This window comes from Thamnophis elegans, chromosome Z (genome assembly GCF_009769535.1).
Source record: "Thamnophis elegans isolate rThaEle1 chromosome Z, rThaEle1.pri, whole genome shotgun sequence".
Classification (NCBI taxonomy): domain Eukaryota; kingdom Metazoa; phylum Chordata; class Lepidosauria; order Squamata; family Colubridae; genus Thamnophis; species Thamnophis elegans.
This window is the reverse complement of record NC_045558.1, coordinates 109,483,307-109,606,648: the sequence shown is the minus strand read 5'-3', so window position 1 is coordinate 109,606,648 and position 123,342 is coordinate 109,483,307. Positions and strand designations below refer to the sequence as shown.

Sequence of the window (123,342 nt, the reverse complement as noted above, 5' to 3'; positions counted from 1 at the left end):
CCTTGCAGGGAAGAGCTGAGGAGTTTGTTCAGTTTCTGTTGGATAAAATCACTCAGATTCGGACAGACCTGGACTCCGTTTGGGCAATGCCAGCTGAGATGCCAAGGGTCAGTCTTAATCAGATTTTTTGGGATGAGTTTGAATTTGTCACCCCTGAGGAAGTGGACAAGGCCATGGGAGCGATGAGTGCCTCCACCTGTTTATTGGACCTGTGCCCCTCCTGGCTGGTTTCGACCAGCAGAGAGGTGACACGAGGCTGGCTCCAGAGGGGTTTTCCCCGCAACCATTAAAGGAAGCAGTGGTGAGACCCCTCCTCAAGAAGCCTTCCCTGGACCTAGCTGTTTTGAAAAATGATCGTCCCATCTCCAACCTTCATTTTTTTAGGGAAGGTTGTTGAGAAGGTGGTAGCACTTCCGACGAGCCTTGAATGAAACGGATTATCTAGACTCCTTTCAGTCTGGTTTCAGGCCCAGGTACAGCACGGAAACTGCTTTGGTCACCCTGACCGATGATCTCTGGCAGGCCAGGGATAGAGGATATTCCTCTATCCTGGGGCTTCTTGACCTCTCAGTGGCTTTCGATACCATCAACCATGATATCTTTCTGCGATGCCTGGGGAGGTGGGAGTGAGTGGCACCATATTACAGTGGTTCTCCTCTTACCTCTCTGACAGTTCGCAGTCGGTGTTGGTCGGGGGGCAGAGGTCAACCCCTAGGCCCCTCAAGTGTGGTGTGCTGCAGGGTTTGGTCCTGTCCCCCCTCCTATTTAACATCTACATGAAGCCGCTGGGTGAGATCATGTGACAGCATGAGGTAAAGTATCATCAATATGCTGATGATACTCAATTATATCTTTCTGCCCCTTGCCAGCTCAGTGAAGCTGTGGACGTGATGTGCCGATGTCTGGAGGCTGTTAGGGTCTGGATGGGGACGAACAAACTTGTGCTCAATCCCGATAAGACTGAGTGGCTTTGGATGCTGCCCCCAAAGGACTGTTTGGACAGTCCATCCTTAACCCTGGGGGGAGAAAATTTCCGCCCCTCAGAGAGGGCTCACAATTTGGGAGTCCTCCTGGATTCGCAGCTGAAATTGGAACATCATCTGTCTGCTCTGACCATTGGGGCTTTTGCCCAAGTTCATCTGGTGTACCAAATGCGGCCCTATTTGGATTGGGATGCGCTTCTAACTGTCACTCATGCCCTTGTCACCTCGAGGCTGGATTATTGTAATGCGCTCTACATGGGGCTACCCTTGAAAAGCGTTCGGAGATTGCAGTTAGTTCAGAATGCGGCCACACTGGTGATAGTGGGTTTGTGAGGTACACCCACATTACAGCTATCCTCCGTGAGCTGCACTGGCTACCTATTGGTCTCCGGACTCAATTCAAGGTGTTGGTTATCACCTTTAAAGCCCTACATGGCTTAGGGCCAGGATACCTTCGAGACCACCTGCTGACACATACCTCCCAGCAACCAGTAAGATCCCATAGATTGGGCCTCCTTCGGGTGCCATCGGCCAAACAATGTCAGCTGGCGGGCCCTCGGAGGAGAGCCTTCTCGGTGGCTGCTCCGACTCTTTGGAACCAGCTCCCCCTGGAAATCCGGACCATACCCACTCTGATGGCCTTCAGGAAAGTCGTAAAAACTTGGCTGTTCCAGCAGGCCTGGGGCTGTTGACCTCACTGTTGAGGTCCAGCCCTGACTAGAATGAATTTATGAGGGATGACTGTTGTTTTAAATTATATGTTTTTTATATTTTCTTGTAAGCTACCTGGAGTCCTTTGGGATTGGGCGGCATATTAAATAATAAATAAATAAATAAATAAATAAATAAATAAATAAATAAATAAATAAATAAATAAATAAATAAACAAACAAACAAACAAACAAACAAACAAACAAACAAACAAACAATTCTGGACACTTTGGGATATTATGAGGCACATCCTGAAAAGCAAATGACTTTGATGTTCTTAGATGCACAGAAAGCCTATGATAATGTGAACTGGCAATTTATGTTGTTACAATTGGAACAGTTGGGCTTTGGTAAGAAATTTACTCAAGCCATACAAACTATATACCATAAACAAACAACGAAGATAATGATAAATGGAGAACTGACTGATTCTATTGAAATAAAGAAAGGGATGAGACAAGGCTGCCCATTTTTACCTTTACTTTTTGTTTTAACTGCTGAATACCACCTCTGTTGCAGACCAATGAAACAGTGGATCACCCTATCAGTAGCTACAGCAAACTCTCACAGATTGAATATCTACAACATTGTGACTGAATTGCCAAAATCATACATTGGAAGCTTTGCCAGAAGTTTGGGTTCAAATTCATCAAAATTACTGGGAATATTAAATTGACAAAGTTCTTGAAAATGAGCATGTCAAGATTCTGTGAGACTTTCGAATCCAAACAGACAGACATATGGCCTATAACACCCCTGACATCGCTATTATGGAAAAGAAAAGAAAAAGTCTGATTCATTGATATACCAGGTCACGCATAAATTGAAGAAACAGCTAGAAAAAAATAATAAAATATTGTAATTTACAAATTGAAGTTGAATGACTATGTAGGAAGAAAGCAATGGTTGTCTCAATAGTAATACGAGGCCTTGGAGCAATACCCAAAGGTTTTCCTAGCTACATGCAAATTTTGAACTTAGACCTACATATCCCAACATTGGGGGGGGGGGAAGCCACCATACTCAGAACTATATATTCAGATGCCTATATACTCAGATGCTCTTAGATTCTTGATTAGAACTTGAACTATTAAGTTTGTACTAGTTCCAGACTGTGAATCAAATTGAAGATTATTATTATTATTATATACTTTATTCATTACACATGAAATTCAGCCAACTCAACATTCAAAAATGCATTACAAATACCATTGACTGGTGCTAATGGTTGATACAGTTTGCTGCCAGCATCCTAGGTATCAACCAAATACTTTCTTAAAATATAAGATGTTCCGAGTAGCACAGCTTTTTGCAGTTCCACTAGTATTATTGCAGAAAACTGCTATTTGTTGATGTATCTTGTAAAATTCTTGGACATGGTGCCAAGTTCCCCGATGACAATGGGTATCACTGTTACATGCTTCATCCATAACCGTGTAGTTTCGATGGCCAAGTCACAATATTTCATTATTTTTTCTAGTTATTTTTCTTTGATTCTGGCATCCCCTGGAAAAATATCAATAAACTGTACACTTCAGCCCGCTACAACCATGATATCTGGTGTGTTGTGCTCCAAATGATGATCTGTTTGCATTTGAAAGTCCCACAATATCTTCACCTTCTCATTTTCGATAACTTTTTCCACTTTATGTTCCCATGACTTTCTGGATACAGGTAAATCATATTTTTTACATAACTGGCAGAAACCCATCTCTGACAGATAGGCAGGTAGGTAGGTAGGAAAAGCGAGAGAGGGGGGAGAGGGAGAGGGAGAGAGAGTAACATCCTTAAACTTGGTATAAGTTGATCAGCATTATTAGAGCTAATTGTGCCTACAATATAAATCAATTGTTTAAGCACATTTCGTTACTGGCTTTGTGTATAAGTTCTAGAGGGGGTATTAATTTTTTAGAAACAATGATATTGGTAGAAACTTGGGAATTGTAAATGAATTTTAAATTACCTATAAACCTTTGCTTTGAAAAGCATGCAAACATTGATTAAGTATTGGTGTGATGACAAAATACATCCATTTGTCAGTATCAGGATGTGTGTGTGTGTGTGTGTGTGTGTGTGTGTGTGTGTGTGTGTGTGTGTTTATAAGGTCTTAGTTTTCTTATCACTGAATTCATGTTAATTGTGTCCTTACAATGTAGATGTATAATACCAAAATGAGACCAAATGGAAAGATGAACAAATACGAAAGCAATAGCAAAGCCCAGGGGGAAAAGTAGTTTCTCCTGACCATAAGAATTGATGGAAATTAAAAGCTGTAAACTGAAAGCCAGAGATTATTTTCTATCGAAATTGACAATAGTCCAATAATCGGGAACAGAGCTGCATTTATTTAATATTTTCACATTACAGCAATCTACTCCTAGAATATTACTTATTTTGAAGTTTTTAGTGTGTCATATGCTTTAAAAAAGAAAAAAAATCTACTGCTTTATTCTTAAGAATTGCTTTTTGTTCAGGTCAGGTCGCAACAAAATAATGTAGCATTTGGGGAAAAAGAGACAACCCAGCAATCCAGCACTGGAAGATAAAATGCAGAAGATCTCCACGGCTACTATATATTTTCCTTGGGCACTCAAGTAAGTGGGGACAAAAGTGAACCAAACACTACAAAATACCAACATGCTGAATGTTATAAGTTTGGTCTCATTAAAACTATTTGGCAACTTGCGGGCGAAGAAAGCCACAGTGAAACTAACTATCGCCAGGAAACCCATGTAACTCAAAAGACAATAAAACATGACTGGTGATGACTCATTGCACTTCAAAACAATTATTTCTGGTACTGAATACATGTCCATATCTGGAAAAGGAGGAGAAGTTGCCATCCACACCAGAGAAATGCTTACTTGAAGAAAAGAGCAAGAAAGTACAATAGAACAAGCCAGGTGGTTCCCTATACATTTTTTGAGCCTGGATCCTGGTTTGGTTGCCATGAAAATAAGAACCACAGTGATGGTTTTTGCTAGCACACAAGAAATAGCAAATGTGAAGACAATGCCAAAAGCTATTTGCTGGAGAAGGCATGTTGCCTTCTTTGGGTATCCAATGAAGAGCAATGCACAAAGAAAGCACAGCACAATTGAAATAAGTAGCATGTAGGTAAGGCCACGGTTGTTGGCTTTCACAATGGGAGTATTGTGGTACTTCAGAAATATTCCTAGTATCATAACTGTAGCCAATGAAAATGAAATGGCACCTATGCCTAAACTGATACCCAAAGGTTCTTCATAAGACAAGAAGCTTATAATCTTGGGAATACAGGTATTCTGATCTTTATTAGCATAGTAATCATCAGGGCATTTGACACAGTCAGCCATGTCTGCAAAAGAAAGATTTTCAAGTAAAATTATATTACATTCACTGCTTGACATTGAAGGAAGCATTGATACAAAGTCTGCTTTAGTATTTGAAATCTCTGCATATCCACCACAAAGATAGGTGGAGTAAACTGGCACATCAGCATTTTTTAAAGAACTCATTTGTCGAGAATGGAATAAATTGTAGATATTAAACTAAAGGTTCGTGGGACTAGACAACAAAATATTAAGTGACATTAGAACTGAACACAAGATAGATGCCTCTTCTTGCCCTCCATTTTTTTCTTTTTTGACACAATGCAAATATATTACAAAGCACAAATCTTATACAGAAAGGATTAGCAGTGAAAAGAATGATTTGATACATGAACATGGCAGGGGTTGATTGACCTATCTGTATATATTCCATGAATGTTTTTTTTTTTTTAAATAAACTCCATGTTATAGCTTCACATACTAATGCTCACCTTTGTGGTGGGATATTGATCCTTTGGGGCACATAATGCAATCATAGCAACAGAAAGGTTTCCCCTCTTTCCTTTTTTTTCTAGATCCATGTTGGCAATGGGCATTACAGAGAGCAAGAGGCAATGTCTGTCCATCAATGAATAAACAACATTAATTGAGGGAATCTAATTTCAAATTTAAAATACGTAGTATAATTTTCATCTGTCAGGAAGATGGTAGTAGACTGAATCATGCAGGAACCAGTAGTTCTGGCTACTCTGTTGTAGTCCTTACTTTTGGGAATATTTTCCTTTCAAATATCAGATCATATTGAAATGCTATGAACATACTGTGAAGTCACTTGTTGAGATGTATGGCTATATGTTCTTTTTTCACACGTATTATTTTATTAAATGTATATGCCACCCAACTCTCTATCTAGTGAGATGGTGAACTGTTCTATTAAATGATTGGTTTTAGTTTGCATCAAAAATTCTAATCTAGCCAAGTTTGATGTGAAAAGTGTCAAATTAAGCCAAAGTCTGCAAAAAGGAATTAAACATCTCTGTAACTTCCTGCTGAGCCCTACTTTTAAGATTCATAGTATTCATAGAATCTTTTTCTAACTAATTGGAAGGATAGAGTGCTTTGAAAATGAATCAAAGAGAAATATATTTTATACACAGCTTACTGTAGGTAAAAACCTTTCATTTCCATGTTTTCTATTATAGAGTTTACAGTACAGAAATTATTCCATTTCATTTTATTATTCCATTTACATAGAAAATCTGTGATCAGTAATGCTTTGTTCTTCATTGACACTTTTTTTCTTTTTTTCCTACTTGAAAAAAGATGTTCCTTAATGATGTGATGTCATTAAAAGGAATCTTAAACCCAAAGGAGAGAATTTTGGTTCCATTGTCTAATGAAACAAACCAGAGCCATTTACTTCAGATTTCCCATGTCACATTTCCCACTAAGATGAATGCCTAATAGTTTGGGTTAAGAAGACAGAAATGAATTAATTGAATTAGTGATGTCCTGTCCAGCCCTGTCACTCAAATGGCGCCATCTAGTGGGATGTTCACCCTGGGATCTGTCAGGCTTTCCAAAACGCTAGCAAAATGGCATGAAATGAACTGGGATGGTATGAAATGTACTGCAAGGAAATTATGTGTGTGTGTGTGTGTGTGTGTGTGTGTGTGTGTGTGTGTGTGTATCGACTCCTTATCAGCCAGGCCAGGGTGAAAGGTATATATTTAAAGGTGGAAGTTTGACCTTCCTCCCATATTTGGGCATACAATCCCTGGTATGCCCAAATATGGGAGGAAGGTCACACTTCCACCTTTAAATATATACCTTTCACCCTGGCCTGGCTGATAAGGAGTCGATACACACACACACACACACACACACACACACACACACACACACACATATATAATATTTATGCTGATAAATAAATAAAGGAAGAGTAGTATAGATCTATTTCAAGCTATTTAGCTCTCATCAGCTAGCCATACCCAGCTTCCTCCCATAATTAGGAGATATATATATATATATATATATATATATATATATATATATATATATATATATATATATATGTGTGTGTGTGTGTGTGTGTGTGTATCTGTGTGTCTATGTGTGTGTCTCTCTGTGTGTGTATGTATATGTGTGTGTGTGTATATATATATGTGTGTGTGTGTGTGTGTGTGTGTGTGTATGTATGTATGTATGTATGTATGTATATATAGGGCTTTTAGAAAGCCACGCCAAAGCCCCGGCGCGGCTTTCCGCCATAAAGCGGGATGCGTCCCACTCTATGGCGGGCGTGGCGGCAGGGCTTTAAAAAATAAAAAATAAAGAGCCAGCCCGTGCGCCTACCTCTAACTCACATACCTTTTCCAGCTGTTTCAAAGAGGCTTTCAACTCTCCTCTTGTCTGCCATGATGAAAATGTAAAAGAAAAAGGCAAGAGCTGCTGAAGTAAGGCTGGGTTAGCTGCTGCCACAGCCTCCAATGGATGACTCTGCTTAACTGTTTAAAAAAAGCCTCTAAAAAAGTGCCCTCTGCTGGAGGAGGCGAGAGAACCATGTGCCTCATCTACATAAGGAATTTTTCACCCTTGCTTAACTCTGCTCAAGTGATCATAAAGATAGACTAAATAAGGCACATAATTCTCTCACCTCCTCCTGTAGAGGGCACTTTTTAAAGAGGCTTTTTTAAACAGTTAAGCACTAAGCAGAGTCATCCACTGTGACTCTGGCAGCAACTACATCAGCCTTTTTCCTTTTAATTTTTTTCTTTTCTTTTCATGATGACAGTGGTGAGGCCCTGCCTCCCCTGACTGCATGTCACTGGTGCTTCTATATTTTGTTGGGGAACTGGGTATTTTTTCCCCCTATGCTTTTTATTTATTTATTTTAAAAAACTTTATTTTTAGACAGACATAGACAAACAAAAACAAAACATAAAACCATTTTCAATTACATACATTATGTCAATTGGTTACAAGATTTTTGTGCATCCTTTCCATAGTCCTCACTTACAATTTAGCTTTTTATTTATTTTTTATTCTTTGGTTATGGTGTTAACCCAAGGTCATATTATATAAAATACAAATCTGTTAAATTAATAAATGAATATTTTTTTAAGATTCATGAAATTTTACCTCTGAATTTAATGAATCCTTGAATACAGAGATAACAAAAAGAGAGGGAAAGACAAAGAAAAGTCCTTGTCTTTCAACTTGCTGAAATATCAATGTGGAAAATATATAAAATATTTTCAGTTAATTCCTACCTGGTTAAAACAGCTGTGCCATACTATTGCATCTTCATTAATGGTGAATGCTTCATCTGGAGGAGATTGAGGATCCATTTTTCCAACTTTCAGTCCAGTGAATGATTGGTTTGGAAATATAACCCAGTTGATGATGTCCAGTTCTTGAACAAGTTCCCTATTCTGATCAAAGAAAATCTTTTCACCAGCACTGTTGTTAAATGATACAGATCTCATAAAATGGAATATCTAGATCACAAAATAAAATAGTTTTAGAAAGCATATAATAACATTACAATTATTATTAACGTGCTTGGTTTTTATTATGATTTCATTTATTAGATTTACTCTAACTGCCTCTCCAAAAGACTCTGGGTGTCTTACAATATATCTGATATTCAGTTAAAACAGTTATAGCATAACAACAAATGTAATAGTCCTCCCCAAAAGAAGAACAATCAAAAACATGATACGGAGTAGATATACACACTAACCCTGTCACAACCAAGTCATAAGAGCCTCCTGAATCATATTACTGAGGCTCTGATGACCAGGTTTATAATAAGGAATGTTAACTTCCCTTCCAAAAGTGTGTAGATGAACTAAAACAAAAGAAAAACAGTCATGTGATATTTCACAGACTCAATAGTTCTTCTGTTCCAAACAAATCTGCTCAATTCAATGCAAACAATTCTGCTCAATGCTATTGAAAGGAAGTCAGATTGGTATCTAATGTAAACAACAACAACTTAATCAATCATCTTTGAGCAACATTCATATCACTCAAAGATAATTCATTATTTTGCCTTTTTAATATCATCTACCAATCTTAGTTTCACATTTCAAAATGTTTGAGGTTTTTCATTATTTATGAATTGAATCTCCATTTTAAAGATTGTTACTAATTCTATTCATTCAGGACTTTTATTGTTTGCTTCAGTATATTTCTATTTCTATAATTGTGTTATAACTTTGATTCAAAAATTGTCTTAATGGCATTCCAATTATCCTTCTAATCTTTAATTAGTTATTTATGTAATAAAGTTAATAATGATGATGATTTTATTTATTAATATTTTGATCACTATTTGCAATAGATACATTTTCAAAGTGTGTGAAAAGTAATTACAACTATCCATTTCATTTGACATTTCTTTTGCAGATGATAAATTCATTCTTTCTACACATATTGCTGCCAATATTAGTCACAATTTCTCTGACATTTTTATACAAAATAAATGCTATGAAAGTGACTATCACTTCCATTACCATCCAGAGGACAGAATTATGAAGCTCCCTTCCTTTTTGTTTCATTATAAACTTTCTTCCAGTTATAGAAGAATACATTGATTGCAGAGCATGAGCGACAGCATACACAGCATTGTAAATGCTGTAGCTATGGCCTGTTACTCTTTTTGGAAAAACATGTTCAGGAAGGCTCCCTAATTTCTCCTCTCCACTGCAAATATTCTCATTCCCATCTCCCAGATCAGACTCTTGAAATGCACATCCAAATGAATTACTCCAGAAATCCTTGATAAAACCATTGTCTTTTACAACAGAAGGCTTTTGATCTTGAATATGTTGTTGGAATCCTTTCAGTTCTTTAGCATGAATTGCAAATGATATTGCACCATGGAAGTCCTGCAAATCCCAGGTTTTTTTATTGGTAAAGAATTTCAACTCCATCCCAACAGTCAGTATCCATACTTTCCCTTTGGGGTTTCCAAACAGTTCTTTAAAATCTGTATTTAATAAATATCTCAAAAATATCATGGAACGTGTATCTCCATTAAAAACCAAGACACTAACTTCATTATCCATTATTTCATAAAATGCTATGACACAGTTGAAAAAAAATCCCGTATTGGCATTATAACATGAACTGCTGAACAACTCTATGAAGGCAAAACAAATGCCTTTTTTGGAAAACTCAGGTACCAAGGTCTGTACGAACCAATCTAAGTTCATCCCATTCGCCACCAAGAATCCAATCCACCTCCAATCAAAATGTAGAAGTAAGTGGAGGATACCCCTATACTGATAAATTCCATTTGGAACCATTTGGTAGAAGAAAGGGAGATTGGTATCTCCTGCTTCAACTCTAGCAGATCCGTACATGAACTGTCAAAAAAACCAAAAATAATGGAACTGTACAGCAGAATACAGTGGCATAAATATTTAAATAGCAGAAGTATTAATTGTACAACAGAAAAGAGCAAATACTTTCTATTGAAAAATAATGTATTTTAGAGTTTATAGAATTGTAACATAATATATTTTATACAATTTCAGAAAGTAATAATACAGCTATCAATACTCTAAAGGAGTCTACCAGAAAATTGCAGGACAACAGTGTAGGATTGACTGGGTAGATAAGACAAAATCTTCTTCCCCTCTTTCCCATCCTCCTCCATAAGAAAGCAACAATTAACCACTGCATACTATTGCCAAAAGGAACATCATATCCAGTTTTATGTAATTATCAAGAGTCAAACATCTTTCTTGATCTTATAAATATAAATATATTTCTTCATATATTTACATATGTGTGAGTATGTATGTATGTATGTATGTATGTATGTATGTATGTATATAAGTATGTATATAAGTATGTATATATCTATGTATGTCCCAAAAGTTAAATTCAATGAATGTAAAATTGATTGTCTCTTTTCCTGAGAATAAGATTAGGTACCACTGAACCATATATAACTAGGCAAGGGCAGAATTCAGTGTGTATGAAATACAATACCAGCTAAAGAATTAGAATTCAATTTTTTTTTTGGGGGGGAGGGAAGGAGGAGGAGAAGGAGATGTCAGATAGTAAAACATTTGCCAAACAACACCCTATAGTTAAAAATGTTAATAAGAAAGATGAAGAAATATCTAATAAAGAATAAAAAGAGATGTGGCACTTCCAAGAAATGTGTGGTCAGTGTACAGAAAGAGCAACACATACCCAGAGTAACAAAGAGAAAGCAAAATAGAGAACAAGATCTGACAAAGGCTAAGAGCAGAAAAGTTAAAGAAAGTTAGAAATGCTATTTCTGGATGCACAAGACCAAGCATTAACAACAAACCCATAATTAAGAAGATATGAACAGATAGCTAATACAGCCTCTGAAAAAGAAACTGAAGAAACAGTGGACCAAATGATTAGTTGTTACAAGAAGATCATATAGATCGATTACAAGCAATGGCATTACAAATTGGTATCAATGGGACTTTGAAATATCTGCAAGAAATATTATTCGCTTTCAAGTAAGAACTGGTGGGACCACAAAATAGACTAAGTGATAGAAAATGAAGAAATTAAAGTTCTGGGTGAGTGTAGAATTCAAACAGACAAGTAGTTGCCACATAATACCCAAAACATAACAATTGTTGATAAAGATGACAAAAAAGTCTGGCGATTATAGTACTTGGAAACAGTAGAATAGAAGAGAAAGAAGTGGAGAAAATCACACAATACAAAAACCTGCAAACAGAAGTAGTAGTAGTAGTGGGCAAATAATCCCAAAATATTTGAGGCACTACTTGAAAACCATTAGAATTGTCAAAATTGCAAAGACAGCTTTATTTGGAATAGCTTACATCCTGCCATAATACCTCTAATGCTGGTCAAAGAAATCTGCCTATCTCAGAGTTGGGAAGAATTAGATAAATAGATAAAAATGCCAGATCCGGTCTAAATATATTGGCTGTGTGTCCAATCATAAGAAATGGAAAAACACACAAACACATGTAGAAATCAACAACCGCTCAAGTGGGGAAAGGTGAGGCAAAACATCTGTGGGATTTTATAAACAAATTTGAGAAGACTTAATAGATGAATAAAAATGCCAAATCCAGTCTAAAAATCTAGCTCTGCAACCAGCCCTAATAAATGCAAAAACATAAACTGAAGCATACAAAATAATCACTTTAGGTGAGGGGGGTGGAACTTACCTGTGGAATTTTATAAAGGCTCATAAGAATTGGAAACCGGTGTATGATGTCTGAGATCAATCCCTCAATAATTGCAAAAATATTGCCTTGAATTTTGCACTTATAGTTGGGCAAAAGTTTGCTATTTGGAGAAATCATTTGTATTGCTGCATGGTAAGTCCACTTTGCATTCAGGTGACTATCATAAATATTGAATCCCAGGGTAACATTGGGTAACATTTGGGCATTTTGATTGATCTGTTTCACAGCAAATATCAAAGCCAAGATGTGCTGGTAGTTCTCAGTCACTACACTGCAAAGAAATTTTCAACCTTGGATCATATGTCACCCTCAAATTTTTTTAAAGGAAGCAACATGTGTTTGTTTAAGATTGCATTTACATTTGTATTCCACAAGTTTTTAAGTTTCCCAAAATATTTTCCTCATCCCTTTCATGGTCATTCATTGTGAAGATACTCAGAACCTAAAATATTTTAGAGGAGCGTTGGAATGCAAATATTGAGTTTGGAAAAGAGCATGAGGCATGTGACACTCTAGACTAAGCAGAATATAGAAAGGAGGAAATCATTAGAGCTAATGTAATTTGAAATTTTTAAATAACAAAATGATATTGGAAGTGGGGAATGTACATGATGAAAATAGTTATAGTAAAATTCATGTTTAAGAAGTTTCAAATATTGTTTTTAGACATATAATAAGGCAGAGAAGAGTTAAAAATGGGAGAAGAATGAAAATGTAAAGCAAAAAATAAACCTAAAAGATCATTAGATAATTCTTTCACCAAAAGGTAAGCACCCTGCTATTCTCCTTTTGCATGTTAATGCCTTCTGCAATAATAAGAAGAATGGTTGATTAAGAAGGAATTGATGTAAAGGAACTCCTTATACCATAATGATATATTTACCTAAGGCATTTTGCTATATTAAATCATAGCAATTGCCTTTATAAAGTGAAGTCACTTGTTAGTGGAAATTGTAGTGGAAAAAAAATCCTTTATACAAACATTTTTCCCAAAGGGGGCCCAGAAGGATATTTGCGGAAATTGTATGGATTCATATAGAAGACGGTTTGATAAATAATGCCTCCATAGATGAAATCTCCTGGTTCATAATACTTGGGAACAGACAGAAGAACATGCTTTGTCTCACATTTAGTATGTCCAAACTTGCATCCTACATCAGGTAGCAATAGCAATAGCATTAACAGCATCATTCTGGTTGCTAATGTATTGACTGCAGACAGTTCTCTTTTTGCAGTTGTACTATTAATAAAATGTTCCACATTGATAATAGCCACATTCCCTTTTTGCAGTTGTTGTGCTATTAATAGTGTATTCCACATTGACAATAGTCAGATTAGAATAGTTGCCCTCTTTACTGATATTTGGAAGACAAATGAAGGAAGGAATGAGGAAAAAGTAAATTTGTGTTTGCCAACTGGATGTCCTGATGCTATGGTGTTTAATAGCATCCTTTATAGCTGCTTTAAAAAAAATCATTGGCCATAGCAATTTCCAAAGGGAATTTCAATGCTGCAGAAGTAATTGTAGTTCTTCTGTTAATTGCAGGGACAACACATGTTCTCTGTGATATTGTGAACAACACAGAAACCCAAAGTTAAAAAAACAAATTGCTTGGATTAAATATTTTATTTACTCTTAATTTTAATAAATTGAAAATAGATTGGCAACTTTCTGCATAGAAGTCACTGTGGTACCTGTTCTGCAATTTTGTCATCTGTTTTTTTCAGGAGGCAACCAGACTTTCTTTCAAGACAGTCCAGTTGCCTCCTGAAAAAAAAAAAACACCTTTGGGATAATGATGACCTGGTTGATTGAGAATCTGTACAGAGTGAGAGGCATATATATATATATATATATATATATATATATATATATATATATATATATATATATATATATATATATATGTGTGTGTGTGTGTGTGTGTGTGTGTGTGTGTGTGTGTGTGTGTGTGTGTGTGTGTGTGTGTTCTTTTTTATATGTCCAATGTTAATATATCCATTGGATTGTTATGACGTCCCTGAGCGCATCATCAGAACCCCTTCACCTGTTTTGGAAAAACTCAGCAGTTATCTTTCCTATCTAGGGTGAGATAAAATATAAATATAACTGACAGGACAGAGCAGGAACTAAGTTACTAACTGGGAGACCATGCTTTTTTTTGTTCTACCTTTGGCATGAATTCAGCTGAACAACTTTGGAACAGTCAGAAGAAAGCAATCACAAGCTTCTTCAGAAAAGTATTGACAAGAAAGGCCACAGACTTGTCCATCTATCACCTAGGAGTCAAGATTGAGCTAAAGGCACTTACTCACATAGAAACACATACACAAACAGGTAGATAGCTTTGAAATAGATATAAACCAATATTGCTTGATTATCATCCCAATAAGCTCTACATGAAAAACAAATGATTGCCACACAAGCTTGGTTGACTTATGCAAATTTACTGACTTTTTTCTGAATGAAAGTTTAAATTCAGAATAAGAGACAAATTAAAAAAGGCTTTTTCTTCACCTCTCCCGTTATTTAAAAGAGTTAAAGATTTTATAAACCAGAAAACTAAATTTGAATTTCGTTTCTGTATTAATGATGAGTGTCCTATTGCCAAGATGTATTGAGTATTATGAAATGAATATGCAAGACAAATATGTTAAAGACTGTATGATGAAATGGACAACTGGGGGAGTATAGTATAATTCTGGATCAGTTGAAGATTATGTATCCTAAGGGAGTGAAATTAATTTTAAAGTATAATTTGTAAGAATGTTTTTATAAGGAGATATATCTTTGGAATTTAACACCTAATAGATTTTCAAAGATGCATAATAGTATGTCAAACACGTATTAGAAATGTATTCACTCTCAAGGCACCTTCTATCATCTTTGGTGGACCTGGATGAAAGCCAACAGTTATTGGGATGAAATGTATATTTTAATACAGAGAACTCTTAAAGCAAATGTACACTTGAAACTATTTATGATATAGGAGACATTTATATCTGTCAGGTCCACATCATCTTCTATTATCTGACATTATACTTTGGGGAAAAGAGAATGATGTCCTTGAGATTTTTCTGCTAGTACAGTTCACTTGGGAATTATGGAGGAATACTGTTCATGTTGACAGAATATAATTCCAATTAATGTGGACACCCAAAACTATTGGGAATTGTCTAAATGTCAAATTATATACACATATATGAAATGAATTCTCCCCAGAATTTAGGATATTACATATTGGAATATAATTTCTCTGTAGAAAACATAAATCTTTTGGTTTTGACTTTAGAAATGTTGTTCTCTTTCTAAACCAAAAATACCTTGAAAACCTCCATGTCATTAGCCTTGATGTTTCAGACACAAAGCAAGATAAGGGATAAATCAAATTAATATGACTCATTTATTCATTATTGCATTTTAATATAATTGGTTACCAAACTTTTGAAATAGGAAGGGGATATTTGACAAAGGTCATTGTTCTCATTCACATTTTTCGCAATGATAACTTCTTTTGTTCAATTTATAAATTATATAGGAGAATAAAAAATGGTTACAATAAATGTCAGATTGTTGAATCAGATCATGAATGTTTAAATTGCAACTTTCTGTTCAAGAATTGAAGATAGAATTGGAAACTGGTTATTTTCATTGCTTTTCTTGAACTGTAATAATCAAGCATGACAATCTGTAAGGGAGATTGGACAGTTTTTGTATATGATAGACAGATAGATAAACAAACAAACAAACATATGACTGTCCTGAGCCCATCATTTCTTGATGTATCACCAAGTGCAGGGGTTATAGAAGGTTTGAATAACATACTCTTCCTTCATCTTCTTTTAAACAGAATTGTAAAATTTGTGGGGAATAACTTATTATTTTTTCCCAGTTCTTCTATTGGTTACTTAGATTTATTTTTTCTTTCTTTTTTGGATTTCTTTTTTTTAATTGCCATTATTCTATTTTAAGAATAGAATTCAGTGCTGCATACAATGACTTTTTGCCAACATATACAAATCAATCTATGTGGAAATTATGCCAAAGCGTGAATTGATTGCTCATAGAAAACGAAGGTGTATAAATGGCTAAAGTGAGAACGATTTTTTTTTATAAACCACCAAATTTATATTAGGATATTCTTCTCATCATTTGCACAGTGCTAATGTTGATTATGTGATATACAGTAAAATGTTAGAAAAAAACATTTAGCATACAGAGAGAAGCAGCAAAAATGGAATATTGTGGACAGTAATATAAAATCATTAAAAATAGCTAGACACTTCAATTTTAAAGTGTAGTTGCTTGTGCACATTTTCTACACTTCTGCCTTGGAAAACTCTAGTAAGGAAACAGCAATCTTCACTTGCCATATCTATCTAAGAGCCAAGGTGGCGCAGTGGTTAAATGCAGCACTGCAGGCTACTGCTAGATCAGCAGTTCAGCGGTTCAAATCTCACCGGCTCAGGGTTGACTCAGCCTTCCATCCTTCCGAGGTGGGTAAAATGAGGACCCAGATTGTTGGGGGCAATATGCTGACTCTCTGTAAACCGCTTAGAGAGGGCTGAAAGCCCTATGAAGCGGTATATAAGTCTACTGCTATTGCTATTGCTATCTCATTCAGTGTGCAATGGAGACTAGAAATCACCCTTCCTTACCCTCTTCTTGTTTCAATGTGGTAACCAGATGTGGCTATAAAACACTACGTATGTAAAAATCAAAAAGAGAATTGTAATTTACTCAGGCATCAAGACAAGTTGCTTGACAAATGACATTCAACATTCAATCTATGTCCATAATGCCTGTTTAATCACAAACCCACCCACCCACCCACCCACAAGTTTCTTCCTCCTTCCCTGATGCATCTTGTTGCAGGCAGTCATATCATCTGAGCATTGAAAATGAATAAAACTAAAGCTGAGAAACAAATATAATATTTGTGCAATCTTGAGGAATGTAAATAAATCAAATACTCAGTTAAATCAAATATTCCAAACAGCCACACCTACCTCAAGAATATAGAGTGTGGTCTACCTCCATGGATATATGAACAATTAGGGCAGATTAAAGACTTTATAGTGGGAGAGCACAAGAAGCAATACTTTCCTATGGTACTATTCATTTTAAAGGGTTTAACATGCTTTATTTTTTTAATGGTTGACTACTGCTTTCTTCTTAAAAATTGCTTTTTGTTCAGCTCAGGTCGCAACAAAATAATGTAGCATTTGGGGAAAAAGAGACAACCCAGCAATCCAGCACTGGAAGATAATATGCAGAAGATCTCCACAGCTACTATATATTTTCCTTGGGCACTCAAATAAGTGGGGACAAAAGTGAACCAAACACTACAAAATACCAACATACTGAATGTTATGTTTGGTTTCATTAAAACTATTTGGCAACTTGCGGGCAAAGAAAGCCACCGTGAAACTGACTATCGCAAGGAAGCCCATGTAACTCAAGACACAATAAAACATGACGGGTGATGACTCATTACACTTCAAAACAATTACTTCAGGTACTGAATACATGTCCATATCTGGAAAAGGAGGAGAAGTTGCCATCCACACCAGAGAGATGCTTATTTGAAGAAAAGAACAAGAAAGAACAATAGAGCAAGCCAGGTTGTTCCCTACACATTTTTTGAGCCTGGATCCTGGTTGGGTTGCCATGAAAATGAGAACCACAGTGATGGTTTTTGCTAGGATACAAGAAACAGCGAATGTGAAGACGATGCCAAAAGCTATTTGCTGGAGAAGGCATGTTGCCTTCTTTGGGTGTCCAATGAAGAGCAATGCACAAAGAAAGCACAGTACAATTGAAATAAGAAGCATGTAGGAAAGGCCATGGTTGTTGGCTTTCACTATGGGAGTATTATGATACTTCAAAAATATTCCTAATATCATAACTGTTACCAATGAAAATAAAAGAGCACTGGTGCTTAAACTGATACCCAAAGGTTCTTCATAAGACAAGAAGCTTATAATCTTGGAAATACAGATATTCTGATCTTTATTAGCATAGTAATCATCAGGGCATTTGACACAGTCAGCCATGTCTGCAAAAGAAAAATTTTCAAGTAAAATTATATTATATTCACTGAAGGAAGTTGGATCAATAGAAATATGATTTAGTATTTTATTAGAATAAATCATCACGCCAGCATTTTTTTTTTTGAAGAATTGATGTGGAATAAAGGAAAAATATTAAAATAAAAGGTCATGGGAACAGACAACAAAATATTAAGTGACATCAGAACTGCACAGCAAAATGAATGTCTCTTCCTGCCCTCCATTCTTATTTTTATTTTCTTGACACAATGTAAATATACTATAAAGCACAAATCTAATACAGAAGTGGTTAACAGTGAAAGCATGGTTAGAAACATGAACAAGGAAGGGGTTGATTGACCTATATCAGGAATCAGCAACCTTAAACACTCAAGGAGCCACGAAGGTCATAACCAGAAGCCCCCAATTCAATTCTGGAGCCGACCAGAAGTCCAGTTCCCCCACCATAGAGTCTCCTTCTAGAGAGGCATCCTTTTTCCTCTACCTGTCCTACCCAAAAGCCCTATCATTCGTGGAGCAAACCGATGACAGGGAGCCATAGAAGAGGGATGAAAGAGCCATAAGTGGCTCCAGAACTGCGGTTTTCTGATCCTTGATTTATATGTATATTTTCCATGAATGTTTCTTTTCAAAGTAAACTGTGTAATTGTATATACTATTGCTCACCTTTGGAATAGGATATTGATCCTATCGGGCATGTAATGCAATCATAGCAACAGAAAGGTTTTCCTTCTTTCCTTTTTTTCCTATATCCAGGTTGGCAAGGGGCATTACAGAGAGCAAGAGGCAATGTCTGTCCATCAATAAAGAAAGAAGAAGTTGAATTGGAGGGAATCTAATTTGAAATTGATCCATAAAGCGATGTGCACCACAAAGTTCATCATGGTCAGATGGACAGTAGTGGACAGAATCCTTCAGGAATTGGGATGTGTGGCTACTCTGTTATAATCTTTCCATTTGGAATGTGAAAAATCTTTTACTTCTATTGACCAGTGGGGGAAAATGTTCTATTTTATATTTTCCACCAATAATTGCCAAGTGTGACACAAAATAGTTTGGGAGAAAAAAAATCAGAAATGTATTAATCAGCAACCAATTTGGATGGATGTGTCCTCTCCTGTCTGTCAAATGTTGCCATCTAGTCTACAGGAACATCTGAAATACATCTTCATATCAACTCTGTCCTCTGGAACCCCCTACCACCTGAAATCTTACAGGCTTTCCAAAAAATTGGTAAAGACCTGGTTTTTCCTCCAAACTTTGTGATGATCTGAAGCTGAAGTCCAAAGAAACTGTGTTGGGGAACTAGGAATGTTCTATTTTCTAATTTTATATGCTTTTCATTGTTTTTATCCTTTGGTGACATGTGAGCAACCTAAGATTATATTAGAGAAAATGGGTTGTTATACACATATTCAGTTAATTCCTACCTGGTTAAACCAGCTGTGCCATACTATTGCATCTTCATTAATGGTGAATGCTTCTTCTGGAGATGATTGAGGATCTATTTCTCCAACTTTCACTAGAGTGAATGATTGATTGGGAAATGCAACCCAATTGATGATGTCAAGTTCTTGAACTATCCCCCTATTCTGATCAAAGAAAATCGTTTCACCAGCACTGTTGTTAAATGATACATTCATAAAATGGAATAACTAGATTGGAAAATAAAAGATTACAAGTTTACATTAACAGCTGTATAATTATTATTATGGTTCATCACACAATCAGCCAAATATTTAGAGTGCAATTGGCATTTTTATTATGAGCTTATGTATTGAGATTGTATGTAGTCCTTAATTTACAATCAGAAGTGAGAACAGAAATTCCATTCCTAATTGACACAGCGCAGCCAGGATTAGTGACTCTGTTTCTTTCTTTAATGTACCTGTTGTTAACCATAACCAAGTTTGTTCACTGTCCACTTTATCTTTTATTTTTTCCAGAAATTGGCCATGCAATGCTTTGTTCTGCCAACTCTCCTTTTTTTATTTTATCACATCTTTTCTGTATTCTTGTTTCATCTGTTGGACCTTCAATAGATTTTTGTTCTTTACTTCAATTAATAGATATTCTTGACTTTCTTTTAAATAATCAGCCAGTGCATGTTTTTCTTCTTCAACTATTTGCTTCACTTGTAATAATCCTCTGCCACCTGATTTTCGTGGCAGGTATAATCTATCAGTATCACCACGTAGATGTAAACTGTAGTGCATTGTCATTAGTTTCCTGGTATTTCGGTCCAAAATGTCCAAATCAGCTTGTGTCCAGTTAACTATACCAGCTGTGTATCTTATAACTGGTATTGCCCAGGTATTTATGGTCTTGATTGTATTTCCACCATTCAATTTAGATTTCAAAATTTTCCTAACTCTATTTGTGTATTCTCCCCTGGCAATAGTTTTTACTTCTCCATGCTTGATGTTATCCAACTGCAGAATGCCTAAATATTTGTAGGCTTCATTTTCATTGCATTTAATTAGTTGGCCATTGGGCATTTCAATTCCCTCACATGTAGTGATTTTGCCCCTTTTTATGGATACAGTGGCACATTTTTCCATGCCAAACTGCATTGAAATATCGGTGCTGAATACTCGGACTGTGTTTATCAGTGATTGGATTTCTATTTCTGACTTTCCATAGATGAGAAAAAATGAGAATTTTTTTCATCTTCTTTGGCTGTTTGGTAGCCTAGTTTCATTTTAATAAGATTATTGATAATGGGATCATCGCGATGATGAAGAGAATAGGTGAAAGTGAATCACCCTGGAAAATTCCTCACTTGATATTAACCATTCCGTAGTTCTCATTCCCTACTGCCAACTCAGTTCTCCACTATTTCATCGCCTTTTCAGTAAAGGATGTAATATTTTTGCTAATGCCAGTTGTTTCTAAGCATTTTATGATCCATCTATTATTATTATCATTATTATTATTATTGAGAATAATAATAAGGAGAAGGAACATGAAAAAATTGCAAAATACCAGGACTTAACAATTGAAATTCAACGACTATGGCACAAACCAGCAGTGGTAATTCCAGTGGTAATTGGCACACTGGGTGCTATTCCAAAAGCAGTGAAATTACATTTAAAACAGTTAAAAATTGACAAAATCACCATCAGTCAAATGCAAAAAGCCGCACTGCTTGGATCTGCACACATATTACGAAAATACGTTACAACGTCCTTGGCCCCTGGTTGGGGCCTGACTAGTAACCAATGCCAAATCCGGCAAAACAACTGGCCGCTGTGATACAATTGTATAATAATAATTACTTGTAGTCCTTGATTTATGATCGGAATTGAGACTAGAAGTTCCATTGCAATTCAACAACTGAAGTTGTTAAATGATTTGCATCTGATTTTACAACATTTTTAGTTATTGTACAAAGCACCATATTTGTTAAGTAGTCACTTGCTCAATAATCAAATTCATCTTTTCCCATTTTCCTTGAGAATGTCACCTGAGAATGTCACCAATGACAATCACATAATCCTGGAATGTGGCACCTATTTGATTTACTTAAACTGCCCACTTCAGAAGGCTCTGGGCTGCTGACAAGATAGCCACTTTTTAATTAAAACAATTGAAAATATAAAAACAAAATATAACAACTCAAAAAAGAAAATGACCACAAAAGTAAGAAATCGACATACACACTGACACTAGAACTAGTTGAAAGCCAGGTGTCAAGGACATTTTGAGACTTACATACAAGGTCATTTTAGGTATACCTTGTGCCTTAAAACTTTCTCAGTAATCTAGAGAATACTCTGTGATGTCATAATTTAAATCACTGTATGGCACAAAATCTAACATATTCTCAATGAACCTTTTATGTAAAGTCTTCCACAGCTCTCTTTATAAACCCTTTTAATAGTACATAGATTAGATGTATAAAAATGTTTCTTAGTAAAAGATTTTAGAATTGTAGGTCACATTACTGAGATCCTGATGTTAATGTACAAAAGTAAAGTATCAACATATAAAATAACAAACATGCAGACAAAAAAATTCTATAATAACAGGGAGATTCAATATTTGTTTTCCTCGAAAGGAGATAAGATACTGTACAAACCCCATATTGTGTCAACCTTGAGTGATATGAATCTGGGTCAAACATGATGTTTGTGGTTTTATAGTTTACAAACTGAATTTGACTTTCAGAAAGTTCTACTAATGCCATTTTTCTTGGCTGTTCAATATTTGCTTAATCTCATTTGTATTCCTATGATTCTGTTATGACTTTATACTTATACTTTTGTTATATCTTTGACAGTTGATTCCAAACATCTATTGATGGTGTTCTCTTTTATCATTTGTGTTTTGGAGTCAATGATAATAATATCCTCATATATTAATATTACCCATCACCATTTACAATGCATACATCTTCAATGACTATCAGAAAATTATGGACACCAGTCTGCTTGACTTCATAATATTTTGCAAATGATAAATTTATTCTTTCAATACATACATGGACTAGACCACAAACTAAAATATTGTATCCATTACCTGCCAGAGCCTATCAATATGAAGCTGCTTTCCTTTTTTCTTCATTGCAGAAGGAAATGTGGAGGAATACATGGCTTGCAGAGCATGAGCCACAGCATACACAGCATTGTATATGCTATAGCTGTGTCCTGTTACTCTTTTTGGAAAAATATATTCAGGAAGGCTCTCTAATTTCTCCTCTCCACTGCAAATATTCTCCTTCCTGTTTCGCAGATCAGACTCTTGAAATGCACATCCAAATGCATTACTCCAGAAATCTTTGATAAAACCATCTTCTTTTATATCATATGGCTTTTGATCTTGAATATGTTGTTGGAATCCTTTCAGTTCTTTAGCATGAATTGCAAATGATATTGCACCATGGAAGTCTTGCAAATCCCAAGTTTTTTGACTGGCAAAATACTTTAATCCCATCCCAATAGTCAGGATCCAAACTTTCCCTTTTGGATTTCCAAATATTTCTTTAAAATCTGTATTTAGGAAATACCTCAAATAGATCATAGAACGTGTGTCTCCATTATAAATTAAGACACTGGCTTCATTATTCATTATTTTCTCATAAAATTCTATCATACAGTCGAAAAAAAAATCCTGTATTGGCATTATAACAGGAACTGCTGAATACCTCTATGAAGGCAAAGCAAATGCCTTTTTTTTGAAAACTCAGGAACCAGGGTTTGCATGAACCAGTCTAAATTGGTCACCAAGAATCCAATCCACCTCCAGTTGAAATATAGAAGTAAGTGCAGTATCCCACTATACTGATAAATTGTATTTGGAACCATTTTGTAAAAAGAAGGGATGCTGGTATCCCCTGCATCATTTCTAGCAGATCCATACATAATCTGTCAAAAGAAGAAAGGAACTATGTAATACAATGATTTTTAGGAAAACTGAGTTTTCATATTGTTGGAAGAACATAAAGCAAATGCCACAGAAACAACAGCAGAAACAGGAGAAGGAGGTCAAGCAGATATGCATTTGCTACACTATACTCCAGACTTAACCATTATTGATAAAAATCACAGAAAAAGTCTGGATAGTGAATATTGCAATACCTAGAGACAGCAGAACAGAAATTTAAAAACTGGAAAAAAATAACAAAATACAAAGACCTGTAAATGAAAGCAGATAATTTGTTCTACTTCTATTTACAGGATTGTTCTCTATTCTTTTGGAAGAACTTGATAGGTCAATTAAAATGCCAAATCCAGCCTAAAACTCTATTTTTGTGATCAGTCATAATAAATAAATAAATAACCACATAAACTCAAGCATACAAAACAACCACTTTAGGTGAGTGGAGAGGAGGTGGAACTTACCTGGGGAATTTTATAAAGACTCATAAGAATTGGAAATCAGTATATGATATCTGAGATCAATTCCTCAATAATTGCAAAGAGATTGTCTTGAATTATGCACTTATAGTTGGGCAAAAGTTTGCTATTTGGAGAAATCAATTGTATTGCTGAATGGTAAGTCCACTTTGCATTCAGGTGACTATCATAAATATTGAATCCCAGGGTAACATTGGGTAACATTTGGGCATTTTGATTGATTTCTTTCACAGCAAATATCAAAGCCAAGATATGCTGGTAGTTCTCAGTCACTACACTGCAAAGGAAATGTTCAACCTTGGATCATATGTAACCCTTGAAACTTTTAAAGGAAGCAACATATATTTATTTCTTAAGATTGTATTGCAAAGGGTTTTTAAGTTTCCCAAAATACTTCCCTCATTCCGTTCATGGTTTTTCATTCTAAAATACTCAAAAAATACCATTTATAGTAATATCTGAATGCAAATATGGTAGTTTCTAAAAGAAGACAAGGCATCTGGCACTCCAGACTTAGTAGATTATAAAAAAGGGAAAGGATATAAAAGGAAAGGCTAATATAGTTTGAAATAACTATATAATAAAATAATATTGTAAGTGGGGAATACTCAAGATGAAAATTGATACAACAAAAATCATGTTTCGATTATTAAGAAGACTTCAAATATATTTTTTCAGATATATCATAAGGATAAGGAGTTAAAAACAGGAGGGAATAGAAAAGTATTACAAGTAATAAAAGAACATTATGTAATACTTTGAAGCAGAGGTGAGCAACCTGGTATTCTCCTGCTGCTAGTGGAGAAGAATAATCAACCAGGAAGAATTTGCTCTGTTTCTTTTGCCTTTATGATGTGCTCTCCAAGGCATTTTGCTATAACAAGTCACAGCAATTGCCCCAATAATTGAAGCACATTGTCAAGGAGAATCACTGGTGAGGAATTCACTTCCATTTTGTAGTGAAAAAAATCCTTATACAAACATTTTTTCCAAAGGAGGCCCAGAAGGATATTGATGAAAATTGTAAGGTTTCATATAAAACGAGGATTGATAAATAATGCCTCCATAGATGAAATCTCCTGGCTCATAATACTTGGGAACAGTCAGAGGAATATGCTGTGTCCCACATTTTTTATGTCCAAGCTTGCATCCTGCATCAGGTAGTAGGAGCAATAGCATTAACAGCATCATTCTAACAGATAATGTATAGTATACACTCCTATGTTTGTAGCTATTGTACTACTATTATAATATTGACAGTGACATTAGACAGGTTTCAAAGTATGCTTTCTTTACTGAGAGATTGAAAGGCAAATGAAAATGCATAAATGCATATATAAATAAGGAAAATTGTGGCTTGCCAACTCAATCTCCTGATACTGTGGTTTTGGAGGTTTATAGATGCTATTTAAATTTTTGTTATTGCTTGTAGCAATCCGCAATGGGAATGTCAAAGCTACAGAATTAATTGTAAACCTTCTGCTAATTATAGGGGACAGTGTATTTTCTGTTTCAATTATTTTCTTCTACTTACCCAAAAATCAGATGTAGAAATGGAAGGCATGAACAAATTGATTGCTACAAACCTTTATTTATTTTAAATTTAAATGGAAAAAATATTGGCAAATTTCTACAAAGAGATCTTTTCAACAACCTATTCAGCAAGTGTATCTATTTTTCAGATATTATTTTAAGCCAGCATGATCACAACCCATAAACATAATAAATATTACATTTAGATATGTCCAATGTGAATGTATCCACTACCAACCTATAAGTTATCTGGACTCATATAGCCTTTTCTTATTGGCATAATATCAATCAAACAATCAAACAATCAGAACCAGAAGGAACCTTGGAGGTCTTCTAGTCCAACCCCCTGCTAAAGCAGAAGATCCTATACCAGCGATGGCTAATCTTTTTTCATTTGAAAAAGACCCCCCCCCCACGTGCATCAGCGTGTGACCTCTGCCCTCAGGCATTTGCATGCAACCACCACTGCCACTCATGTATTCACAGCCCCCACCCTCCCCTCACTCCCCTCACTTTTGGCACACAATGGACCCATTTTTCGCCCACCCCAGGCTCTAGAGGCTTTCTAGGAGCCTGGAGAGGATGAATATGGCCTCCCTGCTCCTCCTGGAAACTCTCTGGAATCTATAGGATGGTTCCCTGAAGCCTCCAGCATGCAGAAAAATGGCCCTATGGGCAATCTGGAAGTTGGGCAATTGGTTTGTGTATTGTGTAGTTGCCAAAAATAAAGGACGAAGTCAGCTGGCAGTGCAATGCTTTGCATGCCCTAATAAATGGCTCCACATACCATCTGGGGGATGCATGCCACAAGTTCGCTATCAAAATCCTATACATTCTTTAAAACCTCCAGTGAGGTAACTACAAGTTCTGAAGACAAGCTGTTCCACTGGGTAATTGTTCTCACTGTTGTGAGGTTTCTCCTTAATTCCAGGTCACTTTTTATCCTTGATTAATTTCCATCCTGTCTTTCTTTTATTGCCTCTTGATGTTTTGGAAAAATACTGGAATATTGCTATAATGTCACCCCTAGTTCTTCTTTTGTTTGGTTCAGCCATATGCTATTCCTGCAACCATTCTTCATATGCTTTTGTCTCCAGACCTTTAATCATCTTAGTTGTTGTTCTTTGCAAGTTTTCTAAAGTTTTGACATATTTTTTATAATGTGGTGATCAAAATGTGATGCAGTATTCCAGGTGTAGTCTTACTAAGGATTGAACATGAAGCAAACTAATACTTCATGTGAATTTGACCAAACCGGAGGTGGTTTTGCCTTCCTCAACCCCCCAGAAGAACTCTACAGGCTTCAGAAGGGCTGGGGGAAGGGAAAATGCCACCAATTTGGTGAAGAACAGGGGCATTTTTGCCTTCCCCCAGCCCTGCTGAAGCCTGCAGAGTGCTCCTGGAGGCTGTGGAAGACATTTTTTTTCTTACTTACCTCTTCAAAATCTTGGTGCGTCGTATACACTGTTGCATCTTATAGTCAGAAAAATATGGTAGCTAACACTATTAGTTAACACTAAAGAAATTCCTTGGATCAACCAATCTACAGCAACAATTCTCAGCTGGGGGTTCTTTTGAATTTGCTGACCACCAGAGAGTGAGAGAAAGCAATTTCACAGAAGAGGGGATGGCGAGGGCTGTGGGATGATTTGTCTGGGGAAATTCACACCCACACCCAGACCCACTTTCTATCAACCAGAACATCTGCAGCCCTCCCCTGCCTCCTCAGGGGTTGGAGCGAATGGGGGGAGAGATGCTTTTCAAGGAGCCGCAAGGGGGCTGAGAGCTGGTTTCTGTCCCAGAAGTAATATTTAGTACAACAAGAATGTCTTTTATTTGCTCTTTGTACTCCTTATCTTTGCATTTTTGCAATATTAATTCCAGATTAAATGGCACGAGATAAGGTGGAGAAGAGTGTCTTGCTTTTAGACATGATAATAGCTGTCTAGTAAGGTGAGTTATTTTTACATCATCAGAAATTTAATTTCTTACCTGGTAAAAATGCAAAGAGAAGAGTTCAAGGAGCAAATAAAAGACCTTCATGTTGGAATTGGTTCTGGACCAAATCTTACATGTGGGACAGAAACAAGATCTCAGCCCTTGAAAAGAATCCCCCTCACCCTTGCTAGCACATCTCATTTGGGCCAGAGAGTATGAAATGGAAGCTTTGGAAGTGGGGGATTAGGGAAGCAGCTAGCAAGGCTTCCCCCACCCTCCTAGTGCTAGCCCAGGGCAACTTACAATCAAGCCAGTGAAGAATCAGAAGCAGCAAGCAGAGATCCAGACAGCAGCCAAACGTTCAGCTTCTCACATGAGATAAGAGGAGCTGAATTAACTTTTGGTTTCTGCGTGCATGCTCAGGTGGGTGGTGTGCCAAGTGACATGGCTCCGCATGCCGCCTGGTGCACACATGTCATAGGTTCATCATCATGGCTCTAGGTATTTTTTACGGTGGGAGGGGAGAGGTTGGCAATGCCTGGGGATTTCTGCGAATTTATCCTCTGTATTAAAGGCACTAAAATAACCAAGATGATATAAGGTCTCCTGCTGCAGCAGGTGGTTGGATTAGATGACCTCTGAGGTCCCTCCAGCCCTGGATGCTGTCCTGTTTCAAAGCATCCTCTGAAGCAAACCTCTAGTGCCAGGTTTGCAGTCCTTCCTTCCTCTCCTTTCTCTCTCTCCCTCCTTCCCTCCCTCTCTCCCTCCCTCTATCAATCCATATCACATTCACTTTCCCTTCCCTTTTTCTCCCTTCCCTCCCTCTCTTCCCCCCTTCCTTCCACTATTGATTAGCTTAGCCTGAGCAAGGATAGCTAGCTGCACTTTCAATAAGCTCTCAACTCTATGTCAGAGTTGCAAACTTGGCAACTTTAACACTTATGGACTTCAGTTCTCCAGCCAGCAAAACTGAATTCTGGGAGTTGAAGTCCACAAGTCTTAAAGTTGCCACATTTGCAGATCTCTGCTCCATGCACCTGGGGATCCCCAAATGGTGAGGATTTCTTTCTTTATTTTTTGAAACACCCCCTGCTTTTATTCCCAGGGGGTTGCCACTGCAGGGAAGCTTAGTAGCCCCCCTGCTCTATTTTGGGTCTAGCAGGCTGCTGCGAAGCCTGCTGGGAGCGAAAATGGGGCTGGTGGGAATCCTGGAAGGAGCAGGTAAAGGGAAGGTTGCGAGCCCAGTGGGAATGGTGGGGGGGCGGTGCAGCAAGCTCCATGGGATAGGCTAGAGAGACTTACCTGTAGGCAAGAGGAGGAGGCAGCTCAGTTGGGGTGCAGGGGAAGCACCATGTGGTAACTTAGGTAGGGAAGCCACCCGGGAGATGAGGAGTGACTGGGTGGGGCAGGAGGGGCACTTGTACTTAAAACAGTCTGTGCATGTGCGCAACAGTAAAAAAAGGGAAAATTACATTCCATGAAGATTGTTCTGCACATGTCCAGAACAAAAAACCAAGATGATGCCATACCAGTATGGTCACGTGTCTGGTGGAGTTACTACCTATTCACCTGTACCGCCCTGAATAGGTAGGAACCCACCTCTTTGCTGGCTCATATTTAAGTGATCATTTACTAGGACTCAAAGGTAGCTCTAATCTGTACTTAGACCTTTGCTTTTTCTTGCCTAGATGTAAACCTTTGCTTTTCTCCACATTAAATTTCATGTTGTTGGATAGGGCCCATTGTTCAACTCTATCAAGGTCTTTGTGGAACCTGGGCTTGTCTTCTGGGGTGTTGGCTCTTCCTGCCAGTAATCTTCTGGCAGTTCTCTAGTCCTCCAGGATTTTGGAAAGGTATGGTACAATGGTTCTGAGATAACATTTGCAAACTTCTTCAGAACTCCCCAGAGTTCTAGCCCATCACGTCCCGTTCATTTATATTAATCAAGACCAGACAGGTATTCTCTTACTATTTTCATTTTTATTTGTAGTCTATCTTTTACAGTTATGTTTTTGATAGGTTGAGATATAGTTTCTTTAAAATGGAATCACATCTTATATTGATCCATATATATTTTTTAAAAAATTAAGCTTTTACAAAGATATTCCATATGGATAGCCATGGTGATTTTGCATAGCATTGACAGCAAATATGTTTTAATAATACCTTGGCCAAACAAATTTATGAAGGCATAAACATTAATGGGCTAAAGTAATTAAATGCATTATGTTTTACCATGAAAATTTAAAATTCTTAGTTGTAAATAGTGTTTTATAGTAAAATCATTTTAATTACAAATGTTTATGTTTGAGCTTAATATCTTCTAAAATTAACATGGTGCAACATAGCTTATTCTTACTTCCATTAATCAAATTCTATCTTTTCTCAGGCATGTTTTTTAATTATACTCCTTCAGCTACTATCTGTCTTTGGTAGAATGCCAGCAACTAACCCTTCCCTGAAGTTGAAGAAATAAGACTTATAATCATAATTTTTGTTCCATTTTGAAGAAAGTCATTCACAGATATTGTTTCAAAAAATTAATTGATCAAAGAAAATGAAAGTGTATAAATGGCTAAAGTGAAAACCATACAGGGTTGACTTTGCAATACCAACAACATGGATTTTGTAGTATCGTTATATTGCTAATATGGTTATTTAATTTAACTTATTTTTCTCTCTTTTAAATGATCAGGTCCTTGCAGATTGGAATGCAGGAAATTATTTAACCTACCACTGTATGAATTGATTGCTAGATTCTAACACTCCAAATCTGAAAAGATAAAAACTGTCTAGTTTCCCAGGTCTGGATAGGGTGACTGGAGTTTGTCTTCCTATAAGAGAAAGCTTTATTAGTTCTAGTTGGTACCCAGTTTGTCTCTCTGTGAACTCCAAATAACCTTATGACGTTTTTTCTCAGATTTCATTTAAATGAACATGTGTGGTATTATGGAATGCAAATATGTAATATGTTTGATTCTATGTGATTGATTTTCTATGCAAAGGAGAGGTTACTTTTGTCCTGTCCTGTCAACTTTTCCATTGAATTTTCTTTGATGTGTTAATTATAAAAGGAACTGAAAGCTGAGAATCAAGATTCTCTCATGGAATGAGAGGAATCCTTTTTAGTTAAAACATTCTGAATACATCATAATAAAATGATATTTCTGTATCAGTCTGCTTCGTTGGAAAATATGTATCTGAGGCACAAGACTCGCAAGTTACATTTGGCTAAAAAAATGAGACTCAATTTTTTTTTTTTTCATAAACACCAAGTGGCAGGCCAAAGACCCAAAAGAAAATATATTAGGAATGTAGATATTCTTGGATGGATGGTAATCTGAAATTATTGAAATTATTAAAAGCAGCTAGATATTTCAATGGTAAGTAGTAGTTGCTTGTATATTTTTTCTGCATTTCTGAATTGAGAAACTCAAGCTGTGATGAAATAGTAATCACTCTTCTCTCCATTTGTCAGATGTCTCCCATTCAGTGAGAAAATGGAGAGCAGAAACTACCATTCTCTTCCATTTTCTTTTCTCAGGTGGGACTCAGAGATCCTTTGACTTCTCTTCCACCTTTGCCTAGCTAAAAAACTGTATATGTAAAAAGCCAAAAAAGAACAGTAATTTACTCAGGCATCAAGACCTTTCAAGTCCAGTTGCTAACAATTGACAGAATAATCTATTTACTTTCTATCTCTTTATCACCCACTCATTTCCCACCAGGCCTTCTCCCTGTCCTGATGCATCTAGGATATCAGATCATCAGCAAATATTCCAATATCCCTACTTGCACTAACATTCTACATTGTGCTCTATTTCAAACTTCTGTATCATATTGTCTTAGTGAGAAGAATTAGTGCAGTTCAGGACACAAGCGCAAATGCAATTTCTCCTGTACAAAAAGGAATGATGGAAGGTGAAAAGCTATACACATAGCTTTGATTGTTGATGGAGGATAGCCAGATGGTCTTGGATTGCCATTTTTTCACTCCTTATTCCATAACTTAACTTAAACAATCTGGAATCAGTTATGGGTGCATCATCATCATCATCATCATCATCATCATCACCATCACCATCACCATCACCATCACCATCGGTGGTGGTGGTGGTGGTGGTGATAAAGTAATATTACTTCTGAATGGGCACATATGTAGAAAAAATTGCCTGAAACCAGAAAAGGATCAAGAGCATGCCTTGGAAGTAGAGATTTTGAAAGGCCTTCTTCCTTTCCCATCATTCACTGCAGGTTGTTTTTTCTTCCAGAGCCCTTCATTTCCATTCTTCTGTCCTTATTCAAGTGGTACAGTTTGAAGGATAAGGTCCCAGCATATGTTGTTAATTTGTTTTAAGGGAAGAATGCCCTACTTATATACTGTACTGTTGAAATAATTCTACTATAACAATAAGGAGTTGATAAATAAGGAAATATTTGTCAGCTAAAGAGGCATGGGTATTTAATATTTTGGTTAATTGCTTCATTTTGTTAGAGCACTTATATAGAGGTGTTGCATTTGTTTAATATTTTTTTTCACATCACAGCAATCAATTCCTAGTGCACTATGCATTTTGAATGAAGTTAGCATGCTTTTAAAAGGGAAGAAGGTTCTCTACTGCTTTCTTCTTAAGAATTGTTTCTTATTCAACTCAGGTCGCAACAAAATAATGTAGCATTTGGGGAAAAAGAGACAACCCAGCAATCCAGCACTGGAAGATAAGATGCAGAAGATCTCCACAGCTACTATATATTTTCCATGGGCACTCAAGTAAGTGGGGACAAAAGTGAACCAAACACTACAAAATACCAACATGCTGAATGTTATAAGTTTGGTCTCATTAAAACTATTTGGCAACTTGCGAGCAAAGAAAGCCACAGTGAAACTGACTATCGCCAGGAAACCCATGTAACTCAATACACAATAAAACATGACGGGTGATGACTCATTGCACTTCAAAACAATTACTTCAGGAACTGAATGCATGTCCATATCTGGAAATGGAGGAGAAGTTGCCATCCACACCAGAGAAATGCTTACTTGAAGAAAAGAGCAAGAAAGAACAATAGAACAAGCCAGGCTGTTCCCTACACATTTTTTGAGCCTGGATCCTGGTTGGGTTGCCATGAAAATGAGAACCACAGTGATGGTTTTTGCTAGAACACAAGAAACAGCCAATGTGAAGACAATGCCAAAGGCTATTTGCTGGAGAAAGCATGTGGCCTTCTTTGGTTGTCCAATGAAGAGCAATGCACAAAGGAAGCACAACATGAGTGAAATAAGAAGCATGTAGGAAAGGCCACAGTTATTGGCTTTCACAATGGGAGTATGGTGGTACCTCAGAAATATTCCTAATATCATAACTGTTACCAATGAAAATAAAAGAGCACTGGTGCCTAAACTGATACCCAAAGGTTCTTCATAAGATAAGAAGCTTATAATCTTGGGAATACAGGTGTTCTTATCTTCATTAGCATAGTAATCATCAGGGCATTTGACACAGTCAGCCATGTCTGCAAAATAGAAGTAAAGTAAAATTATAATATATTGACTTTAGGATCTTGAAGGAGGCCCGAAAACAAAATAAGATTTGAAAACCTCTATGCACACTCATCTCAATAGAAATGAATATTTGTTGGCATAATTTCCTTGCCAACAAATATTCATTTCTAAGAGAAAGGATAAAAGTAAAGGTCATTGTAAGAGACAATGTATCTCTCTTCAATCCAGCAGAGGGTTCTGGATCCCATTGCAACCGGTACAGTACAACAGGGCCAGGCATCCACCACATGCATGTGCTCTGCAACGCACCAGCTGCTCGGTGGAGCGTCATGCAGGCGCTGTACGCTCCGTGTGCGTAGGCCCCAATTGGCTCAAATACAGGAAAGGAGGGCAGGTATATGGGTGGGCTTTCTGGAGCACCATACCGGAACGTTACATGGTGCTCCCAGCAGGCACCAGTATGCCCGTAGTGGGGCTTACCGGTCGTATCCCACTACTGCTTCAATCCCTCTTTTTATTTTTTTTTACCTAATGCAAATGTATTTTAAATGCAAATCTAATACAAAAGTGGTTAGCAGTGAAGAGCATAGATAATTACATGAATGTATCAGGGGTGGCATGAGTTATCTGTATATCTTGCATGATATTTTTTTAAATAAACCATATGTTATATCTATACATACTACTCACCTTTGTGATGGGATATTGATTCTTTTGGGCATGTAATACAATCATAACAACAGAAGGGTTTCCCTTCTTTCCTTTTTTTTCTAGTTCCAGGTTGGCAAAGAGCATTACAGAGAGAAAGAGGCAATGCCTGTCCATTAATAATAAAAAAGAGCAAGGTAATTATGGGGAATCAAATTTCAAATTGTGCCATTAAAAATATGTGATACAAAGATCATCATAGTAAGGAGGAGAGTAGTGGAACCAGAAGATGTGGCTTCTCTGTTATAATCCCTGCCCTTTGGAATATATTTCCATCAAATACTGTGAAGACATGGTTGTGTGCCTAGGATCAGGCTCTCTTTGGGTGTGAAAGGATGAAATACTTTGAAAATGGATCGAGGAGAAATATACTTTATAGAATACTTTGGCAAAACTCTAATATTCAGGTTTAATAACAAAGATTTTCTGTCACAGAAATTATTACATTTTACTGCATCTTCATCATTTCATTTTATTATATTATTCCATTTGTGGGAGGAAATCCGTGTGCTTTTTTTCTTTTCGTGTTTCAAATGTTTTATTCATTTTCATTTTTCAATTTTGTACATTCACTTATATACTGAATATTTGCAATAATAATAATATAATTTAAAAAAAAACCCAACCTAAACACAACTCATCATAAACCCAACCTGTCGCTTTCATACACCCCTTCTTCTCCCCCTCCAACTTTCCTTTCTCCCTCCAACAATCACCCTTCCTACTTCCCTTTCCCCTCCTATCTTCCTTTCTCGCCTTCCTCACCCTCCTTCCCCTCTCATCCTCCTTACATTCCCCTCTTCCTCCCTCCTTACTTCTCCCTCTTCTTTTCCTCTACTTCTCACTTTGGTGCATTTCTCTATTCATTAATCTATTCAATTACTAAAAATTGCGCTAAAAAGAAAAGAGAAGGAAAAAAAAGAAAAAGAAAAAGAAAAAAAAGAGAAAAATAAAAAGAAAAGATAAGGAACAACAGTATACAAGTGTATTCTTCTTATTCTATATATTAAGACTATATCTCCACCCACCCACCCCCAATGAACCCCCCTCCCTAATCCCCTCCGACTTCCCAGGTCCCACACCCGGCACAGTTCAGTACCATTCACCTTCTAGAATATCTTATTAACAATAATAATGAAAATAAAATAAAAAGAACACTCCGAAAAAGAAAAAAAAACGAAAAAAAAAATAAAAAAATAAAAATCTTTTGCATTATGCTCAGCCTCCCATCATTCTTAAAATTTAAACAGTATAGATCATTCCATTTATATTTTATCTTCGTCCCTTGCTTCTTTGATATTTACCCCCATCTTCCTGTAGACTCTCCAGATAGCCTTTCTTAACCTTATATTCAAATAATAGTTTATACAAAAATCAATTTACCTTCAAATACAGAGCAGTCTAATCATACTTTCGCTACTCATCTTCCTACCCCTCATTTCTCATCTCCATTCCTCCCAAGCCCAAATTCCATAAGATTAGGATCTCGCTCTTCACTTTAAAATCCTGAGCTTTTTATGTTATACTTCAAGCATGTAAATCTGTAAAATGTGTGCCCAAAATCCATACCACTTCATTCAGTCCCAGGATCCCTTCATCGATGTCCCGCTCCACCTTCCCTTCTGCCCCACTCCTCCCAACTCCATTCATCCCAAACCGCAATTCAAATAAATCTTGGTCCCCGCTTTCCTCACACCAGAAAACAATTCATGCGCAGTTTGGATTAAAATTCAAATAAGTCTTATAAAGATCCCATACAATATCTGTCCAAAATAAGCGATGCTTCTTTCCATTCCTCATCGGTACACAGCTTTACCATTTTGTACCAAACAGGAATCCTAAAATTTTAATCAGTCCAAGAGCTTAAAAAGTATTTTAAAGACATCGCTGGATCTTTATTCTTTACTCTTCTGCCCTTCCGGAAAGAGAAGGCAACCCTCTGCCTTATAACCACGTGTCCCGCTGCTTTGAAAATATGGCTAAATCCTCAGTTTCCGCTCTTCTGCCTCTCCGGTAGGGGGAGAACAACTCCCTCCATCTTGTAACCAAGTGAATTGCTGCTTGTCTTTCCTTCACCTTGTCTTTCCGCATTTCCGAGTGAGTCAAGAAGCCCCGCCTTCAGAGTTTTATAATAAAAGTCCCGAGCTTCCGAAACAGAATTGAGACGAAATCTTTGATTCTCGAGTGTAACTGTGATTCCAACTGGAGCTTCCCATTTATACTGTATTTGATGATTTTTAAGCTCTTGGGTTAAAAAAGTATAGTCTCTCCTTGCTTGCAGCATCTGGAGTGGTATTTCTTTAAAGACAAACAAATCTTGCCCATCGATTCGGAGCCTGTTGTTGTAAAACTTATGGATGATCGCATTTCTGGATTCTCTTGTGAAAAAGTATATAATATGTCTCTTGGAAGCTGTCGCTGTTCTGCTACACACGAATTCTGGCGATAGATTTTTCGAATATTCCAATCAAAATTGAATCCCGGACTTCCCACCGCTTGACTGAAAGCCTCTACAAACGTCTGTTTCAAGTTCTCTCCTTTCTTTTCGGGCAGTCCTCTGACTCTTATTGCAAACGCCTTTCTGTTATAATTTATCATTATAAGTTGTGTTTGAGTATCTCTAATCTCTTGTTGTAATGCTTGGATGTTGGAAGTCAAATTAGAATTAGCCTCCTCCAAAGTTTCCAGTTTAGTCTCCATTTCTTCGATATAATCTGTCAAAGTAGACATAGCTTCAAACATATCCACCTTTATTAGGGCAATCTTAGTCTGTATTTTGTCGCATAAATCCAGCACAAATTCTTTGATTTCTTGTTTAAAATCATTGAGTATTTGAAAAAGAAGCTCCTGTGTTAAGGAATCTCCAGTAGGGGGTGTAGGAGGCGAGGGCAGCGATTTACTAACAAGTTCTTTAAGCACATGCGGGGGGGAGCGTTTTGCCTGCTTAGACCTGGGAGGCATTATAGATAAAAGCTGAGAATAAACAGATAAACAGTGTCTTCACCTGCTCAGTTCTCAATAAGTTATTTGTAGATTTTGCTTGTTAATGAGTAGCAGTCTCCGGGGAGATAAAACCGGTTAATTACGTCATCAATCACCAACATAGTAAAAACGCCATTTTGCAGCACGATTGAACAAAGAAGTTTCAAAGGAAAACGAGGCTGGTGTTTAGATAGTTATAAAAAAGGAACATCACAGGAGTAAAACCCGCTTGTGTTGGTCTTAAGTTGCTTTAAGCAGTTTATCATTGTCCTGAGGGGGTGGGGATCGCCTGTCTAGGGCTGCAAAAAAAAGCAGCTGAGAAGAACTGGCTGGAGATAAGAGCTCAGTTACGCTGGATCTTTTCTCCGTTCGCAGCCCAAAGAAAAAAGAAAAGGGGCTGTGAACTACGAATAAATCCTAGTACCTGAGCTTCTGCCTGCCCCTTTCTGCCAAAAAGGGGTGATATCTATTGATCTTAATTAGATATACAGACCAGAACTCTGAGAGGAGCTCCGTTGAGCTCCTTTGGCGACAGGCTCCGCCCCCAGGAAGTCCCCGTGTGCTTTTTTTCATTGACCTTTATTTTTCTTCATTGAATAAGAATTACTCCTTGATGATGTGATGTCATTGGAAGGAATCTTAAACTCATGGGGGAAATTTTTTGACTCCATTGACAAATAAAAAAAGCCACACTTTACCTCATATATTCCACCAGGTACTTGTCAAGGATGTCACAAAATAGTTTTTGGATAAAAAGTTAGAAAAGCATTAATTGAATCAATAACCAATTCAGACAGTTCTGTCCTCTCCTGTCCCTCAAAAATTGCCATCTAATGAGATTTCAGATTATGTACAGAGCCCGCTGCCCTTCAGAACCTCTTTTGTCCTGAGATCTGTTAAGTTTCCAAAAAGCTATAAAGATCTAACTTTTCCTGACAAACTTGGGATGATTTAAAGGTGAAGTCCAGGCAAGCTCTAGAGTACTGGATAATAGAAATGGGTGGCCAGAAAAATCTTTTAAATAAATAAATAAATTTTCATTAGAGAAAATTCAATTAATTAATTTTATTGACTAATTCATCAAATGGACAATAATTATGATATAGAGAATATCTGGGATTTATAGAAATATTACCAGCCAATTGAACCTAGCCCTTGAATATAGACATAACCAAAAGAAAGGAAAAGAACGAACGAACACACACACACACACACACACACACACACACACACACACACACACACACACACACACACACATATATATATATATATATATATATATATATATATATATATATATATATATATATATATCAGTTAATTCCTACCTGATTAAACCAGCTGTGCCATACTATTGCATCTTCATTAATCGTGAATGCTTGCTCTGGAGGACATTGAGGATCCATTTTTCCAATTTTCACTAGAGTGAATGAATTATTGGGAAATGTAACCCAGTTGATGATGTCAAGCTCTTGAACTAGCTTCCTATTCTGATCAAAGAAAATCCTTTCACCAGCACTGTTGTTAAATGATAGAGATTTCATAAAATGGAGTAACTAAATCGGAAAATAAAGCACAACACATTTGTATATAATAGCTATATCATTGCTGCTGCTGCTGCTGCTGCTGCTGCTGCTGCTGTTGTTATGAATTGTATCACAACGGCCAGTTGTTGTTGTTGTTGTTGTTGTTGTTGTTATTATTATTATTATTATTATTCACAACAACAGAATTGTATCACTGCGGCCAGTTGTTTTGCTGGATTTGGCATTGATTACTAGTCGGGCCCCACCCAGGGGCCTAGGACGTCATAATGTATTTTCGTAATATGCGTGCAGATCCAAGCAGTGTGGCTTTTTGCATTTGACTGATGGTGATTTTGTCAATTTTTAACTGTTTTAAATGTAATTCCAGTGCTTTTGGAATAGCAAAATAGAACAAAACATCAAAAAATTAAGGGCAGATGCTAGTAACTTAAAGAACATGCATGAGCAATGGCTTAAAACAACAAAATCATAGATTAGCTAATCAGAAGATATAGATTGGATACAAGAAACATCAATGAAGCTGTAGAGATTGTAAAACAGCAGATAACAGCAACAGCTAGAAAAATTGAAAGATATGAGGCACGAATCATCCAATATAAACAAAATCAGCAATTTCGATCAGACCAATGGTGAAAAACCAGAAAAGCAAGCCACAGTTGAATTCTGGAAAGAATTGTGGGAAAATACAAAGTACTACAATAAGGAAGCAAAGTGGATACATGACTTTGAGAAAAGCATTGGCAACAAACAAATGCAAGTATTAGAAATAACAACTGAGATGGTCAAAAATCGAGTAAAAAAGGTAAAGAATTGGACATCACCTGGAAATGACCAATTACATGGTTTCTGGCTCAAATATCTGACCAGTTTATATGCAATATTGGCCAAGCAACTGAATGAAATTTTACAAAAGGGCCAAATTGATGAATGGTTGATAACTGGAAAAACATACTTGATTCAGAAAGATGCAACTAAAGAAACAACACCTGAAAACGACATGCTTGCCAACAACCTTCAAATTACTCACAGGCATTATTGCAGATAACATGATGGATTATTTGGAAACAAACAACATCTTGCCAGTAGAGCAAAAAGGCAACAAAAGAAGGAGCAGGGGCACAAAAGATCAGCTACTAATTATTAAAATGATATTAGAAAATTGTAAGAATAGAAAAACGAACTTGAATATGGTCTGGATTGATTACAAAAAGGCATTTGACACATTGCCACATAATTGGATCATAAAATGCTTAGAAACAACTGGCATTAGCAAAAATATTACATCCTTTACTGAAAAGGCGATGAAACAATGGAGAACTGAGTTGGCAGTAAAACTACAGAATGGTTAATATCAAGCGAGGAATTTTCCAGGGTGATTCACTTTCACCTCTTCTCTTCATCATTGCAATGATCCCACTATCAGTAATCTTAAAAAAAATGAAATTAGGCTACCAAACAGCCAAAAAAGCTGAAAAAATTTTGCATTTACTATATATGGATGATTTGAAACTCTATGGAAAGTCAGAAATAGAAATCCAATCATTGACAAACACAGTCCGAGTATTCAGCACCGATATTTCAATGCAGTTTGGCATGGAAAAATGCGCCATTGTATCCATAAAAAGAGGCAAAATCACTGCATGTGGGGGAATTGAAATGCCCAATGGCCAACTAATTAAATGCAACAAAAATGAAGCCTACAAATACTTAGGCATTCTGCAGTTGGATAACATCAAGCATGGAGAAGTAAAAACTATTGTCAGGCGAGAGTACACCAATAAAGTTAGGAAAAATTTGAAATCTAAATTGAATTGTGGAAATACAATCAAGGCCATAAATAACTGGGCAATACCAGTTATAAGATACACAGCTGGTATAGTTAACTGGACACAAGCTGATTTGGACATTTTGGACCGAAAAACCAGGAAACTAATGACAATGCACTACAGTTTACATCCACGTGGTGATACTGATAGACTATACCTGCCACAAAAATCAGGTGGCAGAGGATTATTACAAGTGAAGCAAACAGTTGAAGAAAAACATGCACTGGCTGATTATTTAAAAGAAAGTCAAGAACATCTATTAATTGAAGTAAAGAACAAAAATCTACTGAAGGCCCAACAGATGAAAGAAGAATACAGAAAACATGTGATAAAATCAAGAATGGAGAGTTGGCAGAACAAAGCACTGCATGGCCAATTTCTGGAAAAAATAAAAGATAAAGTGGACAGTGAACAAACTTGGTTATGGTTAACAACAGGTACATTAAAGAAAGAAACAGAGTCACTAATCCTGGCTGCGCAAGAACAAACTATCCGCACCAATGCCATTAAGGCCAAAATCGAAAAATCCTCTGATGATGCCAAATGCAGACTTTGCAAAGAAGCTGATGAAACTGTTGATCACATACTCAGCTGCTATAAAAAAATCGCGCAGACTGATTATAAATTGCGGCACAATTCAGTAGCACAAATGATCCATTGGAATTTGTGCAAAAATTATAATATTAAAACAGCAACAAACTGGTGGGAACATCAGCCTGAAAAAGTCACCGAATATCAGATGGTCAAGATCTTGTGGGATTTTCGCATACAAACAGACAAAATACTGGCGCATAATACACCAGACATCACACTGGTTGAGAAAAATAAGGTCACAATCATAGACATCGCAATACCAGGTGATAGCAGGGTCACTGAGAAGGAACATGAAAAAATTGCAAAATACCAGGACTTAAAAATTGAAATTCAACAACTATGGCACAAACCAGCAGTGGTAATTCCAGTGGTAATTGGCACATTGGGTGCTATTCCAAAAGCACTGGAATTACATTTAAAACAGTTAAAAATTGACAAAATCACCATCAGTCAAATGCAAAAAGCCGCACTGCTTGGATCTGCACGCATATTACGAAAATACGTTACGATGTCCTAGGCCCCTGGGTGGGGCCTACTAGTAACTAATGCCAAATCCGGCGAAACAACTGGCCGCTGTGATACAATTGTATAATAATCATAATCACAATCACAATAATAATCGTAATCGTAACCGTAACCGTAACCGTAACCGTAACCATAGCCATAACCATAGCCATAATCATAATCATAATCCATTATTTGTAGTTCTTGATTTATGACCAGAATTGAGACCAGAAGTACTATTGCAACTCAACAATTGAAATTGTTAAATGATTTGCATCTGATTTTACAATATTTTTGTTGTGATTTTGTAAAGCACCATACTTGTTAAGTAGTCACCTGCTCAACAATCAAATTCATCTCCTTCCCACTTTGCTTATTGGAAGCCACCTGAGAAAGCCTCCAATGGCAATCACATAATTCTGGAATGTGGTGCCTATGGAATTTACTTAAACTGCCCACTTCAAAAGGCTCTGGGTGTTTACGACATAGCCACTTTTTAACTAAAACAATTGAAAATATAAAAACAAAATATAACAACTCAAAAAAGAAAATAACCACAAAAGTAAGAAATCGACATACACACTAACACTAGACCTAGTTGAAAGCCAGGTGTCAAGGACATTTTGAGACTTATATACAGGGTCATTGTTGGTATCTCTTAAACCTTGTGCCTTAAATCTTTCTCAATAATCTAGAGAATATTCTGTGATGCCATAATTCCAATCACTGTTGTGACACAAAATCTAACATATTCTCAGTGGACCTTTTATGTAAAGTCTTCCACAGCTCTCTTTATAAACCCTTTTAATAGTACATAGATTAGATGTACAAAAATGTTTCTTAGTAAAAGATTTTAGAATTGTAGGTCACATTACTGAGTCCCTGATGTTAATTTACAAAAGTAAAGAATCAACATATGAAAAACAAAGAAAGAAATAAAAATGCTTGTGGAATAATAGGAATGTTCAAGATTTGCTTTCCTCTAAAGAAATACTTTTGAAAGTATTGAGATTAGATTGATGAATGCTGTACAAATCCCATAATGAGTCATCTTTGAGTGATATGAATCTGGATCATATAAATGTTTGAGGATTTTATTGTCTACAAATTAAATTTGCACTTAAAAAATTTCTACTAATACCATTTATTCTTGACTGCTCAATATTTGCTTCCTTTCTATTTCTATTATTCTAATCCTATGATGTTGTAACTCAACATTTGAGATTCTATTGGTGACATTCTAATTAGGCTTCTAATCTTTTATCAGTTATTTGTGTATTTGAGTCAATGATATTATTCTTAAATTATTGTGAACATTTACAATAGATACAACTTCAATTACTGTGGGAAAGTTATTGCAACTATCCACTTGATTTGACAATATATTGCATATCATAAATTTGCACTTTCAACACATATGGACTATACTACAGAGTGAAATATTACCAGCCAGCCACGATGATGATGCTTCTTTTCCACTTCTTTCATCACTAACTTTCTTCCAGATGTGGAAGAATACATGGCTTGCAGAGCATGAGCCACAGCATACACAGCATTGTAAATGCTATAACTGTGTCCTGTTACTCTTTTTGGAAAAATATATTCAGGAAGGCTCTCTAATTTCTCTTCTCCACTGCAAATATACTCCTTCCCATCTCCCAGATCAGAATCTTGAAATGCACATCCAAATGCATGAGTCCAGAAATCATTGATAAAGCCACCTTCTTTTATATCAGAAGGCTTTAGATCCTGTATATGTTGCCGGAATCCTTTCAGTTCTTTGGCATGAATTGTAAATGATATTGCACCATGAAAGTCCTGCAAATCCCAAGTTTTTTTACTGGCAAAATATCTTAACTCCATCCCTATCGTCAGGATCCATACTTTCCCTTTTTGGGTTCCAAATAGTTCTTTGTAATCAGTATTTAGTAAATATCTCAAAATGATCATAGAATGTGTATCTCCATTAAAAATCAAGACATTGGCTTCATTACCCATTACTGTCTCATAAAATTCTATTATACAGTCGAAAAAAAATCCAGTATTTGCATTATAACATGAACTATCAAATAACTTTATGAAGGCAAAACAAATGCCTTTTTTGGAATACTCAGGTACCAGGATATGTAAAAACCAATCTAAGTCCATGCCATTTGCCACCAAGAATCCAATCCATCTCCAACTAAAATGTAGAAGTAAGTGGAGGATACCCCTATACTCATAAATTCCATTTGGAACCATTTGGTAATAGGAAGAGAGATTGGTATCTTCTGCTTCAACTCTAGCAGATCCATACATGAGCTGCAAAAAAAAAAAAAAAAGGAATTGTTCAGTAGAATGATTTTTTTCAATATTGCATGTGCAACAAAAAAGGACTCTTTCTTTCTGTTGAAGTTGATACATTTTAGAGCTCATAGGATGTGGCAGAATATAACTTTGTTTATAGTTTATCTACTTTAAAGGAAACTACCAGGAAACACTGGGCTACTTAATAGGGTTGATATAGGGTTGATTGGGATGGTAAGATACTATCATCATCATCATCATCATCATCATCATCATCATCATCATCATCATCATCATCATCATCAACAACAACAACAACAACAACAACATCAACATCATTGAAGAAAACGATGATTTATTAATGTATACTACTGCCAAAAGAAATATCATATCCATTTCCATATAAATAGCCAAATTTCATCCAGAGATTTTTTTTAAAGACATGTATTCATAAGTCGCATATGTTAAGTTTAGTGAATATAAAGTGGATTTTCTTCTTACCATCATAGTGGGAGATTAGGTACATTTGGTTTGTGTATGAACTAGATGAGCAGCGATATATGCTAAAATATTTACTACAACATAGCTTAACAAAGAAAAACAAACCCTAATCCAAAGTTTGTTTCTTTTGAGTATGTATTATCACCATATTATAACTTCAAAAGAGACACATTTGTGTAATGTTTATGAGTTCAGGCAGGAAGCCATGAGTTCTAGTTCTGCATCCTTCTCTGTGAATCTCAGCCTTATGAAGAAGGCAATGACAGACCACTTCTTAAATCTTGCTCAGAAAACTGCAGGGACAGGTTCAGGCAGCTTGGAGTCTACACTGACTTAATGGCACCAAACAACAATAATAAAAATAATAAATCAATTGAAAAAGGCATCTTTAGTTGGAACAGTTTACATCTTATAATGATATCTATAACACCATCAAACATCCACATCTGCCTATACAGGCCTTGGGAAGGAGCCAAAATGTGGACAAAAATGACAAATGCAGCGTGAACATCTGTCTAACTGTGCAATGAACCAAAATTATAAGTTACAGAAGAACTGGGTAGCAATTGGAAAACCCAAATCAAAAACATATTCATTTCCAAAGTGGGATTTAAGACTGCATGCCAAGATAAAGAAATTAAAAATCAAATGTGAATAATGAAGAACATGAAAGAATAAAAGTAAAAGAATGAAAGGATCCTAGAAGCCTAATTAAAAAAAAAAGTTGCCAACACCAGAGAAGTTCAGGAAAGTTTGGAAAGCAATAAATCACAGCATAGCTGGGAAAATTTAATGCTTTGAGATATTAATCATCCATTTAAATCAAAATCAGCTATTTCAATCAGACAAGAGAAATTCTGAAAATAGATATATATTTTTTTTGGAAAGGTCTAGGGAAAACTCAAAATAATGAATGGATATAATAATTGAAGGAAGAATTTATTAAAATCGAATGGAAGAGATAATAATAGCAGAAATTAAAATAAATTAAGTAAGAAGAATTAAAAACAGGACATTCCCTGGAAATTATCAAATGTATGGCTTTTGGCTCAAATATTTGACTAGTTTACATCAAATTATAGCAGCCTAATAAAGTAATGAATAAAAGATACATCAATGACTGATTAAAAATAGGTGAAATGTATCTTACCGAAAAAGGTCCCAGCAAAAGGGACAACTCCAGAAAACTAAAGATTGATAAAATGCTTGCCCACAATCTTTAAAATACTCACAAGCATACACCATCAACTCTACCAATACCTGGTATTAAATAATTGGCCATAGCTGTGACATGTACACTTGAAGTATTAATCAGACACAAGCTAAACTGAATGGTTTGGACCAAAAAAACAATAACAAGATAAGTGACCATTCACTATACATTATGACCTTATAGTTATATTAAACTGATACTTTGCCTACAGAAATAGAGGCAAGGGTTTTTACTTTAAAATAAATAAACTGTCAAAAAAGAAAAGTATACCAATGTATCCGTTTTGGAAAGAGCAGTATCTAGATTTAGATAATAATGAGCTCAGACTAACGAACCTAAGATATTTAATTTAAAAGCACGAATTCTCTAACAATGCTGTGTTCACCAGAGTGAACACAAACAGTAACAACTGAAGAGTCAATTTATGTTAATGAAGAAACTAAAGTTGCTAAAAACTGTTAGTTAATGGAGAACTAGCTGGGAAAATCAAGAACCAAATAAAGAGAGCTGAAGGAATATATTGGTCAAAACTGAATCAAGGTAAAAGAAAACCTTTAGCTAAAACTTTAAATAATATTAATTAAGCTGTTAAAATTATTTGAATTGCAACATTGGCCCAAACAAGCTAGTTTATGTAACCATTGACAAATCTGCCTTAAAATACAATTCAATTAAGAAATTAAGAAAGGAAAATCTAAATAGAAAATGCTGCTGGAATTAAAAATAAAGAAAGTTTGCATACAATTGAGGAATTTGAGGTAAGAAAACTTGAAAAATAACAAAATCAATACTAGCTTTTCTATGTATAGCACAATCTGAAGATTAAAGGAAGGCTACAGACCAAATGAAATAAAGAGTCATGCCTATTGCAGAGAAGATCAAGATATATTACAATCAAATAATTCAGTTACAGCAATTTACAGCAAGAAGAGATCTTAAAATTTCGTAGAAGTTTGTGGATAAAATAATAGAAGTAAAAAAAAAGGAATGCAACATGAATTAAGTAAGACAAAAATACTGTGACAGTACTTAGTTTGGAAGATATTAGAATAACTGAGGACATGGTACAAAAGCAATCAGAAAAAAAGAAAATACTGCAGTCTCCTGAACCAGATGTGATTCATGAATTCTCATTAAAATAAAATTGACAATTTATGTTTGAAGTTGGCAGATCAATAGATTAGATTTGACACCTTATTTATACTGAAACCCTAAATGAAAAATGGCTAACAACTGTTAGGACATGTCCAATTCACGTAATTTCTAGGCTCATTTTCCTTCTCCATCTGAATTATGAATATCTTTCCAGTTGTTTGCCAATAAGATATGAATTGCATATTAGCATAATTGTAAATCAAATTTGCTGTTATTTGAAGAGAAATTATTTATTCCCTTTTGAACAAAAAGAGTACTGCAAAAATTTAAGTGAAATGAATTAGTTGTTGATTTAAACTGATTTTTTTTAATTCAAAAAAGAACAACTATATTTGTGACTTGGATGGAGTGCAAAAAGGAATTTGATTCTGTTTCACATAAATGGCATGGGAAATGTCTCAACATTTTTTGAAACAGCAGAAACATTGAGCTGTTATGAATCCTTCAATGAAGTTTTGGTGAACAAATCTAATAGCTAATAGAGAAGAGTTAGGAGAAGTTGAAATCAAGCATGGAATTTTCCAAGGTGAATCATTATTTCCTTTACTCTTTATATTATCAATGGCCCCACTGACAATAATTTTGAACAAGACAAATCATGGGTGTGAAATGGCCAAATAAGGATAAAATTTTAATATTTACTTTATATGGATGATTTAAAGTCACTTGAAAAAACAAAGGCTGAACTAAAAGCGTCCTTATTAAAAAGCACAAAAGACTTCGGGAAAGATTTTGGAATGCAATTTGTTATTGATAAGTGTCCAGCCATAGCCATAAAGATATATAATATAATGGCATATAATATATACCTTTATAAGTATGTATTCCCTACTTGAAACTGTCTAAATTCTTTGAGACTACCTGCCTAGTTTAGGAATTGAATTATTAAGTTTCCACCAATTGTGATCTGTGAATCTATCTGCAGATTAGCCACAATAAATGCAACATACACAAAGCAAGGGAGAAGGGGACAGGTGGAAACTTACCTGTGGAATTTTATAAAGACTCATGAGAATTGGAAACTGGTGTATGATATCTGAGATCAATTCCTCAATAACTGCATAAAGATTGTCTTGAATTATGCACTTATAGTTGGGCAAAAGTTTGCTGTTTGGAGAAATCAGTTGCATTGCTGCATGATAAGTCCACTTTATGTTCAGGTGACTATCATAAATGTTAAATCCCAGGGTAACATTGGGTAACATTTGGGCATTTCCATTAATTTCTTTCACAGCAAATATCAAAGCCAGGATGTGCTGGTAGTTCTCGGTCACTACACTGCAAAGGAAATGTTCAACCTTGGATCATATACATCTCTGAAACTTCTAAACAAGCAACATTTGTTTATTGATTAAAACTGCATACAGTTGCAAAGAGTATTTCAGTTTCCTGAACTATTTCTTTCATTCCATTCATGGTCCTTCATTATAATAATATTCAAGATCTAAAAAAAATACAGTAATTGCTGAATATGAATAAGGGGAAAGAATGGGACATTCCATGTAGCATCCCCAGCTAAGCAGATAAGGGAAAGGGGGAAATCATTAAACTACTAATGTAGTTTGAAATAACTTTATAACAAAATGGTATTGAAAGTGGAGAAGATACAAGGTGAAAATAGTTACAGCAAAATTCATACCTCATTTGATAAAGGAGACTTCAAATATTGTTATTCAGAAATATTAATGGCATAGAGGAAGGAAAAGTTAAAAACAGAAATAAAAATTTAAAGCAAGTAATAAGCCTAAATGAACATCAAATAATACTTTCATCCAGAGTTGGCAACCTGAAATTCTCCTGTTATTAGTGGACAATGGTTCATGCACACAATCAGAAGAGTAGTTGAAAAAGGATCTGCTCTACAATGATTCCTTTTACCATAATGATGTGCTTCCCTAAGATATTTTGCTATATTAAATCACAGCAATTGCCCTAATAAAGTGAAGCATCTTGTCAAGGAGGTCACAGATGAAGTGTTCACTTCCATAATGTAGTGAAAAAATCCTTATACAAACATTTTTCCTAAAGGTGAGCCCGAAGGATATTGTTTGAAATTATAGGGATTCATATAGAATGCAGTTTGATAAATAATTCCTCCATAGATGAAATGTCCTGACTTAAAATACTTGGGAATGTTCTGAGGAATGTGCTCTGTCTCACATTTAATATGTCCAAGCTTGCATCCTACATCAGGTAACAGTAGCAATAGCATTAACAGTTTCATTATGGTTCTAATGTCTTTGCTGCAGACAGTTTCAATTTGTAGTTGTTGAACAGTTAGTGGAGTATTCACAATCACAACAGCTGTATTTAGAATGATTGCCCTCTTTGCTGATAGGGTGGAATAAAAAATAAATAAGAAAAAAGTCAAGTTGTATCTTGTCAATTCGATCCCCTGGTGCAGTAGAAATATACTTATGACATCATTAGTAGCTGTTTTCATTCCTTTTATTATTGGTCATAGCAATCCCCAAAGGGAATGAATACTACAGAAGTAATTGTAGGCCTTCTGCTAATTGCAGAGAACATTTTATTTTCTCAGTTGTATTATGAATATTTTTTGAAAGAAAAGATGTGAACAAGTTGATTGAATTAAACGTTTTATTTATTTTTAACTAAATGGAAATTTGATTCCTAAATTTCTGCATAAAACTCATTTTTATAACCTATTCAGGCTTTCAAACATTATCTTACGACAGCATAAGCACAACACATGAGTGATGTAAACACAACATGTAGATATGCCCAATGTGAATATGCTCATTAGCTTCTTATAGAATTCCTTACTCACATAGCCTTTTCTCATTAACATAACTTATTTCTCCACTATCTCTTTCTCCAGAAAAACTGCCACAGCTGATCTTTCTATCCAGTTGAAAAGATTATTTTTGATCCTTATTGCAAATCCACATTAGAGGAAGTCACTTCCTTACATTTGTTTTCTGTCCCTTTATTTATTTAATTAAATATAACTGACACAGCAGGATAGGGCAAGACAGGAACCTGGCATTAAGGCAGTTGGTAAATTGATTCAATCATTTTCTCTCATGGATAGAAAGAAGGCAAAGGCAAATTATTGCCAAGAAAAATCATGGACTTCAGTTTGGAGTCAAGACTGATCCAAAAACATGTACCTATATACAAAGAAAAATAAACATACATACATACATACATACATACATACATACATACATACATGTGTATACACACACACATGCACACATACATATACAGATGTTTCAATAAAGGACAGCCATATTTTATCATAATTAGTAATACATAGTGTTAGGAATATAATCTAACGGTTGGGTTGGCAATATATAAATCATGTAACAATGCTATACCTGTTTCTCTAAATCATGCTGTGAAATGTGAGAGTTGGTGTTGATACGCAATACCGCATACAGACAGCTGTTTTGTTAGCGATTGTTACTATCATGGAGAAGATGGTGAGCGACCCATCAACAAGCCTATCGATGATAACCCAGTTGGATGGAACAAACTATGTTTCCTGGTCTATGAAGTGCAATCTACTCCTGCGTAGGGAAGGTTTATGGGATGCTGTACAGAATCCACCGAATGTAACTGCTTGGAATCCAGATAACGATGAAGATGCCAAGAAGATAGCAGATTTTCTGCGATGCAATGAACAGGCGTTGTGTATAATTGGTCTAACACTGAATGACTAACAATTAGTACATATTTGTGGAGAAAATTCTGCTGCAAGATGTTGGGAGAATTTGAAGAGGATTTATGTATGTGACAGTGTAGGTGCACACATATATCTTACATGCAAGCTGTTTAGGACACGTCTTCTGAAAGGTGGAGATATGTTAGCTCATTTAAACTTTATGAAAGGGCTTTCCCAGGAGCTACATGAAAAAGAACTATTTTTTTCTGAGCTATATCAAGTTTATATCATACTCTCCTCATTGGATGAGAGTTATGATGTTTTTGTATCTTCTCTTGAAGTCCTAACCTGAAATGAACTAACATTGACTGACATTACTGCACGACTGTTGGAAGAGTCAAGAAGAAGGATGGAAAGGAAACAACTGAGAGAGAAACCACCACAACATGAGGAGTCACCTTCTACTGTCTATACTGTTCAAAAGTATTTTTCTTGTGGGGCTAAGGGACATATAGCTAGATTCTGTAAAAAGGAAAAACAGCAGAATGCCGGAAGAGCTTGAAAAAATGCTAATGTCAAATTAGCTATGTCTACTTTGGCTCTGTCTCTGTCTAGCAATGCACCTGTAAGCCATGATTTGTGGGTTCTTGATAGTGGAGCATCACAGTGCATTGCTAGAGATAGAAAAAGGTTTGTAAAAATGACCACACAAATGGATGGAAGGTGAGGATGTCTGATGAAGGTAACACATATTGTTCATTCATAAATGAGCAGTTATTAATGTTATACATACCTAACCTGAAATTCAACTTATTGTCGGTTAAGGCTCTGGTTAACACTGGCTGTGTGGTAACCTTTAGGGGAGATATCTGTATTATTGAAAAGGGGGGTAACAGGCTTACTGCTACTTTAAAAAATAGTTTGTGAAAGGAGGAGCCAACGTCGCGACAGAACATCGTGTGGACTCGACAGTCCGAGTCCGCCGATGACACTTTTGCCCTTAGACGGTTCAGTAGGACCTAAACTGTCCCGAAGAGATGGTGAGTGGGAAGACAAAACCTTGCTGGTTGCAGGGACACCGCAAAGTCCCTGATTGACCCAAGGGTAGCACTTCTAACCGGCGGCAAACAGGCAGCCCTCAGGCTGACATACTTCGAGACGGCTCCTGAAGGAAGAGAAGAAGTGAAAGTGTTCCATCTGGTGAGGTTTTTTCTTTACTTTCTCAAGATTGCCCTAAGAAACTCTTTTGGGAAAAAAATAATTAGTCCTCTAAGCAAGAATAAAGCAGAGAATTCAATCCCTATTGGACTGCCTTAGAAAGTTTTTTCTCCTGCTTGTAATGATGTTTTGTGGATTGACATGATTGCAACATTTCCTGTTTCTCCGCTTGAAGTCTATGGACTGATATTTTTTCCTCTATTTTTTTTTAACTATCTTAACTTTTTCTTTTGGCTTAAACTAAAACTTTTTTTTTACTTTAACAAATTTATCCCTCTATTTGTTATAAAATCATACTAAAGATACTTAAGGAAAAAGCATAAAAAATAATAATCTGCCCTTTGGAAGCCTAAGCGTGAAGAAACCCAGTTTGGGAGGTGCCTGTTATGTTTTGAGTATCATGGATCATTATTCACGATACAGTTTCTGTTACTTAATGAAAAACAAAACAGAAACATTTCAGAATTTCTTTAATTGTCTGAGGTTTGCTGAAAGAAAGATAAAAGCCAAGGTTATTACTGTAGTTACTGATAATGGGATGGAGTTTACCAATTATAAATTCCAAACAATGTTAAAAACAGCTGGAATTGAGCATAAACGTTCTGCTCTGTATAGGCCACAACATAACTTGTTTGTAGAACGAAGGAGACAAACATTACTGGCCATGGCTCAAACTATGATAGCTGATTCAGGTTTGCCAGAAACACTGTGGGGTGAAGCTATGATGTATAGTAACCATGTTTTAAATAATGTGGTAAATACAACAACCGGTGAATTGCCATTCACTAGATGGCATGGCAGAAAACCAGATTTGTGTTACCTACATACATTCGGAGCCCCAGCAGGGATGCATATACCATCACAAGTGAGACTGAAAGGACAACATAGAGCTCGACGGTTATTTTTTGTAGGATCTGAGGCTAACCATAGATCATTTAGGTTTTGGGAAAAAGGCACAACTAAGTTTACTGTAGCACTAGTATTAGGTTTATAGAACACGTGGGGTGGAATAAATTAGAAACAAATGATAATGTAATTATCGACACCCAAGTAGTCCCTAATGATGAGATAGTAAAAACAGTAATGAAAGAAATTAAGGAAGAAGTACAGTTACAGGAGGAACAGAATAATAAGAGCAGGTTATACAGGAAAGTCCACTGGTGAGTCCTAAAATACCTAGATGTTCAACCCATGTAACAAGACCACCTGACAGGTATCAGGCATCTATAGCATGTCAGGCAAATAAGGTTCCTGCTAACTACCAAGAATTAACTCTATATCCAACTGAGGAACAGAAAGCTTAGAAAGATGTAATGGAAAAAGAATTAAAATCATTGCAAAAGTTAGAAGTATATGAAAATGTAAAGTTACCACCAGGTAAACATGCCATTGGTTGTAAATGGATTTTCAAAATTAAAAATAGTGTAGATGGGATTGTAACCCATAAAACCAGGTTAGTTGCACAAGGGTTTGCTCAGTCAGCCAATGGCTATAATGAGGTCTTTGCACCTAGTTTAAAGGCTGCAACGTTACATGCAGCATTAGTTTAGGCAGCTAAGAATGAATATATAGTTAATCATTTAGATGTAGAGACAGCATATCTTCATGCACCATTGCAACATACTATATATTTACAAAAGCCTGCAGGATTCAAAACTGATAGTAAAACTGATTGCTGGAGGTTGAAAAAGAGTCTTTATGGCTTGAAGCAATCGGTTATGAATGGAATCAATGTATAGTTAAAGAGTTAACTAAGATGGGTTTTAAAGCTCACATGGCTGATCCATGTTTGTTTAAGAAAGAAAGTGATGGTGTTATTTCATTGTTACTATTGTTCAGTTATGACATTGCATTAATCACTAAAACTGAGCAAGAAGCTATGAGGATTATAACACTGTTAAGGACACAGTTCACTATAAAACATCAGTGAGATTAGGCAATATCTTGGTTTACAAATAGATAAAACTAGGGGAGGATACAAAATCTCACAAATTGAGAAGATTAACTAGCTACTCAGAACATTTAGGATGGAACTGTGTACACCGGCAAAAACTCCAATGGTTTACCCACAATGACGTTCATAGCCCTGTGTTTGATAAAGGTGTTTAACAATCATTAATTGGTAGCTTATCATATCTGAATATGATATATCGGTCAAGGCCCGACAGAGCATACAGTGTAAATCAATTAGCCAGGTTTAATGCTGAACCTACTAAAAGGCACTGGCAAGCTGCTAAGAGGATATTAAGATATGTTAAGCAAATTATGCATTATGCATTGTATTTAGAACCTAAGGATGATCTAAGCTTAACTGTTGATGCAGTTAATATGCTGATGCAAGTTTTGCTACAGATGTGTCTACACGGAAATCAACATCAGGGTTTGTTGTATCCTAGGAAAAGCACTAATTGAATAGCGGTCTATTAGACAAAATATTTAAGTCTATCAACTATGGAGGCTGAATTCTCATGTTTGTCATTGTTATGTATGTATTTAGTTTGTTATAAACAACACATGCTTGGGTCAGCTGTGGGTCAGGAGGACTCCCAAGTTGCGAACCCTGTCTGAGGGGTGTACTGTTTGACCCCCCAGCCTGAGAGGTGGAACACTTGGCCAATTAATAGGAGGGAAGCACAGCAGCCACTCGGTCTTATCTGGATTGAGAACAAGCTTGTTAACCCCCATCCAGTCCCTAACAGCCTCGAGGCCCTGGCACATCACGTCCATCGCTTCCTTGAGTTGGCACGGGGAGGACAGATACAGCTGTGTATCGTCCACATACTGATGGTGTTTTATCCCGTGCCGTCGAATGATCTCACCCAGCAGTTTCATGTAGATATTAAAGAGGAGGGGGGACAGGACCGAACCCTGCGGCACCCCATACGTTAGGGGCCTAGGGATCGATCTCTGCCCTCCGACCAACACCGACTGCGACCTGTCCGAGAGATAAGAGGAGAACCACCGTAAGACAGTGCCTCCCACCCCCACCTCCCGCAGTCGTTGCAGAAGGATACCATGGTTGATGGTATCGAAAGCCGCAGAGAGGTCAAGGAGTACCAGGATGGAGGCATGACCTCCATCCCTGGCTCTCCAAAGATCATCGATCAATGCGACCAAAGCGGTTTCTGTGCTGTAGCCAGGCCTGAAACCTGACTGGAAGGGATCTAGATAATTGGTTTCTTCCAAGGACCGCTGGAGCTGAAAGGCCACCACCTTCTCAACAACCTTCCCCACAAAAGGGAGGTTGGAGACTGGACGATAGTTGTTTAGGACGGCTGGATCCAAAGATGGCTTCTTCAGGAGGGGTCTCACCACCGCTGCCTTTAATGCGGGGGGAAAGACCCCCTCCCAGAGGGAGGCGGCAACAACCGCCTGGATCCAGCCCCGTGTCACCACCCTGCTGTTAACAACCAGCCAGGAGGGGCATGGGTCCAGTACACATGTGGAGGCACTTACAGCTCTCATGGCCTTGTCCACGTCCTCAGGGGTAACAGCTTGAAAATCAATCCAGTGATGTCCTACCAGATTATCCCTTGGTGCCTCAGCTGGTTCTGCAGGATTGGAGTCCAGGTCTGCCCGAAGCCGAGCAACTTTATCCGTGAGGAATTGGACATAGTCCTCAGCTCTGCCCTGCAAAGGATCGCTCGTATCCCTCCTATTTAGGAGGGAACGGGTTATCCTGAACAAGGCGGCTGGGCGCGACTCAGCGGAAGCAATCAGAGAGGCAATGTATGTTCTTTTTGATGTCCTAATTGCCCGGATATAAACTCTGATGCTGGATGTTAAAAGTGCTCGATCTGACTCGGACTTACTGGATCTCCATCGGTGCTCTAGGCATCTCTTTCGGCGCTTCATCTCCCGGAGTTCCTCAGTAAACCAAGGGGCCCTCCGGGATCCACTGCCTCGGATCGGCCGTAAAGGCGCAATCCGGTTAAGAGCCTCTGTCGCTGCTGAGTTCCAAGCAGCAACCAGAGTCTCCGCCGGACTGCGGGCGAGGGTATCAGGAATAACCCCAAGCTCCGTCTGAAAACCCGACGGGTCCATAAGTCGCCTGGGGTGGAACCACCTGGTCGGTTCCTCCTCCCTACAGTGGGGGTTTGGTCTCCGAAAGTCAAGCCTCAGTAGGTAGTGGTCCGTCGATGACAGGGTAAGATCTCGCTACCCCTCAGACCAAGGTCACAACTCCACTGCTCCGAGAGAAATACGAGGTCGAGCATGTGACCCGCCGAGTGAGTTGGGCCCCGGATTACTTGGGTCAAGCCCATGGCTGTCATGGAAGCCATGAACTCCTGCGCTCCATCAGAGTGTTCACCGAGCGAAGGCAAATTGAAATCTCCCAGAACCATAAGCCTGGGGAACTCAATTGCCAGCTTGGCTACCGACTCGAGGAGCGAGGGGAGGGCTGCTGCAACGCTGTTGGGAGGCAGGTACGTTAACAGCAAGCCCACTTGACCCTTGAGGTCCAACTTCACCAGCAGGGACTCACACCCGACAAGCTCCGGAGCAGGGATCCTACGAGGTACTAGAGACTCTCGGATAACAATGGCCACGGCCCCACCCCTTCTCTGGGCTCGTGGCTGATGAAGCACCTGAAAGCCCTCTGGGCACATCTCTACGAGGGAGACTCCTCCCTCCGGGCCCAGCCAGGTTTCAGTAATACATGCCAGGTCTGCCCTCTCGTCTAATATTAGGTCCCGGACGAGAGGAGCTTTGTGAACTACAGACCTGGCATTTAGCGACAGCAGCCTAAGACCAGGGTCCTGATTACTCGCGCCATCTGGCCTTGGAGTGGGACTCATAGGGCCGGAAGGAGGGATCTCTGTAATGTAGTGAGCCCTCCTTCCCCGGTAATGGCCAGCCCTAAAGTCCCCGCCATATCTGCCCCTCCCTGTTAAGACCGTAATGCTCCGGCCCACTCCCATGTCCGTAATCCCCCCCCCACCCCCATAGCCCCCGCGTTTCCCAACAGGCCCTTCGAATCAATCATCCTGAGGCCGGGATTAAGCCCAGGCCCCCCTGACACTTCTGCAGAGCAATCAGTGCAGGGAGTACTTGGTTGCGGTCCCAGCCTGCTCAAACAACACAGTCACATCACCAATCACTCCCCACTAACAGTTTAAAACACAAAAAGTTACAATAATGATAGGAATTAAAAAGTGGGCACACCCATCTACAGTCACACCATACACACCTCATTCGTAAAATGCGGAGAACTAAAAATGCGCAGATCTTAGATGGAACAAAGGGAGAGGTACTCCGCTCCTCTCCCTTCCTATGGCAATTAAACTAATTAATTAAGACTAAGATGGTTGAGAACCCAGCCACAGACCACAGATGGTATACAGAGGGGGAGGATAACGTTTCCCTCTCTAGCAAAGCTGAGAAAGGTCCCAAGAGTCTAAGAGAGTTAGGTGGAGCAGAGGGTTCTCCTACGCACAGATGTTTAGAGGCCCAGTTGGAAAAGGGCCAGATGACCAAAGGGGAAGATAAACAGAGGCTCCACAATGTCAATAACAGGCTGTAGGAGAGACTCTCCAAGTCCACCAAGGGAAAGAGTCCACACAAGCAGGGCTCTGAAGGAGACAATGATAATATTAATACGAAGGCTGAGCCGCAGGGGGAGGAGGGAGGAGGAGGGCGTCTGGAAGGGCTATGGCGGCGGCAGTTGCAATCAGCTACCCAAAGCAGCCAGTCTCTACGGGCGCCCAGATCGTCTCCACCTCCTCTAGAATGATAGTAATTCAATAGAGACCCCAAGAGTTCAGCAAGCTGGGCGGGTGTAATCGAAAGATGTTGCAGGCGCCCAATGATAGCAGAAAACGCCGCCATCATCTGTCCACCACTCACGACAGGAACAGCAAATACAGAGGCATCCGTGCCAGAACGGAGGGGGGGAAAGCGAGTCGGCCTAAGGGGAACTGTAGTGGCAGCGGCAAAGACTAACCATCCAGCCTGGCCACTTTGATGTTGAAATCCGGCCACCTCTTCCTCAGGGCGAAGCGCAACGCAGCTGTCGTGAGGGGGAGGGGAAAGGCTGCAGTGGTGATGGCAAATCCGCCGTTCGGTTCGCCTAACCCTGGTGACAGCCCAGTTCAAAGGTCTCCTCTCTAGGGGGAAAACAGCCAAAGGAAACTCCCAAAGGCTCACCGCTGCAAACAAACAGGGCAGAAAGGCAAAGCAGTCGCTGGAATCGCCGAAAAACGCCACTGTTATCAGAATAGGGCTGCCCTCTTCATCACCAAGTGGCAGAGATAACGCAGAAGCCGCTGAAGATTGCGTGGTCCGGGGCCGCCCCAAAGCGGCGACCCCTACAGCTGACTGGTCTCCTCGGGTCCTCTGAATCTTGGTCATCCCGAGTGACCCTTTTTTTGGCTGGTGTGAAGTTGTTTCTCAGTGATTTATATATTGTTCTACTCAAATGGGAGAATGTTAGGAATATAATCTAATGGTTGGGTTGCAATATATAAATCATGTAACAATGCTATACCTGTTTCTTTAAATCATGCTGTAAAATGTGATTGATTGCTATTTCCTCAACCAGCCATAAGATGGAGCCAGAATCACAGTTAGATGCTGATCTGATCTGAGTGTTTAGAAGCTGGCTGTTAGAGGTACCATAAGGTGATCAGTATGAGCTATTGTAAGTTTTGCAACTGCTAGCAAACTCTGTGTACCAGACTGTTTGTATGATTATGGATTATATTATTGGATTATCCCTTAACTGAAAGATGTTGATGACTGACTGTCTTAACCGTGTATGACTTGGACTGTTTGATGGACTCTAATACCTCTATTTCCATGAAAGTAAAAGCCTATTTAAACTGCAGTGTCTCTGTATGCTGGTTTGTGTGTTCTCCAACACTACTCTCACAACGCTTCTCTGAACGCACTCGCTCTCCCAGTCGGGAGCTTACCTAACACATAGTTTATGTCTGTAAACAACTCACTCATAAGGGTAGTATCGGGCTTTCACTTATTGAATAATGAGGGCCCAAAATTTATTTTTCAACTGTTGGAAAATTGACAATAGGATTCAGGGGGATTGGTGATATCATTTTGTTGATCAATGTCCCCAATTTTCTTTTTTATTATTGATTTAGCCTCCTCCAGGATTAATTGGGCCAAATATTTAGGAGATGCCTGGACTACAGAGTTCTATTATGGAGCTACGGTGTCCATTGAATTGGTAATTATCTAACAGCAGCAAAGGCATTCAGCCTTTATGCTGAAACATGATTCTAAGACCTGAAATTCAGATCCTAGGACAGCCCTGAACCTTAATACTTGGCACATTGACTTCAAGCCTTAGTACTTCATTGGTATGGGGGATGGGGGAAATCTGGGATGCCAAACAAGGTTCTGGAACAAAAAGGGTGATTTTATAAGCCTTCGGGTTTATATATTGCCTGAGTTGCATGGCATATAATAGCTCGGCAAGTATTTTAGCTGTAAACAATTTACCTGCTGCTGGGATATAATTTGTCCGTTGTTGCTTATGTAATTTAATTATTGCTTGTGTTTTCTTTTGGATAGTGACTTACCTGGAGATGTCTATTTTTTGAGGTCTGAAATTACTATGCATAGGTGTAACATTTCACCTGTTCCAGTTCATGGGAATCAATTGTTCAATTTTTACTTTTGCCTTTTATTAAAAAAGACTAGCACTTTAAATTTATCATAATTACTCATTGTTTCTCATTAGGTAGGATGCCAGGGTTCCCAGTGCCCACGTAATGCATGCAAAAGATAAGGAAAAGATAACTACATGGTAAACATAAAGTAAAATTGTGAGATTAGCTTAGTTTAGGAGCATGGAAATCTACTCTTGAAAGGTTTGAATTAGAGAATTTGATGCATATGTTAAAAAGCCATAATGCAGGGATGAATCCTTCTTTCACCACCTTGTCAGTCTGGATAAAGTCATAAAGGTCCATTTCTGTTTGCATCTTTATCTAAACCATATTTATGGTTTTATTGTATAGCCTATGAATAAGGTACAGGAGTCTTTTATCTATTTATAACTTAAATGCTTCAGTTGAGGATATTTTTGGATGGAAAAATTGCATTGCAGTATCATAGATACACTTGGAAGTTACATAGTGGTCATGAATATTGCATCCCAGAGTAATATTGGGTAGCATTCTGAAATTTTCATTGATTTCCTACACAGTGAAAGTGAAAATTAATATCTATTTATAATTATTCATTACTACAAAAAAGTCATCTTCTTTTTTATTTCAGCATTTGAAAGATATTCTATTTACTACTATAATGTCAGCTTGCTAATGTCATTCATTGCAATTTTCTTTTCTGTTTATTAAAATATTGGGAGATGTTGATTAAGAAAGCAACTGTTCTTTTAATATGTAACATGTTTTGATATATTCCCCCCCTCTCATGAACAGCAGTCACTTTTTGAACATAAGCCATGGTCATCTGGATTGGATTCCTGGTCCACCTAGTCCATCAGTATGTTCTCACAGTGGTCAACTAATTGTAGAAGGAAGCACATTACTCCCTCAGCAGACGGTCTTCAGAGACTTTCACTCTTTCATCAAGGATAATAACCACTGATACCAGTGTCTTCTATATTTGGTCAAACAATTTTGGAGACAGCCAGTCTAATAACCAGCAGCACATACTGTAAAATGTAATTACCCAATTAAATATTTAATATATAGTTAAATTTTAATTTAATTTTAGATTTTACATGTTTGAAACATATAGAACATAAAAAAATCAAGAGGAAAGGACCTTGGAGGTCTTCTAGTCTGACCCCCTGGTCAAGCAGGAGATCCTACACCATTTCAGAGAAATTGTTGTCCAGAGAAAAAGTCTCCAGTGATGGAGCACCCACAACCTCTGAAAGCAAGCCAATCCATTGGTTGACTGCTCTCATCATTAGGAAATTTCTCCTTAATTCTAGGTTTCTTCTCTCCTTGGTTAGTTTCCAACCATGGAAAACAGTTATTAATCAAAATAGAAATGGAAGAGAGTTTGACCTCCTTGTCTTTGTAGTACCCTCAAAAATATTAGAACAGTGCTATCATGTCAACGTCTAGTCCTTCTTTTCATTAGATTAGATATACCCAATTCTTATAATCATTCTTTGTATGCTTTAGCCTCCAAACTCGTAATAATTTTGTTGGTCTTCTCTACACTCTTTGCATTTTCAACATCTCTTTTGTATTATGGTGAACAGAACTAGATGCAATATTCCAAGGGTCATCTTACTAAGGCTTTGTAAAATGGTACTAGAATTTCATGTGGTCTTGACTCTATCTATTAGTGCAACCTAGGATTGCATTAATTTTAACACATATTTAATTTTAATTACATTTAATTTTAATGTGTAAAATATATTTCTATTTGTTTGTCCTGATTCTTCCAAGATTCAATTTAATTGGGTGACTCCATGTTCTAATGCTTTGGGAAAATGAAAATAGGCTCTTTTTGTTCACTTTATTAACTGATTGCATATGTAATGGATTCGTGCATGGGGATAAATTATTGGGTGATCCAGAGATTAATGTGATGAACTTGCTGAGAATTGAATTGAAAACTGGCCAATGTATTTGACTGATACCATAGAGATTCAGCTTCTACTCAAGGTGCATACAAAGCAGCTCACTTTTTGGTTTTCAGCTGAAACTACTTCATAGAGTTGAAGTGCTATAGGGAGATGGAGCAACATGTACAGTATGTGCCTTGTGCTCCTGAAGAAAAATTGGTGTGTGTGTGTGTGTGTGTGTGTGTGTGTGTGTGTAAGCATAAGCAACAGCCTAAAGCAATCACAGATTCCCCAAATTTCATTCTCTTGGGAGTCATATGGTACCCTACTTGAAGTATCTTGGTTTCAAAAATGTTGTATTATGATGTACAATTTGCTCAATTAACAGCAATGATGTTGATAATTTTAGGGAGGGGCGAGAGGGAGAGATGAAAATAATCAAAGTGCAATGAGTGGAACATATGTAGGATTTTTAATATTTAGCAATCCAGAAATATCAACAAAATACCACGTTTCCCTGAAAATAAGACAGAGTCTTATTTTATTTTGCCCCCCCCCAAAAAAAAGTATTTGGCCTTATTTTCAGAGAGGTCTTATTATTTTTGAAGTGGCAGCGAGCGTGTTCACCTCATGGCTGCTGCTGTGTTGCAATATTTTTGGAGAGGACTTATTTTCAGGGGAGGGCTTATTTTAGTGCATGAGCTCAAAAGCCTGATTGGGCTTATTATCCAGCGAGGTCTTATTTTCAGGAAAACAGGGTAGCAAGGTTGATTCTTCCCTTTAAAACCAACCCATGGCAAAATCTTGTACAATACAGAGAAAAGAAATCTATTTCTTAACAGAAAAACAAGAACAGACTAAATGCTTAAATAACAAATAAAACTAAAGAAATAGAAAATGATTATCCACAACAAAACCACTAAAGATTTGACATCACCCAAACCAACCTCTGGCTGGTGAAGGTAATACCTTCATGTTTTCCTCCTGATTAAGTGCTCTCTTTTGTTCAGTTCAGGTTTCAACAGAATAATGTAGCATTTGGGAGCAAAGATACATCCCAGCAATCCAGCACTGGAGCATAGGATGGAGAAGATCTCCACAGTGACCATATATTTTCCTTTGGTGCTCAAATAAGTTGGAACAAAGGTCAGCCACACAAAGCAAAACACCAAGATGCTGAATGTGATGAATTTGGCTTCATTAAAACAGTCTGGCAAATTTCCAGCAAAGAAAGGTAAGATGAAGCTGGGAATGGCCAGTAAACCCATGTAGCTCAAAGCAAGGTAAAACATAATGGGTGATGATTCATTACACTGAACAACAATTTCTTCATTCATTGAAAGCATATCACTATCTTGGAAGGGCAGTTTCTTCTGCCAATAGAGAAGAAATTGCCATAGTGAAGATGATCCCAAAGGTAGTTTGGTGGAGGAGGCATATTATTGATTGTGGTCTACCAAGGAAGAGCAATGAGCAAAGAAAACAGAGTAGAAGTGAGATAAGAAGAATGTAAGAAAGATCTTGATTGTCTGTTTTCACGACGTGAATATTGTGATGCTTCCGGAAGAAGGCGGGGCTTAGCAGTGAGAAGACGGAGTTTCAGGCTATTCCTGAAATTCCCCTATTCCGAAGGAAATTGGACGGTTCGTTTCAGACCCAAGCTGTCCCGGAGAGACAGTGAAAGTTTGGAGGAGATCCAGTGACCCCAGAGATGTTTGCAAAGTCTCTGGGGGGCTTGGAATTTAACCTCCTTTGCCAGTTCCTTCTGGATTAGCTGTAAGCTAACCGAAACTGCAGGTTGACCCTAAGAATGGTGTGAGTGTTTTCAACTGGTAAGCTGATTTTATTACTCAAAAAGACACGGTCCGCATAAAAAGTTAAGCTAATTGAAACCAAAGAACAGAAGAATCTAGCGGCGAATTGGGTTTTTTTTTATGGGTTTTTGTCCAGTGGTTACCCTATTTCTTAAATGTTTTAAATGCTACTTATATGGATAAAGGAAAGATTACTTCAACATCTCCTCTGACTCTCTTTAAGTGGGCTGTAAACCAATTTACTATAATTTGACTCCTTACAATTTGACACTTTTATTGCTTGGCTGTGTTGGTCTAAGATCAGATAAGATTGCACAGCTCCCAGCTTGTTTTTACTTGCAAATACCTTAAAGCCTCTAAAGGGAGAAATTCTAGCTTCATCACAAACATGGCGTCTATGCAAGTTTCAAATGATTCATTTCAAATGATTTTCTCCGCGTTACAAATGTTGTCTGACACGTATGATAGATTTGAAAAAAAGCTGGACTATTTGTTGTTTTTAACATCAAAATATGAAGAAAAAAGTGAGAATGTTGAATGTTTGAATGTTCCTGAAATACAAATGAAGAATATCAGAAATGAAGTTTCTCAATTTGCTGACATTCCAGGCATCTGGTTTAAAGATTCTCAACTTGCTGATATTCTTGGCATCTGTTTTACTTCAGAGGGAGAAAGAGATGCAGCGTTTGAAGGGGGGCTGCCATACAGAAGATTTATTTCAAAAGACAGAGCGCAGGAGGAATGAGAAGCATTAAAGAATTAATACTTTATGAAACATCATTTGCAAAATTTCCGATACCACCACTGAGAATTAAAGACAAGCTGAAAAGTGCAACAAATGTAGGACAACGCCTAGGACATTATATGAGAGGCATCCTAAGCAAAAAGGTGCGAAGATATTCTTGTTTGGACTTGCTTATAAAGACGTTTGTAGAATTTGATCCACGAATGGTAATAGGATTATGGAGGCTTTGTTATTGGAGAGACACAGGCTGATAGATGGAAGAATACAATTCAAAATTAGCTAAACCTAATTATTCTTATTTGTAATAGACATAGCTGAATAATAATTGATATTGATAGTAATGTATATAAGGTGGAGTTGATATGATAAATAATAATTGGATATGAGAAGGGAAGGTTGGAAATATTTTTGGACCATATACAAAGGTTATTAATCACAATAATCATCACTATTAAAAATAAAATAAAACTATATACAGTTAAATGTTAACTAATATGGGGAAAATGTTACGATATACGATATAATTACATAAAGAAGGGAGAATGATAATAAACTATATGCATGGAAGATGGAGTTTTTGGTATTAAATATTATGGATGTTCAGCTAAAACAGGATATGAGGATTTGATGTTAATAGAGGATTTTACAAACAAATAAATGAAATACTAGCATGTGGTTATGGATTAAATCTTTGGCATAGTTAAGGATGAAGGATGTTTAAATAACTGTAGTCAACTAAAAGTGGAGGCATAATGTTGTCAATATGGTAAATATTTGAGTTAAGATATTTGAATTAATATGAATTAATGGAAGAGATGCACCAAATCATGTTGTAACCAGCTGATATACTTTTTTATAATAATATACCTGTTTTTTGTTCTTTTTGTCTTCTCTGTGTTTTGATTTTTTCTTTCCCACTGGTGAGGGCATGTGTTGTTTAAGTAACAAAATAATTTTTTTAAAAAAAAATATTGTGATGCTTCCAAAATATCTTCAAGAACTGAATTGTAACAGCAGACAACAAGACTGAATAAGTAGCTATGCTGATACCTAATAGTTCTTCATAAGACAAATAGCTAATGACCTTTGAAATGCATACATTCTATTCCTTATTTGCATACCAATCCTGTGGGCATTTGAAACAATTGGCCATATCTGCAAAATTTCAGAAAATGAAAGAAAAAAGTAATAATATATGTGCTTTTCTTCCCTTCCATTAGTGATATAGTAGCAGAGAAAGCTGCAGTGACAATTTTTTTTTCATAGATGAAGAGGAAAGTACATAACAATTGGCCTGTTACTGACACCTTAGAATAAATAAAGATAATCACTTTTTACAAATGTGAAAAATAATTACACTTTCTTTGAGTTATACAGTTCTCTTTAAAAAACATGGTAGCATGTTTAGGTTTGCAAGATTGCATTTGAACAATCGTAAGACATCTGGAACACTCTCCTTTGAGCAGACAAGACTAAAATGTAGATGGGTGTCCATAAGGCACAATGCTAAACCACAGCATGTCGGCACAAATGTCATACCAACCGTTAAGCAGGTTGGTGGAGAAATGTTAATTTGGATTTGTTTTGTATCTATAGGACCTGGGCACCTTGCAGTCATTGAGTCAATCATGAACTTCTCTATATTAAAATATTCTAGAATCAAATGTGACACTATCTGTCCAACAGCTTATCCTTGGCCGACACTGGGTTATAAAATAGAACAATGATCTCAAGCACATCAGCAAATCTATAACTGAATGACTAAAAAAAGAGAAAAGAATCAAGTGTTGCAATGGGCCAGTCAAAGTCTAGACCTCAACCCAACTGAAATGCTGTAGCAGGACCTCAAAAAGATGTGAATAAACAAATGCCCACAAATCTCAATCAACTGAAACAATGTTGCAAAGAAGAATGGGTCAGAAGAGTGAGAGATTTTGTATGATAAAATCATACAAAAAATATTTATTTAAAGTTACTGCTTCCATAAGCTATTGAATCATAAGATGTACAATTGTTCACAAATGTCTTCTCCATTTTGACTTTTTTTAAAATAAATAAATGATAACATAGTATAATATATCACATGTTTGTGTTAATCTGAGATTTTTATTTATCTATTGTAAGAACTGCTAAGTACCACATGATTTTTATTATGGCTTTATACATAAAACCATAGTACTCAAAGAGGGTGTTCTTTCTTTTAAACACAGTTTTATATGAGAAATAGCTCTGGTTAATCTGACTTAACATTAAAACCTAATATTATGCACCACAACGTCATAGATCAAGGTTATTTTCAGAACTTTCTGCGAGTATCTGCACATTTGATTAAATTGGGTAAAGAGGGCATTCTGTATGACCAATTACTTAAATGTTGCCACATAGAGGGGCTGTTCCACAACAGCCCCTGCCCTATAAAACCTTCCTCTTGACATCCAACAGGCTAAATGGTCTTAACATTGTGGAAATCCTTGAAGATATGCTTTGTCTGCCAGGCATTAAGATACTGAGGACACTGGTGGATTCAAAACTTTTTACTACTGGTTCTGTGGCTGTGGCTAGGTGGGGGGCATGTGAATGAGTGGGCATGGCCAACTTGGCATCACGAACACTCATTCACATTACCCCTCCCCAAGCCACACCCACTAAAAGGGCCTCAAACTTTTTTGGGATTCCAACGAAAGGAATGGAGGGGGGAAAGAGAGGGGGAAAAACTCCCAAAAATGGACCGCTGGAAGATTTAGGATGTGGAAGTCAAAAGAAATGAAGCATTCAACTTTGCAGCCTGGAGGCCATGCCTGTGTTTGTAATTTGAAGGGCAATGGGGGAGGGAGACAACTACACGTAGGAAAGAGTATGAGAAAGGAAAAAATGTAGATAAAGGTGCTGAAATGTGAAATAGAGCAGGAGGGAGGGAGGAAAGTTCAGCCTATTCTGGCTTTGGACAAGTGGGGGAGGAGGAGGAACTGGCTGCAACCCGCTAAAACACTTCCAGGTGCAGAAGGGGCCATGGGAAATTACAGAACCCGGATTCGATGTGTGCGCTTGTGCCCTGTGGTTGCAATGCTGTGGCCCAAAGGACCGCAGAAAGACAATTCTGGATTGTATAAACAGATCCTGCACCAATCCTAACAACCTAAAGTACTAAATATTTCTTTATTAGATTTATATCATCTCTTTCCTCGAGAAGTTCAAAGTAGTCTCCACTATGCCCCAGCCAATTCAACCACCACATCTCCTTTTGGGGCAGGTATCTCTTTCACTTGTTTGCCTTGACTAGGTGGAGCTCTTGCTGGCTTTTGCTGCTATTCATTGTCTCTGCTTTTGGCTTGAAATGCTCTCGTTGCCCCTCCTCACCTCACTTCACCTCTTCACGGGGTGTCTAAGCTGAGGGATCACAAATGGGCATGTGCAGAATGGCGAGGGAGGAGGAAAGCTGCGGGCCTCATACCTGGCTTCCATCAGCTCCACTCAGCTGCATGCAGAGGGTTCTGGCACTTCCACACCACCCCGGGTTCCCCCTTTTGCATTCTGTTTTTGTGCCTTCAGGTGAAGCAGAGGAGCTACTTGGCTTCATCAAATTTCTGCAATGGGTAAGTTGAGTATTGGGAGGTGCCCAGCCAAGCAGAGCCAGAGAAGGCTGTGGAGCACAGAGCCAGGATGCCACACAGGACTAGCTTCCCTTGACCCAAATGCATGAAAATGGAACAAAAAAGGGATGTTCTTGCGGTTGCAGCTAGTTCCTCTTCCGCCCCTGTCCCGAGTCAGAATTGGGTGAACTTTCCTCTCTCCCTCCTGCCCTATTTGCACAGTCCAGTACCCCCACCTGCATTTTTTCCCTTCTCCCATCCTTTTCTTCCCATTGTTCTCTCTTCCACCCCACTGGTCCACCTGATTTATAAATACAGGCATGGCCTCTTGTCTGCAAAGTTGAATGCTTCAATTCCTTCTAGGATACATATGGCTTTTCTTGGCTCTGCACACCACAGCTTGTCTAGGCCTTGCTGGTTTGGCACTTCCCATTGCTACCACTCAACTTATCCATTGCAGGAATTCAATGAAGCCGAGTGACTCCTTGCCAAGCTCTAGATCCAAACTAAACCTGGACATTTCCCATTGCCACTGCCCTTTCCTACTGCTAACCTCTCCTGCTGCCACCACTGCCCACTCCTGCTGCTGCCACCCTCTCTGTCATTGTTTTCTCTCCCACTCCACTAGCCCACCTGATTTATAAACACAGGAATGGCCCCTGGGCTGCATGTTGAATGCTTCAATTCCTTCTAGGAAACATGGCTTGTTGTTATTTGGGCAGAAATATTAAAGCTTTATAGACATGTCAACTATATTATCTTCCATACCTCTGTGATCTGCACACATCTCCACACAAAAGGATACTAATTGCTGATTTTGTCTTTTTAAGAAAGTATTCCTAACAAACTGAAAAGATTCTATGTTGCAACAAGAAAAAAATAAAACAGGAACCTGTGCACCAATAAACCAGATTACTTTTTTTTCAGTTGAGTATATCTCATCTACAGCACAATGAGAATGCTGACCTAGTAGAAAACAATAAATAATAAATACTAAAGGATTTCAACATCACACTGTAGTTTTCAATATATCTTTATCTTTATTTTATTTTCTAGTTCTAAACATACATATTTTGTGGACATTGCATTGACAGGGTAAAATCTTTTTTAAACAACATCAACAATAATAATACAAATAATATGTGAAATTCTTATCTTCTAACTTCAACAATATTTATCTCATTTCATATTCCTTTTATATTTCCCCATTAATTCTTTTAAACATAAATAACACATCTTCGTGCCTGAAATTTATTATCCCTTCCTAGGTATTGTACTTAAATATTATGAAAATCATTCATTATTCCACCATAGTTTCAATGTTCCAAATGTGTGGAATTACTAATATCATCAATTATTAACAATATTCAATCCATCATGGGATTACAATATATTTTAACATACTATTAAAATTAATTATAGTTACTTTTCCTAATCTTAGGTTAACATCTACTGATCTGATTTATTGAGATTATGTTATTTTCCCATTTTATTAATATATTTTCTCATTATCTGTCATCCATGAATCTTTCTAGAATTCAATCATTTATTGATTTTTTGGTCAACCTTATATCTTTCTCTTGAATTCTTATAACTCTTTTTAATTTTTCTGTACCTACTAATGTTTCCCTTTTGAATGTCTTTCATCTCTTTTCGTTGCATTATTTAAATACCCATCTACTTTTGTTGTTGTTGTTTTTAGCAAGGTTTTAATCTTTTCTCTCGGTACTGTAATAAACTGGGGGGCTTCTTGCTTCTCATTTCTATTTTCATTGTTTTTCAAATTAATTATTTTATAAGTCTTAAAAGGGATAAAGAAAGACCATTAAATGTTCTCAGATTTTCCCAGTCTTCTTCTCACAATAGAGTCAAGGTCAGGACATTCTCCAGAGGTTGCTGCTTCTATTCTCTGTATTAATCTTTGTATATATTAGGTTAACTTCCCTTGAATATTTCTACATTAGTGTGGCAATACTCCTCTTTCATCCATAGATGGCTCTCTTATTCTCAAATCCAATATTAAACAGTCTGTTTAAGACACCTGATTGTCTGTAAGTCTAAAAAATGTAAAAATATAAAAATGCAAATAAGCAAATAACAAATAATTTCTCATTGAAGTCACTTTCAAAATATTTGAGTCCCCCCCCCCCTCATTTTTTCCGTATTTTATAGTTTCCTTTGGGATTTTTCCACTTTTTCTCTTCTGGTTCTTTTTTTCTCTGGGTGTTTGGTGTGCAGCTAATTTAAGCTTATGAGTCTTCTTTTCATATTCTTTTTGTTACTGCAAGTCATTATAGTAAAAGTTGTTAATTATCTCAAACAGTTTCAATCACCTGTCATTACACTGCTTCTGCACAATCTTGGTTCCCCATTGTCTCATCTTTCTTGACTTGCTTCAGACCTAATGAGGTATTTGCAGATTTCTCATGGTCAGCAAAGTGCTCCACCTTCCTTCAACTCCCCTTTTGGGAGGCTATGATCCTGAAGGGCTTCCTGGCAGCAGTTACCGCTGAATTTTGTGGGTCTCACTCGACACTGCCATTTTCAAGCTGTAATTGGAGAGGCAGTAACTGGAAGCTTTTATATCTTTATTTTTTAATTATTATTTATTTTTTCAGCTCATGTCTTTCATATGTAGCAGGCCAAATGTATATGGATTGTGCCTCTGTTTTTTCCCAGGGATGCTCCACTTTGTTGGATATTCAGTATAATGTAATAAAATTATGTTACATTTTGAAAGGGATTTGGTTGATTTAGATGTCAGATTATGGCCACTATATATATGTTCCAGAAAAGGAGCATAAAATGTGTATAAAATACAAAACATATAAAATGGAAAGAAGGAAGGAAGGAAGGAAGGAAGGAAGGAAGGAAGGAATTGGCAGAGAGAAAACAGAGAGAGAAACACACACATAGAGAGAGGGAGACAGAGAGCGAGGGAGAGAGGGAGGGAGGGAGGAAGAGAGAGAGAGAGTGCTTAACTCATAAATATACTAAGCTATGTCACTAAAATGTCACTCCAACCCTCTTCTGGTACAATTGAGGATGCTGCCATTGCAAAATTGACATCTTCAGGTTTTTTTGCTGATTAAATGCTCTCTTTTGTTCAGCTCAGGTCTCAACAGAATAATGTAGCATTTGGGACCAAAGATACACCCCAGCAATCCGGCACTAGAGGTTAAGATGGAGAAGATCTCCACAGTGACCATGTATTTTCCTTTGGTGCTCAGGTAAGTTGGAACAAAGGTCAGCCACACACTGCAAAACACCAACATGCTGAAAGTGATGAATTTGGCTTCATTAAAAGTGTCTGGCAACTTCCGGGCAAAGAAAGCTACAGTGAAGCTGGCAATGGCTAGTAATCCCAGGTAGCTCAAAACAAGATAGAACATGATAGGTGATGACTCATTACACTGAAGGACAACTTGTTCACTCATTGAAAGCATATCACTATCTGGGAAAGGAGGGAATGTTGCAAGCCACACAACACAGATGCCTACTTGAGGAAAAGTGCAAGAAACAACAATTAAGCTGGCCAGTCGTTTCCCCGTCCACTTCTTCATCTGGGATCCTGGCTTTGTGGCCATGAAAGCCAGAACTACAATAAGGGTTTTTGCCAACACACAAGAAACAGCCATGGTGAAAATGACCCCAAAAGTAGTTTGGCGGAGGAGACATGTTATTGTTAGTGGTCTGCCAAGGAACAGCAATGAGCAAAGAAAACAGAGCAGAAGTGAGATGAGAAGAAGGTAGGAAAGATCACGATTGTTTGCTTTCACTATGTAAGTATTGTGATGCTTCCTAAATGTCTTCAAGATCTGAATAGTAGTAGCAGACAACAAGACTGTACAAGTAACTATGCTCATAACCAGCGGTTCTTCATAGGACAAATAGCTAATGACCTTTGGAATGCATCCATTCTGTTGCTTGTTCGCATATTGATCTTGTGGGCATTTGAAACAATTGTCCATATCTGCAAAAGTTCACAAAATTAAAAGGGAATTTTTTGTGAGTTTTTAATTCTTTCTTTTAGTTGTCTAGTAGCAGTGGAATATTTAATATTTTTAAAAATATGGGCAAATTGGTAAAGATGTAATGGTTCATTTGCTACTGAATGAATGACCTTAGAATAACAAAAAATAAGAAAAAACATCATTTTTTATGTGACAAGTTGTCAATGTTTTCTTTTTTTTAAAGAAAGTATTCTAAAGTACATGGACAACAAAGCAAATGATGATATTCATGAATAATATTGTGAACAATATCAGGTGGCTAAGCAGAATGAAAAGAATGAGTGTTGTATCCTGGGCAGTATGGTTCCAGTAGATGCAAAACTGGGATACAAACTCAAGGTGGATGAAAGTTTGCTGATCAAAGCTCCCCCATTTTCCTTCAATCGAGGTGGAGAAAATATCTCTGAAACTAATGGTATCAGTTAATATAAATCATTCTCGAGTAATCCTAATTTAGAGACGGCCCAAACATGTTAAACAACTATTTGGCATTGTCATTTCTGCCACAATTTGTGGGAATCCTGGGTGGAGGGATCACTGGGTGGGTGAGGGACAATAAACCTATACAGTGATGACACGGGAAATGTGGAGGGGTGATGACAACTTGACAAAGGCCAGGGAAGGATGGAACCACACATTTTGCCAATACTCAAAGGCCCTGCAACCTGAGAATGGAAGATAGATTGCCCCAAAATCTCACTGATTCTCAAAAAGACCCTGTGTGGCTCTTCATTGGCTGAAGACAAACTGGTCTTGATGAGAGGGCTGGAATAAGGGGGAAAGCATATAATCTTTCATGTGGAAAACTTAATTCTAGCCTGACTTTTCTGCAATCAGCAACCCTTAGGAAATTAATGGAGTCAAGGTTCTTTCTTTCCCAAATGACCTGACAGGAACAAGTCTGACAGGTTTTACATCTCATTTCCTCAACCCACATATAGGACTCTGTATAGACCGTGGTTATTCATATTACAAGAAAGGTAGGAAACAGCTATAGAAAAACATGTTACAGCCCTTTGTTGTACTTGTTTGATCTTTTATTTCAGCTGCCATCTCACCTGTTTTGTTAGATATCCACCCTTTTGGACAAGGCACACAATTGTAACAACAAAATGGTTCTCCCTCCTTTGTTTCTTTCTGGTAGCCAGGCTGACAATTGGCATTACACAGAGAGATAGGTCGTATCTGTTGGCAAGATAAGATGAAGAGAATCATCCTACAAGATTTGATCTCAGAAATATTAATGCTTGAGTATAGAATAGTGACATTTTCAAGTTGTTAGTAGAATCAATCTTACTAAAACATTATTTGAGATAAAATAAAATATTCCTTAACATTTAATAATTGATTTAGCTGTGATTACTACAATTTAGGAAAAAGTGTCAATCTTTTGAGACAAAAATAATTTTTTCTCAGAATACACAGTAAAATATTATTAGCATTTCCAACTTGTGTTAGTATTGTATAATATATCACATTATTTATGGCCAATATTGATGAAGGAAAAACTTAAGGAAACTTTATTCAATTTTCTGAAGCCTTTTCTTGGGTTTCCTCAATAGGCTCCACCTTGAGCGAAATCCAGAGAACTCTGATCAAGAACACAAACATTATCTGGAAGAACTGATATTGGAACTCTGCAAGGAAGAGAATGTATTTCAAACTAAGTTCACTGATATTAATGGCATGAGGATCCATAAAAAACAAAATCAAGTAGCTGAAGTCATTCTATATGTGATAATAAGATGTTATTTACATGGTTAAATCCAGGATGCCATACAATATCCTCTTCCTTGATGGTAAGTTCTTTGTGTGAAGGGGCCCATGGATCCATCCTTCCAACTTTCAGTCCAATGAAAGATTCATTTGGGAATGTAATCCAATTAATGATGTCAATTCCTGCAAGTAGAGAGCCCTCCTGATCAAAGGAAATTTTTTCTCCAGCACTGTTATTAAATGATAATGTTTTTAGCAGATTAGAAAGCTGAAATTGGAAATAAAAAGGCAAAAGTTATTGAAGTTTTGCTGGGTCCAGTTCTGGATTTAGAGACAATGTAAAGGAACGTCATCTGACATCAAAACTGTCATTACAGCATCAAATATTTATTTGTTAAACTTTCTTTCATCATTATTTTTCTGGTCACATTTTAAATTGTTTTATCTTGTAATTTGTTATATTTTGTTTTAAAACCAAAACATCAGAATTTTCAGAAAACAACAAATAAGAGTGAAATATAACTTTTAAACTCCAGTAGTCTTTTTATCTTATATGACATTACCTGCCAGAGCTGTTGTTTCAGACATTTTCTCCTTTCCCTTTTATCCATTGCCTTGTTTCTGGATATTGATTCATAGATGACATGTAAGGATTGAGCCGCAGCATAAACAGCATTGTAGATGCTATAGCTTTGGCCTATGATTCTCATGGGAAAGACATGCTCAGAAAGGTTCTCCAGTCTTTCCATCCCTGTGCAGGCATCCCTATTCTTAGGATGGAACCCAGAGCCCTGGAATGGACAGTGAAATGCCCGAGCCCAGAAATTTCTGATAAAACCATCTCCTTCTGAATTCAAAGGGTTTCTGTTCTGGAGAAATTGCTGGAATCCCTGGATTTCATCAGAATGGACTGTAAAGGAAAATGAACCGTGGAATTTGAGTATTGGCCTCTCAGCGGGAGCAATGAAGTTTCTCAGCTCCATCCCAATAGTTAGAAGCCAAACATGGCCTTTAGTTTTTTCTATAATTTTCCCAAATTTAAAAGATAGCAACCATCTCAAAAGACTCATGGAACGCAGGTCTCCACTGAAAATCAGAACCTTGGCTTTGCTATTCATGACATCATAATAAGATTTTTCTACACATTTCATGAGTTTTTCACCATGACACAAAACGAATGTATATAACTTTGCAGTACAGATACCATTTTTTGCAAATTCTGGAATGATGACATTCATAACAGTCTCTAAATGCATCCCATTGGCAATAAAGAATGTGATCCAATTCCAGTTGAAATGCTGCAGTAATTTCATAATCGCTCTATATTGATGTAGAAGATTTGGAGTCATCTGATAGTAGTAAAGAAGATGGTCCTTTTCTGTCAGCACCATTGCAGAGCCATAGATGAACTGAAAAGATATTCAGATAAGAAATACTGTTTTGCAAATGATCATGAATGTCCACTATTTCAATGAGGGATAGAAAGTAATTCAAAATGGTCCTGATGTTTTGGTGATATGACACATCTCCATGGGGTTACATGGAATTGTGTGGAATTTGACTTGTCACGAGGTTCCAAAGGACCCAAGTCATCGCGGAAGAGTGATGAAGAAAGTGAGAAAACTCTGTTGATCACAAGGAGACCACAAACTCCTTGTTTGATCAGGAGGAAGCTCCCAATCTGGTGGGAAGAAAAAGATGACCATTGTGTGCCTGATGTAAGCTGTGACAGCCGACCAATGAAGCATGCATAAAAACTGAGAAACAGTGTGGTTGATCTTAGTGAGACTTTTCCAAATTTTGTTGAGGAGCTTGCCTCCTAAAAACAAACCATGGTCTATTGGGTCTCAAAGAGAAGGAGGTAGAATTCTTTGTTTTCCACTACCCAAGAATTGTGGTGAGCAATCTTGAGCGGTATCTATAGAAATTTGTAATTGTGAAAAGAGAACCTTTCAAGGAAGAAAAATTTGTGTAAAGCTAGAAATGTCGGACTGTGGTTTTTAACTACAATATTGTCTAACTTGTACATTTTTTGAAAAATGAAATTCTGACTCTTGGGACTTTTAAAAGCTTTGGATCAGTTACAATACAAGTTAATGACAGAGGAAAAATAAAGAAACAGAGCAACAGTGATATCTACAGGTGGAGAAAAACACAAGGAATTAAAAGTGAGTGAAAGAATGACCTTGAATGTCTGCTGAAGATTAGTTTTTTGCTGCAAATAACACCTGCACCGGCAAATTGTTTATATGGGACAGCAGAGACAAAGAATGAAACACTTTAAGTTTTTAAACACTGTAGCTCTTTGAACTTATGTGGAAGCTTAATAGACAGAGTAAACAGAAACTGGGAAATAGCAAGGAATTACTATTTTTCTTTTTTTTTCCCCTGAACTCTCCTTTTGGTGATTTATGAGCTTTTTATTTTGAACTCTGGGGATTGTTGGGGTTATGTGGCTTACAAATTTCTCAAGAGGAGAGAATAGTGTTTGAAGAAGTTGGAGACTAACAAACAATTTTTAAAAAAAGAACAGAGAGAAATAAGAGCAATTAGAACAAGAAGACCTATCTACAAGTGAAACTATGGAAGAAGAAATAAAATTTCTGTTAATTAAAAGAAATGGACTGAATTTTCCTATGAAAACGAAAAGGACTTTTAAAAAATTAGGAAATTTAAAGTAATATTTAATTTGTCTTCAAGAAGTCTACATAAGAAAACAACATAATACATTATTGGAATATCCTAAAATTGGGAAATTATACTCTTCACTAGCAAAGCAAAAAAAGAGGGGTGTCCTTATATATTAAAGAAACAATAAATGCTAGAGAAATGTTTGTAGATGAAGAGGGGAGAAGTTTGATGGTGGAGGTAACAATGAACCATAAGCAGATACTTTTGGTAGCAATATATGTATCACAACTACCATTGAACTGGTGTTGATGGTTGATACGGGTTGCTGCCAACATCCCAGGTATCAACCAAGTATCTTCTTAAAATATAGGAGCTGAGCTGTTGTTGTTATTATTGTAACTAATGCAATGAACATTGTTGTAAATATTTTTATTACTATTTCCTAAAATTATTTGTACCCAGACAGCACACTGTTTAATTGAAAATGACATTTTTATGTTATAAAATAAAATAAAAAACTTGAATGAAAAAAGAAAGTGGGACTTATTCATTATATAATTTTCCATTGATTTTTTGCATTTATTACAATCATAGAACTTTAATAATATATGAGCCCCTTAATCAAACCTAATGCACTAAAGAGATCTTTACGTTTCCATTAACTCGTTCTCAAAGTTCCACTTTTTTAAAAAAAAAATATTATTACATTTTTCTTTAACATATTTAAGTATTTAGTAAACAGTGCAGGTTTTTAAAAACATGTATGTAAAATATTAAAAGTAATAATAGTCTTTACTTGTACATAATAATATTCTTCCTACTTCTAATTTCTACCTTTATTATCTGACTATTGATAAAACAAATCCCAAGTTAAAAATATTTGTGTGTTCTTTGTGCTTTATATTTAATGTTAACCTACCCATTTCTGCATAATATAATATAATATGATATGATATGATATGATATGATGTGATATAATATAATATAATATAATAATATATTTTAAATATATTTTCTTCTATAGGAGTTTCCTCATTTTTCAGTGTTATGCAAATACAATTTTCGCTGTGGTCAAAACATGTAATATTAAATATACATTCACTTTGTCATATTTTTCTGGCAATATACCTAAAAAAATATTTCTGGCTTTAAATCTATGTGTTGCTTTGTCAGTTTTCCTAACCATATTTGTATTTTCATCCAGAATTTTTTTCCCTCTGAGCATTTCCAACATTTATGGGAATATGAACCCGGTATCTGCTTGCATTTCCAACATTTGGTGGACATGGTTTTAAACATCTTTGCTAGCCTTGCTGGAGACAAATGCCACATATAAAATTTTTATACACATTTCCCTTGTAGGTGGTTGCCATTGTCAATTTATAATTTCTATCCAAAAAATGTTCCCATATTGTATTCTATTCTATACTATATTCAATTTTTTTTTGCCTACAGTAGCATGGTTTCTTTCACTTGTTCATTTCCATTTTAAGACTTAATAAGTAGCTATAGATTTTCTTTATTAACTTTTCAGGTGTTCCTAGTAGTATCTGATCAAGTGTTGTTGGCTCTTTATAGTAACAATATGTCTTTACATCTTTCCATATCTCGATTGTATTGTGGCCACCATTCAAGGTCCACCCCTTAGTTTTATCATTCCTGTTTGGTTTTAAGTTCCCATTTCTCATTTAAAATATTTTTATACGTTACAATTTTTTTCCAAATTTACAACATCTGGATGTATCAGTGCTTCCATTGTGGAAAGCCAGGCTGGTATTTTCATATAATTCTTTGCTTTACCTTTTTCTCATATTAGAAGTAGAGCATTCCTTACATAATGAAAGTATCTATATATTTTATTAATTCCATACCACAAAAAGGCATGCCATCCCTATAGAAAATCATGTCCCTCTAACAGTAGCCATCTCTATTTCTGAGATTTATCGATTATTCACCCAAGTCAGTGCTGAGGACTTGTAATAAATCTCCAAATCCATTGTTTTGGATTCCTGGAACATTTTCAGTCTTATTCTTGGTCTTTTTCCTTGCCACACATATTTCAAAACTATTGCATTTAGTTCATCAAAATATTTTTTCTCTAGTTTTATAAGAATCGTCTGAAGCAGAAAGAATAGCTTTGGCAGGACATTTTTTTTATAGTTGCTATTCTACTTACTCTTGACAGCTGGAAGTTTTTTTTTTCAATTCTCCAAGTCTACTTTTATTTCTCGTATTAACCTTGCATATTTATTTTCTTTAATTATTGCACCTCAGGCTGTTAAGTAAATTCCCAAATATTTTACTTTCTTAATTACCTGAAGATTTTTAACTATATTTTCCTTTTTTCTTTCTTTATTTTCAGTCCTGCCACTTTTCCAAATTCCTCTATTTATTCCATTAGCCTGGAGCCACTTTCCAATAGTTTTTCAGTTCCACCACAAATGCGCGTACGAAAAAAGCGCGTGTGACTAAAGCGCGGTGACAAAACCGCACTGTCAAAACCACGGAGATGAATGAGCGCTGAAGCGCGCCAACAACAGCACGCCGACAGAAGCGTGCTGTAACATAACCCTAAAAATAACCCTAAACCTAACTCTAAACCCAACCCTAACCCTAAACCTAACCCTAACCCTAAACCTAACCCTAAACCTAACCCTAAACCTTACCTTAACTTAAATCACGCTTCTGTCGGCGCGCTGTTGTCGGCGCGCTTTTGACATCGCGGTTATAGCGCTGCGGTTTTGTCGGCACACTTTTGACGTTTGCGGTTATGTCGTGCCAGGGGTTTTTCTAGAACAAACACCAGGTCATATGCAAATCCCTGTAATTTATATTTTTTCTCTTTTGATTTCCAAACCTTTTGTTTCTGAATCTTATCTAAAGTTCTATTTAAAACTTCCAATGTTAATATTACTATTCATATCCAATTTACAATTTTTAACAAATCACTTTTTAAGTGGATAAAATGAAATTCATTCTTATTTTGAAATAAAATAGCAGACAGTGATTTTGAGCAAAATATCTTTCTACTAGGGTAGAAGTATCCTAGATATAGGAAAGCAAAGCAAAGTAAAACAAAGCAAAGTAAAACATCTATTTCTGGGATTAGAAATCACTGCATTTTACCATTTTAAAATGTTTATTAACAAGGAATGCAGTTTCAAATCATTAAAATATATTTCAGTCTGTATGTTATTTCACCTCTTCCAAACATTGATGACCATCAATGCAACATCATATAGTTGTCCTGTAACTGCTAATGAAATTAAATAAAAATCAAGAACTATCTTTTTGAACATTCTTCAAATGCCGAGAATTTGGCTTTGATGGGCCAAACAAAATATACAGTTAGAACTGTAATAGACTTTAAACTCTTAGAGATCACTTTGATTGTGCAAGAACACAATCATTTCCCCATTCTCCTCTATGACATCTTCCTCTTCTTTACTCTTCTGTCAATAGCATCTATGGAGAAAATCTGTAGGTATGAAAAACCTCTCATGCATTTTCTGTCTCCTTCTCTACATAGAAATATCCCACCTGTGGAATCTTGTAGATGCCCAAAATATTGGGTTTCCGATAGGAGCGTTCAGAAGTCAGATCTTCAGTTACTGCCAAGAGAGTATCCTGGATGCCACATTTGTAGTTGGGCACAAGGTTGTTTTTCGAAGAGAGAAATTGTATTGCAGCATGATAGGTCCATTTGGAACTTAAATAGCTGTCATAAATATTGAATCCCAGTGTAATGTTTACTAACATCCTAGGGTTGTCATTGATTTCCTTTACAGAAAATGCCAAAGCTAAAATTTGTTGGTAATTCTCTGACACTATTCTGAAAAAAAATATATCATTAAATGTTTTCAGCATTTGAGAGTTCATTATTGTATTGTCTGGTTTTTATTAATATTTTTCATTATAACATTTTCTGGTTCATCTAAAAATTGTTGGATATTGATTAAAAAGAACATGGTTCTTCAATATGCAGTGTATTTGAGAATAAAATTTCCAAATGTCTTGGTATTTGAACTTTCTGAGCTTGATTGCTTTTTTGTAGATATTTCATTGCTCAGACTAGCTAACATCATCAATGTTTGGGTAATAAAATATCTGCCAGAAAATAAGCAAGTTTAGAGAGCACCAAGCAACCCACATTTGAAATCTGGGCTACAAATATTCTCTTTTATTTCCTAATGTTTGACCAACTATCTCTCCTAGTAAGCGTAATGGGGTTAGCCCAGGTTTGCTTAAATGACATTTTTTCTTTATTACCACTCTTCAAATTATAAGGGAAAAGATGCAAAAGTATAATCTTGGAAACATAAGCGAGACTCTCACAGACTGCCTTACTAAGCTAAGGTATTTGGGGAGGGATTTTTTTCTTTGAGTTGAATAGATCACTTTTTAGTGATGGTAGGCAGATGCTTTCACTCTTTCTAATAAGAAAAAACTAAAACAGGAAAAACTAATTGAGAGATAGCTATAAAGTAATGGAAATGTTAAATGAAAATAATATAAGCAGTCAATTTCTCATAATATTGTCCAAATGTATTTAAAAATCCAGGATGTTCATCTACACACATCAAGGCATCTCATCTCATTGGAAATTATGAGAAGAACAGTAGAATCATGAAAAAGTCTACATCTAAATATTTTTGTTCACAAGTCCATGGTTTTAAACAATTTCATACAAAGTGAATAATTTAATTTCAAAACAGACGTAAAAAACATTGGAATCAGTGGGGAAAATATGAGGGGGACAAGTATTTATTCACTTCCTTCAGAAAGTAAATAAATAGACAGTAATCTCAATCAGATATATTCAGAGTCAGTTTGATGTGAGGTTTGAAACAGAGAGACCATGATTTTAGTCAATCATTGGTATGAATCAAGTAGTTGACTTTGAGCTAGTCATAATCTTTTGGCACTAGCAAGAATACAGCAAGAAGCCACTAGTGAAAATCTTGCTAAGGATTCAAGCATTTATGTAGGCAGTCAACTGGTCTCACAGTTCCCTTCAGGAAAAAAAATAAGTCACTGCTTCCAGACTGTTCCCCTTTGCCTGGTTTAATGGAATAATTGTGTAAGAAGTTTGTTTTACCAAGTATGAAATATAAGAAGGGAAGAGAAAATATAAGGAAGGAATACGAACGTCTCAGATAAGTCAGGTTCGAGTGGAAGTTGATTGAAGTCCAGTTTATTACCACTGACGATAGACAAGGAAATGATACCTCCATAGATGAAATCTCCTGACTGTGAATATCTGTGAACTCTTGGTGGGGAATGCCATACCCTACATTTAGCAACCTGACTTTGGCTTACTGTGTGAGGAAACAGAAGCAACAGAAATATTAACGTCAATATTGTGAATTGAAATATATCCTTCGAAGATTGATTTGTGTGTTTTATCATTCCTTGAATTATTGTGAGACTTTCTTACAGCAGTTTTGTTATGCTATAGCTAGAAAGGATTTTGCGTGCATATTTATTCTGATCATTTTGGAATTAAAGCCTGTATTCCATGTGGAATGACTAAATAGCAGGTATCAGTAATAACAGCACCAAAACCTTACATCTGTTTTATCTGTTCATAACAAGCCCAATTTCCCTTTTCTACTTTATTTATTCTGATATATAATTAGTGGAGAGAAAAAGCACCACATTTGTGTCAATGTAGTATAGGGATTTCTGTGTACTATGAGGGAGAACTTTTGTGTGCTTGAATTCCAGGGTCCAATGTCCCCAGCATCTTTTTCAATCATTAACCTCCCTCCCTGTTTTGCTGTCAACTCTGGGTCCTCCCTGACCTTCCTTCCTACTTCCTTGCCTCCCTCCCTGCTTCCTGCTTCCTCACTGCCTCCTATAGTAAAACTAAACATATATTTTATGACCTCCCATGTGACTGGGGGATATGATAAGGTGGCCATGTGATTGGGTGGGTATGGCTAGGTGATCACAATCCTAGCCCCCCCCCCCCATGAGGATTCCACCATCTGTACCTTTGGCAATCTCCCAAAGGGTCAAAGGACATCAGACTGCATACAGAGCTCTGAACCCTTAAGGCAAACCAAATACAAGTGGTCCTCACCTAATGGCCGGTTGCTTAGTAAGTGTAATAATTTATGACTGACCTCCCCAGAGCTACTTGATCTGTTTTTGGAGTTTTGACAGCCACACACACACACACACACACACACACACTGAAAGTCACATTTGAGCAGCAACAACATCCCACACAGTCATGTGACTGAGGTTTTCTATTTCTTAGGTTTTTCCAACAATTCTTTCTAGTTTCCAGTTATAAATGCCCTTTGGGGAAAATGGGCTTGTTTAACAACCACAGTGTTCACTTAATGACCACAAGGTTCACTTAATGGCCATGGTTTTTTCCTAACGCAGTGGTCTACAACCTTAAATACTCAAAAAGCAATTTTTCTATTTTCTTTTAAACCGGGGTATATCTTTATCTCTCTCTTTATTCCCTCTCTCATCTCTCTTTCCCCTTCTCTCTCTCATCTCTTTCTCCCTCTCTCATCTCATCTCTTTTTCTCTCATTTCTTTCTTATTTCTTTCTCTTTCCTCCCTATTTCGCTCTTTCTCATCTCTCTCGTCTCTTTCTGTTTCATTTTACCTCTCTTGGTTTCTATCTCTCATCTCTTCCCACTCCTATCTCTCTCTCATTTCTATCTTCTCTCTCTCTCTCTCTCTCTCTCTCTTCTCTCTTTCTTTATCCCTTGTCTCTTTGTCTCTTCTCTTTTTCTGTCCCTTCTGTATTCTCTCTTCTCTCTCTTTCTTTCTCTCTCACTAAAGTTAAATTAAATTCTTAATCCATTTAAATCTCCGGGGCCAGTGATAGCAATAGCTAGTTAGACTTATACACCACTTTACAGTGCTTTACAGCACTCTCTAAACAGTTTACAGAGTCAGTATATTGCCCCAACAATTTGAGTCATTGTTTTACCCAGTTCGGAAGGATGGAAGACTGAGATGACCTTGAGCCTGGTAAGATTTGAATGCTAAATTGCAGGCAGCCCACAGGCAGCAGAAGAATCCTGAAGTACTGCATTCTAACCACTGTGGCACCTTGATGCCCTTCATGTATTATTTTTGAGAAATGTTGGGAGATGAATAAAAGAAAAAAATAAGTGAAAGAGATCATATGTTGCCCCTTCAAGAGAAATAAAAGAAATGGAAAGGTTTAGCCTTGTTAAAGATAGCTGGAGAACTATTTAGGCTTAGTAGTTAAGGTATCAGGTTAAACTATGAATTGCACTCCTGTCTTATGCATTAAACCAACACAATTATTATATTTGAAGAGCCACTTTGGTGTAATTTCCAAGGCATAAGTTTAAAAACTGGGAGATGGTGAGTTCTAGTCCTCCTTTAGGCACAAAACTACTGACTGACATTCGTCATTCACCTTTTCTCAGTTTTTCTACTCAAAGGTAGAAAAAATAAACAGTAAATAAAAAGTGAGAAAACATACAAGGGTCTAAATTACAATATTGCAAACACTGTATCTTCAGTATATAGTTTTAGAGGTGAATTCCTGGAACATTATATTTTCCATTATATCAATAAGACATTAAATATAACCCAATCCCCTTCAACTTAGTGTATAGATGTGAATCATTTAAATTGGGAAATATGGAAAAATAAATTAAAATAAAGATTTGTACATCCAGATAAATACAATAAGGCCATGAAGAACTTTACACATAGAACACAATGGGCTGGAATTGTACATTGAAGGGGGGAGGGAGAGAATGCTCTTTCATTTGGCAGCAGTTGTTGCAGCATATCAGCATTTCTAAGTTGGATGACATTTTTTAATTGAAAAGTATTTATACAATTTTAACCACCCATTCTTGAATTTAGGCTGAAGCTATTAGAGCAATCATATAAATTACACAGATAAAGACAAAACAGCAATAAGATCGTCTGCCAAGACTGATGCATTTCAGTACCGTATTTCTCACAAAGTAAAACTTAACCAGAAATTAAGCCTTAATGCATCTTTTGGAGCAAAAATTAATATAAGACCAAGTTTTATTTTGGGGAAATATGGTATCAGGTCATCTTGTGTTGTTTGATCAAAGAGAAATGTTGAGAATACATTTTTTTATTATTCTGAGATGCCTTGGACAGTCCATATTTCGATCATTGCAAAATCCTTTTTATAGATTCACTCTGAAGATCATGTCTGGGAACTCTGGTCCTGCTTTTTCCCAAGGACGCTCCACTTTATTGAACATGCTATATACTGTGTGCTCTATAAAATGTAATGGAACTATGTTACATTTTCAAAGGAATTTGGACTATGGCCACTATATATGTATTCAGAAAATGAGCACTGAGTATAAAATATAAAAGATATATAAGAGGAAATGAGGAGGGAGAAGTGGAGGGAGGGAGCAAAAAGCAGAGAGAGAGAGAGAAAGGAAGGAAAGAACAAGAGAAAGCGAAAGAGAGCTTAGCTCATGAATATACAAATCTATATCACTTTAATGTCACTCCAAACCTCTTCTAGTAATATTGAGGATGCTGCCACTGTAAAAATGACATCTTCAGGTTCTTTTGCTGATTAAATGTTCTCTTTTGTTAAGTTCAGGTTGCAATAGAATAATGTAACTTTTGGGAGCAAAGATGCACCCCAGCAATCCGGCACTAGAGGTTAAGAGGGAGAAGATCTTAAAAAAAAAAAGATATTCTATAAAGAAAATATTTCTAAAAACCATTGTTAAGTATTCCGCACACATTAATTTATACTGTAATCATTTCAAGTACCCCACCAGCAATAATTTATACTGTAACCATTTCAAGGTATTTTACAAGCAATAATTTATACTTAAACCCTTGCAAGGTATTCTACACGCAATAATTGAAGTAAATAATTTTAAAATATTCTATAAATACTTTTAAGTAAAACAATTAAAAAAATCTATACACAATACATTTTAAAGTTTTGAGTATAGAATTTTTACAAATGGTATATTATAATACCAGCCCGAGTGTTTGATTGCTGAATGAAAGTTGTGTTTTATTATTTTTTCTTTGTGCACATATTGTTCTGTTTCTGACCTTGCACCCCCCTCCCCTGTGGTTGTAAGCCGCCCTGAGTCCCCTCAGGGAAAAGGGCGGCATATAAATCCCAATAAACCTAAACCTAAACCTAAACCTATTTTGGATAGATTCTTTTTTAAAATTCTTTTTTAAAATAGTCTAAGACAATTTTAAAAAGAATCCGCAATAGCTAGCCTGCTGCTACAACTGCCCACCTGCTTTCAGCTGCATGGCATACTCCAACTCACAGCTTTCATAAAGGCCTTCCTTCATGAAAGCTAGCTCGCTGCTGCTGCCCACCCGCTTTCGACTGTGTGACATATGCCAGCTCGCAGTTTTCACTAGGGAAGACCTGAAGGCCTTCCCTCGTGAAAGGTAGCCTGCGGCCACCACCACCCAACTGCTTTTGGTCACATGGTGTATGCCAGCTCATGGATTTCGTGAAAGCCATAAAAGCTAGACTCCTGCCACCCCCCATCATGTTTATTTGCTTACTTGAGGGAAGCAGCAAGCTGCTGGAAGGTGAATCAAAGCGAAGAGAAGACTGATCAGCAAGCTCAAAGTGACAGCTGCTCGGGAATAAAAAAGAGAGGAATGTTGGGCGTTGGTCCCACATATTTAAACAGGTTGCCTCCAGCCCACGCACTGATTGGCTGGACTCCAGCCAATCAGTGAGCAGCGGTTTGGGCTAGTTTAGTGTGGACAGGCGGGGGAGTGAGTGAGCTGTGAGGGGTTGGCCACAGCAAGCGAACAAAGGGGCCAGGGCAGGCGTTTTGGAAGTTACTTCTGGGTCCACCAGTCGAACCACCTCTCACCGGATTGGTAAATTTCATGAACCGGCTCTCCTGAGCCGTTGCAAACTGGCAGAGCCCCACTACTGGACCTCCCCAAAAATAAGGTCAAGTGCTTATTTTGGGGGTCTTATTTTCAGGGAGAAATGGGTAAAAATTATCTAACATATTCGTGAAATTCAACTATCCACTAGGTTTTTTAGATTTCAATAACAGACATTTCCACACAGCAAATTATGTGAATAGCTGTAGAATTGTGACAAACATCTACGTTTAAATATTTTTGTTCACAGGTCCACATGTTCAAATCATTTCATACAAAATTAATTGTTTAATATGAAAACTGAAGTTGTAAAAATAATAAAACATTGGCATCCGTGTGGAAAATCGGAGAGGGACAGAGTATATATTCATTGTATTCAATTATTTATTAATATAACAAAAAAGGTAAGTAAGTAAACTGTGAAATGGAGACACCATGATTCTAGTTTATCCTTAGGCATGAATGATGTAGTTGACTTTGGACTAGTCATACTCCTCTGACTCTAGCAAGAAGACAGTGGAAAGCAACTAGTGAAAATCTTGATAAGAAAACTTTATGGCTTTGTGCAGGCAGTCACCTGGACCCAAAATTAAGGTTCCTTTCATAAAAAAGAAGTAACTGCTTGAATTGACTATCTGCTTCTCACAGAAAGTAACTATCCAAGGCAGTTCTCCTTTGCCTGGTTAGATGGAATTATTATGCAAAAAGTGCCAGATATGTTTTCTGTATATTTGATCCAACCAAGTATGAAATATAAGTAGGGAAGAGTATTCTTAAGAACTATTGTCCTGTCTCCAACCTTCCTTTTTGGGGGAAGGTTGTTGAGATGGTGGTAGCGCTTCAACTCCGACGGACCTTGAATGAAGCAGATTATCTAGACTCCTTTCAGTCTGGTTTCAGGCCTGGGTACAGCACAGAAACCGCTTTGGTCGCACTGACTGATGATCTCTGGCAGGCCAGGGATAGAGGACATTCCTCTATCCTTCTTGACCTCTCAGCAGCCTTCAATACCATCGACCATGGTATCCTTCTGCGACGGTTGGAGGAGATGGGAGTGAGAGGCACCATTTTACGGTGGTTCTCCTCTTACCTCTCTGACAGGTAGCAGTCGGTGTTGGTTGGGGGTAAAGGTCAACCCCTAGGCCCCTTAAATGTGGTGTGCCACAGGGCTCGGTCTTGTCCCCCCTCCTATTTAACATCTACATGAAGACGCTGTGCGAGATCATTCGACAGCATGGGGTTAAGTACCATCAGTATGCAGATGATACACAATTGTATCTCTTTGCCCCGTGCCAGCTCAGTGTAGCGGTGGACATTATAGTTATAGTTTATTATACTTGTATGCAGCCCTATTCCCGAGGGACTCAGGGCGGCTAACAAACAAGATGGGGGAGGGGAAAATACAACAACAGACAAAGACAAGAACAAATACAAAAAACAACTTAAAAACAATGCAACAGTCGCAACAATTCAAGTGGGGCTGGGAACTCATCAGCCCCAGGCCTGCCAGAAAGCCAGGTCTTGGTAGCCTTGCGGAAAGCCTGAAGGGTGGTGAGGGTCTGAATCTCCATGTGGAGATCTTTCCAGAGGGCCAGAGCAGCCACAGAGAAGGCCCTCCCCCGAGGGGTCGACAGTCGACATTGGCTAGCAGATGGTATTCGGAGGAGGCCCAATCTGTGGGATCTAATTGGTTGTACGGAGGTAATTGGCAGGAGGCGGTCTCTCAAGTACACAGATCCAATACCATGTAGGGCTTTAAAACTAACGACTAGCACCTTGAAGCGCGCACGAAGCCCAACAGGCAGCCAGTGCAGCTCGCGGAGGATAGGTGTAATGTGGGTGTACCGAGGTGCACCCACAATCGCTCGCGCGGCTGCATTCTGGATAAGCTGAAGTCTCCGAATGCTCTTCAAGGGTTGCCCCATGTAGAGCGCATTACAGTAGTCCAGTCTTGAGGTCACAAGGGCGTGAGTGACTGTTCTGAGGGCCTCCTGGTTCAGGTAGGGATGCAATTGGTGCACCAGACGAACCTGGGAAAATGTCCCCCTGGTCACAGCTGACAGATGATGTTCTAACATCAGCTGTGGGTCCAGGAGGACTCCCAAATTGTGAACCCTGTCTGAGGGGCATATAATTTCAGCCCCCAGCCTGAGAGATGGAATACAAGGCCAATTATTGGGAGGGAAAAGCACAAGCCACTCGGTCTTGTTGGGATTGAGTGCAAGCTTGTTCACAACCATCCAGACCCTAACAGCCTCGAGGCACTGGCACATCACGTCAACCGCTTCACTGAGTTGGCACGGGGCGGACAGATACATCTGTGTGTAGTCCGCGTATTGGTGGTATTTTATCCCGTGCCGCCGAATGATCTCACCCAGTGGCTTCATGTAGATGTTAAACAGGAGGGGGGACAGGACCGAACCCTGCGGCACCCCATACTTAAGGGGCCTAGGGGTCGACCTCTGCCCTCCAACCAACACCGACTGTGACCTGTCAGAGAGGTAGGAGGAGAACCACCGAAGAACAGTGCCTCCCACTCCCACCTCCTGCAACCGCTGCAGAAGGATACCATGGTCGATGTTATCGAGGGCCGCTGAGAGGTCAAGGAGCACTAGGACGGAGGCATGACCCCCATCCCTGGCTCTCCAGAGATCATCGATCAATGCAACCAAAGCAGTTTCCGTGCTGTAGCCAGGCCTGAATCCAGACTGAAAGGAATCCAGATAATCGGTTTCATCCAAGGACCATCGGAGCTGAGAGGCCACCACTTTCTCAAAAACCTTTCCCCTTCCCAATGAAGGGGAGGTTGGAAACTGGACGGTAGTTACATAAAATGGCTGGATCCAAAGACGGCTTCTTCAGGAGGGGTCTCACCACCACCGCCTTTAGAAGGGGCAGGAAGGATCCCTCCCGAAGAGAGGTGGTAACTATCGTCTGGATCCAGCCATGTGTCACCTCCCTGCTGTTTGCGACCAGCTAGGTGGGGCACGGGTCCAGCACGCAAGTGGAGGCGCTCACCGCTCCCATGGCCTTGTCCACTTCCTCAGGTGTGACAAGTTGAAAATCAATCCATAAATTCTGCTCAAGACCCTTCCCCGGTACCTCGGCTGGCTCTGAGCAATTGGAGTCTAGGTCTGTCCAAATCCGAGCAACTTTATCCACTAGAAACTGGGCAAATTCCTCAGCTCTATCTTGTAAAGGGACACCCGCATCCCTCCCTTTCAAGAGGGAGTGGGTTATTCTGAACAAGGCGGCTGGGCGCGATTCAGTGGACGCAATCAGAGAGGCAAAATATGCACTTTTTGATGCCCATATTGCCAGGAGATAGGCTCTGATGCAGGCTCTCATCAGTGCTCGGTCTGACTCAGACTTACTGGCCCTCCAGCGGCGCTCTAGGTGTCTCTTTTGGTGTTTCATCTCCCGGAGTTCCTCAGTGAACCAAGGAGCCCTTCTGGATCTGCTACCTCGGAGAGGCCATAAAGGCGCAATCTGGTTTAGAGCCTTCACCGCCACTGAGTTCCAAGCAGCGACCAAGGTCTCCACCAGACTGAGGACGAGAGTATCAGGTATAACACCAAGCACCATCTGAAAACATGATGTGCCGATGCCTGGAAGCTGTCAGGATCTGGATGGGGGTAAACAAACTTGTACTCAATCCCGACAAGACTGAGTGGCTGTGGATGTTGTCCCCAAAGGACAGCCCAGATAGTCCATCCTTGATCCTGGGGGGTGACAACTTACACCCCTCAGAGAGGGCTCACAATTTGGGGGTCCTCCTGGATTCAGGAGGATTCCTGTGACCAGGGGGGCCTTTGCCCAAGTTCGCCTGGTGCATCAATTGTGGCCCTACTTGGATCTGGAGGCACTTCAAATGGTCATTCACTGCTGCCGCCGCCACCGCCCCTCCTTCGCCCGGAACGCCCCGCCGGGCGAAGGAGGGGTGGTGGCGGCAGCACGGCTGCTTTAAGCACTGCCTTGTCTCGCAGCCAGGGCCGCTCCGGGCCACCAGCCACTGGCACGTGCTCCTGCGAGAGACTCTGTGTAGCGCCGGGAGGCCGCGGAGAAGCTTCGCTCCGCTTCTCACCCAGCCTTCCCCCAGAGGCAATCCGGGACTTCCAGTGGCGGAGCCTGGAGAAGCAGGCCGGGGCAGCGGGCGGGTGGCAGGGCACTTTGCATCACGGGAGCCGCCAAGCGCCCAGGTCTGCAACAAAGAGCCAGCCTCCTCCTTGTCCCCCACTCATCTCTCCTCTGAAGCACGCCCTCCGAAATAGCCCACCCAATGTAAGCGTGCTCAAGAAGACATGATTCGCTGCTTCCAGATCAGGAGGCGGGAGAATTAGTGCCTCTTTTCCATCTGAACTTTTTTGCCTTTTAACTCTTTCTTAACTTTTAGAAGGCGAAAAATTCCTCATGGAAAGGAGGCCCCAAGTTCTCTCACCTCCTGCTTTGGTTAACACTAAGCAGACACCAAGCCACTGTGACCTGGAATCTGGTAGCAACTATCTTGGCTTTAATTATTTTTAAAAAAATATTTAAATTTCTTTCTTTTTCCTGAGGAAACTGGTGAGGCTCCGCCTCCCTTGCCTCTAGTGACTGCACGTCCCTGCTAACGTCTAATTCTACTGCTATTCACATAATTTGCTGTGTGGAAATGTCTGTTATTGAAATCTAAAAAACCTAGTGGATAGTTGAATTTCACGAATATGTTAGATAATTTCTACCCATTTCTCCCTGAAAATAAGACCCCCAAAATAAGCACTTGGCCTTATTTTTGGGGAGGTCCAGTAGTGGGGCTCTGCCAGTTCGCAACAGCTCCTAGTGGGAGCTTGGACTAGGAGAACTCCAAGGTCCCTTTCAACTCCTCTTGTCTTCTCTTCACTATCTTTTTTTCCATAACTTTTTTGAATGTTTTCTACTATTTATACTTTCCAATGTGAATGGTGTGATACCTGGTTATCATACATTTCAATACAAATGAACATAATATTATTACTCATAGTTATCACATTTCATTTGTATTATTTCATAGTGTTTACACATACTTTTTACTACCACCTTTCAGTTTCTAAAGGTGGGGTGGCACCTTGCTGTGAGTGACATAGAGTTGACCATGGCCACTCAGTCCCATCACACTCCAACAAGTTACGCTCACTAAGATATGCCCATAGAACGACCTGCAGCCTGTCCCTTTGTGGTCCACCCTCCCCTTGCATCAATATATCTTGAAGGGACACTGCAGTCTGTCTCCCTTCCAAGCAACTCCACTGTGATGCCATCCCTCTGGCACAGTAGGCTGTTCTCCCGGCTGGGTCTAGCAATAGGATGAGGCCACACACAGGAAGGCAGTAGGGTGCATGTGTATGGCTGGCAAGAAGTACAGAGCAGCAACAAGACTTTTTCAGCTCTCTTTTTTGGCCTGTAGCTTTTAGTCGTTTTCGGAAAAAAAAGACTGCAGCCATCGCTCTTGTTTAATGCAAGAAGCCTCCAGCCACCACTGCCAGTTCAGTTCTAGTTGGCAGAAATGCAGTAGCTGGAGGATTCTCATGCCAAAAAGGAAGCTGCAGGCTTCTTGAGCTGGCAACTACTCAAAAATTCAGTTTGAAAAGATGGCCTGAAGAAGTCCCATCACTGCTGTCACTGCCCTGTTCTTTGTACCGGCTGCACATAGGCAGCATGGTGAAAGCAACATATGTAGGGTGGGATTGGAGGGGGTTAGACAGGGTGGGCAGGGCAAGTGGGTGGGTGATGTTGGAGGTGAGTGGGCAGTTAAGGTGAGCAGTGAGAAGGTTGTGGAGTGAACAGCGATGAGCAGAGAGTGGGCAGGTGGGATGGCAGCAGCCAACTCAGCCGACCAGTTAAAATTTCTGCTACTTGTTCGCCCGAAATGGTCAGAATCGAATGAATACCACCTCTGGGAAAGAGATGTGGGCTTGAAAAGATAGCTTTAAAATTAGACAGTGGGAAAGGGTAAAGAGGGAGAAAAAGTTAGTTTGCATAGTCTGAATATAGATCTAGAAGTAGATTGAGTAAAAGACTAAAGAGAAGAATATGGAAGTCAAACCAAAAGAATAAGACTGAAAGTTTAGATGCGGGCAAGAGATGATGGTTAAAGAAAAAAGAGAGAAAGGAAAAGATATACTATGAATATATGTCAATAAAAACATTTGTATAAATATCAGATATAGGCTAGATAATTATTTTTATGTATTGTGGCAGACATTAGGATAATATTCTATTATAAACAGATATGAAGAGTGAAATAGTGGAATTATGAATAGGAATTAATTAGAAAATTAGAGATATGATGATGTTTTTATTATATATGGATATAATAATTAGCAGTGAAATGGTAAAATTAAATAATGGGTTAATAGATAATAAAAGAATATACCTTAACGTAACTATGTGTATTAACAATAGAATCACAGGAATTGAAAGATTGGAAAGAACATGAATAGATGTAATGTAAATGTTTAAATGATTGTGATTGGTACTCTTCCCTGTATCTAAAAAGGTTAAATCATGGCAATTTGACCAAACTTTGCATGTTACTTCTCATTTTGGTTATCATCTAAGCCAAAAATAAATAAAAAATGTTAAATGATCTCTTTGGTCTAGTTGCCAACTTTTTGTGATGCATTCAACTTGTCAGTTTCCCTATGTTAAACCACTGTTATAACAGCTGCATTGCCTCCCAGCATATCTCTTTGTATAATTCAAGGGCTGGTTATAAATTTTAAAGCCCAAACTTGCACAGAGTAAGATTATTTTCAGAACTTTCTTGGAGTATCTGCACATTCGATTAAATTGGGTAAAGATGTCATTCTGTATGACCAATTACTTAAATGTTGCCACATAGAGGGGCTGTTCCACAACAGCCCCTGCCCTATAAAATAGTTCTCTTGACAACTAACAGGCTAAATGGTCTTAACACAGTGGAAATCCATGGAAATTCTAATTTTTTTACTACTTGTTCTGTGGCTGCGGCTAGGTGGGGGGGCATGTGAATGAGTGGTCATGGCCAACTTGACATCACTCACGCACACTCATTCGCATTACCCCCCAAGCCACACTTACCTAAATGGTGGCAATTTTGGGGGGGATTCCAATGATGGAAATGGGGGGGAAGAGAGGGGGGAAAACTCCCAAAAATAGACCGCCGGAGGATTTAGGATGTGGAAGTCAACAGAATTGAAGCATTCAACTTTGCAGCCTGGAGGCCATGCCTGTGTTGATAAATCAGAGGGAAAGTGGGGGAGGAAGACAACTACACGTAGGAAAGAGTGTGAGATAAGAAAAAAAAATGTAGATGGAGGTGCTGAAATGTGAAATAGAGCAGGAGGGAGGGAGGAAAGTTCAACCAATTCTGGCTTCGGACAAGTGGGGGGGAGAAGGAACTGGCAGCAACCACCCAAAACACCTCCAGGTGCAGAAGGGGGCATGAGAAATCAAAGAGACTGGATTCCATGTCTGCGTTTGTGCCCTGTGGTTGTAATACTGTGGCCCAAAGGACCGGAGAAAGACAATTCTGGATTGTATCAACAGATCTTGCACCAATCCTAACAACACAAAGTACTAAATATTTCTTTATTAGATTTATATTATCTCTTTCCTCGAGAAGTTCAAAGTAGCCTCCACTATGCCCCAGCCAATTCAAATGCCACCTCTCTTTTTTGAGCAGGTACCTCTTCCTTTTGTTCACATTCACCAGGCTGAGCTCTTGCTGGCTTTTGCTGCTGTTCATTGTCTCTGCTTTTGGATTGAAATGCTCTCTGTGCTTCTCCTCACCTCTCCACGGCACGTCTAAGCTAAGGGGTCACAAATTGGCAGGCGCAGCATGGCAAGGGAGGGGAAAGCTGCAGGGCTCATACCCTGGCTACCAACAGCTCCCCTCAGCTGCATTCAGAGGGTTCTGGCACCCCCACACCACCCCGGGTTCCCCCTTTTGCATTCTGTTTTTGTGCCTTCAGGTGAAGCAGAGGAGCCACTCGGCTTCATCAAATTCCTGCAATGGGTAAGTTGAGTATTGGGAGGTGCCCAGCCAAGCAGAGCCAGAGCAGGCTGTAGATCACAGAGCCAGGATGCCACACAGGGCCAGCTTCGCTTGACCCGAAAGCATGAAAATGGAACAAAAAAGGGGTGTTGTTGCGGTTGCAGCTAGTTCCTCTTCCGCCCCTGTCCCGAGTCAGAATTGGGTGAACTTTCCTCCCTCCCTCCTGCCCCATTTGCACAGTCCAGTACTCCCACCTGCATTTTTTCCCTTCTCCCATCCTTTTCTTCCCATTGTTCTCTCTTCCACCCCACTGGTCCACCTAATTTATAAATACAGGCATGGCCTCATGTGTGCAAAGTTGAATGCTTCAGTTCTTTCTAGGATACATATGGCTTTTCTTGGCTCTGCACACCACAGCTTGTCTAGGCCTTGCTGGTTTGGCACCTCCCATTGCTACCACTCAACTTATCCATTGCAGGAATTCGATGAAGCCGAGTGACTCCTTGCCAAGCCCTAGATCCAAACTAAACCTGGACGTTTCCCATTGCCACTGCCCTTTCCTACTGCTAACCTCTCCTGCTGCCACCACTGCCCACTCCTGCTGCTGCCACCCTCTCTGTCATTGTTTTCTCTCCCACTCCACTGGCCCACCTGATTTATAAACACAGGCATGGCCCCTGGGCTGCAAAGTTGAATGCTTCAATTCCTTCTAGGAAACATGGCTTGTTGTTATTTGGACAGAAATATTAAAGCTTTATATACATGTCAACTATATTATCTTCCATACCTCTGTGATCTGCACACATCCCCACACAAAAGGATACTAATTGCTGATTTTGTCTTTTTAAGAAAATATTTCTAACAAACTGAAACGATTCTATGTTGCAACAAGAAAAAATAAAATAAAACAGGAACCTGTGCCCCAATTAACAAGATTACTTTTTTTCAGTTGAGTGTATCTCATCTACAGCACAACGAGAATGCTGAACTAATAGAAAACAATAAATAATAAATACTAAAGAATTTCAACATCACACTGTAATTTTCAATATATCTTTATTTTTTATTTTTTTATTCATTTTCTAGTTCTGAACATACATAGTTTGTGGACATTGCATTGACAGGGTCAAATATTTTTTATTATTTTGTATTATTATTAACAATAATAATACAAATAGTATGTGAAATTCTTGTCTTCTAACTTGAACAATACTTATCTCATTTCATATTCCTTTTATGTTTCCCCATTAATTCATTTAAACATAAATAACATATCTTTGTGCCTGATATTTATTATCTCCTTCTAGGTACCGTCCTCAAAATTATGAAAATCACTCATTATTCCACAAAGGTTTCAACGTTCCAAATGTGTGGAATTACTAATATCACCAATTATTAAAAATATTCAATCTGTCATGGGATTACAAAATATATTAACACACTTTTAAAATTAAGTAGTTATTTTACCTAATCTTAGATTACCATCCACTAATCTGCATTTATTGGGATTTATTAATATATTTTCTCATTATCCATCATCCCTGAATCTTTCTAGAATTCAATCATTTATTGATTGAATTCAACCTTATATATCTCTCTCTTGAGTTCTTATATCTCATTTTAATTTTTTTATATCTACTAATCTTTCCCTTCTGAGTGTCTTTCATCTCTTTTTGTTGCATTATTTAAATCTCTTTTGTTGTTTGTTTAGCTAGGTTTTTATCTTTTCTCTCGGTACTGTAATAAACTGGGGGGCTTTTGCTTCTCATTTCTATTTTTGCTGTTTTCAAATTAATTATTTTATAACTCTTAAAGGGGATAAAGAAAGACCATTAAATGTTCTCAGATTTTCCCAATCTTCTTCTCACAACAGAGTCAAGGCCAGGCCATTCTCCAGATGTTGCTGCTTCTATTCTGTGTATTAATCTTTGTATATATTAGTTTAACTTCCCTTGACTATTTCTACATTAGTATGGCAATACTTCTCTTTCACCCATAGATGGCTCTCTTATATTAAAACTCAATAATAAACAGTATGTTTAAGACAGCTGATTGTCTGTAAGTCTAAAAAATGTAAAAATATAAAAATGCAAATAAGCAAATAATAAATAATTTCTCATTGAAGTCACTTTCAAAATATTTGAGTCCCCCCCCCCCCCCCATTTTTTCTGTATTTTATAGTTTCTTTGGGATTTTTCCACTTTTTCTCTTCTGGTTCTTTTTTTCTCTGGGTGTTTGGTGTGCAGCTAATTTAAGCTTATGAGTCTTCTTTTCATATTCTTTTTGTTACTGCAAGTCATTATAGTAAAAGTTGTTAATTATCTCAAACAGTTTCAATCACCTGTCATTACACTGCTTCTGCACAATCTTGGTTCCCCATTGTCTCATCTTTCTTGACTTGCTTCAGACCTAATGAGGTATTTGCAGATTTCTCATGGTCAGCAAAGTGCTCCACCTTCCTTCAACTCCCCTTTTGGGAGGCTATGATCCTGAAGGGCTTCCTGGCAGCAGTTACCGCTGAATTTTGTGGGTCTCACTCGACACTGCCATTTTCAAGCTGTAATTGGAGAGGCAGTAACTGGAAGCTTTTATATCTTTATTTTTTAATTATTATTTATTTTTTCAGCTCATGTCTTTCATATGTAGCAGGCCAAATGTATATGGATTGTGCCTCTGTTTTTTCCCAGGGATGCTCCACTTTGTTGGATATCCAGTATAATGTAATAAAATTATGTTACATTTTGAAAGGGATTTGGTTGATTTAGATGTCAGATTATGGCCACTATATATATGTTCCAGAAAAGGAGCATAAAATGTGTATAAAATACAAAACATATAAAATGGAAAGAAGGAAGGAAGGAAGGAAGGAATTGGCAGAGAGAAAACAGAGAGAGAAACACACACATAGAGAGAGGGAGACAGAGAGAGAGGGAGAGAGGGAGGGAGGGAGGAAGAGAGAGAGAGAGAGTGCTTAACTCATAAATATACTAAGCTATGTCACTAAAATGTCACTCCAACCCTCTTCTGGTACAATTGAGGATGCTGCCATTGCAAAATTGACATCTTCAGGGTTTTTTTGCTGATTAAATGCTCTCTTTTGTTCAGCTCAGGTCTCAACAGAATAATGTAGCATTTGGGACCAAAGATACACCCCAGCAATCCGGCACTAGAGGTTAAGATGGAGAAGATCTCCACAGTGACCATGTATTTTCCTTTGGTGCTCAGGTAAGTTGGAACAAAGGTCAGCCACACACTGCAAAACACCAACATGCTGAAAGTGATGAATTTGGCTTCATTAAAAGTGTCTGGCAACTTCCGGGCAAAGAAAGCTACAGTGAAGCTGGCAATGGCTAGTAATCCCAGGTAGCTCAAAACAAGATAGAACATGATAGGTGATGACTCATTACACTGAAGGACAACTTGTTCACTCATTGAAAGCATATCACTATCTGGGAAAGGAGGGAATGTTGCAAGCCACACAACACAGATGCCTACTTGAGGAAAAGTGCAAGAAACAACAATTAAGCTGGCCAGTCGTTTCCCCGTCCACTTCTTCATCTGGGATCCTGGCTTTGTGGCCATGAAAGCCAGAACTACAATAAGGGTTTTTGCCAACACACAAGAAACAGCCATGGTGAAAATGACCCCAAAAGTAGTTTGGCGGAGGAGACATGTTATTGTTAGTGGTCTGCCAAGGAACAGCAATGAGCAAAGAAAACAGAGCAGAAGTGAGATGAGAAGAAGGTAGGAAAGATCACGATTGTTTGCTTTCACTATGTAAGTATTGTGATGCTTCCTAAATGTCTTCAAGATCTGAATAGTAGTAGCAGACAACAAGACTGTACAAGTAACTATGCTCATAACCAGCGGTTCTTCATAGGACAAATAGCTAATGACCTTTGGAATGCATCCATTCTGTTGCTTGTTTGCATATTGATCTTGTGGGCATTTGAAACAATTGTCCATATCTGCAAAAGTTCACAAAATTAAAAGGGAATTTTTTGTGAGTTTTTAATTCTTTCTTTTAGTTGTCTAGTAGCAGTGGAATATTTAATATTTTTAAAAATATGGGCAAATTGGTAAAGATGTAATGGTTCATTTGCTACTGAATGAATGACCTTAGAATAACAAAAAATAAGAAAAAACATCATTTTTTATGTGACAAGTTGTCAATGTTTTCTTTTTTTTAAAGAAAGTATTCTAAAGTACATGGACAACAAAGCAAATGATGATATTCATGAATAATATTGTGAACAATATCAGGTGGCTAAGCAGAATGAAAAGAATGAGTGTTGTATCCTGGGCAGTATGGTTCCAGTAGATGCAAAACTGGGATACAAACTCAAGGTGGATGAAAGTTTGCTGATCAAAGCTCCCCCATTTTCCTTCAATCGAGGTGGAGAAAATATCTCTGAAACTAATGGTATCAGTTAATATAAATCATTCTCGAGTAATCCTAATTTAGAGACGGCCCAAACATGTTAAACAACTATTTGGCATTGTCATTTCTGCCACAATTTGTGGGAATCCTGGGTGGAGGGATCACTGGGTGGGTGAGGGACAATAAACCTATACAGTGATGACACGGGAAATGTGGAGGGGTGATGACAACTTGACAAAGGCCAGGGAAGGATGGAACCACACATTTTGCCAATACTCAAAGGCCCTGCAACCTGAGAATGGAAGATAGATTGCCCCAAAATCTCACTGATTCTCAAAAAGACCCTGTGTGGCTCTTCATTGGCTGAAGACAAACTGGTCTTGATGAGAGGGCTGGAATAAGGGGGAAAGCATATAATCTTTCATGTGGAAAACTTAATTCTAGCCTGACTTTTCTGCAATCAGCAACCCTTAGGAAATTAATGGAGTCAAGGTTCTTTCTTTCCCAAATGACCTGACAGGAACAATTCTGACAGGTTTTACATCTCATTTCCTCAACACACATGTAGGACTCTGTATAGACAGTGGTTATTCATATTACAAGAAAAGTAGGAAACAGCTATAGAAAAACATGTCACAGCCCTTTGTTGTAGTTGTTGTTTGATCTTTTATTTTAACTAACATCTCACCTGTTTTGTTAGAAATCCACCCTTTTGGACAAGGCACACAATTGTAGCAACAAAATGGTTCTCCCCCCTTTGTTTCTTTCTGATAGCCAGGCTGACAATTGGCATTACACACAGAGATAGGTAGTGTCTGTTGGCAAGATAAGATGAAGAGAATCATCCTCAAAGATTTGGTCTCAGAAATATTAATGCTTGGGTATAGAATAGTAACATTTTCAAGTTGTTAGTAGAATGTATCTTACTAGAACATTATTTCAGATAAAATAAAATATTCCTTAACATTTAATAATTGCTTTAGCTGAGATTACTATAACTTAGGAAAAAGTGTCAATCTTTTGAGAGAAAGATAATCTTTTCTCAAAATACCCAGTAAAATATTATTAGCATCTCCAACTTAGTATTGTATAATATATCATATTATTTATGGCCAATATTGACCAAGGAAGAACTTAAGAAAAATTTATTCAATCTTCTGAAGCCTTTTCTTGGGTTTCTTCAACAGGCTGCACCTTGAGCGAAATCCAGAGAACTCTGATCAAGAACACAAACATTATCTGGAAGAACTGATATTGGAACCCTGCAAGGAAGAGAATGTATTTCAAACTTAGTTCACTGATATTAATGGCATGAGGATCCGTAAAAAAACCAAAATCAAGTAGATGAAGTCATTCTATATGTGATAATAAGATGTTATTTACATGGTTAAATCCAGGATGCCATACAATATCCTCTTCCTTGATGGTAAGTTCTTTGTGTGAAGGGGCCCATGGATCCATCCTTCCAACTTTCAGTCCAATGAAAGATTCATTTGGGAATGTAATCCAATTAATGATGTCAATTCCTGCAAGTAGAGAGCCCTCATGATGAAAGGAAATTTTTTCTCCAGCACTGTTATTAAATGATAATGTTTCTAGTAGATTAGAAAGCTGAAATGGGAGATAAAAAGGCAAAAGTTAATGAGGTTTTGCTGGATCCGGTTCTGGATCTAGAGACAATGTAAAGGAAGGTCACCTGACATAAAAACTGTCATTTCAATATCAAATAGGATTCCTTTATTTGTTAAACTTACTTTCATCGTTATTTTTCTAGTCACATTTTAAATTGTTTTATCTTGAAATTCGCTATCTTTTGGTTTCAAACCAAAACATCAGAATTTTCATAAAACACCAAATATGAGTGAAATACTATGGTTTTTAAATTCATGGTCATCATACAACTTTTAAACTCCAGTAGTCTTTATATCTTATATGACTATTGTGTTGCATAGCTTGATGTTCTTCATTCTTTTTTAACTGCAATTTCAGCTCTTCTGTGGAAATGAATTCATGATGGCAATGAAACATTAACAAACAAGCATTCAATATTGATTTCCTGTAAAATGAACTATAGGTTTTCATCAACTATAATGGCTGGGACGAAAAGATACTGCAACTCTGCCAAATCAAAAGTACCACATATCATTCTTTTCTTTTATAATTTTAGGTCATTACCTGCCAGATCTGTTGTGTGAGATATTTTTTTCTTTCCCTTTCATCCATTGCCTTGTTTCTGGATATTGATTCATAGATGACATGTAAGGATTGAGCCGCAGCATAAACAGCATTGTAGATGCTATAGCTTTGGCCTGTAATTCTCATGGGAAAGACATGCTCAGGAAGGTTCTCCAGTCTTTCCATCCCTGTGCAGATATCCCTATTCTTAGGATGGAACCCAGAGCCCTGGAATGGACAGTGAAATGTCCGAGCCCAGAAATTTCTGATAAAACCATCCCCTTCTGAATTCAAAGGGTTTCTGTTCTGGAGAAATTGCTGGAATCCCTGGATTTCATCAGAATGGACTGTAAAGGAAAATGAACCATGGAATTCAAGTATTGGCCTCGCAGCAGGTGCAATGATGTTTTTCAGCTCCATCCCAACGGTTAGAAGCCAAACATGGCCTTTAGTTTTTCCTATAATTTGCCCAAATTTAAAAGATAGCAACCATCTCAATAAAATCATGGAACGCAGGTCTCCACTGAAAATCAGAATCTTGGCTTTGCTATTCATGACATCACAATAAGATTTTTCTATACATTTCATGCGGTTTTCACCATGACACAAAACAAATGTGTATACCTTTGCAGTACAGATACCATTTTTTGCAAATTCTGGAATGATAACATTCATAACAGTCTCTAAATGCATCCCATTGGCAATAAAGAATGTGATCCAATTCCAGTTGAAATGCTGCAGTAATTTCATAATCCCTCTATATTGATGTAGAAGATTTGGAGTCATCTGATAGTAGTAAAGAAGATGGTCCTTTTCTGTCAGCACCATTGCAGAGCCATAGATGAACTGAAAAGATATTCAAATAAGATATACTGCTTTTCAAATGATCATGAATGTCTACTATTTTAATAGGTTATAGAAAGTAGTTGGAAGTGGTCCTGATGTTGTGGTGATCTCCATGGGGTTCCATGGAATTGTGTGGAATTTGACTTGTCACGAGGTTCCAAAGGACCCAAGTCATCCCGGAGGAGTAATGAAGACAGAGAGAAAACTCTGTTGATCACAAGGAGACCACAAACCCCTTGTTTGATCTGGAGGAAGCTCCCAATCTGGTGGGAAGAAAAAGATGGCTGTTGTGTGCCTGACGGAAGCTGTGACAGCCGACCAATGAAGCATGCATAAAAACTGAGGAACAGTGTGGTTGATCTTAGTGAGACTTTTCCAAATTCTGTTGAGGAACTTGCCACCTAAAATCAAAACTGGGTATATTGGGTCTCAAAGAGAAGGATGTGGAATTCTTTGTTTTTCACTACCAAAAAATTGTGGTGAGCAATCTTGAGAGATATCTCTAGAAGTTTAAATAGTGAAAAGAGAACCTTTCAGGGAAGAAAAAATTGTTTAAAGCTAGAAATGTCGGACTGCGTTTTTTAACTACAATATTTTCTAAATTGTAAATTTTTTGAAATATGAAAATCTGACTCTTGGGACTTTTAAAAAGCTTTGCATCAGTTAATACAATACAAGTTAATGAGAGAGGAAAAATAAAGAAACAGAGCAACAGTGACATCTACACAGGGAGAAAAACACAAAGAGGTAACAGTGAGTGAAAGAATGACCTTGAATGTCTGCTGAAGATTAGCTTTTTTGCTGCAAATAATACCTGCACTGGCAAATTGTTTGTATGGGACAGCAGAGACAAAGAGTGAAACACTTCAAATTTTTAAACACTGTAGCTCTTTGAACTTATGTGGAAGCTTAATAGACAGAGTAAACAGAAACTGGGAAATAGCAGGGAATTACTACTTTCCTTTTTTTTTCCCCTGAAGTCTCCTTTTGGTGATTTATGAGCTTTCGATTTTGAACTCTGGGGCTTGGTCCGCTTATGTGGATTACAAATTTATCAAGAGGAGAGAACAGTGTTTGAAGAAGTTGGGGACTAACACACATTTCTTTTAAAGAACAAAGAGAAATAAGAGCAATTACAACAACAAGACCTATCTACAAGTGGAACTATGGAAGAAGAAATAAAACTGCTGTTAATTAACAGAAATGGACTGAATTTTCCTAAGAAAAGGAAAAGGACTTTTAAAAAAATTAGGAAATCTAAAGTAATATTTAATTTCTCTTCAAGAGCTTTACATCAGAAAACAACATAACACATTATTGGACTATCCTAAAATTGGGAAATTATACCCTTTACTAGCACAGCAAAAAAAGAGGGGTTGCCTTATATATTAAAGAAACAATAAATGCTAGACAAATGTTTGTAGATGAAGAGGGGAGAAGTTTGATGGTGGAGGTAATAATGAACCATAAGCAGATACTTTTGGTAGCAATATATGTATCACAACTACCATTGAACTGGTGCTGATGTTGGATGTTGCTGCCAGCATCCCAGGTATCAACCAAGTGTCTTCTTGAAATATAGGAGCTGAGCTTTTGTTGTTGTTACTAATGCAATGAACATTGTTGTAAATATTTTTATTACTATTTCCTAAAACTATTTGTACCCAGACAGCACACTGTTTAATTGAAAATGATATTTTATGTTATAAAATAAAATAAAAAACTTGAAGAAAAAAGAAACTGGGACTTTTTCATTATATAATTTTTCATTGATTTTTTGCATTTATTACAATCATAGAACTTTAATAATATATGAGCCCCTTAATCAAACTTAATGCACCAAAGAGATCTTTAGAGCCAAGGTGGCGCAGTGGTTAAATGCAGCACTGCAGGCTACTGCTAGATCAGCAGGTCAGCGGTTCAAATCTCACCGGCTCAGGGTTGACTCAGCCTTCCATCCTTCCGAGGTGGGTAAAATGAGGACCCAGATTGTTGGGGGCAATATGCTGACTCTCTGTAAACCGCTTAGAGAGGCCTGAAAGGCCTATGAAGCGGTATATAAGTCTACTGCTATTGCTATTGCTATTGCTATTGCTATCTTTACCTTTCCATTAAATTGTTCTCCAATTTCCAGTTTTTTTTAAAAAAAAATATTATTACATTTTTCTTTAACATATTTAAGTATTTAGTAAACAGTGCATTGTCTGTTTTTTTAAAACATATGTAAAATATTAAAAGTAATAATATTCTTTACTTGCACATAATAATATTCTTCCTACTTCTAATTTGTACCTTTATTATCTGACCATTGATAAAATAAATCCCAAGTTAAAAATATTTGTGTCTTCTTTGTGCTTTATATTTAATGTTAACCTACTCATTTCTGCACAATATAATATAATGTAATAATATATTTTAAATATATTTTTATCTGTAGTGGTTTCCTCATTTTTCAGTGTTATGCAAATACAATTTTCGCTGTGGTCAAAACATGTAATATTAAATATACATTCACTTTGTCATATTTTTCTGGCAATATACCTAAAAAAAATATTTCTGGCTTTAAAACTATGTGTTGCTTTGTCAGTTTCCCTAACCAGATTTGTATTTCCATCCAGAATTTTTTTACCTCTGAGCATTTCCCCCACTTATGGGAATATGAACCCTATATCTGCTTGCATTTCCAACATTTGGTGGACATGGCTTTAAACATCTTTGCTAGCCTTGCTGGAGGCAAATGCCACCTATAAAATTTTTATACAGATTTCCCTTGTAGGTGGTTGCCATTGTGAATTTATAATTTCTATGCCAAATTTTTTCCCATTTATCTAGTTCTCTACTGTATTCAAAATTTTTTGCCTATGGTAGCATGGTTTCTTTCATTTTTGCCTTCCATCCTTCCGAGGTGGGTAAAATGAGGACCCAGATTGTTGGGGGCAATATGCTGACTCTGTAAACTGCTTAGAGAGGGCTGAAAGCCCTATGAAGCAATATATAAGTCTAACTGCTATTGCTATTGCTAAGTGTTGTTGGCTCCTTATAGTAACAATATGTCTTTACATCTTTTCGTATCTCAATTGTATTGTGGCCACCATTCAACGTCCACCCCTTAATTTTGTCATTCCTGTTCGGTTTTAAGTTCCCATTTCTCATTTAAAATATCTTTATACGTTACATTTTTTTCCAAATTTACAACATTGTATCACTGATGTATCAGTGCTTCCATTGTGGAAAGCCAGGCTGGTATTTTCATATAATTCTTTGCTTTACCTTTTTCTCATATTAAAAGTAGAGCATTCCTTACATAATGAAAGTATCTATATATTTTATTAATTCCATGCCACAAAAAGGCATGCCATCCCTATTGAAGATCATGTCCCTCCAACTGTAGCCATCTCTATTTCTGAGATTTATCGATTATTCACCCAAGTCAGTGCCGAGGCCTGGTAATAAATCTCCAAATCCATTGTTTTGGATTCCTGGAACATTTTCAGTCTTATTCTTGGTCTTTTTCCTTGCCAGACATATTTCAAAATTGTTGCATTTAGTTCATCAAATGCATCATCTAGTTTGACAAGAATGGTTTGAAGCAGAAACAATAGCTTTGGCAGGACATTTATTTTTATAGTTGCTATTCTTCTTAGTTTTAACAGCTGGAAGGTTTTTTTTCAATTCTCCTAGTCCACTTTTATTTTTTGTATTAAGATTGTATATTTATTTTTTTTAATTGTTTTACCTCAGGCTGTTAAGTAAATTCCCAAATATTTTACTTTCTTAACTACCTGAAACTATATTTTTATTTCTTCTTTCTTTCTTTCTTTCTTTCTTTCTTTCTTTCTTTCTTTCTTTCTTTCTTTCTTTCTTTATTTATTTATTTATTTATTTATTTATTTATTTATTTATTTATTTTCAGTCCTGCCACTTTTTCATATTCCTCTATTTATTCCATTAGCCTGGAGCCAGTTTCGAATGCTTCTTCTAGAATGAACATTTTCTAATGCGGGTTCTAGAATGAACACCAGGTAATCTGCAAATCCCTGTAATTTGTATTTTTTCTCTTTTGATTTCCATACCTTTTATTTCTGAATCTTGTCTAATACTTCTATTTAACCCTTCCAATGTTAATATTACTATTCATATAAAATTTACAAATTTTAACAAATCACTTTTTAAGTGGAAAAAATGAAATTCATTCCTATTTTGAAATAACATAGCAGTTAGTGATTTTGAGCAAAATATCTTTCTTCTAGGGTAGAAGTATTCTAGATATAGTAAAGCAAAGCAAAATAAAAGAAAGCAAAGTAAAACATCTATTTCTGGGATTAGAAATCACTGCATTTTACCATTTTAAAGTATTAATTAGGAATGCAGTTGCAAATCATTAAAATATATTTCAGTCTGTATGTTATTTCACCTCTTCCAAATTTTGATGACCATCAATGCAATGTCATATAGTTGTCACGTAACTGGTAATGAAATTACATAAAAACCAAGAACTACCTTTTTGAACATTCCTCAAATCCTGAGAATTTGGCTTTGATGGGCCATACACCATATACAGTTAGACCTCTAACAGACTTTAAACTCTTAGAGATCAATTTGATTGTGCAAGAATAAAATCATTTCCCCATCCTCTTCTATGACATCTTCCTCTTCTGTCAATAGCATCTATGGGGAATATCTGTAGGCATGAAAAACCTCTCATGCATTTTCTGTCTCCTTCTCTACATAGAAATATCCCACCTGTGGAATCTTGTAGATGCTCAAAATATTGGGTTTCTGATAGGAGCGTTCAGAAGTCAGATCTTCAGTTACTGCCAAGAGGGTATCCTGGATGCCACATTTGTAGTTGGGCATAAGGTTGTTTTTCAAAGAGACAAATTGTATTGCAGCATGATAGGTCCATTTGGAACTTAGATAGCTGTCATAAATATTGAATCCTAGTGTAATGTTTACTAACATCCTAGGGTTGTCATTGATTTCCTTTACAGCAAAGGCCAAAGCTAAGATTTGCTGGTAATTCTCTGTCACTATTCTGAAAAAAAAAATCGTTTAATGTTTTCAGCATTTGAAATTTTATTATAGTATTGTCTGGTTTTTTATTAGTATTTTCTATTATAACATTTTCTTGTTCATTAAAAAATTGTTTTTTAATTTGATTAAAAAGACCACTGTTCTTCAATATCCAGTGTATTTAAGAATAAAATTTCCAAATGTCTTGGTATTTGAACTTTCTGAGCTTGATGGTGTTTTTGTAGATATTTCATTATTCAGACTAGCTAACTTCACCAATCCTTGGGTAAAAAAATGTCTGCAAGAAAATAAGCAAGTTTAGAGAGCACCAAGCAACCCACATTTGAAATCTGGGCTACAAATATTCTTTTTTATTTCCTAATGTTTGATCAACTATCTCTCCTAGTAAGCGTAATGGGGTTAGCCCAGGTTTGCTTAAATGACATTTTTTCTTTATTACCACTCTTCAAATTATAAGGGAAAAGATGCAAAAGTATAATCTTGGAAACATAAGCGAGACTCTCACAGACTGCCTTACTAAGCTAAGGTATTTGGGGAGGGATTTCTTTCTTTGAGTTGAATAGATCACTTTTTAGTGATGGTAGGTAGATGCTTTTGATCTTTATAATAAGAAAAAACTAAAAGAGGAAAAATTATTTAAGAGACAGCTATAAAGTAATGGAAATTTTAAATGAAAATAATGTAAGCAGTCAATTTCTCACAATATTGTCCAAATATATTTAAAAAATGCAGGATATTCATCTACACACATCGATTCATCTCATCTCATTGGAAATTAGGTGAATAGCAGTAGAATCGTGAAAAAATCTACATCTAAATATTTTTGTTCACAAGTCCACAATTTAAAATAATTTTCTACAAAATGAATCATTTAATTTCAAAACAGACATTGTAAAAAAAATATTGGCATCAATGGGGAAAACAAAAGGGGGTCAGAGTATATAATCACTTCTTTCAGAAGGTAAATAAATAGACAGTAATTTCAATCAGATATATTTAGAGAGTCAGTTTGAAACAGGGAGACCATGATTTTGGTCAATCATTGGTATGAATCAAGAAGTTGACTTTGAGTTATTCATAATCTTTTGGCACTAGCAAGAATACAGCAAGAAGCCACTAGTGAAAATCTTGCTAAGGATTTAAGAATTTATGTAGGCAGTCAACTAGACTGACAGTTCCCTTCAGGAAAAAAATAAGTCACTACTTGGATTCACTAACTACTTCTCATAGAAGACAACTATTCCATACTGTTCCCCTTTGCCTGGCTGAATGGAATTATAGTGTAAGAAGTTTGTTTTACCAAATATGAAATATAAGTAGGAAAGAGAAAATATAAGGAAGGAATACCAACGTCTCAGATAAGTTAGGTTCGAGTGGAAGTTGATTGAAGTCCAGTTTATTACCCCTGATGATAGACAAGGAAATGATACCTCCATAGATGAAATCTCCTGACTGTGAATATCTGTGAACTCTTGGTGGGGAATGCCATACCCTACATTTAGCAACCTGAGTTTGGCTTACTGTGTGAGGAAACAGAAGCAACAGAAATATTAATGTCAATATTGTGAATTCAAATATATCCTTCAAAGATGGTTTCGTGTGTTCTATCATTCCTTGAATTATTGTGAGACTTTCTTACAGCAATTTTGTTATGCTATAGCTAGAAAGGATTTTGCGTGCATATTTATTCTGATCATTTTGGAATTAAATCTGTATTCCATGTGGAATGACTAAATAGCAGGTATCAGTAATAACAGCACCAAAACCTTACATCTGTTTTATCTGTTCATAACATCCCAATTTCCCTTTTCTATTTTATTTATTCTGATATATAATTAGTGGAGAGAAAAGGCACCATACTTGTGTCAATGTAGTATAGGGATTTCAGAGTACTATGAGGGAGAACTTTTGTGTGCTTGAATTCCAGGGTCCAATGTCCCCAACATCTTTTTAAATCATTAACCTACCTCCCTGTTTTCCTGTCAGTTCGGGATCCTCCCTGACCTTCCTTCCTACTTCCTTGCCTCCCTCCCTGCTGCCTGCTTCCTCACTGCCTCCTATAGTAAAACTAAACATATATTTTATGACCTCCCATGTGACTGGTGGATATGATTAGGTGGCCATGTGATTGGGTGGGTATGGCTAGGTGATCACAATCCTAGCCCCCCCCCCCCTGAGGATTCCACCATCTGGACCTTTAGCAATCTCCCAAAGGGTCAAAGGACACCAGACTCCATATACAGCTCTGAATCCTTAAGGCAAACCAAATGCAAGTGGTCCTCACCTAATGGCCAGTTGCTTAGCAAGTGTAATAATTTATGACTGACCTCCCCAGAGCTAGTTGATCTGTTTTTGGAGTTTTGACACACACACACACACACACACACACACAAACACACACACACACACAAACACACACACACACACACACTGAGAGAGAGAGAGAGAGAGGGGGGGAGGGAGGGGGGGGGGAGAGAGAGAAAGACACATTTGAGCAGCAACAACATCCCACACAGTCATGTGACTGAGATTTTCTATTTCTGAGGTTTTTCCAACAATTCCTTCTAGTTTCCAGTAATAAATGCCCATTGGGGAAAAAGGGGTAGTTTAACAACCATAGTTGTTCATTTAATACCACAAGGTTTACTTAATGGCCATGGTTATTGTCTAATGCAGTGGTCTACAACCTTAAAAACTTAAAGAGCAATTTTCCTCTTTTCTTTTAAACAGGGTTGTCTCTCTATCTCTCTCCTTATTCCCTCTCTCATCTCTCTCTTTATCCTTCTCACTCTCATCTCTTTCTCTCTCCCTCTCTCATCTCATCTCCTTTTCTCTCATTTCTTTCTTATCTCTTTCTCTTTCCTCACTATTTCACTCGTTCTCGTCTCTTTCTGTTTCATTTTATCTCTCTTGGTTTCTATCTCTCATCTTTTCCCTCTCCTCCCTCACTCTCTCTCACTTCTCTCTTCCCTCTCTCTCTCTCTCTCTCTCTCTCTCTGTTCTTTCTCTCTTTATCACTTGTCTCCTTGTCTCTTCTCTTTTTCTGTCACTTCCGTATTCTCTCTTCTCTCTCTTTCTTTCCCTCCACCACTCACTCTCTGTGTCTCTTGTCTCTCTCTCTTTCCCTCCCTCCCTTTCTCTCTCTCTCCCTCCCTCCCTTTCTCTCTCTCTCTCTCTCTCACTCACTGTCCATCCTGGGGGATGGGAAAGAACCTTAAAATCGGTGCTGGGGGGTGGGAGCCTAATGCAGCTATGCTTGCTGCTGCTTAGTCTCCTTGATGCGCCAAGGCAGGAGGTGGTAGTTTTGTTTGCTGCCTAAAAGGTCTGGATGGTTGAGCAAGAAAGCGAGCCAGCTGTCTCTAATCTGCAGTTTACTCATGAGCACCATTGGCCTTCCTCTCTGCCTCTCCTGGCCAATAGTGCTCATGAATAAACTTGCAGCTAGGATCTCCTGTGTGCTTCCCTTGCAGGCCAGGCCAGCTTAGGAAAACACAAGGAAGGTCTCCATTGCTGTGATCTCGTGCATCCTTCCCGCCCCCCCCCCCGCACCCCATGCGCATCAGTCCATCTGCTGTGGGTATCACCTTCTGCCAGCTTGCCCTCTCCCGTTATCTTCAGACTTACCTTTGTCATCAGCGGTGCACAGAAGTATGCAGAATTGCAGCTAGGTAAGTAGAGGTGGACCCGGCAAGGTGAGCAAGTACCAACTGGGAAGGGGGCAGGGCCAGAAGTCACTACCAGTTTGGCAGATCAAGCCAAATTTCCCTGAAAAGTTGACCCAAACTGGTGCGAACTAAGTGAATACCACCTCTGAAGAGAATGCTTGTTTCTTGAAGAGTCAATCCTCTTTCTTGAAATTAATAGAACAATGATATGGGAATAATTTTATATTCTTAATCCATTTAAATCTCCGGGGCCAGGTGATAGCTAGATAGACTTATACACCACTTTACAGTGCTTTACAGCACTCTCTAAGCAGTTTACTGAGTCAGTATATTGCCCCAACAATTTGGGTCCTTGTTTTACCAAGTTCGGAAGGATGGAAGACTGAGGTGACCTTGAGCCTGGTAAGATTTGAATGCTAAATTGCAGGCAGCCCGCAGACAGCAGAAGAATCCTGAAGTACTGCATTCTAACCACTGTGCCACCTTGATACCCTTCATGTATTATTTTTGAGAAATGTTGGGAGATGAATAAAAGAAAAAAATAACTGAAAAAGATCAAATGTTGCCCCTTGAAGAGAAATAAAAGAAATGGAAAGGTTTAGCCTTTTTGAAGATAGCTGGAGAACTAATTAGGCTTAGTAGTTAAGGTATCAGGTTAAACTATGAATTGCAGTCCTGTCTTATGCATTAAACCAACACAATTATTATATTTGAAGAGCCACTTTGGTGTAATTTCCAAGGCATAAGTTTAAAAAACTGGGGGATGGTGAGTTCTAGTGCTCCTTTAGGCACAAAACCACTGACTGACATTCGTCATTCACCTTTTCTCAGTTTTTCTACTCAATGGTAGAAAAAATAAACAATAAATAAAAAGTGAGTAAACATACAAGGGTCTAAATTACAATATTGCAAACACTGTATCTTCAGCCTAAAGGTGTAGAGGTCAATTCTTGGAACATTATATTGTAAGGAATTACAACATTAATATTATGGTGATATTTTCATTATATCAAAAAGACATTAAAGATAACCCCATCCCCTTCAACTTAGTGTATAGATGTGAATCATTTAAATTGGGAAATATGGAAAAATAAATTAAAATAAAGATTTGTACATCCAGATAAATACAATAAGGCCATAAAGAATTTTACACATAGTACACATTGGGCTGGAATTGTACATTGAAGGGGGGAGGGAGATAATGCTCTTTCATTTGGCAGCAGTTGTTGCAGCATAGCAGCATTTCTATGTTGGATGACTTTTTTTAATTGAAAAGTATTCTCATTATATTATGAGGGAGAATGTTTTGCATGTCCAAGAATTCCAGGGTCCAATGTCGCCAGCATCTCTTAAAATTAATAATATGTCTCTCTGCTGTGTTGTGAGATCTGGATCCTCCCCCATCTGCCTCCCTGCTTCCTCAATCCTCCATGCTGACGTCTGTCTCATTGCCTCCTATAGTAAAACTAAGCCAATATTTTCTTATCTCCTAAATTGTTAATGATAAAGAAACAGGTAGGTGACAGGACACATTATCCTGTCCAGGCCACCAATCAATTAGATAACTGTTGCATTGCAATATGTTTGTGGCAGGGATGGAGCCCTATGTCGGTTGGTACCGGTTCACTTTGCACATGCGCACACCATGTGTTGCTTGCGCATGTGCAGTTGAATGAAAATTGTTCAGCTGACCCAGGCTAAACCTGGAGCAACCCACCTCTGGTTTGAGGGCAAGTTATAGGGAGAAAAGCAAAGGCTATCAACTGTCCTGAGTCATTTTTGGTGGCACCTAAAGCAACTGAATTGAGGTTTCAGTCCAATTAAAACACTATAAGAAGGATTCAAGAGAAGCTCCATTCAGAGCAAATTGCAGTAGTCCATTGCTGACAGCAGGGCAACCTAGAAGTAAGAAGAATTACAGGACATTTAGAACAATGAATCAGTGGAACAACTTGTCTCCAGAAGTTGTGAATGCTACAACAATGGAAGTTTTTAAGAAGAGATTGGACAATCATTTGTTTGAAATGGTATAGGGTTTCCTGTCCGAGTAGGGGTTTGGACTAGGAGAACTCCATGGTCCCTTTCAACTCCTCTTGTCTTGTCTTTTTTTCTATAAAGCTTTTAACTGTTTTTTTACTATTTATACTTTCCAATGCATGAATGGTGTGATACCAGCTTATCATAAATTTCAATACAAATAAACATAATATTATTACTCATAGTTATCACATTTCATTTTCATTTTTCATATTGTTTATGCATACTTTTTACTACCACCTTTCAGTTTCTTTTTATATATATATATATTTATTTTTGTTACACAGACAATACATACAGACAACAATTAAAAAACAAAAAAACAAAAAAAACACACAAAAAAGATCATCATATACAACTCTTCCTTCTTTCCATATTGTAGAAAGTGTATCAGCTGGTTACAAAAGGCTTTTGTGCGTCTCTTCCTCCATCATCAAATATAATTCATATTAATTCAAATATCTTAACTCAAATATTTATTATATTAACATCATCATACCTCCACTTTTATTTAACTATAGTTATTTAAACATCCTTCATCCTCAAATATAGCAAGATTCAATACATAACCACATACTGGCATTTTCATTTACTTATTTGTAAAATCCTCCATTAACATTAAATCCTCATATCCTGTTTTAGCTAAACATCCATAATATTTAATTCCAAAATTTTCTAATCCTCCATGTATATAATTTATTATCATTATCCTTTCTTTATTTAACTATATCCTATATCATAACATTTCCCCCTATTAGTTAAAATTTATCTGTATCTGGTTTTGTTTTTATATTATAATTATTATTGTTATTAATAATCTTTATATATAGTCCAAAATATTTCTAACCTTCCCTTCTCCTATCCAATTATTACTTATCATAACAGCTCAACATTGTATACATTACTATCATTATCAATTTTTATTTAACTATACCTATTACCACTTGATTTAACTAAGTTTAGCTAATTTTGAATTATACTCTTCCATCTATCAACCTGTATCTCTCCAATAACAAAACAATCTTATATCTACTGCCATTTGTGGATCCAATTCTCCAAACATCTTTTTAAACAAGTTTGTAGGAAATGATCTTTGCACCTTCTTGTTTGTAGTATCTTTCATATAATGTTGACGCCCTCCTTTTGTTTCCTTTATCAGCTAGTCTTTAATTCTCAACAGTGTTATCAAATATTTTGCAATTTAGTATTTCATAGTCCATAAGTTCTTTAATGCTTTCTTCTCCTTCTATGTCCTGCCCTTTGAAATAAATTTTCTCTCCATTTAATTCCTCTTCAAATATTCCATTCTTTCCTCCCTCAGAAATAAACCAATTGCCATGAATATCCACAACTCAAACTCTTTATCTCCATTTTCCATTTCAATTTTTTGACTTTCCATCTTCTTATTTTGTATTTGATGAACATCCTCAGTTTTTTCATCACAATTTGTTGCCAAATACACCAAATAATCCAATTTTCTCTCAATACTTTCCTCTGTATTAAACACCCTCTTCAAAGCTGAAAGTATCGCTTGGAGAGATGCTTGAAGAGACGCCATGTTTATACGTAGTTGTATTTTTTCTTAAAAGCTCAGCAAGACTGAAACACTCGCAAGTGAAAGCAAACTACAAAGGAACAGCTGTACAATCTTATCAGATCTTAAGCCAGAACAGCCAAGCAATAAAAGTGTGGAGATGTAAACAGTCAATTTGTAGTTTTCGGAGAGTCAGAAGAAATGTTAGAGAAAACCATCCATTTGAAAAGGTTTATTTAGAATCAATCCATGTAAATAACATTTAAAAAGTAAGATAACCACTGTCCAGAACCATTAGAAAGATAAAAATCACCGCTAAGTTCTTCTATTCTTTGATTTAGGTTAGTTTTAAGATTTTTTTAGGCAGTCCGTTTTTTTTAAGCAATAAAGGTTTCTTACCAGCTTAACACTTCTCCATATTGCCCTGACTTTGTCAGCCTTGAAAGACTGGAATTTTTACTGCCAGCAGAAGACTTTAGGCCTCCTTTTCTCAGAGATTTTGCGATATCCCCGAGATCAGCAAGATGTAATTTTCCTGTTCACCATCTCTTCAGGATGATTTAGGTCCGTTGGAATCCCCCAGCAATAAAAGTAACAAGTGCGATCTCAGAGCTTTGAGATCGCACGTCGTTTCATCACGGCATCAGGTTCCGCCCCCACCTTTCAGTTTCTAAAGGTTGGGTGGCACCTTGCTGTGAGTGACATAGAGTTGACCATGGCCACTCAGTCACATGACCCTCCAACAAGTCATGCTCACTGAGCTATGCCCACAGGACCACCTGCAGCCTGTCACTTTATGGTCCCCCTCCCCTTGCATCAATATATCCTGAAGGGACACTGCAGTCTGTCTCCCTTCCAAGTAACTCCACTGTGACACCATCCCTCTGCCACAGTAGGCTGTTCTCCTGGCCAGGTCCAGCAATAGGGTGTGGCCACACAAAGGAAGGTAATAGGGTGCATGTGTATGGCTGGCGTGAAGAACAGAGCAGCAACAAGATTTTTTCAGTTCTCTTTTGTAGCCTGTAGTTTTCAGCAAAAGAAGACTGCAGCCATCACTCTTGTTCAATGCAAGAAGCCTCCAGCCACCACTGCCAGTTCAGTTCCAGTTGGCAAAAATGTGGTAGCTGGAGGATTCTTATGCCAAAAAGGAAGCTGCAGGCTTCTTGAGCAGATGACTACCCAAAAATACAGTTTGAAAAGGAGACCTGAAGAAGTCCCATCACTGCTGTCACTGCCTTCTTTGGTGAGGGGCAGATAAGGCAAGTAGCAAATAGATGGTGGAGTGAGCAGCGATGAACAGAGAGTGGGCAGGTGGGATGGCAGCAGCCAGAGGTGGTTTTTACCAGCTCAGCAAACCAGTTAAAATGTCTTGTACTTGTTCGCCCAAAATGGTCAGAATCAACTGAATACCTCCTCTGGAAATGAGATGTGGGCTAGAAAACATAGCTATAAAATTAGACAGTGGGAAAGGGTAAAAGAGGGAGAAAAACTTAGTTTGCATAGTCTGAATATAGATCTAGAAGTAGATGGAGTAAAAGAGAAGAATATGGAAGGCAAGCCAAAAGAATAGGAAAAAAAGTTTAAATGCAGGCAAGAGATGATGGTTAAAGAAAAAAGGGAGAAAGGAAAAGATTTACCATGAATATATGTCTATAAAAACATGTGTATTAATATTAGATATAGGCTGGGTAATTATTTTTTATGTATTGTGACAGACATTAGGATCATAGTCTATCATAAACAGATATCAAGAGTGAAATAGTGGAATTATGAATAAGAATAAAGAATTAATTGGAAAATTAGAGATGTAATTATGGTATTATTATATATGTATAAAATATGATTAGCAGTGAAATGGTAAAATTAAATAATGGGTTATTATATAGTAAAAGAATATACCTTAATGTAAATATGTGTATTAACAGTAGAATCACAGGGATTGGAAGATTGGAAAGAACATGAATAGATGTACTGTAAATGTTTAAATGATTGTGATTGGGACTCTTCTCTGTAACTAAAAAGGTTAAATCATGGCAATCGGACCAAACTGTGCATGTTACTTTTCATTTTGATGATCATCTAGGCCAAAAGTATATAAAAACGTTAAATGATCTCTTTGGTCCAGTTGCCAAATTTTTGTGATGCATTCAGCTCAGTTTCCCTATGTTAAATCAATGTAATAACAGCTGCATTGTCTCCCAGCTTATCTCTTTGCATAATTCAAGGGCTGGTTATAAATTTTAAAGCCCAAACTAGCACAGAGCAAGGTTATTTTCAGAACTTTCTTGGAGTATCTGCACATTCGATTAAATTGGATAAAGAGGGCATTCTGTATGACCAATTATTTAAATGTTGCCACATAGAGGAGCTTTTCCACAACAGCCCCTGCCCTATAAAATCTTCCTCTTGACAACCAACAGGCTAAATGGTTTTAACATTGTGGAAATCCTTGAAGATATGCTTTGTCTGGCAGGTATTAAGCTACTGAGGGTACTGGTGGATTCTAATTTTTTTGTTACTGGTTTTGTGGCTGTGTCTAGGTGGGGGGCATGTGAATGAGTGGGCATGGCCAATTTGACATCACTCACGCACATTCATTCACATAACCCCCCAAAGCCACACCCACCGAAATGGTCTCAAATTTTTTGGGGATTCCAATGAAGCGAAAGGGGGGAAGAGAGGGGGGGAAACTCCCAAAAATAGACCGCTGGAGGATTTAGGATGTGTAAGTCAAAAGAATCGAAACATTCAACTTTGCAGCCTGGAGGCCATGCCTGTGTTTATAAATCAGAGGGCAAGTTGGGGAGGGAGGCAACTACATGTAGGAAAGAGTGTGAGATAGTAAAAAATGTAGATGGAGGAGGAACTGGCTGCAACCCCCCAAAACACCTCCAGGTGCAGAAGGGGCCATGGGAAATCACAGAGCCTGGATTCCATGTGTGCACATGTGCCCTGTGGTTGTAATACTGTGGCCCAAAGGACCACAGAAAGACAATTCTGGATTGTATCAACAGATCCTGCACCAATCCTAACAACACAAAGGACTAAATATTTCTTTATTAGATTTATATTATCTCTTTCCTCAAGAAGTTCAAGGTAGCCTCCAGTATGCCCCAGCCAATTCAAACACCACATCTCCTTTTTGAGCAGGTACCTCTTCCTCTTGTTCTCCTTGACCTGGCTGAGCTCTTCCTGGCTTTTGCTGCTGTTCATTGTCTCTGCTATTAGATTGAAATGCTCTCTGTGCTTCTCCTCACCTGTCCACAACAGGTCTAAGCTGAGGGGTCACAAATTGGCAGACTCAGCATGGCGAGGGATGGGGAAAGCTGCGGGGCTCATACCCTGGCTGCCAACAGTTCCCCTCAGCTGCATGCAGAGGGAGCTTCCACCCCCACTATGCCCCAGGTTCCCCCTTTTGCATTCTGTTTTTGTGCTTTCAGGTGAAGCAGAGGAGCCACTCGGCTTCATCGAATTCCTGCAATGGGTAAGTTGAGTATTGGGAGGTGCCCAGCCAAGCAGAGCCCTGGCAGGCTGTGGAGCACAGAGCCAGAGTGCCGTGCAGGGCCAGCTTCCCTCCACCCGAAGACATGAAATGGAACAAAAAAGGGGTGTTTTTACGGTTGCGCCTAGTTCCTCTTCCGCCCCTGTTCCAAGCCAGAATTGGGGGGACTTTCCTTCCTCCCTCCTGCCCTGCTTGCACAGTCCAGTGCCCCATCTGCATTTTTTCCTATCTCCCATCCTTTCCTTCCCATTGTTCTCTCTCCCACCCCACTGGCCCACCTGATTTATAAACACAGGCATGGCCTCTTGTCTGCAAAGTTGAATGCTTCAATTCCTTCTAGGAAACATATGGCTTTTCTTGGCTCTGCACACCACAGCTTGTCTAGGCCTTGCTGGCTAGGCACCTCCCATTGCTACCACTCAACTTATCCATTGCAGGAATTCGATGAAGCTGAGTGACTCCTTGCCAAGCCGTAGATCCAAACTAAACCTGGACATTTCCCATTGCCACTGCCCTTTCCTACTTCTGCCCTCTCCTGCTGCCACCACTGCCCACTCCTGCCACTGCCACCCTCTATGTCATGCTGCCACTGTCCCCACCGCAACTGCAAGGGGGCTAGGCTAGCACAAAAACTTACCTGTGTGTAGGCAGGAGGAGGCAGTTCTATGGATGCATGTGGCAAAGGCGAGGCAGGGCGAGCAACTACCGATTTCCCCAAACCAGTTGGAACCGAGAGTAACCCATGTCCGACTGAGGGTGGAGCTGAAATTGATTGATCTTTTAAGTTGTACAGTTTGTGCTTTTTAATATTGTTGTTATTTGGCCAGAAATATTAAAGCTCTATATGCATATCTACTATATTCCCTTCCATACCTCTGTGATCTGCAGACATCCCCACATAAAAGGATATTAATTGCTGATTTTGTCTTTTTAAGAAAATATTCCTAACAAACTGAAAAGATTCAATGTTGCAACAAGAAAAAAATTAAACAGGAACCTGTGGCCCAATTAACCAGAGTGCTTTTTTCTGTTGAGACTATCTCATCTACAGCACAACTAGAATGCTGACCTCATAGAAAGCAATAAATAATAAATACTAAAGGATTTCAACATCATACTGCTGTTTCCAAAGTATCTTTATTTATTTATTTTCTAGTTCTAAACATTCATAGTTTGTGGACATTGCATTGACAGGGTAAAATCTTTTTTAGACAACATTAACAATAATAATACAAATCGTATGTGAAATTCTTATCTTCTAACTTGAACAATATTTATCTCATTTCATATTCCTTTTATATTTCTGCATTAATTCATTTAAACATAAATAACATTTCTTTGTGCCTGATATTTATTATCCCTTCCTAGGTATTCTCCTTCAATATTATGAAAATCACTCATTATTCCACCCTAGTTTCAATGTTCCAAATGTATGGAATTACTAATATCACCAATTATTAACAATATTCAATCCATCATGGGATTACAATATATTTTAACATACTATTAAAATTAATTATAGTTACTTTTCCTAATCTTAGGTTAACATCTACTGATCTGATTTATTGGGATTATGGTATTTTCCCATTTTATTAATATATTTTCTCATTATCCGTCATCCCTGAATCTTTCTAGAATTCAATCATTTATTGATTTTTGGGTCAACCTTATATATCTCTCTCTTGAATTCTTATATCACTTTTTAATATTTTTGTGTCTACTAATCTTTCCCTCCTGAGTGCGTTTTATTTCTTTTTGTTCCATTATTTAAACACCCATCTACTTTTGTTGTTTTTTTTAGCAAGGTTTTTATCTTTTCTCTTGGTACTGTAATAAACTGGGGGGCTTTTGCTTCTCATTTCTATTTTTGCTGTTTTCAAATTAATTATTTTATAACTCTTAAAAGGGAAAAATAAAGACCATTAAATGTTCTCAGATTTTCCCACAATATTCTTCTCACAATAGAGTCAAGGTCAACCATTCTCCAGATGTTACTGCTTGTATTCTGTGTATTAATCTTTGTATTTATTAGGTTAACTTGAATATTTCTACAGTAGTGTTGCAATACTTCTCTTTCACCCATAGATGGCTCTCTTATTCTCAAACCTAATATTAAACACTCTGTTTAAGACAGCTGATTGTCTGTAAGTCTAAAACATTTAAAAATTTAAAAATGCAAATAAGCAAATAACAAATAATTTTTCCTTGAAGTAACTTTCAAAATATTTGTGTCCCCCCCCACCCCATTTTTTCTGTATTTTATAGTTTCTTTTTGGATTTTTCCACTTTTTCTCTTCTGGTTCTTTTTTCTTTTTCTCTGGGTGTTTGGTGTGCAGCTAATTTAAGCTTATGAGTCTTCTTTTCATATTCTTTTTGTTACTGCAAGCCATTATGTTAAAAGTTGGCAATTTCTCACCCAGTTTCAATGCTCTGTCATTACACTGCTTCTGCACAATCTTGGTTCCCCATTGTCACAGCTTTCTGACTGCCAGCAATGGCGGGTGTGCCTGCTGACATTCTGGTGAGCTTGCTTCAGACTAAACGAGGAATTCACATATTTCTCATGGTAAGCAAAATGCTTCACCTTCCTTCACCTCCCCTTCTGGGAGGCTATGATCCTGAAGGGTTTCTTGGCAGCAGTTACCAGCTGAACTTTGTGGGTCTCACTCGAGACTGCCATTTTCAAGCTGTTCTCGCAAAGGCTGTTACTGGAAGCTTTTATATCTTTATTATTTATTTTTTGAGATCACGTCTTTCATATGTAGCAGGCCAAATGTATAAGGATTGTGCCTCTGCTTTTTGCCAGGGATGCTCCACTTTGTTGGACATCCAGTATACTGTAATAAAATTATGTTACATTTTGAAAGGGATTTGGTTAATTTAGATATCAGATTATGGCCACTATATGTGTGTTCCAGAAAATGAGCACTGTGTATAAAGCACAAAATATATAAAATGGAAAGAGGGAGAAAAGGAAGGAAGGAAGGAAGGAAGGAAGGAAGGAAGGAAGTAATAGGCAAAGGGAAGACAGAGAGAGAAACAGACACAGACAGAGGGAAAGAGATATGTTGAGAAAAAGAGAGAGAGAGAGAGAGAGAGAGAGAGAAAAGAAAGAAAGAAAGAAAGAAAGAAAGAAAGAAAGAAAGAACTTAACTCATGAATATAAAAATCTATAATGCTTAAATGTCACTCCAACCCTCTTCTGGTACTATTGAGGATGCTGCCACTGCAAAATTGACATCTTCAGGTTTTTTTGCTGATTAAATGCTCTCTTTTGTTCAGCTCAGGTCTCAACAGAATAATGTAGCATTTGGGACCAAAGATGCACCCCAGCAATCCGGCACTAGAGATTAAGATGGAGAAGATCTCCACAGTGACCATGTATTTTCCTTTGGTGCTCAGGTAAGTTGGAACAAAAGTCAGCCACACACTGCAGAACACCAACATGCTGAAAGTGATGAATTTGGCTTCATTAAAAGTGTCTGGCAACTTCCGGGCAAAGAAAGCTACAGTGAAGCTGGCAATGGCCAGTAATCCTAGGTAGCTCAAAACAAGATAGAACATGATGGATGATGATTCATTACATTGAAGGACAACTTCTTCACTCATTGAAAGCATATCACTATCTGGGAAGGGGGGAGATATTGTGAGCCACACAACACAGATGCCTACTTGAGGAAAAGTGCAAGAAACAACAATTAAGCTGGCCAGTCGTTTCCCCGTCCACTTCTTCATCTGGGATCCTGGCTTTGTGGCCATGAAAGCCAGAACTACAATAAGGGTTTTTGCCAACACACAAGAAACTGCCATGGTGAAAATGACCCCAAAAGTAGTTTGGCGGAGGAGACATGTTATTGTTAGTGGTCTGCCAAGGAAGAGGAATGAGCTAAGAAAACAGAGCAGAAGTGAGATGAGAAGAAGGTAAGAAAGATCACGGTTGTTTGCTTTCACTATGTGAGTATTGTGATGCTTCCTAAATGTCTTCAAAATCTGAACAGTAGTAGCAGACAACAAGACTGTACAAGTAGCTATGCTCATAACCAGAGGTTCTTCATAGGACAAATAGCTAATGACCTTTGGAATGCATCCATTCTGTTGCTTGTTTGCATATTGGTCTGGTGGACATTTGAAACAATTGTCTATATCTGCAAAAGGTCGCCAAATTAAAAGAAAAAAAGTAATAATGTATCAGTTTTTAATTATTTGAGTTAGCTGTATAGTACCTGCAGTGGAATCTTTAATGACATTTTAAAAAATATAGGCAAATTTGAAAGGATGTAACAGATGACCTGCTAGAGGATGAATGACTCCAAGAATGAACAAAGAACACCCCTTTTTATTTGACAATTTGTTTGATCTGAAGTAACATAAAAGCCTATAAATTGTTGCATGCACTGCTGAGTCACTTTTTCTTTTTTTAAAAGAAACTATTCTAAAGTACACGGACAACAAAGCAAATCATGATATTGGTGAATAATATTGTGAACGATATCAAGTGGCCAAGCAGAATGAAAAGAAAGAGTGTTGCATCCTGGGCAGTATGGTTCCAGTAGATGTAAAACTGGGATACAAACTCAAGTGGATGAAAGTTTGCTGATCAAAGCTCCCCCATTTTGCTTCAATCTAGATGGAGAAAACATCTCTGGAATTAATATTACCAGTTAATATAAATCATTCTCGAGTAATCCTAATTTAGAGACGGCCCAAACATGTTAAACAACTCTTTGGAATTGTCATTTCTGCCATATTTGGCTTTACACCTTGTGGACATCCTGGGTGGAGGGATCACTGTGTGGGTGGGGGGCAAATGGACAATAAACATATGCAGTGATGACACGGGAAATGTGGAGGGGTGATGAGAACTTGATGAAGGCCAGAGAAGTATGGAACCACACTTTGTGCCAATACTCAAAGGCCCTGCAACCTGAGAATGGAAGGTGGATTGCCTCAAACATCTCACTGATTCTCAAAAAAAGCCTGTGTGGCTCTTCATTGGCTGAAGACAAACTGGTCTTGGTGAGAGGGCTGGAATAAGGGGGAAAGCATATAATCTTTCATGTGGAAAATTTAATTCTAGCCTGACTTTTCTTCACTCAGCAACCCTTAGGAAATTAATGGAGTCAAGGTTTTTTCTTTCCTAAGTGACCTGACAGGAACAAGTCTGACAGGTTTTACATCTCATTTCCTCAACACACATGTAGGACTCTTTATAGACAGTGGTTATTCATATTACAAGAAAAGTAGGAAACAGCTATAGAAAAACATGTCACAGCCCTTTGTTGTAGTTGTTGTTTGATCTTTTATTTTAACTAACATCTCACCTGTTTTGTTAGAAATCCACCCTTTCGGACAAGGCACACAATTGTAACAACAAAATGGTTCTCCCTCCTTTGTTTCTTTCTGGTAGCCAGGCTGACAATTGGCATTACACAGAGAGATAGGTCGTATCTGTTGGCAAGATAAGATGAAGAGAATCATCCTACAAGATTTGATCTCAGAAATATTAATGCTTGAGTATAGAATAGTGACATTTTCAAGTTGTTAGTAGAATCAATCTAACTAAAACATTATTTTAGAGAAAATAAAATATTCCTTAACATTTAATAATTGATTTAGCTGTGATTACTACAATTTAAGAAAAAGTGTCAATCTTTTGAGACAAAGATAATCCTTTCTCAAAATACCCAGTAAAATATTATTAGCATTTCCAACTTGTGTTAGTATTGTATAATATATCACATTATTTATGGCCAATACTGACCAAGGAAAAATTTAAGGAAACTTGATTAAATTTTCTGAAGCCTTTTCTTGGGTTTCCTCAACAGGCTGCACCTTGAGAGAAATCCAGAGAACTCTGATCAAGAACACAAACATTATCTGGAAGAACTGAGATTGGAACCCTGCAAGGAAGAGAATGTATTCACTGATATTAATGGCTTGAGGATCCGAGAAAAAAAATCAAGTAGCTGAAGTCATTCCATATGTGATAATAAGATGTAACTTACATGGTTAAATAGAGGATGCCATACAATATCCTCTTCCCTGATGTTAAATTGTTTGTGTGGAGGTGCCCATGGATCCATCCTGCCAACTTTCAATCCAATAAAAGATTCATTTGGGAATGTAATCCAATTAATGATGTCAATTCCTGCAAGTAGAAAGCCCTCCTGATCAAAGGAAATTTCATCTCCAGCAGTGTTATTAAATGATAATGTTTTTAGCAGATTAGAAAGCTGAAATGGGAAATAAAAAGGCAAAAATTAAAAACGTTTTGCAGGATCCAGTTCTAGATTCAGAGACAATGTAAAGGAAGGTCACCTGACATCAAAACTGTCATTTCAGCATCACTTAGGATCCCTTTATTTGTTCAACTTTTTTCATTTTTATTTTTCTGATCAAATTTTAAATTGCTTTATCTTGAGATTCATTAACTTTGGGTTTTATTTTTCTGATCAAATTTTAAATTGCTTTATCTTGAGATTCATTAACTTTGGGTTTGAAACCAAAAAAATAAGAATTTTCAGAAAACATGAAATAAGAGTGAAATAGTATGGTATTTAAATTCACGGGCATCATATAACTTTTAAACTCCAATATTCTTTATACCTTATATGACTATTGGTTGCACAGATTGACTTTCTTCATTCTTTTTAAACTGCAATTTCAACTCTTTTGTGGAAATGAATTCATGATTGCAATGAAACATTAACCAACAAAAATACAATATTGATTACCTATAAAATGAACTATAGGTTCTCATTGACAATACTGGTTAGGACCAAATGATATTGCAACTTTGCCAAATCAAAAGTACCACATATCATTCTTTTTTTATAATTTTTGGGTCATTACCTGCCAGAGCTGCTGATTTAGATATTTCCTTTTTTCCTTTTCATTCATTGCCTTTTGTCTGAATATTGATGCATAGATGACATGTAAGGCATGAGCCGCAGCATAA

The 123,342-nt window shown here is 37.5% G+C and overlaps 4 protein-coding genes and 2 pseudogenes across 4 annotated transcripts in view; all 6 read right to left on the bottom strand.

Moving 5' to 3' along the window:
* Nucleotides 1-4,132: 4,132 nt before the first annotated feature.
* On the bottom strand, nucleotides 4,133-15,575 carry LOC116521320 (vomeronasal type-2 receptor 26-like). Its single transcript, XM_032236002.1, has 8 exons — nucleotides 15,556-15,575; nucleotides 14,641-14,692; nucleotides 13,214-13,323; nucleotides 12,211-12,502; nucleotides 9,529-10,383; nucleotides 8,281-8,508; nucleotides 5,497-5,623; nucleotides 4,133-5,031 (listed from the first exon to the last, which is right to left on the bottom strand). Exons 1-8 carry the CDS (start codon nucleotides 15,573-15,575, stop codon nucleotides 4,133-4,135), a joined length of 2,583 nt encoding a protein of 860 aa, XP_032091893.1.
* Nucleotides 15,576-17,393: 1,818 nt separating this feature from the next.
* LOC116521319 lies at nucleotides 17,394-25,352 on the bottom strand (annotated as a pseudogene).
* A 6,895-nt stretch (nucleotides 25,353-32,247) lies between these two features.
* Nucleotides 32,248-63,018, bottom strand: LOC116521318 (annotated as a pseudogene).
* Nucleotides 63,019-70,030: 7,012 nt separating this feature from the next.
* LOC116521317 (vomeronasal type-2 receptor 26-like) lies at nucleotides 70,031-79,202 on the bottom strand. Its single transcript, XM_032236000.1, has 5 exons — nucleotides 78,864-79,202; nucleotides 73,256-74,101; nucleotides 72,733-72,960; nucleotides 72,035-72,161; nucleotides 70,031-70,936 (listed from the first exon to the last, which is right to left on the bottom strand). The coding sequence occupies exons 1-5, from the start codon at nucleotides 79,200-79,202 to the stop codon at nucleotides 70,035-70,037; spliced, it is 2,442 nt and encodes an 813-aa protein (XP_032091891.1). The 3' UTR covers nucleotides 70,031-70,034.
* A 17,008-nt stretch (nucleotides 79,203-96,210) lies between these two features.
* Nucleotides 96,211-116,095, bottom strand: LOC116521316 (vomeronasal type-2 receptor 26-like). The gene is made up of 6 exons (XM_032235999.1): nucleotides 116,037-116,095; nucleotides 105,356-105,647; nucleotides 99,767-100,612; nucleotides 98,975-99,202; nucleotides 98,280-98,406; nucleotides 96,211-97,178 (listed from the first exon to the last, which is right to left on the bottom strand). The coding sequence occupies exons 1-6, from the start codon at nucleotides 116,093-116,095 to the stop codon at nucleotides 96,211-96,213; spliced, it is 2,520 nt and encodes an 839-aa protein (XP_032091890.1).
* Nucleotides 116,096-119,627: 3,532 nt separating this feature from the next.
* LOC116521314 (vomeronasal type-2 receptor 26-like) overlaps nucleotides 119,628-123,342 on the bottom strand; it is a 20,396-nt gene continuing 16,681 nt past the window's right edge. The window contains exons 3-6 of the mRNA XM_032235998.1: nucleotides 123,237-123,342; nucleotides 122,390-122,617; nucleotides 121,706-121,832; nucleotides 119,628-120,529 (exon numbers count right to left, since the gene is read on the bottom strand). The exon at nucleotides 123,237-123,342 is cut by the window's right edge and continues 740 nt beyond it. Coding sequence (XP_032091889.1) covers nucleotides 119,628-120,529; nucleotides 121,706-121,832; nucleotides 122,390-122,617; nucleotides 123,237-123,342 — 1,363 coding nt within the window. The remainder of the gene's footprint in view (nucleotides 120,530-121,705; nucleotides 121,833-122,389; nucleotides 122,618-123,236) is intronic.

Bases quoted from the DNA above. Each gene is read 5' to 3' on its own strand.
- LOC116521320 (XM_032236002.1), bottom strand. From the start codon at position 15,575: ATGACATGGAGGTTTTCAAG. The intron at 13,324-14,640 runs GTTTTTCATGTA...TCTGTTCCCAAG, and splicing joins AGCTTGTGTGGCAATCATTT to TATTATGAACCAGGAGATTT. The intron at 12,503-13,213 runs GTTTGTATAAAG...ATTTCTTTGCAG, and splicing joins GGGCCCCCTTTGGGAAAAAT to TGTAGTGACTGAGAACTACC.
- LOC116521317 (XM_032236000.1), bottom strand. From the start codon at position 79,202: ATGAACTCTCAAATGCTGAAAACATTTAATGATATATTTTTTTTCAGA. The intron at 74,102-78,863 runs GTGGGATATTTC...ATATCTTTTCAG, and splicing joins GCATCTACAAGATTCCACAG to TTCATCTATGGCTCTGCAAT. The intron at 70,937-72,034 runs GTGAGATGGCAG...GAACTTTTGCAG, and splicing joins GTGGATATCTAACAAAACAG to ATATGGACAATTGTTTCAAA.
- LOC116521316 (XM_032235999.1), bottom strand. From the start codon at position 116,095: ATGAACAGCAGCAAAAGCCAGGAAGAGCTCAGCCAGGTCAAGGAGAAC. The intron at 99,203-99,766 runs GTAATGACCTAA...CTCCCATTTCAG, and splicing joins TCACACAACAGATCTGGCAG to CTTTCTAATCTACTAGAAAC. The intron at 98,407-98,974 runs GTAAATAACATC...TCTTGCCAACAG, and splicing joins GGCATCCTGGATTTAACCAT to ACACTACCTATCTCTGTGTG.